Source organism: Nelumbo lutea, chromosome 5 (genome assembly GCF_056320005.1).
Source record: "Nelumbo lutea isolate HS-2025 chromosome 5, American lotus-T2T, whole genome shotgun sequence".
Classification (NCBI taxonomy): domain Eukaryota; kingdom Viridiplantae; phylum Streptophyta; class Magnoliopsida; order Proteales; family Nelumbonaceae; genus Nelumbo; species Nelumbo lutea.
This window is the reverse complement of record NC_142688.1, coordinates 21,669,434-21,786,358: the sequence shown is the minus strand read 5'-3', so window position 1 is coordinate 21,786,358 and position 116,925 is coordinate 21,669,434. Positions and strand designations below refer to the sequence as shown.

The 116,925-nt window shown below is 37.9% G+C and overlaps 7 protein-coding genes and 1 pseudogene across 12 annotated transcripts in view; 4 read left to right on the top strand and 4 right to left on the bottom strand.

Moving 5' to 3' along the window:
* Positions 1–9,503: 9,503 nt before the first annotated feature.
* Positions 9,504–18,360, bottom strand: RAB7B (RAB GTPase homolog G3F). Of its 2 annotated transcripts, none has more exons than XM_088946243.1 (7): positions 18,133–18,360; positions 17,582–17,608; positions 17,307–17,406; positions 11,853–11,999; positions 11,529–11,609; positions 11,294–11,439; positions 9,504–9,807 (listed from the first exon to the last, which is right to left on the bottom strand). In XM_088946243.1, the coding sequence occupies exons 1-7, from the start codon at positions 18,183–18,185 to the stop codon at positions 9,774–9,776; spliced, it is 588 nt and encodes a 195-aa protein (XP_088802369.1). In that variant the 5' UTR covers positions 18,186–18,360; the 3' UTR covers positions 9,504–9,773. The 2 variants fall into 2 exon arrangements, with proteins under 2 accessions (XP_088802369.1, XP_088802367.1); XM_088946241.1 differs by having other exon boundaries at positions 9,504–9,771.
* A 4,763-nt stretch (positions 18,361–23,123) lies between these two features.
* Positions 23,124–26,715, top strand: LOC148850919 (proline-rich receptor-like protein kinase PERK15). Its single transcript, XM_088943687.1, has 9 exons — positions 23,124–23,345; positions 23,512–24,207; positions 24,511–25,038; positions 25,129–25,215; positions 25,297–25,367; positions 25,461–25,537; positions 25,646–25,793; positions 25,890–26,051; positions 26,191–26,715. Exons 2-9 carry the CDS (start codon positions 23,604–23,606, stop codon positions 26,437–26,439), a joined length of 1,926 nt encoding a protein of 641 aa, XP_088799813.1. The 5' UTR covers positions 23,124–23,345; positions 23,512–23,603; the 3' UTR covers positions 26,440–26,715.
* A 7,282-nt stretch (positions 26,716–33,997) lies between these two features.
* On the top strand, positions 33,998–42,571 carry LOC148850918 (coatomer subunit gamma-2). Its single transcript, XM_088946653.1, has 19 exons — positions 33,998–34,055; positions 34,155–34,320; positions 34,792–34,889; positions 34,981–35,031; positions 35,169–35,282; positions 35,374–35,574; positions 35,658–35,759; positions 36,196–36,303; positions 36,400–36,633; positions 37,778–38,028; positions 38,154–38,325; positions 38,488–38,643; positions 38,733–38,783; positions 39,038–39,181; positions 39,311–39,508; positions 39,606–39,737; positions 39,831–40,004; positions 41,437–41,676; positions 42,026–42,571. The coding sequence occupies exons 2-19, from the start codon at positions 34,275–34,277 to the stop codon at positions 42,218–42,220; spliced, it is 2,667 nt and encodes an 888-aa protein (XP_088802779.1). The 5' UTR covers positions 33,998–34,055; positions 34,155–34,274; the 3' UTR covers positions 42,221–42,571.
* Positions 42,572–46,045: 3,474 nt separating this feature from the next.
* LOC148850917 (putative serine/threonine-protein kinase-like protein CCR3 pseudogene) lies at positions 46,046–48,335 on the bottom strand (annotated as a pseudogene).
* Positions 48,336–49,349: 1,014 nt separating this feature from the next.
* LOC148850916 (U1 small nuclear ribonucleoprotein 70 kDa-like) lies at positions 49,350–58,270 on the top strand. The gene is made up of 10 exons (XM_088946652.1): positions 49,350–49,777; positions 50,336–50,450; positions 50,556–50,635; positions 52,564–52,639; positions 52,756–52,820; positions 53,150–53,212; positions 54,430–54,511; positions 54,618–54,780; positions 56,938–57,012; positions 57,295–58,270. The coding sequence occupies exons 1-10, from the start codon at positions 49,679–49,681 to the stop codon at positions 57,983–57,985; spliced, it is 1,509 nt and encodes a 502-aa protein (XP_088802778.1). The 5' UTR covers positions 49,350–49,678; the 3' UTR covers positions 57,986–58,270.
* A 3,859-nt stretch (positions 58,271–62,129) lies between these two features.
* On the bottom strand, positions 62,130–63,123 carry LOC148850915 (deoxyuridine 5'-triphosphate nucleotidohydrolase-like). Its single transcript, XM_088943236.1, has 3 exons — positions 62,849–63,123; positions 62,653–62,744; positions 62,130–62,570 (listed from the first exon to the last, which is right to left on the bottom strand). The coding sequence occupies exons 1-3, from the start codon at positions 63,037–63,039 to the stop codon at positions 62,299–62,301; spliced, it is 555 nt and encodes a 184-aa protein (XP_088799362.1). The 5' UTR covers positions 63,040–63,123; the 3' UTR covers positions 62,130–62,298.
* Positions 63,124–82,683: 19,560 nt separating this feature from the next.
* On the top strand, positions 82,684–89,036 carry LOC148850914 (sulfite exporter TauE/SafE family protein 3-like). Of its 4 annotated transcripts, XM_088943924.1 has the most exons (13): positions 82,765–83,203; positions 83,384–83,543; positions 84,782–84,827; positions 84,932–85,132; positions 85,434–85,498; positions 85,599–85,638; positions 86,372–86,433; positions 86,531–86,617; positions 86,740–86,790; positions 87,192–87,413; positions 87,943–88,036; positions 88,355–88,495; positions 88,577–89,036. In XM_088943924.1, exons 4-13 carry the CDS (start codon positions 84,934–84,936, stop codon positions 88,651–88,653), a joined length of 1,038 nt encoding a protein of 345 aa, XP_088800050.1. In that variant the 5' UTR covers positions 82,765–83,203; positions 83,384–83,543; positions 84,782–84,827; positions 84,932–84,933; the 3' UTR covers positions 88,654–89,036. The 4 variants fall into 4 exon arrangements, with proteins under 4 accessions (XP_088800049.1, XP_088800050.1, XP_088800052.1 ...); XM_088943923.1 differs by lacking the exon at positions 84,782–84,827 and having other exon boundaries at positions 82,684–83,203; XM_088943926.1 differs by lacking the exons at positions 82,765–83,203; positions 83,384–83,543 and adding an exon at positions 83,838–84,138.
* Positions 89,037–106,779: 17,743 nt separating this feature from the next.
* LOC148850913 (guanine nucleotide-binding protein subunit beta-2-like) overlaps positions 106,780–116,925 on the bottom strand; it is a 12,382-nt gene continuing 2,236 nt past the window's right edge. For both annotated transcript variants that reach the window (XM_088944536.1, XM_088944535.1), the window contains exons 3-6: positions 114,669–115,093; positions 111,392–111,755; positions 107,604–107,717; positions 106,780–107,235 (exon numbers count right to left, since the gene is read on the bottom strand). In XM_088944536.1, coding sequence (XP_088800662.1) covers positions 107,200–107,235; positions 107,604–107,717; positions 111,392–111,755; positions 114,669–115,093 — 939 coding nt within the window. In that variant the 3' untranslated portion in view covers positions 106,780–107,199. The remainder of the gene's footprint in view (positions 107,236–107,603; positions 107,718–111,391; positions 111,756–114,668; positions 115,094–116,925) is intronic.

Genomic DNA, 116,925 nt, shown 5'->3' with positions numbered 1-116,925 from the left:
CAAGTGCAATGAAGCCAGAAAGAACCAACGAAATTGGAAAGAAGGCTAACTGGCTAAGGGCAGGACAGGCGTAAGATCACGCTCAAGGTCCACCAGAAGAGCAGGTTTGAGACCTGCGAGGTTTATAGGAGCGAGATCGCCTCGCTAACAAGTGCTGCAACACTGTTATCATGTCAGAATCAACCTGAGATCACAAGCTCAACAACGACCAGGTTGCAAGATTACACCCTTTACTTGGTCATCTCATTCTGTTGTCACCGAGATTTCGATTAAAAGATCATCTGACTCACACAGATTGGTTTTCAAACACCTTTCCCCTATCAGTTTACCTTCTTAGCTAATGCTTGTATATTCATTTCAACCACTCTTTTGTTTATTTATTTTGGTATAATGTTTTGGATGCCAAAATTATAAACCTTTTCTCTCGGCTTTATTAAGATAAACTGAATCTTGTACCATACAACTTTTGTTGAATTGAATCAAGTATTACTTTTTCCCCTCAGGCACTTTCTTCTTCCTCTTTCTCTTGTTGAATCTATTTTCAGGCCACAACTATCCTTGGTGTCGTTTTGCTGCTTCAGTCATTGATTGTTGCAATGTCTCTTACTGCTAGGGGTGGCAATTGGGCGGGTTGGGTTTGGGTTTTGTTTCAACACAACCCGTCTAATCTGCCAATCCGCTACATCCATCCAATCCATTAAATTTTTAATTCATTAAAACACAGTACAGAAATTATATAATAAAGAGAAGTTACAGAAAAACAGAAATTATAAAAAATACAGAAAATGCAAAAAACTAACACAAATTATAGAAATATATAACATAAAATTACAAAAAAAATATTAATAAACAAAAATTATAAAAAACAGAAATTGCAGGAAAATATAACAAAAATTATAAATACATAGAAAATGAAGATAAATAGCAAAAATTATAGAAAAAAGCATAGAAACTGTGAAAAAGCTAACAAAAAACATGGAAGATGAAAAAATTAGAAATTGTAGAGAAAATACAAAAATTATAAAAAAAAACACAGGAAATACTCTTCAAGGGGACCTTCGCCGAATGCACATCGGTAGCTGGGAGGACCTCGGTCCGCGAACTGGAGAACAAAGAGGAAAACCTGCCAAAGCGACCTCGGCTCAAAGAACCGATATACTTTTACCGAGGACGATGCGTGCGGGATCCAGTACCCTCACGATGATGTCCTAGTGGTGAAGCTAAGAATTAATGACTTTGAGGAAAAACACATCTTAGTGGACTTAAGCAGCTCAACAGATATACTCTTCAAGGTGACCTTTGACAAATTACAGTTATAGCAGAACGACCTGAAACTGGCGGATACGCCTATGATAGGGTTCAGCGGCGAGGTCAGACCTCTTAGTCGAATTACAGTACCTGTGGAAGCCGACACGTGGCCAAACATTGTGCGATTTGAGCACATGTTTCTGGTAGTCGTTACTCCCTCCCCCTATAATGCCATAGTAGGTTGGCCTATCATGCATGTTTTACGTGCGATAGTATCCACTTACTATTTAGCAATGAAATTCCTAACTGATTACGGAGTGGGAGTAGTGCGAAGTGACTAGCTCGAATCCCGCAAGTGCTACGTGGCTGCCTTGAAAGGGAAAGCAAAGTTAATAGAGGATGTTGAGCTCGAGCGACCAATATAGTATCCCGACGAATGAGCTGCCCCAAAAGAAGAGACGGTCCACATACTAGTCTCAGCCGTCGAATTGGTCAAGACCCTTCAGATCAATGCCTCGATTAGTGAACCACTCTGAACTCGGCTAGTAAGTTTTTTACTTGAAAATTTAGATATTTTTGCTTGGTCCACGGTAGAAATGCCCATAATTGATCCAAAAATTATAACTTACAAACTTAATACCGACTCAGGCCAGTAAGATAGAAGAAATGCAACCTTGCCCCGGAACATTGAAGGGTAGCCGATGAAGAGGTTGGGAAGCTCCCCGCGACAGACTTCATCAGGGAAGTCCATTACCCGAGATGGGTGGCTAACCCGGTCCTGGTGAAAAAAGTCAATGGCAAATGGCGCGCATGTGCATTGACTACACCGAGCTGAATAGAGCCTGCTCGAAAGATTGCTTTCCGCTACCCAAGATTGACTGCATAGTGGACACGATCTTAGGGCATGAGTTGCTGAACTTACTGGACGCTTATTCCGGTTACAACCAAATTAGGATGGATCCTACTGATGAAGAGAATACCACTTTCATAACTGAGCTCGAGTTGTATTGTTACAAGGTCATGCCCTTCGGATTAAAAAATGCTGGGGCAACATTCCAACGCCTTGTAAATAAGATTTTTGAGCTGTTAATCGACAATAAAGTATAATGTTATGTTGGTGACATGGTCGTGAAGAACCAGTTTTCAAATTCTTTGTTGAATGATTTAAAGAATGTTTTTCAAATTTTACGAAAATATAACATGAAGTTGAACCTGAATAAATGCGTCTTCGGAGTCACTTCGGGTAAATTTCTAGGCTATATAGTCAACCGGCGCGACATCAAGGCCAACCTAGAGAAAATAAAAGCGATTTTAGATATGAAACCACCCTGGAAAATAAAAGAGGTATAGGGGCTGACGGGCCGAAAAGCCGCTCTGAGCCGCTTTATGTCCAAATTGGCAGATCGATGCTTACCCTTTTTTAAAGCTATAAAAAAGAGTAAGGACTTTGAATGGACTGAAGAATGTCAGCTCGCTTTTGACGAGCTGAAAATATACTTATGTACTGCTCCAATTTTAACTCGACCCGAAGAAAGGGACGTGTTAAAACTATACCTCTTTGCAAGCGATGAAGTGGTTAGTTCAGTACTGATCAAAGAAGTAGATCGGGTCCAACGACCCATCTACTATGTCAGCAAAATTTTGCAGGATGCAGAAACTAGATATCCGGAGATCGAGAAATTAGCATATGCACTAATCATAGTAGCCCGAAAATTTTGCCCATACTTCTAGGCCCACACTATCGTCGTTCTCACCAACAAACCCATGAGGCAGATTCTGCTCAAGCCCGAGGTGTCTGGGAGATTAACAAAGTGGTCCATTGAGTTGAGTGAATATGATATCCAGTATGAGCCTCGGCCAACAATCAAAGCTCAAGTCTTGACCGATTTTGAAGCATAATGCACGTTCAACATAGCGACCCCCGAGCTGATCGAGCTTGCACACATGACGGGAGCTTCGACCAGTGCGGCGCCAGTCCCAATCAGAGTGTGGAACCGACCTGGGACGAGGAGCCTTGGATCCTCCACGTTGACGGCTCGTCCAACCAGCAGGGAAGCGGTGCAGGACTGATACTGTACGGCCCAGGCGAAGTGAAGCTGGAATATGCTCTCTGGTTCAAATTCGAGGCATCGAACAACGAGGCAGAATATGAAGCGTTGGTCGCCGGGTTAACCTTAGCAAGGGAAATGAAAGCAAAGCACCTCATCGTATGCAGCGACTCACAACTGGTGGTTAACCAAGTCACTGGTGAGTATGAAGCCCGTGACCCCACTATGGTAGCTTACTTGGCCGAAGTCAAAGAGATCCTGTGCAGCTTCGTCTCCTACTTCATCAGACAAATTCTGAGGTCCGAGAATGTTGTGGCTAATGCCTTGTTGCGACTAGCTAGCACGAGCAGCAACACCATGAAAACTGTGTACATAGAAGACTTACCTTGGCCCAGCATTCTTGGGGGGGGGGGGCAGAAGAGGTTGGTCCCATATCACAAGCGGAACCGAGCTGGATCGACACACTCATGAGTTATCTGCTCCACGGGACCCTACCTGCAGAACGTAACGCGGCCCGAAGGGTAAAGCGTCAGTCAGCTAAGTACGTCCTCATAGACAAATAGTTGTACAGAAGATCTTTTACGCTCCCTTACCTATGTTGCTTGCGACCTTCAAAAGCTGAGCATGTACTTCGCGACACCCATGAAGGCTTAGCGGACACTTGGGGGGCAGAGCTCTCGCACAGAAAGTGTTAAGGCAAGGCTATTATTGGCCCACGATGAAGGCAGGTGCACTCGAGCTCGTCAAAAAGTGTGGCAAGTGTCATGCCAACATTCACCATCAACCTACTATTGATTTGAAATACCTCACCAGCTCGTGGCCCTTTGGTAGTGGAGAATCGACATCCTTAGTCCTTTCCCACCAGCAACAGGGCAGATGAGGTTCTTGGTCATAGCAGTAGATTATTTTACGAAATGGGTAGAAGTCGAACCCTTGGTAACGATCACAACCCGCAACATACAAAATTTCTTCTGAAAAAGCATAGTATGTCGCTTCGGACTACATCGAGTGCTAATATCCGACAATGGGAAGCAGTTCGAAGATGTTAGGTTTCAAAACTGGTGTGCCGAAATGGGGATTCAACAAAATTTTACCTCGGTGGCACACCCCCAAGCGAGTGGGCAAGTAGAAGTAACTAACAGAGCGATACTCTGCGGATTGAAAGCTCGCTTAGCTTAGCCAAGGAATTGTGGGTGGATGAACTGTCTAGTGTCCTTTGGGCCTACTGAACTACTATTAAGACCACGACGGGAGAGACCCCTTTTAACCTCACATATGGTACAAAAGCGGTGATCCCGACGGAAATAGAGGTGCCTATATTACGATTGGAGGCTTATGATGAGGAAACAAACGATGACGAGTTCCGTACCAACAAAGAGTAGCTCAGTACTATAATTCCCGGGTCAGAAAACGACACTTCGCGTTGACGACTTGGTTCTTCGAAAGGTTATGGTACCTGAGCCCGGCGTTGGTAAGCTCGGACCGAATTGGGAAGGTCCATACCGAGTAAAGCAGGTATTCGGGGAAGGCACATATGAGCTTGAGCCTTTGGAAGGGAAGTAGGTACCTCGAGCATGGAATATCGATAACCTAAGAAGGTATTACTTATGAACCCATGATTTCAGGGCAAAATTTCTCTAAGTCTATGTGAATACCGAACTAGTCGAAAAAGACGACCGACTGGAAAGAGAACTGCGAGTCACTCCCAGGAGCCTAAGGGCTATGGTGCCGAATTGACAAAAGACCTCGGCACTACGATAAGTCCTAGTCGCCTCTTCAGCATAGGCAGAACAAAGTCCTAATCGCCACTTCGGCATAGGCAAAACAAAGTCCTAGTCGCCTCTTCAGCATAGGCAGAACAAAGTCCTAGTCGCCTCTTCGGCATGGGCAGACAAGTCCTAGTCGCCTCTTCGACATAGACAGACAAGTCCTAGTCGCCTCTTTGGCATAGGCAGACAAGTCTTGGAAGCCTATGAAGCATCGACAGTTTGGGTGCAAACCCTACGGTGTCTAATTCATCTCATCGTACAACAACGTAAGGTTAATCCCACTTGGAGTCAAGCTCGTTAGTTCGACACTTAGGGATAACCAACACCTAGGAAAATGAGTGACCCATGCAGATCGGGTATGTACCTTACAGTGTCTGTTCGCCCTGGCATACAATGGCAATTAGATTATTCCTACTAGTGTCAAGCTCACCAGCTTGGGAGTAACCTATACTTAGAAAAAAGTTCACTCCTATTTGGTTTAGCTCACTAGCTCGGGAGTAACCTATACTTAGAAAAAAGTTCACTCCTATTTGGTTTAGCTCACCAACTCGAGAGCAACCTATATTTAGAAAAAATGTTCACTCCTATTTGGTTTAGTTTGCCAGTTCGAGGGTAATCTACACTTAGAAAAAAATTTGCACACAAAGATTGCAAAACACTTGTATTTCATTGATATAGAACTTCAAGTACAAAAAAAAAAAACAATTGATTGAGCTCAGAGGCTTGGAACATTGAGCATTACAAAAAGAGGGGGGGGTCTAAGAAAAGATGCTTCAATCACTTTAGGGCTCTTCATCCTTATTAGAGACTCTGGCAGGAGGATCTGTCTCCATACGGTCCTCACCAGCACCTGTCTCCTCTTCCTCGTTAAGCACATCATCATCGCTCTCCGCTTCGAAGTCCGGATCTTTGGCAGTTTCGATGGCCATCTCCTTGGTGATCATCGATGTGGTTATGGCACTGAAGTTGAGGTGGGGAAATTCACATCGGATCAACCACCTACTGAGTTTGAATCCCTTGTGGTAACCCGCTGTCCCTGCCTTGACCGGCCTTTCTTGAAGCTCCACTGAGGACTTGTACTCCTCAACAGTCTTAACCTTGGCCTCCTCCATTGCCTGAAGCAGTAGCTCGGTTCGTTCCTTCACGTGGGCCTCGAGGTTCTCAACCTCCCTCTTCAATGTCGCTTCACGCTCCTCGAACTCCTTCTTCTTTGACATCAGTAGATAAGCCAAGAGAAGACTCATCAGCTTCGAGAGCCCGCTTCAGATTCACCTCAGACTGATAAGCCAAGGCATGGATGGAGGAGTTCACCTACCAAGAGAAGAAAACGAGTATCAGTATACAAAAATCTAAGTACGAGACAATTCGAAAGACAAGTTCAAGAACGTACCACCATATAGTGCATAGCCGCACGGCCCCGAGTTGAGCGACTAGCAAGTCGGCCCAACGAGCGAACACCGCATCCTTGCTCTTGAGAAGGCCGAACTTTGGAGTCAAAATGCTCCGAACTAGAGCATCGTTGCCCGAAGAAGTGGCGACCACTGGGACGGGCTCTGAAGATATAGCCTCCTCGGGCATGAGGGGTGGGGTGGGCTTGCCCCAGTCCTCATCGACCAGATCGATCACAGGAGGCTACTCAGGCTCAGTTCTAGTTGCTTCACTCTCGACGCGAGCCTTTTTGGAGGCTCTCTTCTTCTTCTTTCCCTTCTTCATGCTCCCAAAGAGCTCATCAGCAGGGATGTTGTCCATGGCAGCTGCGATGAAAATGAGCTAAGTCAGATACAATACCAAAGTAAAACAAATAGAGAAAGTACAACAAACGACCTATCAGGAGGACTCAGGCCGGCCTGCACGAGATTCTCCTCGATCACGAAGTCTTCAAACTTCAGGCCAAGCTCTGCCCAAGATCGAACCTCTTCCATTGTCTTCAAGTCCAATCTAATGTCGGAGTCTTGAATGGCTTCCCTCCGATGAGTCGGGAAGGGCCACCCCTCGGTGTTGCGGACCACGAAGTAATGCCTCTTCCAAGCTGGGACCTTATTAAGGAGCTCATGCAACAGTTTGTATTCAGGATGAGGTGACAAGTAGTAAGTTCGCCTGTGGTCAGGCAAAACACAGGACAAATTTTTCTTAATGGAAAGAATTAAAGAAAAGACATCGAGGTCAAGGGGACAGTTGTAATCATGAAAAAATCTAACGATCTCTACGATGTTACAGGTAGAGTTCGAGTTAGTTGATCTATGGTAATGTTAAAAAATCTAACGATCTCGATTATAAGGGGGTGAAGTGGAAGGCGCAGATCAACTACAAGCTGCTCCTCGAAGATCACGATCTCGTTGTGATCATGATCCCAAGGAAAGTTGCCTAAGGGGATGCTATATACAAGGTCGTTAGGGAGTCTGTACTGAGCTACTAAGGCTAGGAGCTTGCCTGCCGTCATAATCGCCGGGCCGAAGTCGTCTGGCAGCTGACCTCGATGTGAGGAGGAAGCCGAGTTACCAGAGGCCTCTCGCTTTCGCTAAGGTGAATTCACCCCGAGCGGACTGAGGACCGCGTCCTATCCCGAAGTGACCACCTTGGTAGGACGATGATCCACGGTCTGAGCCGAGGTACCCACATAGACCTCAACGGACTCACCGCTCCCGTCTAAAAGACTATTTAAGGTAAGGCTAGACATATTAAAGGAAAAGACAACGGAATTAAAAGGAAAAAGCAAAGGAAGGTGGACTCACCAAAAGGAAGACCGAAGAAAATAACGCGACCTCAGACCCAGAAAAGGCTGATACCGAACTGGAAGTCTTGAACTCGACCTAAAAAATTACAGATTTGTGGACTTGTGGTAAGGAAAATGTGCCCTTTGGCCCCTATTTATAGCCACTGTATCGAAGAATCAATGGTCAAGATCAACACTATTCGACAGCCCCTAAAGAAACCGATTGCACGCCCCCGAGGTTGAAATCGATTTAACGCGTGTTTTGACGTCCGCGGAGCCTAGAAACAGTGTGACATCCATGCGTGACTGAGACACGACCTGGGTCATTTCATGGTTGAGCCAGGTGGTTGAACAGGCCTGACCAACGGTTCACCCTTCAAGTCGTCTAGACTTCGTGCCAAATCCACCTGGACTCATCATAAATTCCCCGCATCGGGTTGAGACCCCTGACACAGAATGGGAGGCAATTGATGAAGGGTGATTTGGCACGACCTAGCAAGAAGGGAACACATGGACGCAATCTGATCGAGGGGTGACTACTCAGCCAAACAAACCCAATTCGCAAGATTCAGAGTTGGAGTATTCAACCACCTCAGCCCAAAACCCCCTCGGTGTAGAAGCACCTTGACACCTAATTCAATTCGAGACTAAAAAATCAAAGTTCCAACTCGAAGCTAATGAGCCGAAACGCTACATAACCAATTCCAATAGCCTCCCCAACAGATCCCGAATTTCTTGAGATCACGATGAACCAATAAATCCTGAATTTTTTGAGATTACGATGAAAACTCGTCCCGACTCCACCTGAATCGGAGGTAAACGATAAACCTTATCAATATATTATTCTCCTTAAAAAATGAAACAAACCTTATCTCCACAACCCAGAGATCCCGAAGCTCTTTCGTAAGGCTCACAACTACTTTATTATATAAAGACATTAAACCTCAAGGCAAATGTATACGTGATTATTCTACTCGGTAGCACTCAAGCTCTCAAACATTCAAACTGCATTCACAACATAAGTACTAACTTAAGCATCGGAGCAACCTTGTCAGATTAACTACCCCGGGTTCTATGATTCACTGTTTTACAGGCCGGTCCAGCTTACTGCCCAGTTAGAATTCAGATCACCTTCCAGCTAGGAATAGTTAGATCACGCACCACCAGGAAGGATCCTTGTGGACAGGAGATCCAAGCTCGGCTTGCCGTGCTTGCGAGTCCAAACCTGTAGCCCACAAGACACTTTACCTTTCATGAATGACGACACTGGAGATGTTCCCAAAGCGTGGTTGAAGTTACCTTGTGGGTAGGATGTAAACACCGTCTAGTGGGTTGCAGATCCGAGCAACCCAAAAAACTCCATTTACATTTTCCGCATTACCCGGTATTCTGGAAACTTGGAAAATGTGGACATAAACACGATCATCCACCACATACAAGATCAAATAATTTATACCCTAACACATGTAAACAAAAAGCAAAACCATCATGTATACAGGATCCAACTTCCATGTTAAAAAATATGAGCAACCATTGTAAAGCCTTCATCACTAGACACACTAGATATATGGACCAAGAGATAATATTGAACTAACTGCATCTGAAATTCTGGACTGACCATTTCGTCCAGGTTTTTAAAGAGCCTCACATCTGAAGTTCTAATGGCAGCCGTGCAACTCCTTCCATTTTCTTATATGCCTTTCTTAACAAACAGAAAAGCGGAAGTAGTAACAACAAATATACCCCTGATCCATTTAAGCCACCAAACAAGTACAAAGAAATCAATTATTTCCTGCGCAAACGCTAACATACAATTGATAGTCTTGTAACGCATTTAAGAATTAACGGACAGGAAAGAAGGGGAAAGGGTCCTCTATAACTGAAGCAAGTGGTTAAATCACATAATAAATGATTGATGTAACATATCTAGCATTCGCATCCTGTGGACCCCTGCTGATTCCCACTTGCAACATCAATGGTGTCCGGCAAGTATCTTCAGTAAGCAGACAAAGCTGGTGTCAGTAACTTCCTGTAAAGATTAAAATGCAGTTTTCCAGTGTAGAAGCTTTTTCATACGAGCGTAAAACCTTTATCCTCAATAAAATATGCAAATCTTCTGCAATTTGCTTATTCTCAGTATAATACCAATTAACCAATCTGTTTCCCACCTATTAACTCATGTACTTGAAGCAACCCATAAAGAGAAAGTAGGCTATATATATATATATATAACGATAGTGGTGGAACCATAATAAAAACAAATGCACTATTTGTTGATAACTAGGGACTAGGGAGGGACTGAGAAGGGTGACATCCATAAAATTAGAGCAGGATGGAAAAAAATGGAGCGGCGCATCTAGAGTTTTTCTGTGATAAGTGAATACCGCCTAGATTAAAAGGAAAATTCTATAGAGCAGTGACAAGGCCAGCAATATTGTATGGACCAGAGTGTTGGACAGCCAAGAAACATGGCAAAAATGTGTATGTTGAAATGGATGGGTGGAAAAACTAGCAAGGATAGGGTTAGCAATGAAGTCATTCAGAGGATCCTAGGAGTAGCTACAGTAGGTGATAAATTGAGAGAAAGTAGACTTATATGCATGGAAGACCACTTACAGCACTATAAGAAAAAATGATCAGTTACAAGTTGAAGGGGCAAAAAGGGCTATGGCTATACCATTATACCAAAAAGAACGTGGGTTGAAGTTGAATTACTAAGAAATTATTCAAGTGTTCATAATTTAACAATGATATGGCATTAAAAAGAACAGAATCACGAAACAGGGTGCACATAGCCAACTCCATATAGTTTGGATCACGTAGCTGACTCCATATGATGATGATGAACTAAGGAGGTATGCACATTAGATAATGATGATGATGATGATAATAATAAACTGCTCTCCACATTAGATTATCAAGTTACTCTTCAAAATTCTGGATGGCAGTTGAACTCAACCAGTCACGCTGAGGAATTTCTTGGAAAATAGGAAGGTTTTCAAAATTCCTTTTTGAGATATGTGCATTAAGGTTTGAAATTTCAAAAAACTTGGGCAAATTTTTGACAAGGTTTAATTTTGATTATTGATTTTTGGAAAAGATTGAAATTTCGATTAAAAAATATGCCCAAAGTTTTCATTTTTTTGTTTTGGTTACCATATCCAAAGCCAAACATTATGAAGTTTCACCAAAATTTAAAATCATGACATGTATTCCTTGCCTTTTCTTTTTAATAATGTTTATTTTACCTATTCAAAAATGATATGCTTTAGAAAACAGATGCCTCATGCCAGAACAAATGCCTGGCAATGGCTCAAGAAATTAAGTAGTTGAATTGCAATTGTCAATTTGATGGGAACATATCCCATAGCTTGAACCACCCTTCAACAAGGAGATTCGCTGAACTATTGCATAATGAAGTCATTTTGACCATGGGAATGCGCACCAACTGCACTCTTCAAGCCATTATGTGTTTGTGTATATGTGTGTATTGATATGATCAATCTTTTACTTACATTTCTTCCTCCTCTCCACTCTTCAAAGCATTCTTAGCTATGACCTGGAAAGCTTCTTCTACATTAATACCCTCCTTGGCAGATGTCTCGAAGTAAGGAATATTCCCCTTTGAGGCACACCAAGCCCTGGCCTTCTTCTCTGAAACCTGGAGTGAACCATGACAACAAGCCAACATCAGCAAAAGAGATGAAATAAATAAAACTCAGAAACAATTGAAGAAAACGTATGACCTACCACTCTGCTGTTTCCACCATCCACATCAACCTTGTTCCCCAAAACAACAAATGGGAAATTCTCAGGGTCTGAAGGACTTGCCTGCAAATTCAAAACTCCAATGAATTTAACAAAAGGAAAGCACTATGAAGGGGCACTAGTTGCAATTGAAGAGCTATTCAATTGGAATCATTGTGGTCAAATTGCATACTTTGTTTTAAGACTAAAATGAATCCACCTATAATTGTGTTGTATTTTGTGCACTTTTTGTGTTTAAATACATCTTCCAAAAGATGTGTATGGTTAAATGTTGCAATCAAATACCTCAAAGTCCACAAGAAGTACCTGAATAAGAAATTCTTCTCTCCAGTTGTTCAAATTGTCAAATGACTTCATCACATTAACATCATATACAAGAACACAGCAGTCCGCACCACGATAGAAAGCCACACCTAGGCTTTGAAATCGTTCCTGACCAGCTGTATCCCATATCTGTCAAAATAAAAGCTTGTCAAATCATAGGATATAGCAAATTCCACCACCCAAGTGCTAAAAGAATCTGAGCCACGCGATACATCAAAACTTCCAGAAAACAGGAAGTATCCATTCTTGGAAAAGCAAGATCACAAAATTTCTTGAAGTTAAGAGGAATGCTAAGCCTCTTCGGAGAGAGGAGTGAAAACAACTTACATAATATCAAGAAAAATCTTTAAAAGCTTATTCATTTTAATTGTTTCTTCTAGAATCTATAAATTGTTTTCTTTTGATAAATAGTGATTTTATTAATAACAAAAGATGAGGACGTTCCCTCTGCACAACGAAAAATGAGGGAGAGGTTTCTTCTAGAATTTTCAAATTATGATGGATATATAATCCCTCCTCTCATTTGTAAGCTTTTGCTTAAATAACTACTTTAGACATCCTGTGATTGTTAGAGTGTTTCTTAATATAATGTTATGATTTTTCAAGTTATTAATATGTATCTTTTGATTATTAACAAGTATTTAATTATTATTGTTATTGATTAAACTAAGACTTCATAAAATGGAATCCTTTCCCATTGTTTTGGTATTACCAGCTATTAAAGTATAGTTAGCAAATTATTTCAGTACCAAAAATGACATTATTCCTGACTGCTTGTCCTTTTAGTGCGTGCCTCCAGGTGAGGCACCCCCAGAACACCCCAAACACATGCTAGAGGCATTGTTGATGCCTCTGAGGTATGTGCCTCATGCACGCCTCATACAAAAAGAAAGAAGGAAAAGGAAAGAAAAGAAAGGGAAAGAAAGTTTCGTGGACCCCCTTAGTTGGAGGGCTTCCCCCCCCCCCCCAAAAAAAAAATAATAAATAAATAAATAAATAAAACCTTTTTAATGCAGCCCAATTTGATTTTTTTGGTGCTAGGGGGTCCTGCTCCATTTCAGGTTGCCTTCTCTTCAACAGGATCCCCCTTTCATCTAGTGTTATGCATCTTCATTCTTCTTGATACAAAACATCTTTCATAAAAACGAAATTAAAAAAAAAATAAAAAAAAAAAGATGAGATCCTCCCTCCTTTTCTTCTTCTTCCTCCTCCTCCTCTTAAGGAGGCTTATGCCTCTTATGTTCTGAACGCCTCACGCTTCCAGGTTGTGGAATGCCTCGAATCACACCTCTGTGTTTTAAGACATTAATCCATATTGGTGCAATCACTAGTCTTCATTGCAAATGTTAAATCTGTCTAATCTTGTCATGAATCCAGCACCATCCCTAAGCAATGTTCCATAAACTCAATTGTACATTGAAAAAGGATGATGCTGTTATATTCAATCTAAGCCGAGGCATGAAGTTATTTAGATCTAATGTTGAGCATGGTGAATGGGAAGAAAAAGGATGGTATTTAATAGGGTATCTAGAACACTCCCAAAATCTAATATGGATGTTGACTTGCTTCTTATAGTTAGCAATGGTACTAAAAGAGTTTGCTGGATTGAGCCCTTTTCAACTAGTCAGATCATTCAATCTACTATAGCTATTCCAATGTTTTAAAGCCTGCAGGCATGACACAATCACGCAAGGCGTTCCATTACCTAGAGGTGTGAAGCATGGTTCAGAACATAAGAGGTGTAAGCCTCCCAAACACAAGGAGGCATAAGTCTCCTTAAGAGGAGGGGGATGTGGAGGAAGGGGAGGAGGATCTCATTTTTCTTTATTTTTTTGTCTTTTTATATGAGGTGTGTATGAGGCATACGTCTCTTCAAAAGAGTGTATGAGGCATACGTCTCAGAAGTGTCAGCACCTCTAGCATATGCCTCAGGGCATTTTGGGTGCGCCTCCAGGCATACGCCTCCCACACCTTTTAAAACACTGAGCTACCTTAACATTCCCCCAAAGTTACCTTAACTGCACAAGTTTCTAATTTTAATCTATCCAGTTTTAACTATTCATATTCCATGAAGCATGCCTTGTATTTCAGATGTTTATTTAAATTTTCGTCAAGTTCAGTAAATATACTTCAGTAACACAGTATTCCAGCTAAAATTAAATAACTTATTCATCCACTCTGATCTGATTCAATTTAAGTGTTCACACATATATTATTATTTTATTAGCAGGTAATTTTCTTCTCAAAAGAAACTTTACAAAGTTTCATTTCTCTAATTTTTTATTCGAGGATGAATGGAAAAAAGTACATAACAAAAAATAATTGTGAAAATGCATAAAAATGAATGATGTAAGACTATTCAAGGTTGACAGTTAGACGTGGATCAGCTTGGATGGTTGAACTGGTGATCTAGTGAACTTTAGGATCCCAATTTTTCTTTTTCTTTTTTTTTTATGGTTTTTACTGGTTGAATTATTAAATCAGTGGTTAAACTGGAAAATGCTGACCCAATAAGCTTTTTGACTTTATGTCCAATCGGGATCTGACAACACAGGTTCAGTTTGTGCTACATACAGGTTTATTGATCCAGATCCATCTATCAAAGTGCTCCTTGTAATTGATGTTGTCTCAAGTTCAACCCTGATAAATGCTCATCTCAACACCTCATCGGCGTGACTTGGAGCCTTAAATAGGTACAAGATTCTTAAAATGTAGAAGTAGAATATGATTGGGTGAACTAAAAATGTGACAGGAAATATTCATAAAAAAAAAAGTGTGACAGGAAATCCTAGATCTTGTAATGTGATAATCATGGGATACACAGTGTTTCCATACAAGACTTATACATCTACCTGCCACATTCACCAATTAGAACAGAATGAAAGGAGGCCTTGATTGAAGCATTTATTGTTGGTGCCTCTGGCTTGGGGTTATTATGTAAGAAGCATTTAGGCCCTTAAGCCTACCTTCTTTTGGTCAAGCTGACTTGGATGTTAAGTAGAAGAAAAAAGGACCATTACCCAATGTTGGACCCAGCAATCCGGGGTCTTGGTAGAGGTGGACTGGGTATGGACTTAACCTTTATTCAACTTGAATGTTAAATAAAGAAACTGTTATCTGTGAGACAACTAAACTTAGACTTTTTTTTAAATCATTTATAGATTTACATTTATTCAAAAAGCAAAGTACAAATAATGTCTAAAGGGTGAGTTTATACTTATTTAGCCGTGTTTATTTGCTATGCAAATTTATTTACATACTAAAAAATCTATAGGAGTGCACAAGCAAAGAGTGCAAATTCTGCTTCATTTTTGCTTCAGGTTTTGTTTTACTTTGTGTCCTGTTTTATTTTATTTTATTTGCAATGCAAATAAACAAAACAAAGTAGAACCTACAACAAAAGAAAACCAGAATTTACTCTCAAATCATTTGCAATCTCATACTTTTGCACCACTACACATGAAATTGCATAGCAAACAAACCAAGCATTATGGCCTTGTTTGGTAAATTTGCACTGATGCAATTTATCAAAAAAAAAATGCACTGGTGCAAAACTATAGTAGTGCAAATTCAGCTTTCTTTTTGTTTCAAATCTTACCTTACTTTGTTTTATTGCAGTGAAAATGAAGTAAAATAAAACCTGAAGTAAAATCAAGTAAAACCCAAAACAAAATTAAACCAGAATTAGCATTCTTTCCATTTGCACTTCCATGCATTTGTACTAGTGCAAATAAAATTGCACTACAAACAAACAAATTACAAATAAAGCCAGCCTTGTGCTGCTCCTCCCCAGTTCCCGTATATAGCTTCAAGAACAAGAACAAGTTTACACTAAAGGGTAATTTTTTCAGTCTAAAGGATAATCATCCCAAACCAGGTGCTATCTGCTAGCTTCTTGTCAAGCTAGAGAGTTAGCAACACAAATAGCAAAGTGGGGCATCCAATTAAAAATTACTTCCATCTACGGGTGTCCATGAAAAACCAAAAAACCGAACCAAACCGAGAAAACCGAACCTGAAAATGCAGTTAACCAAAGTGATTGGTTCAGTTTCGGTTTGGTATTTTTGAAAAACCGAAAGAACGGTTTGGTTTTTGGTTACCGTAGAAAAAATCTAACAGTTAACCGAACCGACCGGTATATATATTTATATGTATATTTTATATATATTATATGTAAATATATATGCATTATATATATAAATATATACATATATTATATTTATAATAATCTATTTATAAATATATTATATATTTTTATAATATTTATAATATTTTATATATCATTTATTATTTATAATATAATATTATACATATATTTATATAATATATATTATAAATATAAAAAACCAAAAAACTGAAACCGACGGACCGGTTAACCGGTGGTACCTGTTTGGAGAAATTGAAAAACCGGTAGGACCGGTTTGGTTTGCAAAAATTGTCCATGGTTCGGTAACCGAACCATGGACACCCCTACTTCCATCTCATTAGCCAAATGTCTTGCTTCCCTAATCTGGTACCTAAGGTGCCATGATCCTTCACATTTTGCATATAACCATCCAAAGACTGTGAATCCTCTTATATAAGCAGATCCCTGAGTCCCAAAATCCATGCTAGCCGGAGGCCTTGAAGCACTGCTTGGACTTTTGTGCTTATTGAGTTCCTCACACCTATTGGGCCCTCAGAAAGCAAATAGAATAACTCCTTTATGTTCTTTGAAGAGCCCTCTTACACTCAATTCACCCGGATTACCCAAACTACAGCCATCAAAATTTATCTTTGTTCAATTTTGTGGGGCTGGAGCCTATGCTACCATGGTTCTTGCAGGTTCTGAAGGCATTAACCATCAGAGTACCAGATAGAATTTTCATCACTAGATTCACCAACCAAATAATCTTTTAAACAACAAATGGAGTTGCTCAGAATGATTCCTAACAAACAATTGCCAGTTTATAAGCTGCATGGTACACTCAATGAAATTTCTGAACTTTGGGGTGGGCTGTCACTCTTACAATCAGTTAATTTCTGTCTTAGCCTAAGTAGTCCCTAGTGCAGCTTGCAAACCTTGGATGCTATTGGGAATCTTGTTTTGGGGCATAGATTTAAAGAAAGAAGTTAAATCCTTAGAGTTGATTTGAGATCCTTGCAAAATCAGCAGTTACCAAATTAATAACGCCAAATCTGGGTGGTACACCATCAAGTGAAATCATACAATCACTTTTTTCCTGATGATGTATGTAAGAAATATCATAACGACTGCAAAGTTGACTGTAAAAAAGAAGCAATAAGGAAATGAGTGCTCTTGCAAATAAGAATTGCAAACCAACTTAGAAGGGAACAACTGGCGCAATTATCGTGAATCTAAAACTCCCAATGATTAGAACTCTCAAAATAAAGTGAAGTTAAATTCCTCATGCAACTATAGAGATAGATTCTAACCTGTAAGGTAAAGAGTCTATCTTCAAACTGAACTTCTTTTGTCAAGAAATCGGCTCCAATAGTTGCCTTATATTGATTGCTAAATTTCTTATTCACATATCTAAAAGTGAATAGTCAAGGGAAATATAAACCAGACAGAAAGTAATAACAAAAAATTAAAGAAACAAGGAAAGCAACTAGATCCTCCCCTTTTCCCAATTATTTCCATATGTATGAAAAAGTGCAAGCTTTTTATCATGAACACAAAAATACCTAGACTGTGGACAGAAGGATACTGATTCATTAAAGAGGTCTTTCCAACCCTGCAAATGACAGAGGAAACAAACCAACATCCCAACATCATAAGAAGAAGCAAGTTAAACAAACTTTACAGAGGAAAGACGGAAATAAATTCGAAATGAACGAAACAAAAGTGGAAGTATTAAAGGCGGAACAATCTCGACAATTGACCCAACAAAGAGCTACAACTTCTGTGAAAATATTTTTATGATAATTATTACAGGTTAATATCATATATCAAACATATCTCATCCGAGTTATAGCACTTAACTGAAGAAAAACTACAGTACTTCAACACCTCAAAATTATGTTAACAGTGATAATTATAGAGTATTTAAGAATTCCATCCACTCCTTTTCTTACTCTTGAAACTGACTCTTTTAGGGCTTCGAGAAGTATAAAACCTGCTACTAGCTGACATTTAGGGTTTTAGATGAATCTCAGAGAAGGAAGATCTCGAGAGATCCATCTGATCGTCTGCGGACCCAGAAATTGAAGATGGATGCAGAAGAGAAAATTAAAATAATAATAACAAAATCTCACTAACCCGCTATCGCCGAGAATAATGACCTTCAAAAGTGTTCTTCGTCGGGAAGGCATTGTATGGAGTACGGTGTTTCTCTTACTCTTGTTTTCCCTTGAGAGGAGAAGATCTGGGAGAAGTGCGACTATTGGAGAATTTTGGGTCTACGTTATTTCTCCCGTAGCCAGCGAAGTCCTGGCTGTACTACGTGCGAGTCCCGCTCGCAAATCACTTATTTTTAGGGTAAATGTCAGACACCCACCCTGTTTTTTGGGGTCTTGACGATTACCCCCATTGCGACAGACGTCAGTACGTCACAGATGACAGACCCGTTTGTCCTTTTGGTTTTGGACTCCCTTACTTTTTACTTTTACTCATTGCTTTGCTTTGTTGTTGCCATTCCATGAGATAACGAGGTCAAATGTGAGAGTTCATATATCTTAAAATACCGAAATTTTCCTTATGTTATTTTATGTTGGGCTGTGTTTGTTCATAACACATTGTTGCTTTGCCGTGTAAAATACAGAGTTCATAACGTTAAACCAATTGGAGTGCAACTCCATCGATGTATTTTTACTTTTATACCGCATAGGACTATTCATAAGAAGACTTAATCCGATCAAATCGATCAAGACTGACTCTGCTCAAGTCGGTCGGGTTTTCTTTAGTATATCGGTTGGTTTAGTATTATAAAAAATCATAAACTGATGATTTGATTTAGTTTCGGTTTTTATGTGTAAAAATCGAAATTAATTCGAACTGAATTGACTTAGTAGTTAGTTCATATCTAGTAGTTACAACCTACTTAATTAAGTTGTTTCTATCCTAATTAAGTTAGGTTGTACAACAACTAAGTCACCACTAAGTAGAGTCGAAACCGACCCAAATCGACCAAAACTGACTCAAATCGATCATGTCAGTTTTGCTTAACACAGGGATGATTTAAGTTTTAATTTCAGGTAACCCGACTAGGTCAGGTCAGTTGAAAAAACATCAATAAACCGACCCAACTCGAGCCATGAACAGCCCTAACACCACATTCAAACGTAGCCTTTGATCTTTCAAAATTTGAGCGGTGTTTGGTTTGTATAGGTTTTACTACATTTTCTTTCTCTACTTTTTTCCTTCAAATCAAACATAACTTATTAGCCATAGATATCAACTTCGAAATTTTACATACATCCAATATGGGTACATTCAAATTTAGCAAATCCTCAACCCGAGCCTGCCCAAGTTGCACAAGGGGTGCAACTCAGGTCTCAGGGGTGGCTCAAGTTAATATTTTACATGGTTTTGGGTTTAGGCCTTCGGGCTGGGCCCACCACAATATTTTGACAAAATCCCATCCCAAGCTCACCCACATTACATTAGTATAAGTACAAATATTCAGTGCAAAACCTTGTATATCATATTTTTAAAATCTTATATTTGCATTTTACATAATTATATTTGCGCTCTTTCCAAACTAAGCCTAAAAGTTTTCAAGACCCTTCATTGTTTGTTAGAGAATGATCTGGTATTAAGTATGGGGCAACCGTGCCTGGATATCTTTTTTTTTTTTTTATTTTCTGCTAATATTATTATTTTGTTCAAGATTCATTATTTATCCAATAAGTATATCTTATTTAATTTAAAAAATAATTTTTTTTTTTATAATTTAAAAACCTTTATAATTAGTCCTTTGTTTGAATCAGAAAAATAATTACAAAGATTAATACGAACCCTACATCATTTGAAGTGAATACTTTTTATAGGTAATCATGTGTAAAGTTAACACTTTTTTCCAAAGATGGGTTCCACATCTTTGAAGGAGTGGGTATTTTTTTATAGGTAGAAATGTGTCTAAATAAATTAGCATTTTTCTTGAAAGTGAAATTAATTACTCATTTTTTCTATGATATGTAGGCAGACCGCAAACATATGTCTAAAGAATAAAGCTTCAATTTGAAAATGAATAGACTTTTGTTTGAGAGTTGGAACAGTCATCTTCTTAGATGCTATTTTTTTGAGAAAGTAAAACACACACGTGCACGCGCACATATAGGTTGGGAAAAATAGACATTAGAATGTCAAAGGAAAACACATTAAACTCCACTTACGCTGCCCAAACTTTTATTGTGAACATGAATTTTGAATTGTTGTTTTGTCTAAAGCGGAGTGAGGAAATAAGTTTTATGTAGTTGATTTCATATAATTAGGACAGAGCTTTATTAAGGAATTTTTTTTTTTCAAATAAAAAAAATAAACACAAGGCAAAAAATTATAGAGAAGAAGAATAATTCAATCCTTGGTTGCCATCTATTTTTGATAATCATATGAGCTCTTTAATAAGAGCTGATCAACAATTTCGGCCATTAAGGAGTTGGCAAGTTCCTTTAAAAAACTTATTCGGTAAAAGGACTAAGGTTGTGTTTGGTGCCATTACTGTTTTCACCATGAATGTTTTGGGTTGCTTAATACAAATTGGCATATAACTATTATGGTGTTGTTTATAGTTTAAGTAAACAGTACCTAAAATGCATGTATGAGAGGCTATTTGTAGAACATTTTAGGTAGAAACAACAAATTGGTGTGTAGGCCATGCCCAAAATTTTGGCACAGGCCCACCTTGTAGCCCAAAAATTCAGGCCCAATTCATGCAAAAACTCAGGTTCGGTTAGACAATTAGGCTTGGGTTAAGCCCGGGTCCCATGACCTACTTAAAATCTAAAACTGAATTAATGAGAAATGAAAGTGACTCATATACTCTCATATTTTTCCAATATGACAAGACAAGCATTACCCCTAGAAACTAAAGTGGTTATTCAAACCATCTATTCTCTTTTAAGTTTAGGGTTAGAAGCTTGGAACATGTTACTATAATTGTGGAGGAGGAAATTAGGGAGGCGAACCAAGTAGAGTCTCCTTCCATTCTAACTCTGTTCATTCTAACATTCTTGTAGGATAAAACACACTCGAAGATATCTCTCTTTTGGCGTTTTACAAATTACAATCCCTATTTTTTTATGTAAAATCATTCTAATTGTTTCTATGTTAGGATAATTGTTTACTTTTATTATTTATTTATTTATAATTTTTATATCCCTATATGATTGAAAAATATAAGAAAAAGAGAAGAGATAATTCATATTTGATTATCTTGGATTTGCATTTTTTTAGTCCCAACCTTTTTTTTTTTTCGTTTTGTACGCCCTTGGGTTTTTACATTTGGAATTTAGCGTTTCAAGGCATATAGGCACTAGTATTGACACTATCCAAGATATTTGTTATGAAGTCATTTACAAATTATAATAAGTTATTTTTTCTTTTATTAGGTAAAAATGAAAGATATTTGTCATAAATTCCCATTGAAAATATCATTTGTATTTGGAAAATGAATTTTATGTGCATATTTAGTTTTTTTATTCTATTATTGTCATATAATTGCATCTATTTTCATAAATGAAATAATTTATTTTTAGAAATTATAATTCATAATTTTTTTATCACCTTTATTTCTTTCTCTTGATCGGAACTTGTTGTGAATAATATTATTCTTATAAGTTCTTATTTGTTACAATTTTTTTCATACAGTTATACCTATTTTTTGTTGTATTTATTTAATAATTTATATATTATTATTTTTATCTTTGCATTGGTGAGATATTTAAAATTATTTTTGCTTTTTATAGTTTCTTTTTTAATGGTTGTTTTTTTAGAAAATCAATGTTGTTAAGGAGTTTGTTAATTTTATGATAATTTATTTTTCGGAGGGCCGGGTGAAAACAAAAATCAGATCAAATAAACAAAAATAATATAATTTTGCTTTAAAAATATAAACAGAAAAAAAATCATACATACATATTGGTGAACAACCCTTAATTATTGGATGATCTTTGACATGGATTATGAGTTAGGACAAACGAGTTGATAATTAAGATGTAATGACATGCAAAAATGATAAAAGAAAGAGTTAAACTAGGGCATATTCACTAGTATTGTATGTACGTTAAATTCAGATTTCAACCAATCACGTTAAATACATCTTAATTTTCATTGGTTTACGTTTCACAAAATATATTTTAACATTTAACAAAGTATACTTCAACGTTTAATAAGACGTGAATCAAAGTTGATCAACATCTTCTGCTACAAGTGCAATAGGTGAGTCATAGATTTTGCCCAGAAGAAATTATATAGGGAATTGGATCATATATGTTAAATGGACTGGGTAACGACTAGGAGAACAGAGTGGATGATTCTCTTTTCGAAAATTACAGAGGATGGAACAACCGATTGATAACATAGATCTTAGTAGGACTTAATATTTGGAGTGAGAAAAATAAGTTATTCAGAGAATACATTAAAGAAATGGAAAACTAAGGCTGAGTGAGGTATGAGGTAGATGAAAGAAAGGAACATTTGAGTTATCAGATGAGAATATAAACGGGGAAGAAAGAGACGGATTTGTGCACAAAAGGCCATAGGCTGCGTTTGGTTGTTGTGCAATTTTATTTGCACTTGTACTTGTACAAATGCATGGGAGTGTAAATGTAAAAAATGCAAATTCTGATTTAAGTTTGTTTTGGATTTTACTTTATTCAAGTCTTTTTTTTTTTATTTCATTTGCACTGATGCATTATCATAATTTTGCATCAGTGCAAATAATACAGCCTTACGTCTGGTTTTGGTCTCACATAGAGGTATGCAAGATATGCATTTTTACTGGGTTTGATGCAATTTAATCTGTAAACAAAAGGGGTGAGCTTGTTCCCATTTCCTGGACCGAGCCACAGTCACGAATCATAGTAGGAAATTGTTCTGAAAACTTGGCCCTTCAACGAAGAACGCTCGTACGTACGGAAATTAATAACCGCAAGTGCAATATGGGGCCAACTTTCTTACAAGTGTTCCTAGGTGCAACCTGCAAAAGCATTTCCATTGATTAGGCCACCCAGAATTAATCTGGTCCAAATGTGACTATTGACGCATAATCACAGGCCAAGAATAGGTAAACCCGATAACAAACTCAACCCAAACGAAAGGTGGCAGAGACAACGGAGAGGAGATTGATTATGAATAGTCAGTTTTTTTTCCTTTTCGTTCTTGGGGTGTGAGACAGTGAGAGAGGCGGCTTTTGTGGGCCTTTGAAGTATGACTGAGCAAAGCCCAATTAAAAGAAGGATGCGGAAATGCTCGCTCCTCCGGTGGTGGTGACTGGGGGGAAGGACGAATCTCTTCCAAGGCTGTTAACTCAGGTGCTATCTCTATCTCTATCTCTATCTAATTAACTATGTCTACGATTTATCTATCTCTATCTTCTCTATACGAGATAGAACGTGAGATACAGTACTTGTTGAGTTTTCTTTATTATTATTTCCCCATGAAAGGTAATAACAGCTCTGTATATTTGGGAACTTTCAGGGTTTCTCGCTTGAATAGACGAGCAGTTACAGGTTGGGTGGAGTTTTTTTCCGGCAGTTTGACATTAGTCTAGCCGGAAATTCGTTAGCAAAATGGCTTCGTCCCCTGTGACTGCTCCGTCGCCAGAAACTTCAGATTCACCGACCCCCCCATCATCATCATCATCACCACCAGCACCTCCAACATCATCGTCACCACCTCCAGAGTCACCACCATCACCATCAGAAGAAGAATCAGAACCAGAGACCTCACCGCCACCTCCACCTCCACCAACCTCATCATCCCCCAAAAAACCACCATCTAAAAAGAAACCGCCCCAACCTCCATCCGACGACAACTACGATTCATCCCCATCTCCTCCTACAAACAAGAAGTCTAGTCGTTCGCCTCCATCATCCGGCAATGTTCCTTTTCTGTCACCTCCAAGTCCCCCCAAGTCATCATCTTCTTCTTCTTCTGGGGCACTGTCACCGCCAACTAAGACCTCATTGTCACGTACTAACAAATCCTCGAATTCTAGTTCCTCAATGTCCTCTAGTGATGACAAGATACCATTGATAATAGGAATTACAGTTGGGGTGTCAGTAGTACTGGTACTTATGATCGTCATGTGCGTGTACTGCTTCTGCAAGAGGAAGAGAAGGTCACATGATCAGATGCATTACTACATGGATCCTGCTCGTGGACCAGTCAAAGGTACTCACTCTTAATCCCACTTCGGTTAGTACTTGGTACTGCTCATCGGCTGCTGCTCATGTTTCAATGTAAACTTGAGATTTCCAAGCTGAAATGCATGACCTGCATTTTCTACCCTTTTACGAGCAATATAATTTACATCAGAACAAATTAGAAGGTGTGAACCATAATATCTTCACTATGAAAATGATGGAAATTAAATAATAGCTGAAATGTTTATGTTGCACCACCAATTCTTAGTTAGGATATCATCTGGACAAAGTTTTAATCGTTGTTCTTCTTGTTGATTTATGATCGTTGTAGTTGGTGAATATTACAACAGTCCAATGCCGCCAAATTACTACAACAGTCCCCAATCAATGGAGCACGGTATGAAGGTTCCATCACCACCAGTCGGAGGGTGGCATGCACCACCTCCACCTCCACCCATGATGAGCAGCAGCGGTGAGATGAGCTCAAATTACTCGGGTCCACATCATCCCCCTTTGCCACCTCCATCCCCCAACATTGCTCTTGGATTCAACAAGAGTACATTCACTTATGATGAGCTAGCGGCTGCAACTGGTGGGTTTTCTCAGGCCAACCTATTGGGTCAAGGTGGGTTCGGATTTGTACACAAGGGAGTGTTGGCAAATGGAAAGCAGGTAGCAGTGAAGAGTCTGAAGTCAGGTAGCGGGCAAGGAGAGAGGGAGTTCCAGGCAGAAGTTGAAATTATCAGTCGTGTCCATCACCGTCACCTGGTTTCCCTTGTTGGCTACTGCATAGCTGGTGGGCAGCGGATGTTGGTCTATGAATATGTTCCAAACAAGACGCTGGAGTACCACCTTTATAGTATGCTCTCTACACTCCCAAACAAGCCTTCGTATTCTTTTGCACCATTTCTTCTCAGATGTTCATAATAACTTCTCCTCACTGTCACAGGCAAGAACCTTCCAACCATGGATTGGCCAACAAGAGTAAAAATTGCACTAGGATCGGCTAAGGGGCTTGCCTACCTTCACGAAGACTGTATGTGATCGATCATATGGAATGTTCTTTTCTGTTTTTCTCTCTCCTGGCTTCTTTTAGCTTGAATCCTATTACTTGCAGGTCACCCTAGAATCATCCATCGTGACATTAAAGCTGCAAATATTCTGCTCGACCATAATTTTGAGGCCATGGTTTGTGTTCATCATTCATGCATTCTGTCTTCTTAGTCACTGCATATGTGGTTCCTGGAATCTACAGAACTGATAATATGCGTTGGAGTGCAGGTGGCAGATTTTGGACTGGCAAAGCTGTCTTCAGACAATTATACCCATGTCTCCACGCGTGTCATGGGAACATTTGGGTGAGATCATCTAAACAATATTCGGGCTGCATAGCTGATTGCATGATGAAACTCTGATGGAAATCCATTAATTATATCTGAGATTAATCTTTGCTGATCAAAATACAGGTATTTGGCTCCTGAGTATGCATCGAGTGGCAAGCTAACTGAGAAATCTGATGTTTTCTCATTTGGTGTAATGCTATTAGAACTGATCACGGGACGACGTCCGGTGGATACCACCAATACATACATGGAAGATAGCTTAGTGGATTGGGTTTGTATCAACTTCATATTGTTCTTCTCTTTTCTTGTTGGCCTTACACATCGATTTTCCAGCAGTAATGTTTTGATTTGTTGACGTGATAAACAGGCAAGACCTATCTTAACGCGTGCTATGACTAATGGCAACTATAGTCAGCTGGTGGATCCACGTTTGGAGAACAGGTATGAACCCAGTGAGATGGCAAACATGGTAACATGTGCTGCTGCAAGCATTCGTCATTCTGCAAGGAGGCGCCCAAAAATGAGTCAGGTATGAAACTTTAGTAAAGCATGGCCAAATTTCAAATTATCGGGTCACGACCAGAATTGATGCATTCTACCAAGCAGATTATGTGTGCGTGCTTTAGAAAATGAACAAACGAATAACTTTGACGCATTCTATCGAGCAGATTGTGCGTGCTTTGGAAGGCGATGTCTCGCTGGAAGACTTGAACGAAGGGGTGAAGCCCGGGCAAAGTACGGTGTTTGGCGTGATTGGTAGCTCAGAATATGATGCGAACGCATATAACGCAGACATGATAAAGTTTAGAAAGATGGCATTGGAAAGCCAGGAAATGTCTAGCAGTGAGTATGGGGATGGCTCCTCAAGCGGTGACTCTGCAGACATGAACCAATCCGGGAACCAAAGAAGGGCTTGAGTTGATCAAACATTCGGATTCACTCCCTTTTTCACGTAATGTACACAAAACATGATCACCAAGCTACCATCTTTATGTTTGTTTCGTTTTTAGGATTTGCCGCTCGGAGTTCACCAGTTACGGCTCATTTACATGCCTGTGTACTGCAACTATATATGTGCAACTGTGCATGGAGGCAAACAGATAGCTTCTATTGATCTTTTCAGTTGTTTCTTGTTTGGGTTACTTCAGTTTTGAAGTTAGTAACAAAGTTGGGGATCACAACATTTTTTTGCACTCTGACTTTTTCGTTGAGTTTTGGATCTTCGTGTAGATACTAGATAGTCAACTAGTTTTTTCTCAGGCCTTCAGTTTGGGAAGAGTTTCGATGCAATTTGCGGTGAACATGTTCATATTTGCACTCTGAAGTTGAACATATTTGTATTTGCGTTTATACTCTTCCCAAACTGAACCTTTATACAAAATCAACATGGCTTCTACTCTTAAGCTCGTTATGCGGAGAATCCGAGGTATGAGCTTCAATTCTTGATTGATGTAGTGGCTATTTGGCATCATTGCCGGAGCAATGGCGCCACATCAGGGTCACATCGGAAAAAATGGTGATTCATGAAACAAGTATTTGTTTGGAATAGTTTTTTTATAAAAAATGGTGTTCTAAGCCACACTCCGAAAATAGAGTAGTCATAGTTTGGAGCAATACCAAATTTGACATTTCATGGAGCTGTAGCTCATTGCTGTCAACGGGGAGTGATGTGGCAGTGATATAGCACTGATGTGGCACAGGATAATGGGTACCAGTGCTGAAAACATTTCCTGGAGCATTGGTACCAAATAGAAAAAATTATTGTTGATCCAGGAAATGTCTTACTTGGCAACAACGATTCCAAACAAAAATAAAGGCACCATTTTTTGAGAAAATGGTGTTTCCAACCACACAACAGCACTGCAGCATCTATGCCAAACATATACGTGCATGTCCTCCCTTTTTTTGAAGGCCCAACTTCATTGATGTGCAACTACAAGTTGTCTTAACTTCATAATGTTTTATGAAATGGGAAAGAACAAGAGAGAGAGAGAGAGAGAGAGAGAGAGAGAGCAAGGAAAAAGATCTTGCATGGTGTTTGGAAGCGTGGGAGCTTCTTGGGACTGATTTTCAAGAAAAAAATGGCCATGCTTTCAAGACCCGTTTTTCACAAAAAAAAAAAAAAAAGCTTATGCCATGTAGGTAGTGAGCAACACTATGCTATTTGGTAAGGTGATTTTCATCATCGTTTTTCATGTATGTGTTGATAGGTAAGCATCTCATAGGATACACATCAGTCAACCGTTGAGGAAAACGGTTCACTGGTCATGCATTGGTGAGGTTCCAACTTACGAAGCATGCCCTAATCGGCTGAACCAAACAATGAGATACATGGGTGTTTGTTAAAACACCTATGTGGATCCAACGTGACACCATTTTCTTCCCTCCCAGTGGTGGGCAAGCAATTCAACCATTTGGGGTCAAATAGATTCATAAATAATGTCATAATTAAATAACAAAAATTAAAATAACTAACTAAGAAATGTAAGAAATATTTTTATTAATGGTAAAAATGGAATGCCAAATTTAAAATCCACTTATAAATGAAATGATGTCATAATCAATTTATAAAATTTTTAATAATAGAGAATATAAAGAATCACAAAAATACTAAAAAGATAAAGAAAATTTTGGACACATATCTAATGTTATATATTTATAAAAAATAAAATATTGGGTATATCTCTAATATATGCATTCATTATGTTGAACAAAAAAAAGTTTTGTACATAAGAAATAATTTTTCAATGATGGAAATGCAATACAAAAATTTAATATCAATTTAGAAATCAATTTTTTTTAGATGGTGGGTTAGTGTACTGAGTCCAATGATATCATAGACAAACAAAAATTAAGTGCGATAAGTAAAAATATTTTATATAATGTAAATGAAATATATAATTTAAAGGGAAAATTATAGTTAAAGCCGGTTGCACATTTAAAATTAAGTTGCAGGTTGGTAAAAAAACCAACAAAACTCTAACAACCAACTCTACATTTCAAATTATAAAACCCCCCGCCATGTCATCAGAGGCTTATGTGGCTATTGCCAACATGAGACTCTTACTCCATGTTGAACACAACAAAAAGCCTATACCGAAAATAGGTTTTCAGTTTCTCTCCCACTCCATCTGCCTCTCAATCTCCCTCCCTTCTCTCTCACTCTCGCAGTCATCTCTCGATCTCCCGCTCCCCCTGTCTCTCCCACTCTTCAAGTTTTTGTCTGTGTAGGCAAATCAAAACCTATCTCTCTTTTATCTATCATTTTTCTCCCTCACTCTCCTTCTTGGTCAATATCTCCTTCCCTCTCCCTCAATCTCTATCATTCTCCAATTGGTGTAAATTACATAGCCAAGAGTTTTTTGTAAATTTTTATCAAATAAGTGTAATGATTTTTGAACCATACCAAGTTGGTCTCATGTTTTTTATGCAATCTAATTAATACTACATAAGTGTGTAAGAAAATAATAAAAAAAGGAATGAGAGAGCAAGTGGGAGAAAAACTGAAGGAGAAAAATAGAAATTAAGGGAGAATAAGAGATTGACCGAGAAAAAGAATGAGAGAGATTGAGGGAGAACGATAGGTAAAGAGAGAGAATGAGGGAAACTGATATAGAGAACGTAAGTATAGAAACCCAAAACCTTTTTTTATTTATTTTCAAATTACACAATCATTGAACAAATAAAAATGAGTGTGAGGGAGATTGAGAGAGTGAGAGAGAGAAACTAAAAACCCTTTTTTTTTCCAATCACCCAACATTAAAGGGCAATTTTGGCATAAGCTTTTTGTTGTGTCCAATATGGATTAAGAGTCCCACATAAGCCTCTGATGACATGGCGATGGTTTTTATAATTTGAAATGTAGAGCTGGTTGTCAGAGTTTTGTTGGTTTATGGGCCAATTTGTAGCCTAATTTTAAATATACAATCAGCTCCAACTATAATTTTCTTTAATTTGAAACTAATCATCAAACTTTTCAAAGAAACTCATGATATCATAATTGAATAATAAATATTTAAGAAAAGATAGAACACCAAAAATGAAAATGTACAGAATTTTGAACATTTATGATGTTATATATTCATCATATGAAATAAAAATAAATTTTAAAATAATTTTATTTATGATAAAAATGCAATACAAAATTTAATAATAATAATAATAATAATAATAATAATTGTTATTTGCTATAAGCATTTAAATTTATTTTTAATCATATCGTTATTTTTGTTAATTTTCAATTTATATCTTAACTATGGTATCTAAAATTCATATAATTAATATGAAAAAAAAAATTCTCGGATACAACACTTGTACTTACTTACTAGATATGTGTGTAAAATTCAAATCTTTGAATAAACTTTGCATTAATTTCATTCGGACCAGGGAACTTTTGGGGGCCTAATTGAAAGGCTGCAACTTTGACTTCCTCTGCCGTAAGAGGAGCACACACCTTTTCATTCTACTAATCTGATATGGTCGAGTACAAGAATTGATCCATGGGATTATCTTCTTAGGGATCTTTTCTTTTTGTATATAGATGAGAAGCAATTAACAAAGGCTTATGCGATTCCCTTCTCATCCTTCCTCCAATTTCCTTGTCGATCATTGATCTTGTAAATTTTATCCCTTTGTCTTCTTCGAATTGTTGTAGCATGAAAGAAATGAGTATTTCTATCTCCGTTTTGTATCCAAAGAATTTTGGACTTTTGTGCCCAGAAATTACCTTCATGAATTTTGACTTAACTCCTTTTGAAGTAGGGTAATTTTTGTTAATTAGTTTTATTCTGAAGGGGAAGCTTGTTGGCATTCTTTTAATTCTCTTTTAATAGGCACTTTTTTCTTTACTACATTTCCAAAAGTCTTATGATTCCACACTCTCGAAACCTGCCTGCTACTTGCTAAATTTTTAATAAGCTTCCTTACCGGGTGGTTATTTTAAACACTCCAAACATTTTCCACGGCTTCTTTACAAGAATTTTCAGTCAGTCACATGGATTCAATCCTAAAAGGTCTGTAACCTTTCCATTTAATTGGGTCCAATTGGATTCTCATTGGGGCATGATCTGATCCCACCCTATCCTCATAGAAAATCGCTGCTTCTGGGAAAAACAACGTCCAAGAGTTTGCTACCATTGTTCTATCTAATCGAGCTTGAATATTTTCATTGTTTTCTCTGTTATTAGTCCATGTGAAAGGGTAACCTTCGTAACTCATATATGACAAGCGCAGAATATTCATCATATTTCTTTAGCTCAAGCATTCTAGACCTATAAGGAAGATTACCCTCCTCTTTTATCCGACGGATGAATAATCTGATTAAAATCACAAATGATCTTCCAAGGACCTCAGGAGAAAGATTTAAGCCTTATCAACTCTTGCCAAAATTTACTTCTCTTTTGGGAATCAAGTTCACCATGAATGAAGGTTGTTGTCCACGAACTATTTGAAAAAGGATCAGTAATATCAACATGAATATAACGATCTGTGATGAATTTCACTTCAATAGTCAAGGATTCTTTCCAAGCCAAGTATAAGCCTCCAGAGAGGCCTCTTGGGCTCTGAATGGTACAGTTATCGAAGTTTAATCTTCTACACAGATGCTTAACAATTCTTCTGTTTTTGTTCTTTGTTTCCGATAAAAACAACAAAGGGGCCGATGAAGCTTGACTAGCTCCATAAGAGTCTGAACTGTCAAAGAGGAGCCCACTCCTTAACAGTTCCAATATAAAAGAATCTGAACTCTCAATGAATCTCATATATTGGAAATGTCCAATCCAATAATTGGGTATTGATAAATCAAAGGGGATTTTTGCGTTCATATTAAAAATATAACGAGTAAAAGACTTAATCATACTTTGAGTTTTACTAAATTGATCTAAATATACCTTGTGCTTTTTTCATACAGGCTTAAGTTCCCCTTGTGGACTGACCCACAAGACTTAAACATAAACTAAGTGAAACTTTAAAAACCATTGTTAATATATTAGGTGAGGTGACCCATACAAATTAAAAAAAAAAAAAAAACAATGTTGCCCTATTTGGATTATTGTTTTTCTATGAAAAAAGGATAATGAGTCTGCTTGGAAAATAGGCAGAACCAACATGCATGTCTACTTATACATGGTTGAGCACATGAAAAAAAATTGATTATTTTTGGGTTTTTAATATAGTGTTTATGTGAAAGAGGAGATCTTAGGGGTTCCTTTTCTTACCTTCTTACTTTGTATATTAGAGTTTGTGTCTATTGAGCTAGTCATATTGAGAATATAGATTTTGTAGATGCTAAATTTTAGATGAAAGTGCGATGATGTCCACTAGTAAGCACCCACACCTAAAGCAATAAAATCCATAACATTTGAAGAAAAGCCCTCCACTTGTACTTGATTGTTTTGTTGGTGATAAGGGAGAAGGCAAGACACATTGAGGGCATAAGAAAAGGAGGAAGAGACCAGGGTGAAGCCAAGGGGACCTAGGGGCATTGCACCGGTCACGACTAATGTTAAATGAAACACAATGAAAATCGATCAATATTCTCTTTAGTCTTTTAGGGTACATTTGGTTTATGGAATAGGTGTGATGAGGGTGGATTTGGTCATCCAATGACATTGTGACACATGGCATCCCGAAACAGCTGGATGATACCTAGACGCTACCTAGGCAATAATTTGGACTTCCAAATCGTAGTTTGTCTTCGCCCCGACCTGGCGACCTACTTTTATTGCCAACCTAGCGACTTCAACCACAACTTAGGCTGGCTAGGAGCACCTCGTCTAGGGCCGACCTGTAGAACCTCGTCACTGGCCGATGTGACCTTGACACGAGGGGTGACCTCCATCGAGGGCATGCTGACCTGACTGAGGTCCAGGTTCGACATGCATATCCTGACACTCCTAAATTTCTTGGAAGTTGGCCCACGTATCGAGTGTTCCGAAGGATCGCCAACGTGCGTGGTGGTTACCTTTGGGGATCTCAGACCACTTAGGCAACCTCTCGGAAATCTCGGATGCGGTGCGTGAAGCTCATGCCAAACAATGCCTATATAAAGGCACCAACCCCAATGACAGGGGGGCAATTAAGCATATCCTAACTCTCATACTTTATGATTTTTGAGCTCGCAATCTACTATGAGAGTACTAACTTAATCATCGGAGCGACCTCGCCGGGTTAGGCACCCCGGGTCCTCTGACATTAATTCTTTGCAGGTTTCTCTAAAGAGCTACATAGCTCAACAATCAACCCAGCTCAACACCTAATCTACCCCTAGCTCGGCCTAGTCAGCTCGGCATCCAAGTCCTCATCCGGCAAAAATCCTCCACTTCGGCCCCTAAGTCGTCGGCCACTAAGAAGTAGCCCGAACAACAGGGTGCTGCCAAAAAAGAAAACATCAAGGTGTTTGGAATCGGAATTGGAATTGGAATGGTCCATTCCAATTTTAAGTGATTATTTGGAAAGAATGGGATTCCAATCATGGTTTTCAAAATCGGATCGGACTAGAAAAATCGAGAACCAGTCACCTCCGTTTTCCCTCAAAATCGTTGATTTTGGTCGGAAATCGCTAAACCAGCCGATTAACCATTCGAACAGTTTTGTTCGTTTTTCAATTTTTTTAATTTTTTAATTTTTTTTGTCAAAACGGTTCTAACCGGTAACTGGACCCCTGACCGATTCGATTTTAAAAACCACAATTCCAATTTCCATTGGGAATGACAATTTCATGCCTCCCCCAAAGAATGAGATTCCCATTTATAATCTATCAAGTAAAGAATTCATGACAAAAACGAAAAACCCCCTAAACCCTAATATTAATAAAATAATAATAAGATGATGATGATGATAATAATAATAATAATAATAATAATAATAATAATAATAATACATTAATAATTAAATAATGAAATACTATGAAAGTAATAATACAATAACAAGAATATATCAATAATTAAAATATTTACAAAAATAGCATTTCTGTAATAAAATATTAATATAACATAATTACAGTAATAATAAAATACTAACATATTAATTATAAATAATAATAAGTTAATTTAAAATACTAAACAAAATAATAGAATATTAAAAAATAATAATGTATTAATAAAGTATTTATAAAATAATGATAAATATAAAGATATTAATTATTAAATACTAATAAAGTACTAATAAAATAACAATTATATATTCATAAAATAATAAATAGATTGATACAAAATTGAAAAACTTTAATCGATCCCAATTACAACTCCAAATAAACGAAACAATAACAATTAAAATCCGATTCTGATTTGCGACTGAACCAATTACAGCGTCAGGAATATATAATTCTGATTCCAATTCTGATCTTGACTGCGAACGGGCCCTTAATTCTTTATGCGAATGTTCCTACTCCTAAGTCCTACCAATTACCAAGCCTCTACGGACCGACCCGACTACTGAGATTTTTGAAACAGCCGTCAGCCTCCTGACTCCTGAGAGGTGCTTCCACCAAAAAAACCGCGAAATCAGGAAATCTCGCCGTTCGCATACACTGCAGGTAATAGTAGCAGTTTCAAACGGAAGGGTATTTTTGTCATTTAAAAATATTATGTGTACACACGGTGTAATTTCCCATACAAATTTCTTCGCCCTCTAGCCCGTCTCCTTGTTCGATGACACTCGCTCGCTGCGCTGAGAGACAGGGACTTGTGTGAGTTCTGAACTCTCCCTCTTATTTCTGTTTAAGGCGCACAGATCTCTGCAGATCTGATTCACCATGGCCCAGCCTCTTGTGAAGAAAGACGATGATCGGGACGAGGAAGGTAGGTCTCGGAACCATTTTATTCACGTAATTTGCTTTACCGATGCCATTCACCTCACTTGGTTTGATTCAATGATTCATCTTTTAGTCTTTTCTATTGTCGAATTTTGTAACTTGTGTTGACGTTTAACATTCTGGTCTTTGCTTAGAAGTCTTAGATCCATTAGATCTACTGAATTTCTGTTTTTAGTATTTTGATATTGCTTCTGGATGTTGTACGCGAGAATGGATATGCTTCGGAGAGAGTTATGCTCAATTCAGTAGATCTGATGCGCAATTTCATTTTTATTTTATCAGATTGGCAAATTGTATTACTGTTTGATGATTCTATCGCAATGCAGTTGGTGTTATAATTATACCTCTTAATCTATTCTTGTTTTGGCGGGTTATTGTGATTTTATTTCTTGACGTGCCTATAACTGGGAAATTTCTCCCAGAGAGCTATTCTGACGTTGTTGTGTTTGCTTTGCAGCGGAGTACTCTCCTTTTACTGGGATTGAGAAGGGTGCAGTCCTTCAAGAAGCTAGGGTTTTTAACGATCCTCAACTTGATCCTCGGAGATGCTCTCAGGTTTTTCTTTACGTGGAATTTGGTTTTGTTTTCTTTTTTAAACCGTAAAGAATTTATGTTTTCAGGTCTTGCTCTGTTTTCTGGTTCACAGGTCATTACAAAACTCCTATATTTACTTAACCAAGGAGAAACATTCACCAAGGTCAGAGTTCTTTGTAACAGATATCTTCCAACCTCCTACTCCCTCGATCCATCTTTCTCTTTCTTGCTATTTTGGCCTATTTGAATGATTTGGGTTTCTCCATTCTGAGCATTTTGCCAATTGCATGCAATTTATAGATAGAAGCAACAGAAGTATTCTTTGCTGTCACAAAGCTTTTTCAGTCACGGGATATAGGTCTAAGGAGAATGGTTTATTTGATCATCAAGGAACTCTCCCCTTCAGCAGATGAGGTTATAAGACTAAATTGCTCTCCTTCCCATTGTCCTCTCATACACTTTCTTAGAAAATTAGACACTGATTTGCAATACTCTTTGTCTAAAGGTTATCATTGTCACAAGCTCACTGATGAAGGATATGAACAGCAAGACTGACATGTATAGGGCAAATGCTATCCGTGTTCTCTGTAGAATTACTGATGGAACTCTTCTCACACAAATAGAAAGATACTTGAAGCAAGCAATTGTCGACAAGAATCCTGTTGTTGCCAGTGCTGCTCTTGTTAGTGGAATTCACTTACTGCAGGTACCATATGACATGGCTTTTCATTGTTGGTAAGATATACATTGTTGTTAAGTATGTTCATTCATGCTGTTATATTTGAACAGACAAACCCAGAGATTGTGAAAAGGTGGAGTAATGAGGTACAGGAAGCTGTTCAATCACGGGCTGCCCTTGTACAGTTCCATGCTCTGGCTCTTCTTCACCAGGTAGGCTGGGTTTTCTTTTGTACTTATTTTATTTTGTACGTGCACACACACACAGAATATATATATATATATATATATATATATATAAAACAACGGCATCTCAAGTGTGAGGAGTATGATTTATACTTCAGGCGTGAGTCTCAAGGTTTCACCTCAAGGATTTTTCCTTGAGCCTTGCCTGAAGGCATAAGCTTGATATACTTATTAAAACACTGTTTTGGAGAGGTTTTTGCCATGCCAAAATCTTGTCCTAAACACCAGTTTCATATTTTGTTGAAACATTTAGTGTTTGAAATAATTAAATTTTCATCCAAATAAGCCATTACTTAAGGTGCAACCATAAACATCAACTTTGACTTTGAATATTTTCTGGTTGAAATTATCATGTTATTTTATTACTTAAAAAGTGTTATATACATCTATTGTTGACTTGCAGATACGACAAAATGACCGGTTAGCTGTTAGCAAGCTAGTTACCAGCTTGACAAGGGGAACAGTTCGCTCACCTTTGGCCCAATGCCTCCTTATTCGTTATACTAGCCAGGTATATACATATTACTTGAACATTGTATGATCAAACTTGCAATGCTATAGCCCATGTTTCATGCCCTTCATTATGATGAAAGAAGTATTCATGCAGGTAATACGTGAGTCAGGTCTCAATACACAAACAGGAGATCGCCCATTTTATGATTATCTTGAGGGCTGTCTGCGACATAAAGCAGAAATGGTTATTTTTGAAGCTGCTAGAGCAATAACGGAGCTCAGTGGTGTGACCAGTCGAGAACTGACTCCTGCTATCACTGTACTACAACTCTTCTTGAGTTCTTCAAAACCTGTGCTTCGTTTTGCTGCCATCCGTACTCTAAATAAGGTCGGCCCTTCTTCTTGTTCACTAAAATTATTTCTACTTGCACTTTCCTTCTCAATAAATATTTCTCGGTACTTCTATATGGTGCATCTAGGCAAGGGTGTTTTTGGAGGCTGCCAGGCCCTAGGGTTTTGTTGTAATCTTGTAATCTTTGTTTCTTTTTATTTCTTGTATGGTCAGAAATATGCTATTTCCTTGTTTTGCCCCTGCTTTCCTGTTTGAAATGGCCAAGGTTCTTTCAATCGTCATCATCATCTAAGCCTTGTCCCAACTATATGGGGTTGGCTACATGCGTCCTGTTTTTCTATTTTGTTCTGTTCAGTGCCATATCCATCGTTAAATTATGGGTGCTTAAGTCATTTCTTACTACTTCCACTCAGTAGGAATCTGCTGAATTAAAAAATATGAAAGAAAGTAGTTTCTTGAAGAGAGAAGGAAGAGAGAAGGAGAAGAAGAGAAGTTTGAAAGAAAAGAGAGCAATAATCTGGCCACCCCCTTCACTTATTATTTATACTAAAATAATAGAACAGTATAAAGACAACTATGCCCTTATAGGGCGGCAAAACATAAAACTGCATATATAACACGCAAAAACATAATAAAATTTGGACTCACATAACTACTGTGGTCCCCACCTCCTATCTAACAACTAACATAAAACATCTACTCAGAAAAATATCATAAAACTAATTAATCTTCAACACACCCAAGTCCTTTTCTGTCTGCCGCTAGCTCTTCTAGCCCCTTCAACTTGTAGCAATTCAGTTTTCCTAACAGGTGCTGTAGATGGTCTTATAGGCCAGGGTTCAATATTTAATAAAGTTTCTGTTAATTTTATCAAAAAATATTTTTTTTTGTATTTCAAATTAAGCAACTTTTGCTTGTTATTAATGGAATTTTAATAAAGTATGTCAGTCTAGTTCAGGTTTAGAGCTTAAGATTGTCATTTGTGATCTGAAATGAGATTTAAGAAAAACTGAACATAGTCATGAGAAACCTAGGGCAACCAATATTGATTTTAAAAGGAAAAGAAGAAACTAGGGCATCCAGTCTCCTGAAACTGCTTATGATAGATAGCTGGAGTTAGATAAACACTGTAATCCTCTAACGTAGTGCTCTTTATTTCTTTTTTTAATGATTTTTTCAGGTTGCAATGACACATCCCATGGCAGTTACAAACTGCAATATAGACATGGAGAGCCTAATTTCAGATCAAAACAGAAGCATTGCTACACTTGCTATCACTACACTCTTAAAGACAGGAAACGAATCTAGTGTTGATCGTCTGATGAAGCAGATAACCAACTTCATGTCAGATATTGCAGATGAGTTCAAGATTGTAGTTGTTGAAGCTATTCGATCATTATGCCTTAAATTTCCACTTAAGTATCGAACATTGTGAGTGATCTTGGATTTTACCCACATAAGACTTTGTTCTCTCCCTTGTCTCTTTGAACTTTGGGTTCTATAACATGATTCTTGATTTAGATTTTATTCATCTTCTTTTTCTTCTTTATTTTCAGGATGAACTTCTTAAGCAACATTCTTAGAGAAGAAGGTGGTTTTGAGTATAAGAAGGCAATTGTTGACTCTATTGTTATCCTAATAAGAGACATACCAGATGCCAAAGAAAGTGGGCTGTTTCATCTCTGTGAATTTATTGAGGATTGTGAATTCACATATTTGTCTACACAGGTGGGCATTTCTCCATTAACTGTAGCAAATCCAATTAATTGGATTGTTTGAATTCTTATGTTTTTTTTTTTTTTTTTTCTCTTCATCTTCTTTGCGCTCTTGTTGTTTGACATTTTTGTATGTACTTTATTATGAATATGTGCTCCCTTGCCATATTTGTAGATACTCCACTTTCTAGGAAATGAAGGACCAAAGACATCAGATCCCAGCAAATATATCCGTTATATCTATAACCGGGTTATTCTTGAGAATGCAACTGTTCGGGCCAGTGCTGTAAGCACCTTGGCAAAATTTGGTGCTATGGTTGATTCCTTGAAGGTAGTTTTATGCCTTATCAGTTTATGCATTGTTCAGCATTTGGTTTAACTAATTAACATTTATTGAAAACATTGAACTGTTTTATGCAGCCTCGAATATTTGTTTTATTGAGACGCTGCCTCTTTGACAGTGACGATGAAGTAAGTCTCAGTTTAAAATTTAAGAATTCTATGTCTAAGAGTTGAGTACTTTATGCCTAGGGAGTCCTTTCATATTGGCTTACCCAATCATGTTTTGGAAATTAACTGATTCCTTGCTTTACTTGTTCAACCTGTCATTGGAATGAAAAAACAATCTCAGTTTGAACTAAGTCTGACTTCTATCCTCTAGTTTACTTGATAGTGATATGTGCCTTGTACTTGCTAGGTATTCTTAACTGCTAATCCATTCACAGGTTCGTGACAGGGCAACACTTTATCTAAATATGCTTGGGGGTGGTGAAGATTCTGTTGATGGAACTGACAAGGATGTGAAAGACTTCCTTTTTGGGTTGCTGGATGTTCCATTGGTCAACCTGGAGACAAGTTTGAAGAACTACGTAAGTGTTATCCTGGCCCCTCTCTCTCTCTCTGTTATATGTTTTACTGATAAGCTTCTTAATATTTCTTTTTTCTTGTAATAAATTTTATTTTATTACCAAAATCATGTATGTATGATTTGAATACAGGAGCCTTCAGAAGAACCTTTTGACATTGATTCTGTACCAAGGGAGTTTAAGTCACAGGCACTTGCTGAAAAGAAAGCCCCGGGTAAAAAGCCAACTGGGCTTGGTGCTCCACCCAGTGGCCCCACATCCACTATTGATGCTTATGAAAAGATGCTTTCCTCCATCCCTGAATTTTCAAGCTTTGGGAACCTTATCAAGGTTCTTTTACTGAGCCTAATACAAGTGCAGCTTAATGGTCGATCTATCACTGGCATCTCAAGATTTATTTGTTTTAATTTTCACTTTTATTTTTCAGTCATCAGAACCTGTGGAACTGACAGAAGCTGAAACAGAATATGCCGTTAATGTTGTTAAGCATATCTATGATGGACATGTTGTGTTCCAGTACAACTGCACAAACACTATTCCTGAACAACTATTGGAAAACGTAAGTTGCATGTTTGGGATGATTGACATGTGTTTGCTTCTTACCTCACTGGAAAGTTCTTTACAATAATGTTGCTTTTGCTTTCTACAACAGATCACTGTTATTGTGGATGCCTCAGAAGCAGAGGAATTTTCTGAAGTTTCATCCAAGCTTTTGAGATCACTACCTTACGATTCTCCAAAGCAGACCTTTGTTGCATTTGAAAAGCCAGCTGGAGTCCCTGCTGTTGGGAAATTCTCAAATATGCTAAAGTTCATTGTTAAAGAGGTATGGTACAACCACTGCTTCCTATATGCTGAAGTTCCTACTATTTCTACTTTTGTTTTGAAGCTGATTAATTTGCTTTGTGAAAATGTGCATTCCTGGTTGAGGGGTAATATGGTAACCAAACAAAGTAAAAATATGGACTACTTACTAGCTTTGCCCAGTTGATCAAGATGTTCTTAGTTCATATTTGAAAGATGTTTCACTTTGACATATGTTGTTATACTTAAGCTAGGAATAGGATTTATAGAAGCAGATTTATAATTTGTTTCTAGTGGCAAATATCTGGAAAAAAATAGGTATTGGTTGCTGCTACCATCATCTAAATTGGAAACTTGTCACCATTGCTTACCTAGCAACTTGTCACCATTACTTGGGGGGCGGGGGGTTGATACTGTGATGTTGTTGAATCTACTTGGCCCCATTGTGGTGTGGTTGAAACCACATGGTTTGAACCACACCACACACTATAAGGTGTTGTGTAATGTGTACTAAAGAGCATATTTTGGTTATTTATTAAATAATGTATAGTAACAATTCTATTTATCATGACATGGAAGAACCATGTGATTTTAGTGTGGACACAAATTGGTGATATCTTGTGGACTAGGACCAGCCACATTGTGTAATGGCCTTCCAGTCTACCCCTCCCAAGACTCCAGATAGCTGGGACCAATATTGGGTGAAGGTCTTTTTTAACGATCCACATATTGCTTCAAAAAATACCCCCTTGGTGGTACTATTATCAGATATATAGTGCATAGATGTTTACAAGATATAACTACTCGCTCAACACAACTTAACTCAGCCTTGATCCCAATAACCTACCCACTCTCATATGTTATTTATTCATTGGGTTTAAAAATTCTTGCAGTTTTCTAATTTCTTTTGCCATAAAGAATCAATGGAAGGTTTTGAGAATTGTTTTATGACAACTAAACAAGTTATAATAAAAGGTCCAGTGGCTTTACCACTTCTTAGTCTATATTCCATGGTTCTTAGTATTTTCATCTGTCCCCTACCTCTGGTATATGTCAATATCTGTCATTTATTTAGTGCATTGCTTTCTGTCTGTTTATTTGAGTAAAGATACTGTGTCCAACATCAGGTTCTTATGAAACATAAGAGGGGGCCATTACCTAATGTTGGCCTCATCTATTCGGGGTCTTAGGTCCTAGAAGAATCATGCACTGGTACTAATTATAGAATTTGTTGAACACTTATTTGAAACTTTGAGATCAAATACTTGGACAAATCTAATTCATACTCTGATCCAGTTGAGCCATGCTTGTTTTGTGAGGAATTATACCATTTGAGTTTCTGGATTGAGGTTTTTCCTGACTGACAAGATGTAAGAGGCAGAGGATTCAATCAACAATTTAGAGTTATTTCTTTTGAATGCTTTTGTTGTTCTTACTTAATATTGCCATCTCAGGTTGATCCTTCTACTGGAGAAGCAGAAGAAGATGGTGTTGAAGATGAGTATCAACTGGAGGACCTTGAGGTTGTTGCTGCAGATTATATGTTGAAAGTGGGAGTCTCCAATTTCAGGAATGCTTGGGAAAGCATGGGTCCAGATTGTGAGCGGGTTGACGAATACGGCCTTGGTGCAAGGGAGAGCTTGGCAGAGGCTGTGAGTGCTGTCGTCAACATTCTTGGCATGCAGCCCTGTGAGGTACACATTTTTTTTTTTTCTGTTGGGGTCATGTAATCTTTCTAAGTACATGAAACTGCGGATTGGTTAAGATATGGCATAAAATCTGACTCTTGTTGCTATCACCAAAAAAAATGGTGATTGGTATTTTTTAACCTTTCCAAGTGTACATGAGCCACAGAGCCAGTAATATCTAATATGGACATTACATGTTAGATGCAACTCATTTCTCCTGTACGGAGGGATGCCTTGTAATTAGCCTGATCAACATGTGGTGCGGGGGTTATTAGCTTTCTAGATCAACCTAGCTTCTATCCTGAAAAATGGACTAGTCTAGGCTGCTGAAAGGTTTTGCTTCTGTATTGCGCAGGGGACTGAGGTAGTACCGAGCAATTCAAGGTCACACACATGTCTGCTGTCTGGTGTGTTCATGGGCAATGTCAAGGTGCTTGTCCGATTGTCATTCGGAATTGATGGGCCCAAGCAGGTTGCTATGAAGCTGGCTGTTAGATCGGAAGATCAAACTGTCAGTGACACTATCCATGAGATAATTGCCAGCGGTTGATTGCAGATCTCAACATTGTTGGATTTGATTTTGGCCCCTTTCTTCCTTTCTTTAGTGAGACCGGATACATGGAGGATGTGTTGGTTCTCTGAGTGTTGCAGTTAGCGTTGGCTTCAAACAAAAAACTAATAGACGAAACAGAGATCATTTCCAGCTTTGGAGGTACAGTTTTCAGAGACGGGAAGCTGTTTTTTTACCTGTACTTTCTTGTTTAATTTTTTTGGGGGTTGGTTGCCCATTCATATTTGATATTGGTTTTAAATTAAGAACATAGAATTTAGGTAATTTTGGTGATTGACTCCCGTGTCTGATATATGAGAACATTTGAATAAATTCCCGATGTTGGCATCATTCGACGTCCTCCAAGTTGAGCCTGCAATTTTTAGAGGTTGCATTTGGCACATTCCTTATTTATCTGCTTTTTACAGTTAAAGATTCAATGTTCAAGGCATTTTTAACTGCAAAAAGGTGATAAGTCCTTAAAATAAGGAATGCCAAATGCAGCATTTATCAAGAGAAAAATGAGTTTAGTTTTCAGGAAACCTGGAATTTGACCTCACTACAATATGGTGCGTGTTAATTGCAATCAAGGTTCAAAGTATCGACACTGGTACTCTTTCTTTTCGATATGTCGGTCGGCCTGTATTGGTATTTTTTTAAAGTTTTATTTATTTTTTTGAAACCGATTCAGAGGGGTCGGTTTAAGGCCTGGCCATCCTCTGAACCTGTATCTGACTCGATACAATCTTTGGAGAGGCGTATTGGAAAGCCATCGGCATGATACATATTGGCTGATACGGGTCGATATGTATCGATACTTTGAGTCTTGATTGCAATAACCAACCTGAGATTGGATCCATTAAGATGAATTCCTACTTTGTGCTCCATTTGCGAAGAGAGCAATTGCTGATACGTTCTGTGCAAATACAAATTAACAAATACGCAAGAAGGTTCAAATGACCAAAATTGTATTTGCTTTCTTTCAAACGGAACCTTAGACATACGGATTTATCATGGGTTCGGTGTCTGGGATGGCGGATGGCCTGGTCGATCTTGATTGTGAGTTCACTGATTTTAAGATCTTTTTTGTTTTTTTGCGAAGCCATTTATTTGGATAAATGTTTTAATTTTCATTTAGTGGTATCTTTTTTTATTTTTTGGGTAAAATGAAATAATAACTATTTATCCATTAAGCTGATAAAATTGCCATTGTTGGGTAAAATAAAATAATAACTATTGATTTATTAAACCGATAAAAGTACCATTGTTAAAGGAATAATATTATTCCACCTAGGGCTGTAAATAAGGGGGTGTTTTATAGCTAGATTTGAAATTGGGTAGTGTGTTTTCATCCACACCATGGGTAACCACACCCCAATAAGGTAGTTATTCTACAATGTGGACAAAAATGTGTGGACTGATCCACACCATACCTCCATAGGCGTTCTGCAAGGTGTGGTATATTTTAGCCGGTACATTGTATTTGATTCTATGTATCCCAACTACAACATTTGAGATAATCTATGTTAGTAACATTAAAAAATAATATATTATTTTTTGTAATATACACAATAGAAAAATATTAGTAAATAGCTAAGGATTTTAGTAGTTAATAAAAATAATATTAGTAATAATTAATAATATTAAATAACAAATAATGATATTAATATTAATTAAAAATGAGTAGTAATATTAATGATAATTGATAATATTAACAACAATTTTAATAATAATTAATAATATCAATAACAATTAATATTAATAAAACTATTATTTGAAACTTAATAATTAATAAAATAATATTAATATTAATTAATAAACATGAGTGGCAGTGGCGAGTGGTTCAAACAGAGAAGGGTAATATAGCATAAGAATAAACAAATGATGAATACTTACTAGTTTCCATCGACAATCAATGCAGCACTAGTCGGAGGAGGAGTCGCGAGTGGTTCAAACTAAGTTTGTTAGTAATACCTGAACATCCAAGGCCTTATCTAACATCCGATCCAATTAAAATATGAAACCAATTATTATAATATTTATTAATTGTAATATATAAATTTTATATAATTATATTTAAAGTTATATATATATATATATTATATTATACATGAATTTATATATAATAATTTAGTATGTTATATTTATATTAATTTATTATATATAAAAATTAAAAAATAAAATAATTTTTATTTTCCTGGTATTTTAGAAAATTTATAACGGAGTTGAATGAAATCTGAATCCGATCCGAATCCGTTAGGATTTGAATTAGAATCCAAGCCAATTGGATTTAGATGTAGGTTATCAATAATCGGATTGAATGTGGGCTTTGTTGCATCTGATTTGAGTCCAATCTGATTACAACCATAGTTCAAATAAAGAAGAATAGCAATGATGAGTAGAGATGAATAACAATGGAGAGTTGAGAAAGAAAAAAAGATGTCTTATATTAGGGTTAAACATTCATGCAAAGTATGAAATCATCATTCCATATGCAAAATGGTGTGGTGTAAATGCTTCCACGAGATAAATACGTGGATGAGAAAATGAATTGTGGTGTGGACCAATCTAGGAGATAGTGTGGATCAATCCACACTACAGCCAACTGAACGCATGACATAGAAGTGGTGTGGATTAAAACTGAATATATCTTGGCCAATCTACACCACCTAAGTCAGATCAGATTTGAATCAATACCAGTCCATTAAGAGGTGCATTTGAATGTCCCTCTTGATCTGATCTAATAAATTGGATTGGATCGGAAAAGCTGATCCATTAATTTAATGGACCGAATTCAAATATCGACCATTCTCATCCGTCGTGACCCAATTTGATCTGCTAATGTATATATATTAAGACAAATATGTCCTTCACTTTATATTTTAACTAGGTTTTATGTATTTAGAAATTTATTTGATCATGTACATAATTGTAATTTGGCTTATAAGTCATAAAGCCCTTAAATCTCTAACATAAACATGAACGAACAGGATTGGATGGTTTCTTCAGACTCCAGCCTTCTTCCTCCTTGTTCGTTCGACACTAACAACTTCCTCTTTGGTGCTTGTTTGATTGGATCGAAAAAATTGCTAACCAGTTACCAGCAACATTGTAACAGTTAGTCTCTTCAGTGCGACTGTGTGTTTAGTCTTCAACTTTCCAGCTGCCGACCTGCCACTGCTCTACATTTTTGAGCGATTGAAACGTTGTCCTCTACGGGTCTGCAGGTAAGCGGTTGTGCTATTCCATCACCGGCGGCATCTTTGAAAATATACCACCCAAGTGTTGTCACTACCATGGAAGCCAGTGCATCTGATATCTCCCTCTTTAGCTGCCTCTCTCACTCTTGCACTCAACCTTTCAAAATTGGAAATAGGAGCCGGGCAGGTAATTTGTTGTAACCAACAGTTAACAATGGGATCGAATCGGATATCCATTAAGATGAATAAATTGAAATAAAATCAGGTTTTGTAAAAGGGTAAATTACAAAAGCCCCCCTGTACTATGGGGTCTGTGACAAAGACCCCTTATACTTTGTTTTGTGGCAAAAACCCCCCGTATTATGATCATAAGACAAAGACCCCTTTCAGTTGGCTTTCCATTGAAATCCGCGTTATAATATTTTTAATCCTCATACTATCCTTTGTATTAAGACAATTGGGAGAAAAACATTGTTCATCTTCTCCAACCTCACGATACATTGTTCATCTTCCCGTTCATTCTCTTCTAGTTTACAACCCAATAATCAATACTTATATACATATAAACAAAAAAAAAAGGAAAAAGAAATTTAATCCAGCAAACCATAAAAAAAAGAGAAGAAAATTTGCAACCACGGTCGAAAATCAATAACATTCAATCTGATTTGAGAACACTTGAGAAAGTGGCACTCGCACTAGAGTGGCTACCATCACCTTAATGATCCATCAGACTCAATAGTCACAATGTCTGCCATCATGGGCCGATCCCTTCCCTCTAAGCTCACACACTTCACCGCCACGCATGCAGTTAGCTCCACTGCCTCTGCCTCGTTCACCTCCGGCACTCCCATCCTCCTATCTAACACCCTCTGCAACTCTCCCCCGTTAATCATATTGAAGAACCCCCAAATTCCAGCTTTTTAAAAGTGCTTATTGTATAAGCACTTATTCGAAATTTTGGTTCTAAAATACATAGGTTTTGGTTAGATTTTAAAATGTCACTTATGCCCTTTGATCAACCAAAAACATAGGTTTTGGCTCTTAGATAGTTTCTTCTCCAACTAGTAGTAGAGTTACAACTTGGTCGATAAACCAGGTAAGGTATCCTCTCTTTTCGTTTTCTCATCCTCAAATGATCAACTAGGTAAGGTGTTTCTCTTCTTCTTTTTTTTTTTTTTTCTTTTCCATTTTGTTCTTTAAACCAGCCATAATTTCGATAGTTTTTTCTCCACTGTCTTCTCCAAAGGCCAATAGCGGAACTATAGCTCAAACTGATCAACCAGGTATCGTGTCCTCTCTTTTTGTTTTCTCATCCTCAACCAATCAACCAAGTAAAGTGTTTTTTTTTTCGCATAGTCCACCACACTAATCAGTCCTCCCTCCTCGTCCTCCTTGAATAGTGTTGTCTTCCCCGTTAGCAGCTCCAGCAACACCACTCCCATCCCATACACATCACTCTTCGGCATCAGAACGTTCAGACCGTAATACTCGAGGTCAATGTACCCAACCGTTCCTACTGCTTTCATTTGCATGTACTCCCCATTCGTCTCTGGCCCCATTAACGATAACCCAAAATCCGAAACCCTAGTCATCCAATTTCCGTCTAGCAAAATGTTTGACGACTTTATGTCTCTGTGAATTATCGGCGGCATGGCGTAGTCGTGAAGATACTCGATTCCCCTTGCGACATATAGGGCTATTTTGATCCTCATCCTCCACAAGTTCAAAATACTGATGCTCTTTTCTATATTGCTCTTGGAATGTAGATGATCGTAGAGTATGCCATTCTTCATATACTTGTACACCAAAAGCCTCTCGTCTCTTTCTTCGCAGAAGCCCACAGACCAATTAGATGCTTGTGGTGAAAACGGGACAAGAAGGCTAGTTCCAAATCGAATGCGGTTTCCTTCTCCTGCAATTTCTTCAACTTGCGGGACGTCTCTCCCCTTTTAATTGCCACCTCACGTCCATCCACCAGCTTCCCCTTGTACACAATCCCGAAGCTACCCTTTCCAATCTTATTCTCCGACGAGAAGCTGTCGGTGGCCGCTGCAAGCTCCAATAGGGTGAACTCCTCGGCCCTGTCCGCGTGCTTCAAAGAGGTCTCGCTCCTCTACCGCATAATTGATTGGGAGCTTTGCTGCATAATTGCTCGGGAGCCCTGCCACCTAATGGTGGATGATCTCGACAGAGCGCTCAATGGACCACTGCTTGTTGGCATGCCAGCATTAGCATTGCCTCCGGTTATGGTGGGTCGAACGGAATTATGGACTTTCTTGTGCTGGCAACAAGATATTCCAACCCACAAAATAAGAGTACATGCTCCCCAAAAGATCCCAACTCATCCTAGAACGGCAAAAGCCAATAAACCCTTGCTCGTGGCGCGGCGGCGGTAGGCCACGGCTTACAGATATTCCCGGAACCGTAGTAAAGACCTTTCGAATCACCATATATACCACAAGAGCAGTCTTGAACACACGGGCCCGAAATAATTAAAACACTAACATAGAAGGGATTATCTGTTCATTTATCGTGAGATCTGAGAATATTGAACAGTGATTTTTTCCCAATTGTCTTATTACAAAGGTTAGCATGGGAATTAAAAAATTAGATCGGTTTGCAAATCATTGAACAGGTTGACAGTTTGACCGCCTGGATCAATAAATTTAAGGTTAGAAACTGTTTTTGGTTAGAAACTGAATTTAAGGTAAAACAGAACTGATTGCCTAGACGATTCTCAAACCAAACGGTCTGACCGTCCAAGTCAACAAAGGTTCAAAACACATGCCCAAGTGGCTGGAGGTCACCTATGCGATTGATTGCCGCAATTGTAAATTGTTTTATTTCAATGAGACCTACTAATAACGAAAAAACAAACGCTCAACTCTTATGTTGACCAATTTACCCACCCCCATTTATCGAAAAACAAATGAGACTAAGTCCTTCAAACAAGCACCAATGTTTGCCATTTTGGTTGGGCCAAGCTTATGATCCTTGAATGTCATAAATGTCTTTTCAAACAAAGTAAATAAATAAAAGATACCACTAACGGCTTTCAAAAAAAAGTAGAAGTAACCAAGATTCAACTATTGATACAATATATCCAATATTAAATATATATATATATATATATATTTATAAAAGATTTAAAAATTTAATTTTTTATTAAATAATATATATAAAATAAAACTATTTTTTTTTAAATTAAAAGGCGTATGATTTAAACCACTGATACACCATCAATACTTTGAACCATGCGACTACCAAAGGACTCACATATCGATACTTTGAACATGCCAACTCTTTCCAAACGGAGCCTAGGATCCTAGTGACAAATTAATAGTCATTCGGTCAGCGCCCTCAACCAAACCGTTATCAATCTTGTGAGTTGGCCTGAATGCTCTAGGGGTGCCCACGGTTTGATTAATTTTTGAAACTACACTGTGGATTAATTTTTGAAACCGAATCGAATTTATCGGTTTTTGGTTAATCGATAATCAAAATCGAACTAAAGTCAATCGATTAATCGGTTTGATTAATTGTTGGTTTGGTTTGTTGGTTTTTTATTATTTATAATATTTATTATAGAAAAATATATAAATATATAATAAATTACTAGAAATATATATAATATTATATTTTAAATATATATTTATATATAATGCAGATTTATTAATTTATAATGTATAAAAAATAAAAAATATAATTATTAATATAAATATACATGAAATATATATAAATATATATACCGATTGATTCGATTAACTACCAGCTTTCTATTTTGATTAACCAAACGGAACCGGTATTTTTGTTTTTTAAAAATAATAAATAAAAACCGAACCGATCGGTTTGGTTAGCCGAATTTTCGGTTCGGTTTCGTTCGATTCGGTTTTTTCGTTTTTTTTTTCTCACCCCCGGAAGTAGAACGCTCCCAAATCGAGACGCTCACGGCTGAACGAGCTGGAATGGGATCAGTCAGTTTTTCAGGTGATTGAAAAAAATAGGTGGATTAGAAGTGCGATCCTGTTTTTCCAACCGTGTCTATAAAAAGCCGGACTAAAAACCCTTCTTAGCTTTTTATTTTCCGATTTCAGAGCTGCCTCTCGACTTCTGACGTGCGAGCGAGCGAGCGAGAGCGAGAGAGGGGTAGGGAAGGAGAGAGAGATCGGATTCGTGATCTGTTCTGCACATCGCGAAGAGTTGAGGTTCTAAAAGAGAACGAAACCCTTTGTCAGATTTCTGATCCGAGCTCTGAAAGATGGGAGACTACAACGATGCGTTCATGCGCAACAACAACGCCGCAGTGCAGGCGCGCACAAAAGCCCAAAACCGCGCAACCGTTCTGCAGTTGAAACTGGTATTTGGTTCCGTTACCTTCCTTTTTTCTTTCTGATCGGTAGCTGCAGTCGTTTGATCTGTATTCGATTTGGAACCCTAGTTTAGCGGCTTATGCGTTTGTCAGTTGTACAGCGAGTCAATTCTCGAGCTGAAAAAAGGTGTATTTTGTTATCTCTTTCCAAATCACGATTGAAGCCTTAACTGAGGAACCAATATGTCGTCTAACACAACCCCTTGGGAGGGGGTAATATGTATTTTTCGGGTTCTTTTCGAATTTCTTTTGTGTTTTGGTTCCGTATTTTGTTTCCTTTCAGTTCCCTGTTCTTTCCCTTTTATTCTGGTTACACCAATCTGTTTCCAAGATCTGTAGTTCTCCCTCTGCCCCCTCTCTCAAAGTCTCAGACTATATATTTTGTGGTAATTACTGTGAGTTAGAGTTCAGAAAGAATCTACTAGCTCTATCTTTCATTGGTAATATTCACTTATTTGAAATTCCATGTTATTTTTGCAGTTTTGTCTTTTAAGGTCTGATTTGCGTAATTGAAAAATTAATCTATGTTTTGTGTCTTTGATGCAGATTGGGCAGAGTCATCCGACTGGTCTTACATCTAACCTTTTGAAGCTTTTCGAGCCTCGACCTCCTTTGGAGTATAAGCCGCCTCCTGAGAAAGGAAAATGCCCACCATATACAGGTATATGCAACTTAAAAGGTTGATTGTTGTTTTCACGTTGATGGATTTACTTTGGTACTGAACCTTTCTTTCTTTCTTTCCTTTCTTTCCCTCTTTTCTACCAAGGGATCGCACAATTTGTGAGTAACTTTGCTGAGCCAGGAGACCCTGAATATGCACCACCTGTTCAAAAGGCTGAAACTCCAGTAAGATACTGCTTTCTCAACGTGTTTTTCTGCTTTCAATTGCTTGTTTTATAAATCCTGATCATATTTGGGATGGGCAACATTGCTTTATTATGTCTAAACTTATTTTTGTTTCCTGTCATCTTTTAATTTTAATCCTTTTTGATGGGGAAGTCTTTTCTCTGTTATCATGCTCTGAGATGACCTGCTTTATGAATATTAGTGCCGGATTTAACTTCCACATGATTGTATTTATAAGGTTTCGTTGGCTTTAAACCAGTGATGTAAGCATATTGGTTATTTACTTGCCTGCAGAGCTATTAGTTGCACACCTCAAGTAAAGAAAAATATATAAATGGATTTATTCTACAAAACAATAAAATTGGGATGCGGATGCCAAGCCATTATGCATGTTTTAACATGTCTTGTGTATGGTACAGAATTCTGGATAAGTCTATTTATTTGGTTATTTGATTCCCTTAGATGGTTTCAAATAATTATATTTGCTTTTCTTATTGCTGTTGCTTTTGGCTACTACTATCCAATATATTATTTTCTGCTTATCTTATTAAGAAAAGCGGGAGAAAAGAACAAGTAGGATATTCTTTTTCATATATTCTTACATTACCCTGTTTACAACATCAAGCAACCCCTTCCCCTCCAAAAGGAGAGTATTGTCTAGACCATAGTGCTTGAGAATATTTGTTCAAGGATAATGTTTTAGCAAATTAGGTAATACCTTTAATGTTGTATGGTTCATTATTTTACTCAATCCAGGAGGAGAGAAAAAATGGGTATTAGAGTAGGATGTAACTTCATCATCTGTGTTATGATGGAAGTTTTGAGTACTATCATCTACAATTGCGGTATGATGGAAATTCATGAAGAGAAGTTGGAAAACAAACTATCATCTACAATGCCTTGTTAAATCTGGAATATCTGCCAAGTCCATAGGAGGAATCTCTTATTTCTCTGGGGTCGTTAGTGGCCCTAATATTACGACAACACCACCTTCGCAGTGAGAAGTTAACTCCTTTTATGCAAGGCAGAATTCCAAATATTTTATCTGGTTAGATTGGAACAAGGTCTATATCCCTGAACTTATAGCTGTATGCTGTTCCTTTTTGATTGTTTTTTCAATCCTGATGCATGTAGGGGTTAGGCTGTTAGGGTAGAGTGACCCCCTTCTTTATCAGGTATAACTTGACTTGACTTGATTTTTTTTCTTTTTTCTTTTTTTTTTTTACTTTGTAATAAAATTTAAAGTGGCCACTTCTCAACCTGGAGTAAATTGTGGTATTTTTTATTTCCAGTAACTTGTGCACGGTTGATGGTGGTACCTTCTCGGATGAGTTGTTGCCTGAATATCATGCCAATGATTATTCTATTGCTTTGTTCCCTAAATATTAAATCAATTAATGGGTGTTTTGAGTCACCATGATCATTTTTTGTTTTTATGGCTTTGGTTTTGTTATGCAATAGGTTGTCCTCATGGTTCAAAGTATTGATACACCTTTGTGTAATGGTACTTTAAACCATGCACCTTTTTTTTAGTTGTTTTTTTTTTTTTTCAAATTTCAGCTTTATGTATATATATAATATATATTATTCATTAAAAAATGGATTCCTGAAAACACCTGCACACAGGTGTATTGGGTAACCAAAGATATGATACGATACACTCAATATGGGGCATATTGTTCCAATACTTTGAACCTTGTTTGCCCTTTTGTGTTGTTATAAATTGGGGTAGTTAAAGCTGGTTGATAGTAACCACAATTAGATTTTCACCAAGCTTTGTGCATCTATATTAGTAATATTATTCTTTTATTTCTCTATTTCCTTCTGTCAAGGTTTATTTGTCTTATTCCTTGTAATTTTTTATGCTGTCCATGAAATAAGAACCACCTGTTATCTTTTGTCTTACAATTTTTTTTTGGTGGTGACAGTTTCAAAGAAGGGCTAGAATTCACAAGCTACGACTGGAGAAGGGTGCTGAAAAAGCTGCTGAAGAGCTTAAAAAATGTGATATACCTATCCTCCCTGTTTTTTTTTTTCTCCCCTGGGTTTTTAATAGATGTAATGCATGTGGAACTAAACTGATTTTCATGGTTTTGTTATTTTTTCTGTCGTTTATGCAGATGATCCCAATAATGATCCAAATATATCAGGAGATCCATACAAGACATTATTTGTTGCAGGGCTTGTAAGTAATTTCTTGTTACATTTTATCATTTCTCATGCTTAGACTAAGGTGATCTTCAGGTTTGCTCTTTAGATGGAAATCTTTCCAGGAAAATGCATCCTATGTCTATAGAAATGATGTTAGTTTACAGTTCCTATGTCTATAGAAGCACTTCTGCATCTCAATTGCCAAATGCCACTAATATGCAGAGTGGGGGCTTTCTCATCTAGGAATTTATGGAAGAGTTTAATTATCAAAAAAAGTTCTGGGAGGGTTTTGAAGGAGCTATTCCAAATGAAGCTTAAGATTTTTGTTTGGAATGACTTGCAAGTGCTATTGTTGTATTGCAGAATTATGAGACTACTGAGCACAGGATCAAAAGGGAATTTGAAGCTTATGGGCCAATCAAGCGGGTAGGTATTTTAGAGCATCCCCAATGGGGACTCAGGTTATTGACTTTTGACTTCGGTAACAGGTTTGGTTGTGGTGAAGCTTTGTGGTTTTGTCTAATCGGAACTTTTGAACTTTTAAATTTTAACAGTCTAAAGATGTTTGTTAATTAGCTTTGCCTCCTTAATTTCTATGCTTTCAGTAACCAAATCAGGAATAATAGCCAGGTTATTCACTCACTTAATTACAGCAGGATATGCTCATCATTCAATTTAGGAGGTTAGATATTACACTTGGCATGGACAATGAAAATGTTTTAAATAAAACAATCTCGATTCTTCTTGTTCCTTTTCTTTCATGGTTTTCTTAATTTGGTGGACTCTGGCAAAAAAGTATATAAGCTGTTTTTATATAATTAAGTATATAAGCTGTTGCCAAATTGGTATGTTGGGCCCAAGCATACTCCCAGCCAACTTAATTGCAAGAATGGTAATGCATCATGGTTTTTGACTCTCAACTTCTTAAAGGTGAGGATTGCTAGTGATGATTGTACACCACCTTTCTTATACTAATCTATCATGTTTTTCAAGTTCGAAATGGAGTTGTTTTAGCATTTCCTTCTAAAATGGCCGCTAATGGGTCAGATTGAGTTGGGTTAATAGCAGGTATCCTTGCCACTAATGGCACTATGGGTTTGTTTTATCTTTCTTTCCTCAAGTCTTTTTGATTTTAATCCCTTGGAAAGTTTCCTAGGGACCCAGGTATTATCCTATTTTCTAGTTAGTGGTAAATGGTTTCCTATTAAGCATTACCCCTGGTAAAGGGTTGTTACTCTTCTTCATAGCAGCAGTTCAGAAGATATCATGGTATTTTCTATGTTATTTATAATTAGTTTTCTATTTTAAAGTTTTATTCCCTGGTAAGGGGATGGTAAATCTGTTTGACAACTGGTTAATCGGGCACATCAGTTTTTCTGCCAACTGTAGCAATGGTGGTGATGCATCGTGCGTGGCGAAGCTGTACACCTTAAAAGGTGAGCACGGCTAGTGAGGCATAGTGCCTGTCTGCCGTGCCATTTAGGATTTAGTATTTGAGACATGCTTTATGTTTTAAAACAGTATTGTTGCCAAGTGGCCAGAACTACTTGGCTTTTACATGTTTTTTAATGCAAATTTCTACTCTAGATTATGTTATTATTTCTAAACATTTGTTTATTTGACTTCTGCTGTCAATATCTCAGGTTCGCCTGATTACTGATAAAGAGACAAACAAGCCTAGAGGTTATGCCTTCATTGAATACATGCATACACGGGATATGAAAGGTCTGTTCTTAAATGAGACATTAGGCATAGTATTATTTTAATGAAGATTTACATATGCATTAGTTTTTTCATGACCAAGTCAATGATGATGTTATTCAACATTCAGCTGCATACAAACAAGCTGATGGAAAGAAGCTCGATAACAGAAGGGTGCTTGTTGATGTGGAACGTGGTAGAACTGTTCCAAACTGGCGACCACGTAGATTGGGTGGGGGTCTTGGATCAACCAGGGTTGGAGGTGAAGAAGTTAATCGGAAGTACTCGGGCAGGTAAAGGTTTCATTGCAGTAGTTGCATGCCTCTTTTGGACACCTAATTTGCATATTAAGATTTCAGTAGACTGTATTGGGCACTAAAGTAAAATGGTACATGAATACCACTACATACAGGTTACAATACTTATTATTTAATAACATAATTAATTGTTCTCTTAAATTTTGCATTTGAAATCTTAAAGTAATATCTTTCCATGATCCCATCAATTAGTGTTTTGACTGTTTGGTACTCTTTCATCCGTTATGGTTCACCTTCTATTGGTGGATATTTTTGATTTACAAGACAATTTCAATGAACAGAAGTTGTCACAAATTTTCAAAAAAAAGAAAGGATGAACGGATTGAAATAGTCATAAAAGAGAAAGGGTGTGATTAAGTTAGGTTATGTGGCCCAGAGGCCCTCCACTTGTCTTGGCCTTTACTAGTAAATACGTTGTTGCATAAAATAGTGCAATGCACAAGACAATGGGGAAAAAGGAAATTTATTGAGGGCATAGACAGTTTTGCGTCCTGCTATGCCTGCCAAATGTACCATGTTGCATTCATTGCTAGCTTATGTTATGGTCTCCTAATATCCAGAATTTTCTATTTTATCGAAAGTTGTGCTTTTTAAGTCTCATGCCTTTTGTGCTTTGTATTCTTAATAACTTTACAACTTCAATTAATTGAAGCCTTCTCAAAAGACTCATTTTGTACTCTTGAATGCTATGTTAGTGGAAGTGTGTACACCTTCCCCAGACCCCTTCCCCCACCTCCACACCCCCCCCAAAAAAAAAAAAGTGAAAAAATCCCATCCCAACCAAGTGCATATGCATTTCTGTTTCTGGAGCATATTCTTCAACAGCAACCATCTTCCACTTGTAATTCTCTATAACCTTCATAAAAAAGTATAAGCTTTGTATCAAAACATAGAAAATGAATATATTCATGAGAATAAAAAGAAGAAAATTGAGAAAATATAGGGGCTGAGCCCTTTTTTTTGTCCTAAGAAAAGAATTTAGTTTAATAATACCTATTTTATTATTATAATCTAAAAAATAAAGAATATACAAAATATTTATAGTACCGTGCTTGGCTCTTAGGTGAGGCAACCCTCCATGGGGTGCCTTGTCACCTTGGTGTCGACTTGACAACTATATTCAAGACATTGTTAACTATCAAAAGGTACATTGTTGATTTCTTTTGTTGAGGGGAGGAGAGTGTAAACAGAAATTAGAATAAAGAACAACGAGTTTTGGAACATTACCTCCTCTGTTAAAGCCTTTTTATATGTTGGTATCCAGTGGCTTGGTGGGTCAGAGCCAACTCAACATGTGATATACCTAGGTTTAATCCAATCTAATCTAGTGTTTTAAAAGTGAGAAACAGAATGTCCTACGAAAAACAGTTAAAAAGGAAATCTGTTAGCTCAATTGGTTAGAGCATTCTTCTGTTTATGGCCTTGCAGATTCAATCCCTACATACATAGTAAATTACCTATTAAAATGTCAACTTTTGGTGAGATACACAACCATAAAACATCACTTTTGGTTCTTAAAAACTGGGTCCAATCTTTAGCCATTTTTTCCTCGGAAGAATAATCCTTCATAGAATCATCGAGATGTAATATGGGTGCTGGACGATAGCCCATGTTTTCTATTACAAGTGACAAGGTATAGATGGACAATGTAATGGTCAATATGCAAAAGTGGGTTAGGAGAAAACAAATGATACATCCAAAGTCTTCAGACACAGCAAGAACTTAAATGACTTATAAAAATATTTGTTTAGTAAGATATTTGGGAATCTATCTAGTTGCATGGTCTTTAATGTAAAGCCATTTATTATATTGTTATGTGCACTTCTCTGGCATATCTTGCTTTTTCCTTAACAGTGTCATATGGCAAGGGTTATATCCATATATTCCTAACCTCAAGACCCCATATAGAATGGACGAAATTTGGGTGTTGTCATTTAACAGTGTTATATGACATTGCAGTACCAAGTTCTTTTAGAGTGTTCTTATTTTTTATGGGATTGATACTTGTTTGGATCCAGGGAGTTATACTACCCATCTGATCCCTATTTATAATTTTTTGTTGATCATCAAGATAGTTTTTTTCAGAATTCTCTTGCTACATATGTGCTATTCTTGACTTTGATAATTGTACAGAGAACAACAGCAGATAGGTCCAGGAGCCTCCCGGTCAGAAGAACCGAGGGTCAGGGAAGATCGTCATGCAGATAGGTAAGACTTAAGTCATTGATATGTTTCTGATAGACTGATAGACTTGTGGAGTATATGTTCATAGACTGATAGACTTGCGGAGAATGTTTGATTAAAATACCTGTTGAAGGCGTGAAGCCATGACTTGCGAGGTTTTTCTCATTGGGTTGCATAGAGAATTTTGAGGATCATAATCAAAATGACAATTGGAGATCACTGCTGATCTTGGCCATGTCATATTAGGATGCTTGTCCAATTTTTATGTTTAAAAATTTTAATTGCTTTTGAAAAACAATGTTACAGGGATAGGGAGAAATCTCGCGAAAGGGTAAGAGACCGAGAATGGGAACGCGAGAGATCTCGTGAACGATCCCATGATAGAACAAGGGATCGTGATGCAAGAGAAGAAAGGCACCATAGAGGAGATCGTGAGAGGAACAGAGACAGGGACAGGGACAGAGATCGGGGTCGTGATCGTGATAGGACACGTGATCGTGATCGTGATCGGGACCGTGGTCGTGACTATGAACGAGACCGAGACAGAGAAAGAGACAAGGATCGTGATCGTGACCGTGACCGTGATCGAGGCCGTGATCGCCCTAGAGAGAAAGAGAGGGATTATGACCGTGGGGATCATGATCATAACGAGACAAAGCATGAAAGAGACAATCAGGGTGAAAAGGACAAGGAATATGATCGTGGTGAGCCTGAGCATGGCCGTGAATGGTATGACAACATGGAGCCTGGCCATGGATATGTGCATCCAGACCAGGACCGTGAACAAGGACATTACGACCATTATGAACACCATCAAGGCCACAGACAGTATGATGATCTTGAGCCCCAGGGTGACCCAAACCTTTATAATCATGGTGCTGAGCGGTATGAACAGATGGAGCCTGCTGATTACAGATATGACCGTGAAAAGGAGAAAGCTCGAGACCGTGAACATGATCGTTCAGAGAGGTCAGTCTCGCGTGAATACGAGCACTAGGCATGCCGGTAGGTTCATCATAACTGGAAGAGACGTTTAATCTGTGGTGGAAAAACAAACCTAGTAATTCCTTTTCCGTTTGTAGTTTTTTCTTTTTTTTTCTAAAAAATTGCGTGTTAGATGGGTAGTCGCTCTTTCATTTGGTTGAACGATTGAAGGTAGTATATTTGTCTTTGTAGAAGTTTACTATAACTTGCGGTCAATCCATCTACCTCGGTAGAAGGGTGTTGATGCTGGTTTATGTGGTTATATCCTATTGGAAATAGCTTGATTTTGGAGATTTAACTTTATATTGTCAATCTCGATCTTTTTTCTTATCCCCTCCAGTGGCCTGTGGGTAGACCTGGCAATTGGGTTGGGTGGGTCGGGTTTGGATTGGGTTGTCAAATGCTCACTGTTTGGGTTAGGGTTGACCCATGGGTCAATTTGGGTCATCCCAAAAAATAACTGAAATTAAAAAAAAAATACATGAAGAATGTCAAATATAAAGGAATTAACCTTAAAATTCCAAAATAAAGTGAAAAAGCTTGAACATATAACAATTTAAAGAGTAAAGTCTAAATAGTAAAATTTAAAGATTGGAACGTGGAAACTTCTAATAATGTATAAATAGTCCGAATTAGATCTGACAATCTAGTCAATGGATTGACCCATGACCCAACTCAGTTTTTTTGAGATCGATTGGGTTGGGTCATTTTCAAATTTTTGGTTTGTGGGTTGGGTCAACTTTTTGTTAGGTCTATTTGCCCCCTTTTATATGTGGGTTGAAAGTACCTTTTTCAGCATTGGTACCCATTATCCATTGCTTCTACTATGTATATATATTATATGGTGGAAAAAACACCCATTTCATCCTATGGTTCCAATTATTGAATAGGCTATAAAAAAAGAAATTCAGGAAATCACGTGGAAAATGGCAAAAAATCTAAAAATCATATGAAAAAAAAAACAGAAAAATTCATATATTAATGTAGAAAAATTCTAGACAAATGGAAAAATATAGAACAAAAATAATAAACTGGTAGAAAGCTTAGAATAGAACAAGGTTCAAAATATTGATACGCTAGATACGCCGTTATAATTTTTTAGTTTTTTTTCTTATAATTTTTTTCACAAATGGTTCAGGGGAGCTGGTTTAGGCCTCCACACCCTGAATCGTTCAGACCCCCGATACACCCACTGTAGGGGCATACTGGAGGGGTTTCGAAACGGTACATATTGGCCAATACGGGCCGGTATGTGTCAATACTTTGAACCTTAGAATAGAATGTCGTAAAATGATATAAAAAATGGAGTAAATTTCTGAAAAAAATGTAATTTAAAACTAGCACAAATTCGCAAAAAAAAAAAAAAAGAACAATTACTAGGTGTTGCATGGATTAATAAAATTATAGTAAACTAATATAGAAAAAGTTCATAAGTTAATATAGAAAAATTATAGACGAATGGAAAAAAAAAGAACAAAGTAGGAAAATCTGAAAATTGAATAAAATTGCATGGAAAAACCAGAATATATTGAAAAAAAAAGAAATCACAAAAAAAAACTGACTAAAATACACAGAATACAATGGAAAATGAAATGAAAAAAAAGTAAATTGCTGAAAATGTCATAATTTAAAATAGCAGAATTTTGCAAAATAAAAGAACAATAATTAATAGATGTTGCATTCAAAGCAGAAAATTACACCCCAAAAGCTGTTTTTCCAAGTGAGAGAAAAGTAAATGTTTCAACAATTCATCAGTGCATTCAATGAATTTAATCGACCAAAACATGATCAGAATCATTTAAATACACTAAAAAACAGAAAAATAAGTCCAACAGCTGAAAAAACGTAGAACATGTTTTAGGGTTTATTAAAAAAGAGATGCATTTAGGATATGCTGCATCACAATGCACCATATCAATTTAAATATAATAAACGTTGGATGCTACATCACTGCCACATCATGTTCCAAATTGAGAAAATATCGAATTAGACGTTTTCCCAGACCACGCCTTTTCAATTTCTAAGGCATGATTTAGGGCAATATTTTTTATGAAAAAACGATTCCAAACATATCACCATTTTCTAGAGCACTGATTATTTCAACGATGTATCACCATTTTCCGAAGCAACGGCATTGATGCCAAACATCACCTAAATTGAAAATCTGTCATGGTTTCTGTAGAGAAAATTCTAGAGGATGGCAGGTTGGCAGTTAGACGAACAATTTTTATTGATAGTTAGGCCTGTAAAGAGGTGTATGAAATAATAAATTGAAAAAATATTAAAATTTTATTTCATAAGAATTTTTTTATGTAAGCAATTATTTGTACATGAAATTGAAAAAAAAAAATTACAGTAGTGAAATTGGAAAAAAATCATAAACGTCTTACATTTGAGGGAATTTTGAGGATTTAAAATCCCCCAATACTAAATACAAATGTGTGAGGTGCACCCTCAAATTTGATATTGGGGGTATTTAAGTCATTTTGGGCCCTCTAAGACTAAAATAACTGTTGAAAAGGGGAGGGAGCAAAATGGGATCTAGCACACATGCCATGCCAGACTACAGCCACTAAATTTTTATCGATGGGAGATGTTCCAGATGCACAGTACACAACCGTTTAGAGTTCAACATGATATATGCTATCATGGTTGAGTATGACACGGAAAGACATTAATATCTGAAAAATCTGTAACTAATCAACTCAACTGATATCAAAGATATGTTAACCAACCAGATAGAATTTATCAAAATTCACGGGTCGGTTTTGATTAGTGAAAACTCTTTGGATACAATGTTCATATAATTGATGTAGAGGAATCATTTGCTTCTTAAAAAAATGAAAATTAATTGCTCAAAAATTGAGGTTCCCAATCCAATCTAATCTTTGTTGATGAAGGGCTTTTTGGTAACATTTTATTGTTCAAACTATTTTTAAGTGGTAGATGATTCAAAAACCGAAGTAGAAGATTTTTGTTAGATGATGACTTAGATGTCGAACTAAGGGGTAGATTGAGTGTCAAACTAGGTTGATTGCCAAGATGGGTATTTCTTTAGAAAAACTTGCAAAGAATCGATATTAAAGGACTCAGGATGGCTAACTCAATAAGTTCACTCCAATGTTTAAGTTAATATTGTATCGTCTTAATTGCGAACTGAAAGCTTGAAGATAAAAAGAACTAGTGAACTAATAATCACACATACCTTTTCATATCATTGGATTTAGCGTTTTTATATAAGTTTTGTTTGGCATGAGCTTCATGCACTGCATTTTAAATTTTCAAAAAATCGCCTAATCGATCCGAAATCCCTGGAGGTAATTGCTATGCATATTGATAATCCACTAGAACATTCGGTACATAAACCAGCTTTCAAAAAACCTAAGAGCATCAAGATATGCATGTCCAATTTGTCAATGAACACATCTCATAAATCACCACCTAAACCATAGTCAAACCAACAAACCCTCGAGGAAAGTCACATCAACCAATGACGAAATACTACAAGTCGACCCTAAACAAGATGGTCCTAATAAGCTTAAGTTGTGATCAAAATCACTAGATTGGCAATAAAGACAAGTAACCAAGTCAAGACCAGACAAATTACAATCTAACACTCTAAATCATCACCTAAATGGCATCTAGATGTCATGAAACCATGTGTCACAATGGCATAGGGCCAAATCTGCCCTCATCATTTGTTATAAAAATAATGGATGTTCTCAATGAGACTGAATTCTTATGCTTATATAACGGGCCAAATATTATCTACTAATTCTTATGTAATAAATGTAGTCCAGCTCAGAAATACCAATCTTTCTGAATGCTTGTCACAAGAGATATGAGCGCGCGATAGAGACTCAGCAGTGGATATTATTGGCCTGTTGACCATGGCCTAAAAACAAAGTTCATGCGCGGCATTTGGTAATCTCTTAGCCCATGAATAACTATTAGTGGGACCCTAATAAGATAATAGGGTTCCGATCTCATGAGTAACGTGACAGTATTCTACTAGGCCAACCTATCTTCAAATCATGGAAGTCTATTGAACTATTTTTGATTAACGGAGAAGTTTCAACTGATTTCAAAATGGATAGGACTTTTCAGTAAGTTTGCCTATTTATAAGCCCTGTATATTGTTTTGGCTGTAAAAGATATAAAGAAATGCTTTTCTAGCAGAATAATATATAATTTTTTTATGAACATTGTAATATTGTATTTCCACTGCTCGCGTCGAGTCACGTAAGATATAGCACGCTACCCGTTCGCCCTAAAACGAATCCCAGAATACCATAAATTGAGAGAATATACGGCAGAACACTCCATTTAAGAACAAACAAAAGCAATAGATCGGATTGCCCAGTTGAATCCAAATCCCCCAGCGCCCCTTGCAGTTGAATCCAAATCTTCAACCTCCAAAACTTCTGGCGTCATTATCTTCTGAATGATCAACTGGGCAATCCGATCACCAGGCTTTACTTGAAAATCGAAATCGGAATGGTTGAAAAGAATCACCCCAACAGGACCTCTATAATCGGCGTCTATCACACCAGCCCCCACATCAATTGAATGTTTCCACGCCAGACCCGATCGTGGTGCTGCACACATTAAATTGCGGTCATTTTTCGAATGAAAAGAGCCAGAAACTTAGAACTCCTCACAGCTAAATGTAATACTTACCGATACGGGCGTATGTCCCTTCGGGTATGCTGATGCTCAGATCAGTCGGAACCAGGGCTTTCCCCTTCGCTGGGACTTTAGTCTCTGCCGCACTGAAAAGATGAGAGATTACAGGAAACGACACACCCATTAGACAGCAGTGTCGCGACCGCCAAGGATTACAGTAAACGAAGCCAAAGGGAAGCCATTTTGTTACCTAGAGAGATCGTAGCCTGCTGAGAGAGGAGATGCCCTTGAAGGCAAAACAGCTTTTTCCGATAGCCGCTTCACCCTCAAAAGAGGGATGTCGTGGAAAACTTCAGAAACGCCATTTTGGTCGATCCTCTGAACCTTGGGAGCAGGCTCTTTAACTTCTGGACTCCCGTTTTGAAGATCTTGCTGAGACATCTTTATCTTGATGGTTGAGAAGCTTACGAATCGATTGGAAGAGTATCGTCTCGACTTCTCAGGATGATTCGAGTGGCAAGAAGAGATGAAGGGTTTGATTTATAGAGAAGAAAACCCGGGAAGGATGTTTTCGAAATGGCGCCAATCCGTCCCGCCATTGTGGAACTTGAAACGAGGAATGCGGAACCATCCCTTTCATCATTTGAAATTGGCTTGTGGAAGATGGAACAATCCGCTAGGGAAATAAGCCAAACGGAGAATCAGTTGGGCCATGTCAGGATCCGTTTGGTACGCGTTGAAACATATGGAATCAGATTGCCCTGCGGCCGTGATCTCTATCTGATCCAACTATGATGTATGAAGTATGAACGAATTGAATATGATCAGATTCTAAAATCAGACAAAACGGTTTTTGATCAGAGAACAGACTTCTATATCATCGGTTTTGATCTGCTGGATGAATGCGAATTTGGCCCTGCTGGTAACGCAATGCTATATGAATCTGGGTCGTCGGATATTTTCATTAATAGCTCCATGTTATTGGGGTTGTGTTTGGATGCTTGAAATCCAACGGTTCATCTACTTTTGCGCCCATAGTTGCTCTGAATGGGCTTGAACTTGAACATTCTTGACACAAATGAAGCCAACGCAGTGAAGTTCGGTGTTGGAAAAAGTGCAAATGCCAGTTCAGTGCATATTTTAGTTTTGTTAGTGTTCAATAAGAGTGCATTCATTTCTGGAAAATGACGACGGTAAATACAGATTTCAAAACAGGTTTGCATCCAAAAAATGAGAGCAAAATTTGCATCTGAAAAATGGATGCAGACTTTGCATTTAAAGTTGATGAATGTTAAAAAAGGTATATTTCAATCAGGAGGTTCGCGAGACTATGAGACAATCGACCTCAACTAAAATGAGCTGGGTTGAATATTATATGATTACAAAGAAATGTCTCATATAGACAAATTCGTTTGGACTGGTCCAATAATAAATGTTTCTTTACCCGGGCATTACCCCAGCCCATATTGCCACAAAGTACATGATGTAGCAGCCCGTCCTCAGGCCTCGTTTTTTCATTTGGGCCTAGGATTTCTAGAACAGTACGGCCCATCAGGCCACTATGACTTAACATAAACCAATTTAGGATTTAGGCCAGGCCTCTTTGTAGACTACGCGTTCATTATCATTGGAATGTCAGCGACGATTTTGGCTTCGAAAATGTATTGGCAGAGGGTTAGGCTTGACTAGTTTACCAATAACCATTGACTCTTGTTCATTAGAGGCAAGTGTAGATTGTTTCATAAAACGGACCCACAGGTGCCCTATATGCACATCTTAGCGAGTTCACATCCGTGCCCCACAAGGGGGCGCCCCATAGCACATCTCGACCTTATATTGGGAATATTTCTATGCCTTATTATCTCCTAAATTTGTCATTAGGAGATGTTTCCAATACAAGGTCGGAATGTGTTGAAGCATTGTGGGGCGCAGATGTGAATTCCATCTTAGCATGTATTGGAAATATTTTTCGTACTTATTATTATGAGATATTTTCAATACATGGTTGGGATGTACTGTGGGGCACCCATGGGGCGCACCCTGTATACTTTCTGACTCCATCAACATTGCAAATTGATGGCTCTTTTGACTAGATCTGTTCATGAGCCGGGCTTTGGGCCCAACTTTATATTATCTCGGACTTGAACTCGGGTTTCAAACTGAATCCATTAGAATTTTAACAAAATTCAAGCCCGATCCTAACCCATGAACAGGTCTACTTGTGACCCCTAATAGGTAGTGCGTTACGGAATCATCCTTAAATGCTCCAAAGGCAATATCTATTATCTTTCAATTCTGCTAATACAAAAAAAAAAAAAAAAATCCCAAACCCATGACTCACAATAAACAAATATAGAATAATGTCTATCACTCTATTACATTCAATACATTCGTTAATAAGTGAAACATATAGTATTGTCTTCATACAAACCAATGCCAAAACCCAAAACAAGCCAAGCCCACTTAACCTCTTGACTAATGAAGAAGCCCGCGTATTCTAAGCATCAGACCCAAGCCAAAGCTGATACTCCAATATTTGCATGTGCCATTCAAATTAGTTTTTATAAGCACTATGGGGTATTCTCTAATATGAATATTTTTGCTTTTTACTGTTTCTAAGATATATTACATCAACAGGCAGTTTTATTACAAAAAATCCTTTTTTTTTAACAAAAGCAAGAAAGATATTTCCACATCCAAAAACCAAAATGCTGACATGGGCTAATATTTGGTGTATGTTATACCCTATACAAACCAAATCTTCTATTTATCTTCTCACAAGTTTCAGTTTAATTATTTTACAGATCACACCAACCCACATTCAAATGGTTTGGGGCTAAGGGGGTTTTCATCAATTTGATTTTTTTTCAAGGAAAAACAACACCATTTTGCCGTTGTGGCAGTTCTTATTTTAGAAAACCAAAAACATGTATATTTGCAAAACACCCCTTAAAAATAAAATATAAAAAGGAAAAATAAGCTAAATCCATATACTCGTACTCTCTATCTAAATATTATACATTTTTTTTCATTTTTTTGGTACTTTCAATTTTGGAAAGAATTTCTATATTTCAAATTTAAGATCCAATACTTTTCAAACCACGTGTGTGGGGCCTAAGGGTGAGCAAGAAAAGCCGATTGAAACCAAACTGAAAATCTGGTTAACCGAACTGGTTGGTTCAGTATTTTTTAAAAACCGAAGATACTGGTTTGGTTTTGGTTAATCAATATAGAAAACCAGCTATTAATTGAATATGACCGGTATATATATATATTTCTATGTTTTATGTATATTATATATTTTTATATATAATATATTATTTATTATTTAAAATATAATATTATATATATTTCTAGTTTTTTATATATATTGTAAATATGAAAAATAAAAAAAACTGACAAATCAAACCAATGGTTAACTGAACTGGTCAACCTGTTAATCAGTCGGCTTCGATTTGGTTTTAGTTATCAATTTTCTAGAAACCAATAATACCAATTCGGTTTAAAAAATAGGCCCACGATTCGTTAACCAAACCATGAGAACCCCTAGTGGGGCCTAAAAGAAAACAATTCACCTTAGAAAAAAGCCCCTAGGCATTGCCATGTTGTTAAAAGGTCATTGTAAATTGTAATTTTACAATATTACTGTTTAGTTCGTTTTTTCTTTCTTTTTAAGTCCGTTTGTTCTGGGATATTGACGCCCAATATGGAAATAACAGTTTGATCCATCTTTGCTAAAAGTTTTACTTAACTTTAGTATTTACAAGGTAATTAGCATTTCAAAAGGATTAGAAAAACAATTTTATATTTAAATATATCTAATTTTATTTTATTTTACTAAGCAGAGACCTTTCTATCCCACGGAAGGGTTGTGTTGATTGAACTGTGTTGACTGAGCGGCTTAGAAGAGAGTAGCTCACATAGCTTCATCGGAAGAAAGTTGTTTTTTTTTTTTTTTGGCTCATATAAGCTTATTTTGAGTTTTTTTGATTATTTATCAAGTTGGAACCGCTTGGCCACCGGTTTGTGGATCAGCGGTTTGATGGTTTGGCTTGAACATGGTCCATTTCAATTTTAAAAATAAAAAATAGTTGAAATAAAAAACAGCCAAAACCATTGTCCGTGTCCAATTTTGGTTGATGGTTTGATCGTTTGAGTCAGCAAGTAGTTGATCAAGTCAATGATTTTTGGCCAAGGTACAAGTTAATGGTGAAACATAGTTGATTGCCTGAACGATTTTTAAGCCGAATGGTCCGGCCATCTAGATCAACGAGGGTTCAAAAACCATTATAATGTTAGAAGCTGCTGCATGAAAGCCGTCCCAAATGAAAACAATGAATGGGAGACCCACCTTGGCTTTTCTTCACTCCACCTCTCCACTCTCTACCACGTTTCTCCCTCCAACTTTGTCTCAGGTGCAGTATTGCACCTGCAACTTTAGTCTCCCCAAATCAAAGTTGGTTTTACTACAGTCAATTTTGTCAAACTGGTTTACATGGGGCTGGGGGTAGTTTTAAGGTGGGCCGTGGGCCTTTATTCCTGGGCCCAGATTTTGTTATTCTATAATTCGAGGCGGGTGGGATGATTTGATGATGAAAGAAAAAGAGGAGAAAGGAGGTGAGGTCTGTTCTTGGACTTCCTCTTATTTCTCATCAACTCGGAAGGCTCAGTTTACAAGGAGTATAAATACAAATGTATAGAATGTAATACCTTGTATTTTGTATCCGCCAAGCGTGGGATGGGCTATCATTTGTATCCACCAAAATAAGGCTGTCTGATAGGAGGCACAGTCGCAGAGAGGAAGGATGAGGATTGAGGAATTGAGTATCTCACATCACACACACCATTTCTTCATTGTTTCTTTGTTTAGTACGTTGTATGTCTCCTGTGCCCCGTCGCTCTTGTACCCTTTCCCTTTTATTAATTTAAGCTGACGTCGATCGTTTGGAAAGTGTTTGTATCCCAGTGAGAAAACCCCCCAACACGTCGCCATTCGCCACCATCCACATCTATCTCTGGATTCTTGATTGTTCAACCGTGCAAGAACAGAAAGTCCGAGAGTACATTCTGATTTGAAATAGAATTATAAATTGTCGACATCGACATGTAGATTACGTGGTCCTGTCGTTGGGGGGGGGGGGTCGATGAACAAGAGGACGAGCTTGGGAAGCACCCATGAAGCTTCATTTCATATATCTCTGGTCCAATCCTCATATATGTCGTCGCTTCTTCATTACTACGATCGAGAGAGACTAGGGTTTGTCAATGTGATGGTGAGAGATCCAAATATATACAATTTCTGGGAAGCTTCCGATCGATGGTGCTTCTTGAATGAACTCCGTAAATAACAATGGTTCAGTTTGAAAGGAATACAAATATAAATATATATAAAATTCAAGGTTTTAAGGTTTTGCACTCTATATATTTGTATTTATACTCGTTTCAAACTAAGTCAAAAATGCTAATAATCGATGGTTATATGACTCTCATTTCAAAATTGGGATCTATTCTTCATAGAAGACACCTCACACCAACCTCACATGCACATCTCACCATATATGAAACATCTCCATAATGTATAAGTATGGGAGATGTTTCCCATGCATGGTGGGATGTACCTGTGAGGGGACCAAATCTGGTCTCCTCATTTCATACCTAATACCTCCTACAGTACAGAAGTCCCAATAAACCAAGTTTTCTCAATTCAGGCTTTGGAGTAATAAGTTTTTGTTAAGTTACTTGAAATGATTTTATTCACATTGGACACGAATAATTTGCCCATGAAAGGGGGGGGGGGGGGGGCGGGGGATATAAAACTAATCACAGACCCATTTGGCAAAAGATCAAACATATATAAATACACTCATGAGACAACATTTTTTTTTTCAGATTTTACCATAAATTATCACCAACCAGACATAATTAACAAAAAATAATTAAAATGTTAGTTTCAACTAATAATTAATCCGTAAATTCCAGCCCTTCTAAGTTGAGGCCTAGTTCCGGGACTCGGCATTTTTAAGATCAGCAAATCCCTAAAGCTCGGTTTGGAAAGAGTGTAAATATAAATATGTAGAACGCAAAACTTTACATTTTGTATTATTTTGTATGTATATGTACTGTATAAGGGTCCTTAGCTAAAACCTTGGTTCAAATAACCAAGAAGGAACACCCACACCCTGATCCTGCAATTTCTTTGGTACTTCAGCAAAACAACAACATCAGATTTACCAGATGTTTCTTTGGCGTTTATGTCTCTACACCCTACAGCTTCGCTCTTGTATAACAACTAATCCTTTTTTCTTCTTTTCTACTTCACTTCTATAATCCATTTCTCTCTTTCTCTGCTACTAGCTAAGCTAAGCTAGGGTTACAGTAATCATCAAGTTGGGCACGTTATGTAATATAGTTTTAATCATTCCGAGGGTTTAGATGTAGAAAAGAACAAGATGAGAATATAAGACAAAAGCCCATAAAATTTCATTTCATTGATGAAGAAAGAAGACAAAAAAATTAAAAGTAGCAGTACTAGGGCAACTGCATCAATTAGGACATCACTATCAATTTAAGGAGGGAGGGACTCTTTGGGTCAGATTCATCCTACAGCATTCTGAAGGTGGAAACCAAGGAGAACAGTTTGCAACGAAATTTCCAGACAGTTTCCCTTTTGAAGCCAACAGTTTTAGTTGTTTGGGTTGTTTGCTCTATGTCAAGGAAACAGACAATCCCGAGCTAACGAGCCGATGAAAGGTTGAAAGGTTCTAACCGGTTGTTTCTGGGCAAGGGTTCACCACCAAAACATCACTTCAGGTGGGCCCATATCAATACATGAAAGGCTTTGATTTTGTTGTTTTAACGGATCACTATAGATGCTTGTAGGAGAGTTGTTTATTGCTTAGATCAAAGATTGAAAATTAGAGGCTTGTAGTGTATTAGAATTCAGATGGATTCAAGTCCAACAGTTCTAAAGATGCATGTAAACCTGTATTTAGCTAAAAGTATTGTTTTCTTTTAATTTTTTATTTATAGGCCTCCGTTTCCTTTCGAGAGTGATTAGTGTTTTTTCGATAAATTCTGGGCTCGATGATAAGGTTACTCTCCATACTCTCAGGTGGGTAAATAACTTTTCCAGGGGGCTAGAAAACATAATGAGACAAGTCTAATATTTTATGGGTAAAAAAGTTATTATCAAACTTACTTAATACTTATGAATCAAAAGAACTTGGGTAATTTAACTTATCCAGGTAAGCGTTTCCTATGAAACATTTACTTGGTAAATGCATTTGCCCGAGTAGTGACATTTTGAAAGACGAACAATGTCATAGGATAAATTGTTGAATTATATCTTCCATGGAGTTTGATAATTGCAATCACCTTCCTTGAACTTCCTGACATAATCACAAGCATACCCTCTTTGTCAGAATCCTCTAACAAGAGACATGAAAATGTCCAAAATACCCATACAATTACTATCGAGGCTGGTTTCTACTTTGAGAAATTGTAGTTAAGGACAAATTTGAGAATAAATCAATTTAGGAGAAGAGATTGAAAGGATTTGGGGCAATGATAGATAATTGGATATGAAGAGAAAATTTGGAAAATAAACATTTTGGTCAAAAGTAATTGCATGGGTATTTTGGAAAATTTCAGACTTCTTGTTAGAGGATTCTAATAGAAGGCATCCACTTGCAACTGTATTAAAAAGTTCAGGAGAGGTAATTGCAATTACAAACTTTAGGGGGTTTCAAGGGAGGTGATTCATCAGGATTCTTGCTACTCGTCAACTATATGAAATGCAGCTTATTCTTTTGTTGCTAAGACTGCATTTGATATTCCTTATTTTAAGGACTTATATTATTTTTATGGTTAAATGCCCCTATAAATACTAAACTTTTAACTGTAAAAAAGAGGAGTCCTATGTCAAATGCAGCCTACATCTTAAGGACTTATGTTCTTTTTACAGTTAAAAACTTATTGTTCATAAGAACATTTTAACTGAAAAAAGGAGACGAATCCTTAAAATAAGTAATGCTAAATGCAGCCCTAGCAACACCATTGCCTATTAGTTTTTTTTTTTTTTTCTCCTATTAGGCTTTCAAAAAACAAGTTGTGAAAATGAACAGAGAGAATTATAGTGTTAGTGTACCCCCATTGCCCATGTTGTTGAATGCAAACAAAAGTCCCATGGGCCCGGGTTCAGTAGCGTACTACAAAGGTTCTAACTACTGTTGGGCTGCTGTTGAAATGTGATACATGAAGTTGAAGGAAAGTTGTTAATTAATAAGAGAGAAATAGAAAGTTGTTAATTACAGGTGTCTGAATTGACTAAATAAAATTATTGCTTTGCCATTTATTAGATAAAGTACTCTTATAATAAATTACTTAAGGGGTATGATAATCAATCCATCTTTTCATTTGGCCACTGAATAAATTGGGACCCACTTAACGACATATTATTGGTGGATGGCTTTCTTTATAAATATTTTGGTGGATGGTTGTTTAGAGAAGTCCAAATGACCCCAAAGGCTTCTCTATTCCATGTGATAACTTGGTTGGGACCAAAATTATTTATGGTCCATTTGGTTCACGGCCTCACAGGAATAGGGGTTTGGAATTGGAATTGAAATTGAAATGGTATTTTCCAATTAGTTGAGGGAATGAAATCTCATTCTAGTTGATTTCAATTCCTATTTTAATTGTTATCTGAATCAAACAAACTATAAAAATAGACCATTTCAATTTCCATTTTCAAACCAAATGGATTCTTACTAGTTATTAATTTACTAGATGGTACTGCAGCTGGGGAATAATCACATGGCTACCTAATCCGTTTGCATCCCTATCTGATTTGATTGGATCTTCGGATCGAATCGGATCCAGCATGAACAATGTGGATTGGATTCAAATATACCATGATTCAAATATCATCCAATCCATTTGCATCCCTAGGATTGAGCAGTTGTTCCCTGACCAAATAAATGGGTTTTATTTTATAAATTAAATAATAGACCACATGATAAATGGGTCTATGGGTCTAAAAAAGGTGACAGGTTTCCGGTTTGATTCAACATTTTGGGTCAATAACGTTTTCTAAAACCTTTACTTAAAAAGTTATCTGTTTTGGAACCAACCGAGACAAGGTTCTATCATATTACCAGATTTTTTTTCTCGATATTTAAAGTAAAGAATCTAAAGATGGTTCAATGGATGGATTCAATTATGATATGAAAAAGATATCATATATCAAAAACTTCTTACCAGTCTACTGGAATCATAAACGTAGTAGTCAATCAGGTATTATTTATCAAAATTTATGAGTGGATTTTGATTGGTTAAAACTCTATTCATATCATATCTTTTCTACATCATAGATAGAAAATATATAGTTGAAGTGGTGGATGGAACCAATTAATCAATGATTCACATTTGTCATTTGTGCTGCATTGGATAAGAAGGAAGATGGTTTTGCAAAAACCGGACATCAAGTAGTTTGGAATCCGGCCCCAAGGGACCCTACAACATTGGAATTGAGATCTTCTGCCGATAAAACACATTCCAACCCTCTACCAACATCATCTCACATCGCACAATTTAACTTGAGTCTGAGATCCACCATGAAATTGGGACCCGCTATACATGACATGTGCGGTGTGAGATGACATTGGTAGAGGATTGGAATGTGTTTTGTTGGTAGGTGATCCGGTCTCACGACGTTGATACATTACAGGTTGCAATATTTTGCATTGTATGTAAAATATGGCATAGCTGGTTTCTGACAAGTAGTTTGGAAACGACAACCTATTTTTCAGTTTAAAATTTTTAATATGTTCCAGAACCAGAAACTGAAACAAGAGACAAGGCGATTGAGGTATGGTCTGAATCATCTAGAGTCTGATCCAACGGTTCACAAATCACAACTATTGTTCTACGGTAATATTGAGACAAGTATCGTTTTCGTTTTAAAAAAAGAGAGACAAGTCGTTGTTTATCGAACAAATTTTGAAAATCTAAACCATCTTTGAATCTTCTGGTTCTGGATAGCAAAATGATCGGGCCCAAAAGCATTCCAGACCAGATGGTTGGGCCAAAAAAAAAAAACCAGGTGATCAGTTCTTTTTTATCTCAGAAGGTTTTTTCATTAAAAACCATTAATTTAGTCAGCAAATCTTCCGTTTTCAAAATCACTTTTTATTTAAAAAAATATATATTTTTTGTCAGAATAGACTGTCCCCACGTGTTCATCCTACAAGATTTGGTCATATACACTACATCAAATGCCATTATTTTTTACTCATTACAATCTTATTAGTTTGGAATCCACATCTGCGCCTCACAACCTTTCGCAGCTTTTCTGATATTATCATCGCAAGATGTTTTCAATACACCCTGACTATATAATATGAGACGTTGTGGGGCGCAGATTTGAATACATCAGTTTGAACCTATAAGATTTTTACACTTTCCAAACTAAGCTTAATGACTAATAAATAAATGGGTCATCGCATCAAGTCATTGGTAACATCTCTGTATTTGTTGAAATTGTGGCAAATCCACATGATACACAATAAATCATCTCTCACTTTCATTTATTTCTCATTAATAATGATTGATTTTACTTCTATAGCCCATAGCACAGCTACCAAGTTCAGCAAGTATACTCTTGTCCAATGAGTTACTCGCAATTTGGTCATCTAAGATGTCTTTCACCCAAGCCTCAGCCAATTAACTGGCGTACCTTTCCCACACCATTATGATAGAACACCCTCATATATATATTTTTTAATTCGATATTTTTATGGGGTCTGATCTAGTTGGCTTAAGGCCTGTTTATTTGTATTGATGCTTGATTTTTGGAAAGCAAGTTGTCTTTGACAAAAGTACTATGAAAAGTTATGATTTTTTTTTATGTTTTTGTTTTTTCTGATATCTAAACGATATATATTCTGAAAAACGACAACTAATAATTTTATCCATGGCAATACTAAGATAAGTAATAATTGCTTTGTAAAGGTGAAGTGATTGGAAAAAGAATAAAAAAATGAATTTATTTGTAGAAAATAATTTGAAATTGATTGAAGAAAATTACTAAAATACCCCATCCGTTAATAACTAATCAATAATAATGTATACTTGCATATTTATCAAATATTATTTATAATTAATAAGAATAATAATAAAATATTTATATGTGATTAAATATAACAATTACATAGTTAAATAAATAGATATAATTAAATAATAAAAATAATATAATTAATTATCTATTTTGTATGCAATAAAAATAATAATTAAATATTCATATTTAATTAAACAATTAACTATAATAATTATGTAATAAATATAATAAAGTATAGCAAAATATAATAATTACATATTGATGAAGGATGATTTGACCCGACCTATGAAACGGCGACACGTGGACATTGACCCGGCGGAAGCGACAGCTCAGCATTGTGGCCCGATACAACTAAGTAACGGGCCCATAAAGCAGTTCGCCCCAACGCAAGCTTTGGGTTCCCCGAGCTACCCCCAAAGGGATATTCCGAGGCAACTTCAGCTTACAAGCCAAGAAAACCAGCTCGCCCGAGCTCCCCAACAGACAAGTCATCCCCCGGACTAATTCTACTAAGGGTACTCCTGGAGTATTCCGAGCTCGCTACAAAGTAGCTCATGAGTGGGCTGTACGAGCATTCCATAGGAAGCTTCTATCTGACATACTATACCAATCAGATTGCGCCATATCCCTTATTGACGGCGCAGTCCCTGTCCTTTCGACAGTCTGCACCCACGTCTCTTAGTAGGCGGAGGCGTGCCCGTCACTTTGGGGACATGTCACTCGCCTGGGTAAGGAGTACGTCCCAACGACCACCTACGCAGCCCTGGCAGGTAACGGCTGTGGCAGGAGGCCAGATGGCAGTTATGCCCAATCTCACAAAGAGTGCCCCTATAAAAGCCCTCGGAGCAGTGGAAAAAACTTCTTCTTGGGACCTCCAATCTTTCGAGTATAGAAAAAAAGCGCGATCTACACTCTTAGCCTTCGTGTTTCTCTTTACTTCCCATATACAATACTAACTTAAACATCGAAGTATTCCCACCGGATAAATCCCCAGCAATCTTTCCTTTCATCTTCTCAGGTGCCGTTCATTGCCAACAAGAAACTAGTCAGCGGTCAGCTAGGAGTGCCTGGATCGCATTACATCACATTAAATATAATAAACTATAATAAACTACAATAATTATATATTAAATGTAATAAAATATAGTAAAATATAGGTATTTTTTAATGGAATAAGTATATCCCACATGCATCATTAGTTGAAAGAAAAGACTATTGATCCACCACCCTTCAAAGGCAGTTTTAGCAAATAGTGATAAGGCTCAATTATCTCTGAAACAGGCGGCATGGAATTCAATTCTATTGATTAGGTGATGTGATCCTGGAGGAATCAGAGACATAACAAAAATTGTTCGCCACATCACATAAGTTGCCACCTCAGACCTTAGTCAGGTTGGTGAATGCTTGATGAGAGGTCAGCCCTCCTACCAAGGTCCCTGGTCTGCTTCGACCGGGGTCTGTACACCGTGTAAGGCTATGCCGTCCTCGACCTTTACTAAGGTGATGTTGGGCACTTACACTCTCTCGAAGTATCCGAGGTAACTCCGAGGTGGGTCCAACTGACTTGATAAATGATAAAGATGCATCACTGCCCACGTGATGCTAAGGTGTTACACAATGGTAATGTAATTTTGTTGTATGACATGGATGTTACATAGTGACATTTTGTGTAATTTGTTCGTACAATAGTGTGTGGATGTGTTGGTATATTGCATAACTTTGAGAAACAAGTAAGGGATAAAAAATAGTAATTTTACTCATCTAAATTTTAGACTTTTTAAGTTTTTGGCTGAATATTAGAGAAGTAAACAAACAATATGAACGCCTACTGTTTTTTAATTTTTCAGAAATTAGCAAAAATTGAATTACACCTTGAATGACTTTTGATTGATTGGTTACATAGTCTGTTGTACTGATGTTCACTCCTGATTGATTACGTAGCCCATATGGCTACAACGGGTGTATCTAGCCATCCCCTATACCGGTAAATTCATAACCTTCAATGAGCCTGTTACCTAAGTCAAATTTCTTAACATAATATATTCTTTATCTTTTTCTATTTATGTAAAGCATTATTAGGAGAATCAGAATGAGGGCTCAAATCACAAATGATAACCAATTGATGGTGGCTCTGTTTGTTGTAAGTTAGTAACCAGGGGTGGGGGTTAGAGGATGGGCCACCCGCTGTTATATAACCCCTCAAACAACTAAAAAAAATGCTAAAATCTTATTTTATGGATACTATCCTGACTAATAAAAAAAAAAGTATAAAATTGGATAACTACCAATTGAGAGAAACTCCAATACGAGTAGGGTATAGAGCTGATGTGGATTGGTGGCTGGACAAGAGTGAATCCAAAAGATCCCCAACAGGATTGCTGGATGTTGCAGGACTAACAGCACTGTGGAGTTCCTACCTTCCCATTTCTAAATTAAAACTGGATGGGCCTTATAACACCTGACCCACTTAAACCACTAAAGGAAAACCCTGTCAAAATTTAAAAAAATATTTCCATTAACACACTGGAATCAACAACTTATATCACATCTCCATTAATGGATGATGATGATGATCAATGTTGCTGCCAACACACTGCTAGTGCCCCCTTGTCACGGGGATAATTGTTGGGGTCCCATGCGGCACTCGAAAGGGGCGAGTAAGCCTACACAATAAAGCAAACACATACAAAAAGGCAACAAGATGGAACGCGAATTAGTAAAAGGCTATTTGTATTGCATTAATCAGTGGCAAGCACAAGCACACAATACAGTGCCGAGGGGATCTCGTGCTTAACCTTTACACGCTTATGAACTCACTCGACTACCTACCTCCCCTCAAAGAGTACGTTAAGCTTTTGGGGGAGTGACAATAAGAAACATCAAAAAGGTGAAAAAGAATACTACAATATTACAATAGTGCCATTGGCAATCCCCCATACAAAAGTACATGCATAGACCACCCATGGCACACACTTGGACACTGGAGTGGCGGCTGTAGGCATGGTGATTGGCACTTGAAGGCGCGGCGAAGAAAACACTTGTTACAGTCTCCCCCACTCAATTCAGTCTTCGTCCTCGAAGACTATCTTCTGTTTGAGGCTTGAACTTGTTGTTGGTGAAAAAAGGTTCTTCGACTGCTCTACGAACCGGGTTTCTTCCAAGGCCCTGATAGTAGGTCGGGTAGATTGCTAGTGGATGTTCTTGATGGTGGGAAAACCTATGGCCAGTCCCTAAGTTATGTCCCTGCTTGGCTGCTTCAAGGTAGGATTTTGACTTGTTCCTGATGGTGGTAGGAAAGTTGGTGGCCAAGGCTGGGTCAAAATGGTATTTTGGATTGTTAGGGTATTGGTTCCCATGCATTTTTCCCCAAGGGTGACTCACAAGGCTACTACAGAATTTATCTTGAGGGATGGTGTGAATGAGGTCCCTAGATGGTTCAGGTGGCACTTGTTCTCCCCGATGGTTGTGGTAGTAGGCGTGGGCAAAGTTTGATGCGGCCTTGGGTCTTATGTTGGGCCCACCAGCTGTGGGTGTGTGCGGCTTCGGCTGCAACGGTGGCTTCCACTGCTGTTGTTGTGGCGGCACTGGCACTGGCACTGACATTGACTTCTTCCCAGAGTTGCTGCGATCACTTTCTGTTGCAATGGTGGTAGTTGTAGATCTCTCGGCCAACAATGGTGGAGGGTGGTGTTGGAGTTGTAAGGCAGAGACGTGCTTCTTCTTGGTGCTGACGGTGCCGATCATGTTAACCATGCAAGGTGACTGCTCGTCCAAGATCATCAGGGTGTCGAGGTGAGGCGCCGGTGCAGCTTTGGCCTGTATCATGAAGTCCATTCCAAGGACAATATTGAAATCATCTATGTGGATGATAGAGAGGTCAATCTCTCCATCCTAGGTACCGAGTTGTAGTCTTACTCGACGGGCCATGCCTTCAATAGGTTTGGCACCTGTGTTAACTGCTTTGAGCCAGTCAGGCTCTTTGGAAATGGCCAAGTTTAGTCTCTTGGCCTCTGCAATGGATATGAAGTTGTGAGTGGCCCCTGTGTCAACTAGGGCCCTGGTTGGCCTCCCGCCAATGGTTACTTCAACATACCTCAGTCCTCTTTTGACTGAGGAGGGCTGTTTAGAGCTAGCCCCTTTCTTCTTCATGGCATTGAAAAGTTGGAGGGCGCCCACTCTTGGCGCTTGGGTACTCCGTTCCCCATCACTCTGCTCATCATCACTTAGCTTGGCAATGAGGGCATTCAACTTTGCTCGCTTTGGGCAATTCCTGGTGAAATGCTCCTCCCCACAAATGTAGCAAATGGGAGGACGACTTGGTCTCCCTTGATATCTGTTGTTGTAGTAGCTTTGACTTCCTTGTGGCAGCTTCCCCTTGTGGTGCTCGATTGGTTTGTGGTTGAAGGGTGGCTTCTCTTTCAGGGGACTGGGTTGTCTATCTCCCCCACTCAAATGTGTGGTACGCGGGCTGGCTGGTCTACTTCCTTCGTCATCCAACAATCTTTGTTCACTAAGTTGTTCGGCCACGGCCATGGCGGAGGCAAGGTCCTGAACATTGCGTCGTTGGAGCTCGAGCTCGACCTAGGGCTTTAGACCATCCATGAAGTTGAACAATAAGTCATTGTCTGACATATCGGTGACTTCTAATGTGAGGGCTGAAAACTCTTTGACATAGTCATGGAGGGAGTCGCCGTGCTTGAGAGTCTTCATCTTGCGACGAGCGATGTATTCCAAATTCTCTGGGTAGAATTGTCTCTTCAGCTCTCTTTTAAAGTCAGCCCATGTACGGATAACACACGTACCACGCTCTATATCAACACACCTGCGCCACCACAACATAGCGACATCAGTCAAATACATAATAGCGGTACGTACCTGAGTCATTTCATCAGTCACATTGGCGGCGGCGAGGTACTGTTCCATTTGCCACAGAAAGTTGTCAAGCTCTCTTGCATTGCGAGTTCCCAAATAGGGGGTTGGCTCCCTAATCTTGATGTGGGAGGGAGTATGTGTAAAGGAAGTGCTGGTTGGATTAGCGATGACCCACTTTAGGATTGCACATTTTGCATTAAGCTCCTCTAATTGAGCTTGGGTGTCGGAGGAGGAACATGCGGCGGACTTCATTGAGGCCCACTCCGCTTTCATCTCATCTAGCTGGGCCTGGACGACCATTGATGTGGAGGTGCTTCTTCTCCACGTTGCCCACTCGTTCTTCATCTCATCAAGCTGGACTTGAAAACTATCAAGCCTGTCTTAGACCTGCGAGTTGGAGGAGCTTGCTTCTTGTTGGCACGCAATGCTACAAATTTGCTTGAGCGTGTCATTGATTATGTCTCGGACCTCGTCCACGACTCCATTCAAGCGACCTTCAATCTCGACCAGTGTGTTGTCCATGGCTTCCATGTTTTGATGCAGCTCGTCTATCGAGTCTCGCATCTCACCTACGGTGGCTTCACAACGTAGCATGCGCAACTCAACGGCTGCATGCTTGTTGGAAGATTTCTCACGTTTGTTGGGCTTCGGTTCCTTGTCCTTGCCGATGTCATCGACGGGCACATCATCGGCCTCATGTGCTGTGGAGAGTCCATGCTCGATCTCCACCACGATGTCCTTGTTATGCTTCATGCTATCACTCACGTCGCGGGCCGAATGGCTTAAGAGGAGCTATTGCTCTGATACCAACTGTCACGGGGATAATTTTTGGGGCCCCGTGCGGCACTCGAAAGTGGCGAGTAAGCCTACGCAACAAAGCAAACACACACAAAAAGGCAACAAGATGGAACGCGAATTAGCAAAAGGCTATTTGTATTGCATTAATCAGTGACAAGCACAAGCACACAATACAGTGTCGAGGGGATCTCGTGCTTAACCTTTACACGCTTATGAACTCACTCGACTACCTACCTCCCCTCAAAGAATACGTTAAGCTTTTGGGGGAGTGACAATAAGAAACATCAAAAAGGTGAAAAAGAATACTACAATATTACAATAGTGCCATTGGCAATCCCCCATACAAAAGTAAATGCATAGACCACCCATGGCACACACTTGGACACTGGAGTGGCGGCTGTAGGCATGGTGATTGGCACTTGAAGGCGCGGCGAAGAGAACACTTGTTACACCCTGCTCATCCAACAATTTGAACAGCAAATATAACATCCAAAACTGCATAAAGTTTGAAAAGAGTGCAAATATAAATATTTAGATAGCAAAACTTTGTATTTTATATTATTTTTTATATATTTGTGCTGTACATATTTATATTTGTATTTGTATTCTTAGACTTAATTTACAAGGAGTATAAACATAAATATGTAAAGTGTAAAACCTTACATTTTATATTATTTTGTATGTATTTATACTCTATATATTATTTCTTCAAAACTGAACCTAAGTACAAACACAAATATATAGAATGCAAAACCTTATATTTTGTATTATTTGATATGTATCTTATAATTTACATTTTTATATTTATATTTTTACCAAATTAACCCTAATAGCCCACGAATGGATGCAATTTGAGATCAAGTTCAATAATTCCTTTTTTATTATATTGCATGACAAACATTACAGGGGAACTCATGGGTTAGGGAAAAACGCAGGTTGATCTTACCATGGAAAGCCTGTGATTATACAGGTTTGATCCCACCATTCCTTTTTGAGGATGCCAAGTGAACCATTCAACCCATCCACTATTTTTAATATTTTATTTTGTACAATTTTTTACTTGGATGAATTGATGTTTGAATTGGACAGCTGAACCATTCAACCCATGAGCCAGTGTTACCTGGTGATGCGAGTTATACCTAAGGGGGTGTTTGACAACATGGTTAGTTTTGTTTTCAAAAAAAGAAACAACTATTACATCAGTAAAATTATACTATTTTATCAAAATTAATCGATCAATGCTATCAAGTTTCCAATTACAAACTAGAGAGAGAATTTTATGCAAATACAGTGGCTATGGTGGTGGTACATGTCTGAAGACTTAGATTTAAGTGCCCATTTGGAAGGGGCTGAGCTGAATATTCAATTAAGCTGGTCCAACTGTTTAGAGTGCTCCGAATAAATTGTTCAAAGATATTAGAGTTGATGGCCTTTCAAATAACTGATGGAGTGACGGACAACTAATTTACTCTCCAAAATTTTCACCAAATGTATATCCATATGAAGCCCACCTTAAAAAGTCGGATGCCATTGTGCATCAAGTTCATCCTTTCCAAACGGGCACTTGGGGCTTAGGGCCATTTGAAAACAGCTGAAGTGGCTGAATTAATGATATATTACTTTGCCTTTTAGCAAATAAAAGTCATTAGTAGGTTGTGATGTCCTTGAATGATGCACTGATTGCTAGGGTTTATATCTAAATACTTTATTTTGTGATTATTTATCCACTAAAAGAAGACGTCCATCAAGTTAAGAATGTATTTTGCCATAAATAAAAGCTCGTTTTGGTTCACGGGAATAAGGGTCTGAAATTGGAATCGGAATGAGCTATTCTGATTCCAACTGTTTGATTGAGTAGAATCGGAATTCCATTTCCATTTCTGCTGGAATGGCATTCCCCCATTTAAGGGAATGACCATTCCTTACAGTTCCATTGGAAATGAAATCTTATTCTTATTTATTCCAATTCTCATTTCCATTTCTGTCTGAATCAAAGAGATTATGGGAATGGACTATTCTGCAAATCAAATAGAACATAAATAATTTATAGCAATGCCTATTTTATTTGTTACAGCCAATGGAAAATATTTTCAAACTGAAAAAAGGATGATAGCCGAGTTTGTCTATGATCATAGTTACAGGTTTCTCCTAGAACCCAATAATCACAATCCAACAATCTCCTCAAACTAAGGGATTGATTTCTGGTGCAACCAACCACAAACACATGCTCCACCAAAAAAAAAAACATGAATGAGCTGGCTCTATGGTTACTTGTAGCCCTGATACGCGGAGTTGGTGGTTGATCATTGGTGATTCCCATACAGATATTACTGAAATCATAATACGAAAATAAGCAACTTCATTGAATATTTTAACCATTAAAAATATTGGATAATTTTCAAAGATCCATGTACTATGGAGTCAATGATAATACCTACTCACCTAAATTTTTACATTTCGACCTAAGTTAACTTTTGGCTGTTTAAAAGTTCTTTAATCTCAAATTTGCCTTTTTCTTATCTAAGAAGTTGAAAACACTTATCGTAGCTCTGATTTAATGGTTAAACACTTTGGTTGTGACGAAATAGAGAATATCTTCTTCTCCAATGATGGCATAAGAACTACAAAAGATAATTTTTATCAAAAAGTATGGACAGGCTTAATACTGATTTCTGATTTTCACTGCAGAGCTATAAATATTTAAAATGTCAAAAACCCTCATTTTATACATCAATGCCCACCTAAATTAACATCAATTCCAAGCTGACACCTACCCAATTATAATTTGGGCCTAAAAATTCTGACCCTGGACTGAACCGTCATTTTTCATACTTTTTATTGCCAGAGATTTTTCCATATCCAGCAAGGACATACCGGAAAGTGATATAGGGTTCTCATGAAATTGGGTCTGACAATGTTTTTGGATTTATTAGGGTTAAAGAGAAAATGGACAGAGAGTAGAGAGAATGGGAATTATCTTGCCCATTTTTGTCATTTTGATATTTTAATTTCTAATCCCATGAATTACAAAAAGGGCATTTTGGTAATTTAATGCCTTCTAAAATTTGACTTAACGGTGAGGGAGCCTTTGTTTCAAAGTGAAAGCTTAGGGGGTCCTTATTGCAAATAAAAGTTCTGAGAGGTATTTGTCACTAATCTTTGTAATTCGCCCAAAAATTTATCCAATTGAATATATTTTTGGTGAAAGAATCTTCACATTACTAATATTTTCCTTCTGCAGTATTATACTACTATGGGTGGTATTTGGTATATAATTGTCGAAACGCTACCTAATACGTGACCAATAAGAAAAAGAGGAGCAAATTAGTTTTTAATTGTTGTTAGTTATAATTTATAAATACGCACGCTGCATTGAGAAAGGATAGGCAAAGCAAGTTGAAGGCGTGGACTACTGTTTTCAATCCTGAACTCCTTCTCTAGTGTCTATCTGGTTGCCTGTAGCAGTCAAGCAGAGGGAGAGAGAGAGACTCAGGGAGGGGGAGGAGAGGGAAAAAAGAAAAAAAGAAAAAAGAAAAACAGAGAGAAAAGAAAGAAAAAAGGAGTTCTCACTCTCTCTTTCTCAGCAACGCACATTCACAGTGGATGGCTGCTTTTGCGGTGAACCGTACAATTGTTGCAGCATGGGTGGTGTTTTGGGGTGTTATGATGGTGTGTCAGGTAGGTGCTGCAGAGAGGCTCTTAAGAGGTGTTGATCAACAGGTTTTGGTTGAGAAGGAGATTAGAGAAGATGGGTATATGGTCAGGCTCGTTAATTTACTCCGACAGAACGGAAACTCTACTTATCACCATGTTTGGCCGGTATTCTCTCTCTCTCAGTCTCTCTGCTTGACTGTAATTATGCTGTTGATAACTGATGAGTTAATAGGATTTTAGATACTCTGTTCTTGTTTTTCTAGGAGATCCATTGAAGAGATTCTTCTTCTGTAGTACTATTTATTAATTATTTTTTCATTAATGCTTTCTGGATTTGCTGTATAGGAAATGAAGCTTGAGTGGAGATTGGTACTGGGTTCAATAATCGGATTCTTCGGAGCAGCACTTGGCAGCGTTGGAGGCGTCGGCGGTGGTGGGATTTTCGTGCCGATGCTCACCTTGATCATCGGCTTCGACGCAAAGTCCTCTACTGCAATTTCCAAATGTCCGTATTCATTTGTTTTTTCTCTCCCCCGTATCCCCAAATTTTCATACATAAATAAAACTGATTAAAAGGAAGCTGCCCCACCACTTTTGACTACACTTCCATCTCCTACCCACTATAACCCTATCCGCACCTACCCACATATTGCTATAAGCTGTACATTGAGAACATCTTTTATATTTGCGCGTTTCGCAATATACAGTTATAGTATATGAGTAGGTGTGAATAAGGAATTCACATCTTCGCCCCACAACGTTCTATACTATATTATTGGGAAGATAGCTGTTCTCCCATGATAATACCACCCCTGATGATAGATGTTCCTAATACATAGGGAGAATGTGCTGTGAGACGTTATGGGGCGGAAATTTAAACTCGTGAATAAAATTCTTTTGGTATCATCCGGCTTGTCTCTTTCTGCAAATATTCATAAACTAATGAAGTTGCTAACATTACATAATTTTGATTTACAAGCAAAAGTTTTCGTAGACAAGGTACTTTGATGCATTTCGGATGGATCTTTAGTCATTACTTCGTCATCCTAGTCCTCATTGTCATCTAAACCTTATCCCAACTACATGGGTGGGCCGGTAGGGTACATTCTGATCTATTGTTAAATTATGAGTGTCTAAATCATTTTTTCTTCTTTTATTTTTTATTTTTTTGATAGTTTGAATGAAAGTTAAAATGATTTCTATTACTTTAACCCATGTCCTTTTTCCGTCAAAACTTACAATAAATCCATTCTTTTTTGTTTTTACGGTGTTTTTTTAGTAATTTTTTATGTATATTATAGACGATTCCATGCACTTGACAAAATTATATTTGGTGGTGTTTGACAACATGTTTACTTTTGTTTTGAAAATAATGTTGTAGAACACCCTTTAGTCTACTTTCTTTCATCACCTCTGTTTCCAGTTCTTTTAATCTTTTCAACTAGCAATAAATTGCTTTTTCTTATTGCTGTTTTTTTTATATATATAACCTTTGGATTGTAAATGGTCATCCTTATATGTGAACAAACCATCTTAATCTGCTTCATTTTATTATGTATTAGAGCTACTTGATCTCTTGATAAAAAAGCCCAACCTTTATATACTTGCCTCAACTTATAAAAATTCCGTTCAGTCACCCAGAAATGGATACAAGTGTGAGAGCATCTTCAATTTCAGAATTTGGGTTTAAAATTTCTGTATTTGATTGATGATTGAATGAAATTGTTATTTGTTGTGGTTTAGCTGGAAAATGCCAAGCCTCGTTTAGTTTATGCGGATTACTAGAGAGGTGAAAACACATATACAGTCCTAGATTTCATTTTAATTTGATTCAGTATCTAATTTTCTTTTCTTTTTTTTTTTTTTTTTACTTTCTACAATCAACTTTTGCAGGTATGATAATGGGTGCGGCAGGGTCAGCAGTGTACTACAATCTGAGGATCCGGCACCCAACGCTGGATTTGCCCGTCATCGATTTTGACCTCGCCTTGCTCTTTCAGCCGATGCTCATGCTAGGCATCAGCATTGGGGTTGCCTTCAATGTCATCTTTGCTGAATGGATGGTTACTCTTCTGCTTATCATCCTGTTTCTGGGTAAAAAAAAAAATCAATTTCAGCTTCTTTTGGAAGCGTCTTCCTTCTTGCTTACAGAATAGCATAACTCGATCTGATTCTTTCTTGGGTTCTTGACATACGTAGCAGAAGATTAGAAAATGATACATAATTTTAATTCAGTGGGAGTCAATCTCCCAGATAATTACAGCGGGCTAATTCTCCAACAGCCCAGAGATGATTTGTTAAATACCAGTCAATACAATTTATATGTACGTACGTGGGTATGGTTGAACTCTGCCGAGGTCGGTGTCTGAATTTCGGTCTATAATTATGGTGATAGGTACTTCAACTAAAGCGTTATTCAAAGGCATAGAGACATGGAAGAAAGAGACAATAATGAAGAAGGCAAGCGTCTCCAGTCCCCACTTGCTATATCCCGACCTCTACAGTTCTTCCCCTTGTTGGACTTTGTTAATTGATGGTTTTCTTTTTTCTTGACTTCCAGGAGGCAGCTAGATTGTTGGAGCCAGAGACTAAACCAACTGGTGAGTTGCCAAAAGTCCCTTCCTTCAAGCAAAATCTCATAAATTTCCCTGTGAATGCTAAATATATGGAAAAAGAATTGTATAATGTGAAAAATGCCCTCTCCAGAATATCCAAAGAAATTTTGAAATAATACGGATAATGACATTTTCTTTCTTACCCAAAGATATCCCGGAAATTCAAGGATAGCGTTTTTGTTTTTTTGACAAAGTGAAAGAACAAGTCTGTGGAAGACATCAGCCACCAGAAACTCATCTAATCCTGGATGCCCAACCATATTTCAGAGCATCTATATCCACCATTTCATTAGTCAGTATTCGATGTCTATAAGAAAATTCCCAAAATCCTCCTAAAAACTAGGATCATGTAGGCAGGACATGAAAGATACGACTGCATGATGCTGTTAATGTAGCGGATCTGGTTCTGGTAAGGACTAAGGATAGGCCGAATCCTGATCTATCAAATACACGTACAGACCAGTTCTGAACCAGACCATATGGGGTCTGTAATCGGCACCATCAAGTCTGGCCTGATAAGATCTGGTTTTGGTTCAGCACAACCAAAACCAATCCTGACCCATTTATACTTGGGACACATAATGCAGACCTATACCATATATAATGGGCTCGTATTGGTTTTGATCTACGACATATTGACAACCCTAATGAGTTTCAAGGATAAGGACAATCATCTTAGATCAGTAACTTACTAACTTAATTATGTTTTGAACTTCAGATGGTCCTGGGCTGGATTACAAACCACTACCCGGGGGTCCATCTTCAGCGCTGGATGACCAGGTAATTCTGCTAAGTGTATATGAAAGTTATTTGCACATCTGATCAATTTCTGAAAACTCTCAAGTTAGACTTTATTATTGTTGCCATCAATGTCCAGGTTCCGGTGATGGACAACATTTACTGGAAAGAACTTACTCTGCTTGTCTCTGTATGGGTGGCCATTCTTGCTGTGCAGATAGTTAAGGTTAGTTGCTTTGCTCATGGATGTAATATACCAAGAAATCCACTGTTTGAGTCTTGAATGCATTGCACTGCTGCCTAGTGACATGGACATAACGTTTATCCTCTGGCTGAATGTCTCTGCAGACTTATGCGAAAACTTGCTCTTTTGAGTACTGGCTTCTAAACTTATTGCAGGTGAGGCCTCTGAGCTGAAAATGATCATTCACAAACATAATATGGAACCGAAAAATTAGCAAGTAGCAGATCTTATACTAGAAGTAATGTTTTCACTTGGCTACAAAAGTTGATAAACAATCTAAAATTTGGAGCATTACCTCCAATAAAGTTCTATTTTGAAAGCTCTTCTAGCCCTGGAGTAACTTTGTTCTCACTAAAATGCTCCAGCATTCAAGTCATGCGCTAATCCACCTGTTCTATGTTTGTCTTTTACCTAGAGCCTATTTCTGAAAGGAAAATGCTCTTTTTGAGTAGTCAAAATGAGACAATTTACCTTATATTGGTCTGATCAAGTATTCCTCTTAAGGTTCAGGTACTTCAACCAGTTTGTTTCAATACGATTATTTCATGTTTTGAAGGTACCTATTGCTGTCTCTGTGTCGCTCTATGAAGCTGTATGCTTATACAAAGGAAAGAGGGTAATTGCATCAAAGGGAAAGGAAGTAACAAATTTGAAAGTGCACCTACTTTTCTTTTACTGCTTGTGTGGGATTGTAGCCGGTGTAGTTGGCGGATTGCTTGGTCTCGGAGGAGGCTTCATCCTGGGACCCCTTTTTCTTGAACTAGGGATTCCTCCTCAGGTATGCCCATACATCAATTACTGTTAAAAAGGAAAAATAGATTTCCCACATGACAAGCTTTTAGAATTGACCAAAATTGATTACAATAAGAATTAAAGAATAAGACCCTTCTGCTTGGAGGGGAGGGGGGAGGGGATTCTGTATCAGACAAAGCCAAATTCCAAAAGTAATGCTAATCAATAGCATTACTGTTCCTTAGGGTTTCTCAGCGGAATTTTTGGGAGAAATTCAATTATCTTACTTTCCTTGCAGGTTTGCCATTTTGGGAGAAATTAGATTCTCCCAAAATTTGCAACTCTCACCACTGATGATATATTTGTATGTTATTCAGTCTGAAAACAAAACCTTATTTAGAGATATGGTTGTCTTGTAGAAAATTTATCTATTTCGTATTTTGAAGCAGCAAGAGGTACTGTTATTATGATTTGGCAAGATTAGCCAAATTGGTCACAGATTTCCATGTAGCAAAGGATATATCATACTTCTGGTATTGTTTCATAAAGCTTTTTTTCCTCCCCTCTTCTTGCAGGTAGCAAGCAGTACATCAACCTTTGTAATGGTTTTCTCATCATCCATGTCAGTTATACAGTATTACCTTCTAAAACGTTTTCCAGTCCCGTATGGTAAGTAGCAACAACCAGCTTCCTTGACAAAAGACTGGAAAGATATAACATCATCTTTTGTTTTCAGTAGAAGAAAAAGAAAATAGAATATAATACATTAACTAAATTAAAATATGATTCATATGAATAGTTGTACAAAGTTACAAAACTTGAAAACCTTCATGATTTCGAAGTGGAGTTCCAAAAAAAACTAAGTTCTAGGTTGGAGGAATCTGAGAAAGACATTAATTCCACTTACTGCCTAAAGTTAACATAGAATTACCTCCTATTACTACTATCTTGGATAACATTGAAAGTGAATTTCACTTGCTGTTGCAGCTGCTTATTTTGTTCTAATTGCAACCGTTGCTGCATTCACTGGTCAGCATGTGGTGAGAAAGTTAATAAGGCTATTCGGTCGTGCATCTTTGATCATCTTCATACTAGCTTTAACCATCTTTGTGAGTGCAATTGGCTTAGGTAAGTAGCTAGTTGAATGGAAAATCTCAACCTACAAGCTTAAAAGCAAGGGGCTTCATCAATCTGTTTTCTACATTGCAGGTGGTGTGGGCATAGCGGATATGGTTGAGAAGCTTGAGCATAATGAATATATGGGGTTTGAAAGTCTTTGTCAATAGTCAAAGGGGACTATACCATCAACAGCCAAGGATTTCTCAGTGCATGATAGCCATATCTCTTCATATGTCCCGTCTGCCAACCAGTTATCCATTTATTTTCAAGCAGAGAAGCACATGTTTATTATGACTATGAATATTGTATTCTGTTCCTGTAGAAATGGATGCCGAGACCTCATGGTCAAAGCTCCATGTCTGCCACCCCTCTCTCACAATTTTCATTCTGTACAGGACTTGCCAATTTCATACGACCGACAAAGTTTGCTTATGCAATTAAATGAGTAAAATCGTATTGTATTATGTCATTGTTTATGTTGTTAAAGGCACTTGCCGAACACTTCTTGCTTAATAACAGAAAGAATGCAACGCAGTATATCAGCCCTACAGTTAACTTTGTACTGGAGTTCTGCCCAATTGATAATAGCTGTCCATGCTTCCATGCATACTCCTATAAATCTCAAGATACACTGCCATTGTTAATGTTAAGCTTTTTTTTTTCTTTTTTTTTTTTTTTATCTCGTCTTGTTTTTGGTTCTATGCCTTTCGTTTGCTGATTCGATTTTGTTTCTGTATATGCTCAGTCACTGAACATTTTCAGGAATTTTCCTTCATTTTTCACAGGCATCTTATCTTTCTTTTTCTTTTTTTTTTATGCGTGTGTCCTCATAAATGATGACAGGCTATTTGGCTGTCACATGAAATGAAGCCATTTCCTCGTGGTTTTCAACAGAAATGGAGCTCCACATTATCATTTAATATTGATTCATTTTTAGTTTGAACTTTTTTTATCAATATTTCTGGTTTTAACTTCTAAGAAAGTAGAGATAAGTTCATCCCAATCAATTGAACCACATATACAATGGTTCATCTTTGTTATAGAATGCCTATCTGTGTCGATGGTAGATACTTGGGGGGATTATGTTTATGATTGTGTTCATTTATCAACTGTTTCTAATCTTGAACTAATTTGCTTATTCGAACATGTCTGCACTGAGGTTTCAACCTTCAATCTTTCATACACCGATCTAAATAAGCTATGGGTTATCTTAATCCAGTAATTGTTATGGCTATTACCGAAAAACAAAAGGGGAAGAAAAAGATTGAGTGTGATTGCTGATTACTTACCTTTATAAACAATATATGCCAATTAATAATTCCTGATGAAGGAAGATTTGGCCCGACCTCTCTATTACGTGACACGTGGCAGAAACAACATCTCGGCAAAAGGGGCCAAGCCTAAGTGGGAACAAGGGGACACGAGCGGACTGAACTCCCTACCGGGGGCCCGAACTCACCCTTTGTAACAGCTCGGGATACACTTCGCCGAACTGACCCACTTTGTAACAGTTCGGGATACACTTTGCCGAACTGACCCACTTTGTAACAGCTCGGGATACACTTCGCCGAACTGACCCACCTTGTAATAGTTCGGGATACACCTCGCCGAACTGACCTGCCCTATAGATACCTCCGAGCTCAAGACCGCCTCGCTCAGCACTTCGCATCACCTTCTGGGCACCAAAACCAAACAAGTCGTACCATGCCTGGCACTAAGAAAGTTTGTGCCCGAGGGCGCCGCGCCTAACTGACTTGGGATCTGACGTTCGGCGGCATCACTCTAAACGGCCACCTGCCACCGCCACTGACACCGCCATCTCCAGTTAGAAAGACTATTAGGCAGTGACGGTTCTGTCTTAGCAGAAAGGACGACGGCCGAATTGACAAGCACAAGGGTAATCATACTTGACCTGACAAGGGCCTCGGGACGAGTGCACGAAGTGATTATAAGAGCCCCCTACCCCCCGACAAAGGAGGTATGCAAACTTTGCGCTATCTGGTATTACCTTGCTTTTGCAGGATTCTAACTTGAGCTTCAGAGCCTCTACACCGGGTTCCCCCCGGAGCTTCCCCATCTCCTCCGTTTCAGGTTCCCTGCTACCCCGTTCAGAAGCAAGGCTGCGAACAGCTAAGACCGGCCGAATCGCGCTCCATCAATTCCTAAATTCAGGCATCTGGATTGGACTAGGTAAAACGAGAAAAATAGTCAAGTGAAGAAGGATAGATGAGTAATTCTATACCGAATTTCACTACCATTTTGCATAAAAATCTTTGATCAGCCCATAACAACATCTATTTTTCTTCTCTCCTTCAAATCCAAACATTGCGGAAACACATTCGATTCTTCAACATCTGGTATGAGAGAAGAGATCTTCTTCTTTCCTCGAGCAATGGTACCTGGCACCGCTCATAGAGGAGTATAAGGACAAGAACAATGGATGTTTAATTCACTCTGATGTTTTTATTCATTGACGGGGTTGTTTATATAACTCAAACCGTTACAGCTAGTAGTGGATGATAACCGAATTGATCCTCTGCCACTGGGAATATTCTTCCATGCAAGGTGGCAAGTTGCATGCGTGTGACCCTCATGCAGGGTAGTGCTCGGGTGGCGGGTGCCCTTGCTGGGTTGTATTAGGAGTCGGGTCAGCAGGGTCTGGGATCCGTATCAACTCCCCACCCCTAGAACTCATCTTGTCCTCAAGATGGGTGTCGGGGTATCATTTCCGAGTGCCCTTGCTAGGCTATATTCGGAGTGGGGTCAGCAGGGTCCGGGATCCGTATCAACTCCCCACCCCTAGAACCCATCTTGTCCTCAAGATGGGTGTCGGGGTATCATTTCAGAAGATCAGTCCAGAGCTCCCATGTGGCATCTGTTGGAGGAGTGTTGGATTAGGAGTTCTGTTGCAGCTTGATTTCCCTTTTTGATGATGCGCTGATTTAGTACCGCCATTGGGCTGGGTAGGAGAGTGCCTTCAGTTGTCAAAGGCGGCAAGGTGGCCATGGGGTGTATGTGGGCCCCAAGTTTCTTCTTCAACCAAGAAACATGAAAGACTAGGTGTAACTTACATCCTGCTGGTAGGTCCAGACGATAAGCTACTGGGCCTATCTTGTCCAGAACTTGGAATGGCCCAAAGAACCGAGCTAATAGCTTTTGGGATTTCCTTGTAGCTATGCTGCTTTGGCGGTATGGTTGCAAGCATAGATACACTCAGTCTCTGAATTCAAATACCCTCTTCGTTCGATGCTAGTCTGCAAAACGCTTCATCCTTTCTTGGGCTTGCCTCAAGTTGTCTCTAAGCTTAGTTAGGATGACCTCCCTCTCCCTTAATTCTTCATCCACTGATTGTACCTTAGTGGTGTCGGGCACATATGATAATAGTGTTGGAGGGGGATACCTGTAAACAATTTCGAATAGAGAACTTTTAGTTGAGGAATAGTGTGTGGTATTGTACCACCATTCATCTTCAGAGAGCCATTTGGTACAGCGATAGGGAAGAAAGTTGGTAAAACACCGGAGGTATGTCTCGTGGGTCTGGTTCAGGGCCTTGGTTTGCCCATCGGTTTGGGGGTGGTAAGCTGAACTCATACAGAGCTTGGTCCCTTGAAGCTTGAAGAACTCCTTCCAGAACTAGTTAGTGAAGGTTGGGTCTCGATCACTTACAATCGATATTGGCATCCCATGCTGCTTGAATACCCCGTCTATAAATGCTTGAGGGACATCCTGAGCTGTATATGAGTGGGACAAAGGGAGAAAGTGTCCGCACTTACTCAGCCTGTCCACTATCACCATGATCACTGATTTGTGATTTGAAGTTGGAAGGCCTTCAATGAAATCCATGGATATTTCAGCCCACACCTTTTCAGGGATAGGAAGAGGTTGGAGTAGTCCCGGGGTTGGGAGGTTCTCGGCCTTGTGTCATTGACAAAGATCACATTCTCGAACCCACACCCGCACCTCCTTCCCGTAGCCCTTCCAAAAACATATCCTCCTAAGGTGTTGCAATGTGTTCTGGTACCCCGAGTGCCCACCTGTAGGGGAACAATGGGCTTCTTCAAAGAGTTTGGTTTTGAACTGGGAATTTGGGCTTAGCATCACCCGCCCATTCTTCCAAATGAGCCCATGCTTTACTTCATACCTTGGGCCTGGCTTGTCTCCTCTAAGTATGGCCTCCTTGAGCACTTGTAGGTTTGGATCATCGGTCACCTCTTCTCTAAGTGCTTCAATCCAGCTAGGAATTGGTTTTGAGAGGGCATGCAAAGTTTCAGTGTGGCACATTGAGAGAACATCTGCAGCAAGGTTCTCTCTCCCCTTCTTGTACAGTACTTCAAAATCAAAGCCCATTAATTTATTTATGAGTTTTTGCTGGGATGGAGTATGGGTTTTTTGTTCTATTAGATATACTAAGCTGCGGTGGTTAGTCTGGATAATGAATTTCTTTCGCAACAGATATGGCCTCCATTTTTGAGTGGCCATCACCACAACTAGGAGTTCCTTGTCATAGGTCGAGAGTGAGAGGGCCCGAACCTGTAGAGTTTTGTTGAAATAGGACAAGGGTCGACCGTTCTGGGAGAGCACCGCCCCAACCCCGTTTCCTTATGCATCACACTCAATGGTGAAAGGAACTGAGAAGTCTATAAGAGATAGTAGGGAGGATATGGTCATTGTTGTCTTCAATTTCTGGAAAGCCAAATCAGCCTCTGCCGCCCAAGCCCAACCTCCCTTCTTGAGCAATTGGGTAACTGGCCTTGCTAGGAGCCCATACCCCTTAATAAACTTGCGATAGTAAGTAAGACCAAAAAAACCCCTTAATTCTTTTTGTGTCTTGGGCTTGGGCCGGTTCTGAATGCTTTGTATCTTATCTGGGTCTATGCCTACCTCGTCAGCTGAAATGATGTGTCCCAGGTACTCAACCCGATCTGTGGCAAACCTGCACTTCTTCATTCTGGCATACAATTTATTTTTTCTCAAAACCCCCAAGGTTAGTCTTAAGTGAGTTATGTGTTCAGTGGTGGATCTGTTGTAAACTAATATATCATCAAAAAATACCAAAACAAATTTTCAAATGTACTCATGAAAAATCTCATTCATTAACACTTGGAAGGTTGAGAGGGCGTTACTAAGGCCAAATGGCATCACTAGAAACTCATAATGCCCTTCGTGAGTTCTGAAAGCGGTCTTATGCTCATCACCGTATTTGATTCGAATTTGGTGGTAACTAGACCTCAAGTCCAGCTTAGTGAAAATACATGCTCTCTGCAGCTCATCAATCAATTCATCAACTACCAAAATGGGGAACCTGTTGGGAATGGTCACTCTGTTCAGAGCCCAGTAATCCACACACAATCTCCAAGACCCATCCTTCTTCCTAACCAGAAGCACTAGGGCAGAATATGGGCTAGTGTTGGGGCAGATTATACCCTCACAGAACATCTTCTTAATAAGTCCCTCAATTTCGTTCTTTTGGAAATGGGGGATACCTGTATGGACAAGCATTTATGGGGCCAATCCCTTCTTCAAGGTTAATAGCATGTTCATAGCCTCTGGTTGGGGGTAGTCCTACCAGTTCTTCAAATACATCAGAAAAACCAGTTAGTATTTTATCAATCTTCATACATGGGCCGTTGATTTCTTGTGTTACCATTTGGCCCACCATTTGTAGTAAGTAGACCTGATGGGCCTTACTAACGGCCCACTGAATGGAATCAGTCTCTTGGGTCTCTTGTTGTTCTGTTCCCTTGAGGATATGTTTACCTAGCTTATCTGAAAATTGAAGGTTCATTGTAATAAAGTCCCTTTGGACCGGGCCTAGTGTTTTAAGCCAATGAGTTCCCAGTACCGCATCATACCCCGTTAGAGCTAGGAGGAAGAAATCTGTAGTAATGGTGGTGCCTTGGACTTGTATAGCCACCCCCAGGCAGACACCATTCCTAGTGAGCTTCTGACCATTGACAACTACAACCTCAAATGCCTGATCCGAGGTAGGTGTGATATTGGATTTTTGGGCCAGACGTGGGTCTAAAAAGTTGTGGATCGACCCACCATCCACCAGAATGTGTAAGGGATGTTTACCCATCCTACCCAACAATTTCATAGTCTGGGGAGAATTGCTCCCGATTAATGCTTGTAGAGAAATTTCGGGTGTTACATCATAGTCACCTTTATCCACCGATTAGCCGAGTTCATCATCTGTGACTTCTGATTCCTCCTCCTAAGGCCCCACATTCCAGAACAGTTTGGGGTTCTTATAACGGTGCTGAGGGTGGTAGAGTTCATCATAGTGGAAGCACAGTCCCTTGGCCCACCTTTTTCTATCTTCTGCGGGAGTTATCTTCTTGATCTTCGGCACCTTGGTAGTGGTCGAATTGGGTACAGGAGCCTTGGATTTATGGAACTTCGCCCGACCGAGCCTCCTCCTCGCATTGCTCTCCTCTTCTTAGAGAAGAGCCAACCGTATGGCCCAGGATAGTGTGACAGGCTCAAATTTTTTTACACCCACTCTGAGGTCAACTCAGAGTCCTGCCATAAAACAACCCACGAGAAACTCCTTCGATAGCCCCTTCATGCGGCTTGATAGTCTCTAAAAATCCTCAAGATATTATTGAACTTCGGTCACCTGGGTGAGCTTGATAAACCTACCAGCACAGTTCAATCCCATGGGACGATTGAACCTCCTGTCCATAGCCTCGAAATACTATCTCCAATTGGGTAAGGGATGGAGATCCCGAAACCAGCAATACCATTCAGATGCCTTACCTTCAAAACTCAAACATTTCTATTCCTCCGACACCTCTTGAATCTCAAAGTATTGATGAATCTGGATGAGCCATCCATCCAGGTTCGTTCCTTTAAACCGAGGAAGTTCTAGCTTGAGTCTCCTCTAGAATCTGATGTGAGAGCTACTACCCCCATCATTTTCACCGCCCTGGGTCTACAAAGCCTCTGGAACACTCCGTCTAGAACCCCCTTCAACCGAGGTAAGAAGGTTGAGCTTTTGAATGACGTCGTCCAGCCTCCTCCCAAAGTCCTCTTGGTTCCTTTCAAGGTTGCTGAGCCGAAGTTCCATGTCCCCCATTTCTGGTTGTCGAGGATTCAGTGGCTCTGGTACCAAATTGGTATTGATCTCTTCTCTGATGAGAGAAGAGATCTTCTTTCCCTGAGAAATGGTAACTAACACCACTCACATAAGAGTATAAAGACAAGAACAATGGATATTTAATTCACTTTGATGATTTTATTCTTAGACAGGGTGTTTATATAACCCAAACCGTTACAGCTAGTAGTGGACAATAACCAAATTGATCCTCTACCATTGGGAATATTCTTCCATGCAAGGTGGCAAGTTGCATGTGCATGACCCTCATGTAGGGTAGTGCTTGGGTGGCGGGTGCCCTTGCTAGGTTGTATTCGGTGCCGGGTCAGCAGGGTTCGGGATCCATATCAACATCTCTCTTCATCTTGCTCACCAAGTAATCAATCTTCAGCCTCAGGTCATTCTCAATGCTGTAACCGAAGATCGCCATGCACAAACTCAAGCAAACTGCTCATCTGAAAACCCTAAGATCTTCAAGAACCTAAACTTTTGAACAAGCTTGTTAGTGCGAGTAGTCAGCAGATGAGCATTGACGGTACTCAACAAATTGAGCTTCTTTAATCCTAATTCCCTAATAAAGAAAAGTGACGAAATAGGGTTTATTTGTTGTTGGAGATGATTACTAGGGCTTTCAGATTTCGGATGCAAGGAACCGAGGAGAGGAGGAAAGTGGAGGAAGTTGAGACTTGAGAGCTATTGCTATTTCTGCTCTTTGTTAGCGGGAAATATAACTAACTGCGCGTAGCGGGTTCCTGATTCCCGATATCACTCCGAGGGTCGAAGATTTCGTGATTAGGGGAACTTGTTGAGATGAGATCCTTGCTACAACAAATGGTACAACAAAGTTTGCTAGACCACTATAGCCGTAGGTCCGATCCATCCTCACTCTTACAAAAGACAAAACCAACCATTGATGGATCGACTCATTGTGTTGAGGCCCGTTTGGTTGGGCTTCCCATTACAAAATAACATGCATTAATCTAAAAATTTTACCCTTAGGCCCCACTCGCTTTTTAGTTAGTTACTTACCCAGGTAAAATGTATTTACTCGGATAAATGTTTCCTATGAAAGACTTACTCGAACAAGTACATTTACTCATGTTCTTTTATTTTCCATGTAAATAAGGCAATGACCATTTTAATCATAAAAATCTAATATTAAAATGGGCATTTTGTCTCACTCAAGTGTTGACAATTTGGCACTTCAAAAAACAATGTTGGCAATTTTCCCCCTAAGGGGGCATTCATTTTCCCCCTAATGGGATTTTTGGTTCCCAGACCAAGAATCCCATATTCTTTTTTCATATTTATGTGAGAACTAGGGAAAGTTTATTTTCCTTGGTATCACTTATACCCATCTCCTAGGTGGATAAATAACTTTCTCACCTATGACAAAAGTTGCCAACACTTGAATGGGACAAAAATGCCCCTTTTAATAATAAATTTTTATGGCTAAAATGGTCATTGTCTTATTTACATGAGAAATAAAAGAACATGGATAAATACACTTATCCGAGTAAGTATTTCCTAGGAAAAACTTACCCAAGTAACTGCACTTACCTAGATAAATAACTTACTCAAAAGCGAATGGGGCTTGAGTGGAAAAGTTATTTACCCACCTAGAAGATGAGGAAAATAAACTTTCCATTATCCTTACATAAATATGAAAAAAAAAATAACATGAAATTCTTTGTCAATAGAATGGGAATCAAAATCCCATTGATCAACTTTTCTCCTCTCAAAATCCAGAAAAAGATTTCTCCGTAATTTTAGTTTTAAGAGAATTGGACTCAAGTGCAAGTTTAAAATACTAAAATGTGTATTACCAAAAAAAAAAAAAAAAAACTAAAATATGGTATTTAAAAGTTCAGGCCCCTCTAAGTATCACTATCCTAAGTTCAGGATACCCTACATCAACCTTGCTATATAGTTGCATGATCAAGAAGGGCAAAGAGAAGAAATTAAGGTTGGCTTCGAGAAATAAATAAAGAAAGAGAGGTTTTGAGTTACAAAGAGACATGTTGATGCATGCAACTCGGTGACTCACTCTATAGTCTACACAGAATCAACAACGTAAGACTGGGCCACCTCCAAACTGTATCTGATGTTGAACCGGGTCCGGAAAACCGGACAGGTGAGACTCCTCGTCAACCAAGGGTCGACACACTCCACATGGAATACATGGGTGCAACCCGGAAGAACCCGACACTGCTCTCCAGGTCTAATTCCCTCCAAACAAATTGCGCAACCGGAGCTCTGGCTCTGGCTCTGGCTCCGGCTCCATCCATGGCCGTGGCCGGAACAAGGGATCTTCTGTAGCTCATCCAGAGATATGCCAGAATTCTTACATCCTGCTTTGCGTGGAGCTCCGGTATTGATTCTGCCTTCTACACCATTAATCCTATTTCCATCACCGAGGGACTCGAGGACGATCACCAGGTAAGATATCAATACATAGATGACGAGGAGAGCGATGACACCAATTGGAGAAAGAGGGGAAGGAGGAGGAGAAGGTTGAGAAGGAGAGCTGAAAGTGAACACCATCTTCCGGCGCTTCGTTTTGATCATTAGATGTCTGTTTGCAGTTTGCTTATGATAGGTATTACTTATATACATGACAGGTCCCACCAATTGAGCTGGACTCTGGAGAGCCAATATTCTATTTCAATATATTGTTGAGTGGCAAATAGGCAATGTCTCCATTCTCCACAGTCCATACCCTGCCATGTGAGTCATGTTGACCCATTTATTAATAATATGCTGGCCCATTTGTCTATAACATGCGGTTTGGCGGGTCGGACTACAGTTGTCACTAGCATGGGGTTCCATAGTCCGTGCTCGGTCAGTCGTGTGGACATGACGCCCAATGAGGGCGAAGAAGCCATTTTTCCACGTGAAGTTTCCTTGGCAATGACAATACCCTCCCCATCCTCACTGCGTCGGGCATTGGATCCGAACCAATGAAACCGATTATAATAGTTTTGGTTCTTTGATTTTATCCCATTAGTAGTTAAGTCGGTTTTGGTTTTTTATCGTTTCAAATCGATTATTTTATTATATATATATATATATATATATATATATATATATATATATTATCATTTGAAATGATAAATTTAATAAATAATAAATAAGATAATATTAATTAAGAATATTTAATTTAATAATATACAAATAATTTAATTTTTTTTATCATTTTTAGTAAGATTATATTATCAAAAAAATGAATACTTAAATAAACAAATATAATTTTAAGTATAATTAGATCTGAATCTGAAATAATGGGGATGGTTTTAGGTATATAATTTTGTCCGGATTAAGAATTGGTTTGGAACTGATAGCTTTATTTTCACTCTCCCTTGTACCATGGGTCATGGGCATACAAAATACCTCATATTCACTCATTGCGGATTAGCGAGTCAAGTCAACACAACTCTTCGTTTTATAATCTGCCATTCTCCTTTGCTATTTTTCCCTAGGATTAGTTCCGAGGTACTGGACTAATCCTCCATTGAAGGTTTGAACCAGGTATGTAGGGTAGTGGCTTGATAACCACGTCGCTGGATTCTTGATGGCTTGGGAAGGCGTCTAACATAGGTACGTTGCTTCACTTTCACATACAGAAAACAAATCAAGTCTTATTTTCATCCGTACGTGTAGTCTAAATGAAGGACAGACGTTTGAATATCAGGCTCAGTTTGGAAGGAGTATAAATACAAATAAGGGTATCTTTGGTTCATATTTGGAATTGGAATCGAAATTCTCTAGAATTGGAATAGGAATGACCCATTCCCATAGTTTGTTTGATATAGACATGAATGAGAATGGGAATTAAAATAAGCAGGAATGGGATTTCATTCTCAAGGGAGGGACAAAGAATGGCCATTTCCTCAAATGGGAGAATGTCATTCCAGTAGGAATGCTAATGAGATTCCGATTCCGTCCAATCAAACAGTTGGTATTGGAATAACTCATTTTGATTCTGATTCTAGACCCCTATTCCTGCAAACCAAACCGAGCCTAAATAGAGTGCAAAACCTTGTATCTTTGTATTATTTTGTATGTAATTATATTATACATATTTGCCTTTGTACTCTTTCCAAACTAAGCCTTAAACAACTAAGACAGGGCAACCAAATCAACTAGTAATTGCACAAAGCAAATTATTAAGCAAACTTTTGTGTTGTACATTTTACTCTACTTCCTTCCATCTTCCTCAATGCCTAAAAATAAGATCAAGAGAGAAATATATGACTAAACAGCTGGTAATCTCAAATTCAAGTAAAACAAAACCATTGAAAGTAGGGAATGAAAAACCATTCAGGCCTCTTGTATCCAAAAATTTCTCGTAGCTTGATGAGTGCTATGGTTATTTAGCAGGCTGACGGAAACAATTAATGATAATGCCCCATGCCAATAAGATTGTGGGTTCTATCATTATGTATTTTTATGACTGGTGTAGGGCTTTATTATTGCACTTGGGATCTGCTACCCACTAGTTGTTCCCATATCATCATCACCCCCATGTAGTGGGAACATCTCCCATGAATGACAAGAGAGATATAAGAAGTAGAAATAACTTGTGGGTGGCAGATCGAAGCTCTTACTATTGGTTCTACAGATTATTAAACAGCTATTGCCTTCAGCTTATTCACAGAATCGCAATTTGGACATTTCTAGTTTACCAATAACTAATCCAGAGGACTGTAACCCAGCCCAGGCTCATATTTCAGGCCTAGAGTCTGAGCTGGATCAGGCCAGATACCGACTGAGACCGGGTCGGGTAGGCACACACTACAAGTACATTGATTAATACAAAGTGCAGAATATTTAATTTTTGCTCATTCAATGTGATTACAATGCTGTGCCTATTAGATTTGGACGAGTCCGGACTGAGCCTTTAGCCTATGTTTAACATAGGTGCTAAGCCTGGCCCATGCTTACCAAACATATTCCTAGTTGAATTCTCTTTATACAAAATAAGTTCCAACATCCTATCAATATGACACTACACATCTCAATTCTCATATATCATAGTCCCACTTTCATGGTGGATTCCAGTCTCATAATATGCGGTGTCAGATGTTATTGATAGGGTTTTGGAACTTATTTTGTCGGCAGATGATCCCAGCTCCTCTAATGCCTGGAATCAAGTGATCATCTATATATGCAAAACTTTTCTTAACTTGAAGCTTGAAGCTCTGGATGAAGACAGGCGGAGAGAAAAACATCATTCAAACCACAAAAGAGAATGCTATCGAGGGAATTAACATGAAAATCTAATTTGATTGGGCCTCTTATTGTTAAAACTCTAAGGTCTGAACTTCACTGCTACTGATTTTTGTGCGCAGACTTCACAAAACTCGACAGACCAACAACAGCTTTATCAGTGGGGAACTTTTTTGGCAAAATCTCTTTTACAAATGCGGCACGTCTGATCTCTGATCAAATAAGGATCAACGCAGAGGTAATGAAACACATGCTTACACCTGGGCATGGCACGGACCCACTCCGATGGCCGGAAGCCCTCCATGCAGATTGCGCAGACAGATCTTTTAGCACCAACTTCAACTTGATAGCGTACAAGCTCAGATCCCTGCGGCAATGGAGATGCCGGTGATGGCCCTACACCACGCCGAGACGCCTCCAAATCTTCTTGCTCTTCTTCTCGTCCCGTCTCGATATTCCTCCGTCCATCACTTACGCGTTTAGCCTTGGTATTATTTCTTCTGCACAGAGCTGCTGCAATAATTATTATAGGCAAACCTACGGTGATGAAGACTACTGCTAGGTCGGAGTTTTTCTTGAGTTGGGGGGAATGAGCTGCAGGTAGAGGCGCCGTAGGAAGCGAGTCTGAAGGGAGAGGGGGAAGGAAGATGGGATAGGACATATTGTGGGGGGTTTCAAAGTATTAGAGGTTAGATCGTCACGAGCATTAAAAAAGGAGAAGATTGTGGAAGTATTCTTGTCGCTTTGATTCCTTCAGCAGCTGTAAAACATGAATGGCAACTTAGGATCACGTTCTTCATTTGGGAATTGGGAGATCTCTTAGCATCTTCAGTTAACGTTGATTAATTCCGTTTGGATATTCATGCTACAATAAGCTACAACAACAGCAATGTTTCCTATTTTTTTTGGTATGCAGCATATTTGAATTTTTCTAATTCTATATTTCTATTTTTAAAATTTAAACGATTTGTTTTATTCTATGATACCGAAAAGAATTTTGACCAATCAAAGCATCACTATGAATTTTGATTAAGATCATCATGATACCAGTTTATCGGCTGTGAGCTTTTCGAATATATTTGTCTTTCCGGTATCATAGTCGACCTTTTTTTTTTACAGTTTTTGGAATAGGAAACTTTTTTATCACGCAGGATATGGTCCTCAAGATTATGTTGGGGTTGGATTGAGCTGCCGTGGTCGAAATTGATCATGAATCATGATACAGCGCTCCTCACCTCCCCATTAGACCTGTTCATGGGCCAGATCGGGCCAGGTTTTCACTTGTCACTAATGAAAATATACTAGGCCCGAGCTCAAGTCCGGCCCGACAAACAAGCCTATAACTTGGGCCCGAGCCCGAACCCAAAGCCCAACCTAATTGAAAAAAAAAAAAATTCCCTATTCAAATTGGAATTAAAAATTCAGATAGTATTTTTTTTTCTATTTAAATGAACAATGGACTTACAAGATGGTATTTTTCCCTTTCTTTTATATTTTAAAACATATTTTTACATTCTTAAATCAAAAAATTTATTCAAATGGACATATCATATAACTAATTCTAAGTTTAATATTAGGTCGAGTCGGGCCGGGCTATTTTGACAAAACCTGAGCCCGGCTCGAATTTATTGTGGGCCGGGTTTTTTGGCCCGAATTTAAGCCCAAAAGCCTATAAGCATGTTCAAGCCCGTCTGGGGGTCGAGCCACCCAGCCCATGAACAAGTCTACTCCCCATATTCCCATGAATTAAAAAGGGAAATTTACAATTTACACTTAGATTCGTAAATCGGGCCATGCCTAGCATGATGGGATGGGTCGTGCTGGGCCTGGGTTCCAAGTTCATGGCCCGGAATGACATGACATGGCCAAGCAAGTCATGCTTCTCGCGGCCCACGTGCCAATTTGGCCTGATCTGTGGCTTGGCCTGGCCCAAGGCTCGGCCCAAGGCTCGGCCCACGGATCAACCCGATCCATAGCATGACATGGCACAACACGGGCCCATATGGGCTCGGGCTGTAGGATATGTTGGGCCAACCCCCAAAGTATCTCAACGAAAAAAAGCACAACATGACCCGATTTATACCTCTATTTGCATAGGTGAAAGTGCTGTGAGATTAATGTAAAGATCGCTTTGTAGAGAAAAAATGTGGATTCTGGAAAATTAGAAACTTAGAACTACTTAGAATTGACTTGGCTATAACAATGGCAACGGGGTAGAGACGATACTCTCCATTCCTGACCCTGATTTTTTATCAATTCCCTTTCTCCGAACCCAATTCCCATCTGAGAGAAAAATCAACCTCCAACCCCAACCCTAATGGATATGGTTCTTCATTCGGGTTTCAAAACCCGAATTCATGAATTAGTTTTTTAATTAAAAGTTTGATTTTATATTTGGGGGAAAATATCTTTCTTAAAAGAAAAAAAAATCATTGACGTAAAGTTTGGTTGAACAATTAACTCACATTATTAATCACCGATGTAACACGAAAATTGAAATTTACCTGGATATGATTGGGTATCTCAATTATTTCCCATTCCCATCCCCATCCTCACCAGAGCAGTCTCCATACCCAATCTGATTGAGGTTGGGGAGGTTAAGTACTTGGGACAGAGAAAACGAATATCCCTACTCAGCCGAGCTAAATTTCCTAATATTCTACCATTATGAGTTAAGTAAAATCTTTAATAAAAACGGGATATAGATAACGAAAAGTTATTTAAAATAAGAAAAACCACCCAAATTTGATCATCAATACAAAGTTATAGCCTTTAGAAGTTTTCATAAATAACGTGTAAAGTAATTTTTAACCTGTGACCCATTGTTTGGCATAATAATAAATAGTTGAGACCAATTCTAGGTAAAGGGCATATTTATTTATATTTATTGGTATTATTTTATACATCTATAGACCTGTTCACAAGTCGGGCATTATAGATTTTCCTTTTCATACTTTTTAAAAAAAAGCCACGCCTTACAAAAAGCTAAAAAAGTGCTTCTCCAATAAGTACTTGTTCAAAAAGCGTTTCTAGAGAGTACTATTGCGCTACATTCTGATTGAGGGCTGTATTATATATGATGAGACCACTTGCCAATATGCATGAGCGCTCAATTTGAATGAAACCAAAGCCTAAATTGGATGAGAAAGCACTTTTCTGTCGTGAAATCAGAATCTGGTTGACACCCAAAAGCGCACAATGTAAGCAAGTCTAAATTAGAATCAGCCCTCTTACATTAGTAGATGTCTCTCTTTCTCTTTCTTACAAAAGAGCAGAATGACGAATATCAATTGACAAAAGCCTTTCAATATGAAGAAGAGAGAACAGATATATATATATATATATATTCTTACAAAAGAGCAGAATGACGAATATCAATTGACAAAAGCCTTTCAATATGAAGAAGAGAGAACAGATATATATATATATGACTAATCAACAATGACAAGAAATTAAAAACCAAGAGTAGTAATTAATAACCACAAAACAAAGAACCGCAACTGAAGCTACTATTGTCTAGTCAGTCTTTATACTCTGGAAGCTCACCAATTAATTAATATAAGCTGCTTAGGCATTTAACTAAACTTCTTGGATATATAACCTTGCAAAGGTTATTTGGTTTCGTCATTCTCTTCTTCTCCTTTCTTGTTGCTGTCATTCTCTTCTCCTCCATTCTTGTTGTTGTCATTCTCTCCTTCTTCTCCTTTCTCTTCATCTTTGTTAATATTGTTGTCGACATTGGAATTGGTACGTCCATCCTCGCGAGGTCGACATGTCAAGGAGCCAAAAAGACCCACAAGAACTATCAAAACACATATAATAGCCCACAAACCTACTCCATGGGTAAGAGAAGAAAGGGAGGAGGATATATCAGTCGACATGGTGCAGAGAGCAGTGTGAACTGTGAATTATAATGGCGATGGAGAGAGAGGCTGGAAGACTCAACTACAGTGTAGACGGAGATAACACCAGCACCTGTATATAAAACTCAGGGGATGCCAAAAAAAGGAAAGAAGGGGATACTGTAAATCACGTTACTTTTTTTGTTTTGAAACAATATATATAAAAGAAGAGGTTTCTTAATAGATGTTTGTGTATCAAAATATGTTAAGCGGTTCAGTGGGAATATGGAAACTACCCCTCTACGGAATACGTGAATTTTCCTAAACCGAACCCCCCTTTAATATACAATTCGAGTCACAGCTTCCCAATTGCAAAATACTCCCCAAGTGCATGATAGGTATACCCAATTTAAATTAACCGATTATGATTCCGTTTTTTTATTTTTTAATGCAAATTTCATGGAAACAAAAAATAAATTTATCTTTTCGTAAATTAAAAAAAGAATTAATATTTCACCACCACTAAAACAAAGATTTATTAAAACATTTCAACAATATTTTCTAACTACAACCTAATAACTAATGTTTATTATAAAAACAACTCAATCTTTAATACTCACAACTTCTAAAAAACCAGTCGCAAATAATTGGAAAATAGGTAGATTCGTTTGGTTAACCGAACGTAGGTTAATTGAAACTGAACCGAAGAACTGAATGTCGGAAAAATACAAACCAAAACCGAATCAATGAAAACATCAGGGGAGTAGCAAATAATGATACCGGATCTCCTACCACAAGAACTCTACGCACAAGGCACTACAGCCATGTATGGGGAACATCTCCCCATGTGCGGCTGAAATGGGTAGAGTTCTTGATATGCGGAGCAGTCAGAATTTGGATTTCCTCCTCAAAAATTGATACTCGCACCCATCACACAGCCCGATCTCCAAGCCTCAACATCCTTATCTTCGGATGTTTGCATCCCACTACCGCTCTACGTCTACTAAAAGGCATACAACAGCAGACGAAGTCTCCCAATAGCTGAACATCATTTTGTACCTTCAAATTCAGCTAACTTCATGGTTGAGATGATTTTTCCCTTTTGATTTATACTGTTATTGTTTTTGTTCTGATGATTCATTGTTAGATGACCTTTTGTGCAAAACTTTCGTATTGTACATGGAAAAACTAGACAGATGGGGAGTGTGCTGTGTGCATGTGGGTGGGGGAGGAGTTTTTTTTACTGAACTCATTTTTCAAACATTTCGTCGATCAGGTGGGGTCAGTGCAATCAGCAATGAACAGGAAATAATGAGGTAAAACAAAGGTTTTAAAATTTTAAATAAGTCACGTGACTCACATTAGTATAGAAGATGGTTTAAAGTGCAATGGAGTCAAGCCAAAAGGTATATTCAATGGAGTATATCCTATTTGAAAATTTTCGCAAGTGTTTCATGATTGACATTTATCAAAACGCCATCATTAATCAACATTTAACCTATCATAATGATCAAATCGCATAGATATTCACAAAACTAACATTAATTTATGTACATACTCACCATTAAAAATGATTAATCATTTATTTACTGTTTTACTGATATGACGCCTAATAACACCTAGTGTCGCCTATTTTTCATAGATGGTTAAGATTATTACTTTTATTGGTCTTAAAAACAAATCAAATACAACTTTTAGTTAATAAACAAAAACTCTACCAAACAGACTTAATGAAAACTCAAGGCATGTATGTTTGTCCTTTAGAGTTAGTTTGAAAGGAGTACAAATGCAAATATGTAGAGAACAAAACCTTATATTTTGTATTATTTTGTATGCATTTGCACTGTATATATTTGCATTTATACTCTTTCCAAACTGAGCCTTAGCCTGCACTGGCTGCACCTAACAATACTACCGTTGCAAAAACGATCCAGCTACTAGCATTAACGGGAAGGAACAATTGACAGAGGGAAGTATTCGTTCAAGAGATCCTTCTAGATAAAGAAATCTTGTGAATTTGAAGATACAGTTGCCTAAGCTAAAAAGAACAAGCAAAAGAAAAGTTAGAGACAGAAACGTAATGGATAAATTACCGGAGACGGGCCATTTCCATATACCACACGTCATTTCGAAGCAATTGCTAGACCACTTTCTACTTGCTCAATTGCAAATTTCAACAGAAACAAGAAACAAACTGACATTACAAAGAGATACAACACGATGGCCCCTTTCAGTACTCTCAATACAAATCGTTTGTTTTTCTTTTTTTGTTTCTATTTTTTCATGTTTTTTCCTTCTCCTTTCTAGTCTCTTCTCCTGGCCTCCTTTCTCCTAATCACAACGTTTTACTCAAAATGAATTAAAAGAAAGTTGGAACGAATTACATGTTTCAAGGCGTAGAGACACTGCAGCACCTGATCAAAGAGTCAAGATTGTCCCATGAATATTCCTGTTGGGAATTGGGAAGTGGATGAAAGAGCATGACTTGCAGCAGTGCAACACAATCCACATAAACCAAAGTTTTGTAACCTTTCTGCTTGGAAAACTCAGATCTCTCTCCTGTCGCCTCCAAAAGCCCAAATCTGTCAACAAAAAAGAAATATTCAGAGCAAAACGTGTGAGGAAATTGCGGTTGATTTTAAACAAAAATTGTATCTGCTAAACATTTGCTGATCTATATCAAGGTTTTTGGCCACTGTGCCTCACGTCTGCTTTTACGTATGATGATATGAACATACAGAGCTTAAATGATTCATGGAAGGAGAATCAATGTGAACCTTATTACTTCATTTTTTGGTTATTACGCATTCAAAATGAGATATGGCCATCAAATAAAGAAGATTAGAAGACAGAATAACACACTGCTTAAACGTAGGAAGAATGGGTGCTTTGTTTTATGCATACCACAAACATCATGAAATAGAATTAACAGGTTTGTAGAGAATCTAACCTTCAGGTTCTTATCCCAACTTCCTGTACACAAGGCACTTCCATCAGCTGACAAACCTAAACAGGTGATCCGGCCCTCATGAGAGTTTTGCAAAGATCCCAAATTTAGAACCACCTGAGATAGGGACATCAAGTAGTTTTAAGAGAATTTTCACCAAAGTTTAGCATAGCACTGAATAAATTCCCAATGTTGGTAAAAACATTGAATGTAAATACAAATTGGAGTTGCAAGATTCACAAAAATCAAGTTGGAAATGACCAATATCCCATGACACGGGATGTTTCAAATTCTTGAAAGAGGACTCTAGTCAGTCCTACCAGAAGCAAGGGTGTTCAAGAAAATACCTCCATGGCCACCTTCTCATAGGCTGACTACATGGCAGTATTTATATGTAGAGACATACATGCCGATGCAATGGTGCAACAACAGAACACACCTATGTTTTTGGTTGCCTACAGGATTTTCCACAATTTATTTAGGCTTAGTTTGGAAGGAGTACAAACACAAATATATACAGTACAAATACATAGAAAATACAAAGTTTTGCAATCTACCTATTTGTATTTGTACTTTTTCCAAACTGAGCCTTACGTCCAAAGAGAGATCATTTCAAATAGAAATTCTTGATGCATTTCAAGTAGATAGCTCAACAATTCTTTTGGTGCTTGATCCGTTGTACAAATATGTAAAAGTGCAAACACAAACATGTACTGTTCATGAATATGTAAAGTTGGTTTTGTATTGATAAATTTTTTATTCTTACCAAATGGTTTTGCTTGTGATGGGTACAAACGCAAATTCCAAAACTGGAATCCACCTTTTTTACATTGACCAATTTTGAGAAACTTTACTCCCATTTTGAATGCAAACATGTCTTGGAATTCATAATTGGGTTCAGCATCTGCACTCTTACCAAAAAACAGCCTTGGGGGCAAAAACTTTTGCTCCAATGTAGAAATATCTGTCAAACTTGAGTTCACTTTGGTTTTGGACGTACCATAGGACTGATGAGAGCAGACCCAGACTACATCCCCAATCAAAACAGGCCACTTTATTTTATGCACAATCTCCCATGCTGGCGCACTCTCATGTTCTAAGAGAATTTAAACTTCACCATTCACCATTGATCAGCAGAAAAGGGATTTTATTAATGAAAGTTTAGGAATTACAAGAGCTGGGGTGTAAATTCCATACCAAGTCACCAAAAATTACAGATTTTCCCAAACATTTGCCGTCTCATAGCCCCTTGTTTGGCCAGAGAATCTGTCATTCCATTTGCTGCTCTTCTTACCCACTTAAAGGAAACATTTAGTTCTCTTGTTAGGCTTCACCATTTACCATATTCTAAGAGAACCTTTAAGTTTAACACATAGCAAGATCTTGGAAGAACATACAACAAGACCAAGTGGCTTGTTTTGATTGGGATACGTAGCCTGGAGGTACACCCTTGATGTAGCCAAAGTAAACTCCTAGAATTCAGACATTTAAGTCCGACAAGATAATGTGTCTACACCATTGTATGAAAATCAAAGTACTAAAATACTAGATAAACCATGGTTTTCGAACAGCCATTGACCTGGACAGTTGGACCATTCGGCCCGGGAACTGTCCAGGCAACCAGTTCTGTCTTAACCCAAACCCGGTCCCTGGCCAAAAACCGTTGAACCAGTCAATGACCCATTGACCCGGGTGGTCGAACCGCCAACCCGTTGACCCATTCAAGGGTTTTTAGCCATTTTATTTTTAATTATTTCCATTTTTATTTTTTTTGTCAGAACGGGCTGTCCATTCGACCGGACGGTCGAACCATCAACCTGGAAACCGGTGGCCAGAATGGTTCCATTTCTGGGCCGTTTTTTTTTAACCATGAGATAAACATCAGTTTACAGAAAGTAAAAGAATTCAGACATTTAAGTCTGACAAGCAAGGTTCAAAGTATTGATACGATATGCCCCAAATTGGGCATATTGTATTGTATCGTTGGCTTCTCAATACACCTGTTTACAGGTGCTTTTGGGAAATCAATTTTTTATTGATTAAATTATATAAAAGTATGTATAAAAATGATTTTTTTTTAAAACTAAAACAAAAAAAACGTGTGGCCTAAAAAGTATCGATACACCCCTGCTGATACAGTTGGGTGTATCTATTATGATTCGGCCTGCCCTTGAGTTCTGTTAAGTCTGATAACAGCCAAGAAGAGAAAAGAAGAAAGAAGAAAGAAAGAGAGAGAAAAGAGGAGAAAAGGAGAGAAGAAAAGGCTGGTTCGAATGAGAGAAAAATTACCTCTCCCATTCGGCCAGACATGTTTTATATTACTAACATAATGGAAAAGACACATGTGCCCTTACTTAAGTAAGGGACACTAGTTCTAATATAATATTACAGATCAGCAACCTCAACATAAGTATAAAGACAGAAATACCCCTACATACTTGACACTAACAGTATCAATACTTTGGACCTTGCTGACAAGTTCATGTGCATAAACCATTGTATGAAAATCAAAGTACTAAAATACTAGATAAACATCAATTTACAGAAAGTAAAAGAGATAAAAGGAAAAACAAAATCATAATACACTTCAATAGCCACACTGGCTACACCATGTGTGTAGCCTTGGGCTACAAGTGTCTTGTGTGTCTTGTATGCACAAGATACAGTGGCGAGTTTTTATTGGTGGATGTAGCCCGAGGCTACACCATTCCATGTATACAATTCCAGCAGCAGTAGAAAAGATGCCCCTTTTTATGGACAAATTTCACTGCTTATTTGTCTCCCTTGAACTTCGCCTTTAACTATAAAATTCTCCCCTATATTTTAACTATTTAAAAATTTACCCAATAAACATAATTAATTATTTATACAAACTTCACTTCCTCCCCAAACGCATACCCAAAATTACAAATTATTCCCTACGCTTCAATTTTCTACATTTGCAGCTAGCAAGTTGAATGTTTTAATCAAAATCTATGAATATTTGATGAATACCAAGATAAAAGTTCAGACTTTAGACTTTTCAATAATCATTTCAACTTAAGAACTAAGAAGGTTTATTAAATACACCATTCATTCATTCTTAAAATTTAAAATGAAATAGTTTTAAACTAGGTCAAATGTTTTTTATCAGTTATGTACCAAAAAAAAAGTTTTTTTATCAGTTAAACTATAACACATTTAAATATTTAATATTACTATAAATTCAATTATATGTTAAAGTCCAAATCACAACTAGAAGCACATTTTACATGTAACTATTTTAGGCAATTTTCTAACATAAAATATTTTCTGAAACAAATTAGAGTTGCCCAAAAGGTAATCGTTAATGTATTTTGCTTATTTTACTGGTTTTACTGGGGCAAAAAAAAAAACCACCAAAATGCTAAATCTGTTTAGGTTTTGTAAGGGATATTTTGAAACAAACTTCAATTTATAGGTACATATTAGACAATTAACTTAAAAGGAAATGAAACTTATCGTTCTTAGTAGAAAATGAAATTTATCCTTGTTGGTTTACTTGTTTTTACCAGTTCTCGTTAGGAGAAAAGATGCCAATAAGTTTCAAATTCTTTTACAAAGATGCCAATAACTATTTATTGGGCACAAAATATAAGTAGTGAAAGTGCATAGAAGAAATTATAATTTTAGGTAAAATATAGGGGAGAAAGATGAAATTTACCCTTTTTGGGAGGGGGGAGGGTGAGGGATTTGGGTGCTAGCCTCTTGTAAAAACTGGTAACAATATGGTCAGAAGGATTAAACTTAATACATATAACTAACTTACATACCTTTGCCACTAGGGTGTCCCATACATAACAATCATTATTTGAGTATGCAGCAAACAGAAGCCTGCCTGATATTGAGAAGGCAATAGAGATCACATGAGGAACCTCACCATCAGCAGCAGCATGCTGCTGATGGTAGACTTGAAGCTGGTGCCCAGTTCTCATGTCAAATAACCTGCATGTTCCATCATCTGAGCCGGTTCCAAATCTTTGTCCATCTGGGAAGAACTTCACAGTGTTAACATCTCCTTCATGGCCATGAAATGTGCGCACTGCTCGACTTGCAATACGGGTGTCCCACAACCGGACAGTTGCATCACATGAACCAGAAACAAACATCTTTGAGTTGGATCCATTGATTGATACACTGATGAATGAAAGGAAGAAAAAAGAAATTAGTCTACTTGAAACATTCAGCACATGCCTGCATAAACAATCCAGACAATGACCACACAAGTCAGAATGAGGTGCCACATATGAAGTAGACGAAAAAGGGAACCCCTTTGGACTTCAAATCATTTCTCAAAAGATTCATCTTCTAGTATTTTCTGTCATACCCTACTAAAAATATTACTTATAATGATATAGTGGCAAGAAAATAAAGAACAGAAAGATAACCAGTGCAAAACCTCATTAGCTGACAGCAACTGACAAACCTTTTAGGAATAAAGAGCAACAAATGAGTCATACTAGAACTCTTCATCGCTGTCCCTAACACCAGTCCAAATCCCTTCTGCTCAAGGATAAAATTAAGGAAGTCAGTCATAAGCCTTCTCCAAATCTATCATGTTACAGGAAATCCATCTACCCAAATTCTCCTTTCCTCCAAATGCCATCTATAGTCTATTGAGCTTCCACAAGAGCTCCTGAATGGTAATTATTGCAGAAATCAAGGATAATGCGGGGAAAGGACCATTTAAACAAATAAAGAATGTTAGAGAATCAATGCCCATACTTACACGAAGCTGCAAGGTATCTTCCCTTCACTCCTGTCAATCCACTTCCTTCTCCAGAAGTTTCTTCTTAAATCCTCTTATATTTTCATCCTTATAGTATTTTGTTTTAGGTTCTAATATTCTCTATTTGGTTGGTGTTTCCCCCTAAAACCACTAAGATCCTTAATTGTTGAGTGAGTTCTTTGGTTGAATCAGGGAAACCAGTTACCTGCCGTGGATCATTACTACACATTAGCAGAAAAAGTAGAAAGCATTCTAACTTTCTTTTTTTTCTTCACAGAAGACTGAATTCCATCCCTCCAGTTAAATGGATTACATAACAAGACATGTAATGCATTCTATCATACATCTAGCAACAAAGGCTTGGAGCTATTGAAGCCTAATCAACCTTGAGGTCTTTTTCAATGTCACTGGTTCACAAGATGAGGAATGAAGCCTCAGTGGTACTTTTATTATCAGGGGCCAGCTTCTTAAGTATGTCCTATGTTAGCTGAAGTCTGCTGATGGAATTATGAATTATCCTGTATTGGTGAGTGAGCTCCCTAACATCCTAGAGTGGTTCTAGGGTTCCTACACTCTTTCTCTTTCTAATTCTCTCTTAGGCTAATGCATTTTTTGTTTCTATTTGTTTTTTTCTTTTTAGGTTTTTGGTGCTATTTTTTGCTTATTGGAAAGAACAAAGTGAATCAATCTGCAGTAATTGGTCTGCATTAAAGCTGTAGAAAGGAGTACTGAATGTACTAACTATTTCCAGCACTTTAGTTGAATTAAACCCTATAAAAGTCACATCTAGAAAATTGTCCATCCTAGAATTCAAAAAGAACTGCATGAGGAATTTTGACTGACCGGATTGCACCACCATTTATTTAAACTTGAAAATTTATTCCAACAGGTTAGGTTAGTTCACACTAATTCCTTAGTTCTGCCAATCCCTTTATTTTCTCTCTCTAAAGTCTTGCTCAACTCAACAATGCCTTACCTCAACAAGCTCTTTTCCTACTAAAAGTAATTTTTCATCTTCTAGCTATCTTAACATTTATCAAATGCTCAGGTTAAATATATTCTAGAAGTGTCTATGCGATATCTAATGTCATATCAGATGCAAATTATTTTTTGCAATAAAGATAAACTTTTTAAAATAGAAAATGTAAATAAATGCATCTGGGCATCAAATAAGCGCATTCTAAACGAGACAATAAAAATTTTATTTTTGACGCTTTAATTGAAAATTAAAAGAAAATGAAAGTAACAAGTCATAATTAATCAGCCTTCCATTTACAGATTCACATTGTAAGAAAGGAAGTTCTGACTAACAGCCAAATCCCAATTTGAACTAGACTTTGAAGCAAGTTGATTAAGAAAACATCAAAGTTTATGGGAACTTTATAGAGCTCTAATGTCCTCTCATTAAACAGTTCCCTAAAGTTTGTTCAACTACAGGTAGCTATACTAGTTTAAAGGTTACAATTTCATTGTTCAAGCACCAAGAAAGAAAAGAAAAGAAAAGAAAAAAAAAGGAGACCCATCCTCCCAAAAAAAGGAAAATGAAAAGGTTAATTGTTCTACAAAAGTCAAAGAAGGTTATTGGATTTGAATATTATCAAAGCAAGGTTCAAAATATCGATACAGGTAGGGGCGTAGCGTATCGGCATGTACCTTTGCTCGCCTTTTTTTTTTTTACTTTTTCTTTGAAACTGGTTCAGAGGGGTCAGTTTAAGGCCGGTTTACCCCCTGAACTAAGCCAAACCCCGAAACACCCCCTGTATGGGGCCTGATACGATATGCATTGACCGATACACCTCGATACATTGAGATATTTTGATCCTTGCATCAAAGTATATCCAAACACCAAATAATGGCATGAAGTCAATTCCAAGAACAAAGAATAGAATTTCTATAAATTCAGGATTTCATTTGGAAGGAAAAAAGAGCATTGTATATCTATGTATATATATATTATTAAAAAATAATATACATAGATACATATACATATATATATAGAATATCAAAACAATCAATTATGAGAGGATCTTTATCAACTAAAAAATAAAATACATCTTCCACAGAAAATAGTGGGCATTTAGGAGACATGTGTGACAGAACAGGCACAATAAAGCGAGGCCACATCTTCTATCACAAATAGCGGGCATTTGCATGTGCAAGAGGGGAGAGAGAGAGAGAATGTGGGGAGTGATGTCAACAAATGGACTAAAATGTAGGGATGGTTTCTGTATTGAAATAAGGTCAAGGCAAGTACTGATATTAGAGAGAAAGAGATTCATATTCTTCAACTCAGAATTCATGGACATGATCTTTATACACACCTTAGTACATCAGCTGTGTGCCCTGATGGAAATTCACCTCCAAACACAGAAAGCCTCTGGCCTGTGGTAACATCCCACAAAACACACGTTTGATCACCAGAACTGGTTATTAGGTGAGTATCTTCATCTGCAACATACTGACATGAAGATACATAACCCTTGTGCCCACTTAACATCCTTGATACTGGTAAATTCCCATCCTTGTCAACTGGAGAGTTTAGATTGAAGATAGAGCAGACACTATCAAGACCACCACATGCAACAGACTGACCATTTGGAGAAAAGGCACATGTCATGACCCATGCACATGGTAACTTAATAGCATGAGTTTTCTGGCTCGTTAGAGCATTCCACACAATTAACCTCCCATCTTGTGATGCACTGACAATTCGATTCTTTTCAGGAGTCCAGTCCAATGAATAAACCTGGCAGATTTCTTAGAAAATTAATTAATTCTTTTTGAGACTAATTAGTAGATTAATGTTACTACAGATATCTAAGAGAGCATTTATGGCCGCAATTAGTAGCTTCTGATGTCCAGACAAAGAAAGTAAAGCAAAAGATGCAGTTGCAGCAGTTATGGAAGTTGTAGAATAAGAAAATGACAAAAATGGTGGCAATTTTTAAAATGCATGAAGACCCAAAAAATCCAGCACAAATACAATTTCTACATGTCTGTTGCAGCTCTGATGTTATTGGTACTTTCCATCATGAAATAAAACATCCAAAAACCAGCATAGATCATAAAATAAAATAACTCCACCACTATGACTCCACTCAAGATACAGGAATGCCCCCAACACTGGTAAAAAAAAATGTAAACAGTATGGCAATAAAAAGAACTAAAAGGTTCACCAAGAGAAAATTTCAATCCAACCAAAAGTCTTGCAGCCCTGAAGCTCCACTAGTTCCATCTCTTAATGCTCCATTCTCTACCGTCCTAATTCTTGATAAATGATTAACTATATAAAGAAGGGCAACTGGACTGATCCTAAATAGCAATATTCAAGTAGGGTGATAACTTAAAAAAGAAGAATGAAGTTTGAAGTTATGATAGTGATTAGTACAACCTCATCCTCACACCAGATAAGTCTCTTGCAAAAACAAATCCAATAGGAAACCACTAGGGATGGATTCAAGCCGAGCCGAATAGTACCAGGTTCGAGCTCGGCTCAAGTAAAAAATTCATAAACTCGAGCTCAATTTTGAGAAAAAAATATTTTATAAAAATAAAAATTATATATATAAATTTATTTTATATTTAAAAAATTAAGAATTATAATAATTAATAATTATAACATTTTTATTATTTATATTATTTTCTACAATTTTATTATATATATATATATATATATATATATATATTTGAGCCGGCTCGCGAGCCGAGCTCTAGTAGGCTCGAGCTTGGCTCGTTTAATAATCAAGCCACTGAATTGGGCTCGAGCAGCTCGTGAAAAGCTTGGCTCGTTGCCAAGCCTAGGAACCACTAATATATTCCATTTCTTATGTAAATTTTGTATCCACTATTCAAGTAGGGCGGTAACTTGAGAAAGGATAATGAAGTTTGAAGTTATGATAGTAATTGATACATCCCCGTCCTCACACCAAGATAAGTCTGTTGCAAAGACATCCAAAAGGAAACTGCTATATATTTCATTTCTTACGTAAATTTTGTATCCAATTTTACAGCACAGTATCCATGCAAAACCCACGAGTATAACTAGAACCTACATTAAAATCAATTGCAGCTGCAGGAAAGAAAATCCAAAAGTAAATACAACAACAATAAAAAAAATGCATGAAGATAATCCCTAAAAACGAATGAAAATAACAATTTTGTCAAAAATCAAAATGACACGAAGAGGACATTTTGCATATATCCTTCCAGCCAGAAGTGCCATTCATTATTAGAACTTGTGAGGCTTAAATTTTGTGCTCTTTTAAGAAAAATATAAAATTAAAAAGAGGAAAAGCATAGAAGCATGCACAAGGGTAGTATATCATGTAGAAAGAACATTTAAATGAATAGAAGATCAAATAAAAAGAACCATAATACTACTAGGAGCTCTAGAGAAGGTCGTGCATTCTTACAGTCCATTCAATAACAATTAAAAGGTTTTAAATGCAAAAGAGTACCTCTAAACAATTTTTAATTTTAACACAAATAGCCATACATGCATTTAAACACAACACAGAAGGCATCTCAACCATGCAGAGAAGACTAAGATGGTTTGGGCATGTAATGCAAAGACCATAT

Excerpts from the sequence above, each read along its gene's own strand:
- RAB7B (XM_088946241.1), bottom strand. The coding sequence starts at position 18,185 with ATGCCTTCCCGACGAAGAACACTTTTGAAGGTCATTATTCTCGGCGAT. Across the intron at positions 17,609-18,132 it reads ATTATTCTCGGCGATAGCGG|GGTTGGAAAGACCTCTTTAA; the intron begins GTTAGTGAGATT and ends TGTCATTTGCAG. Across the intron at positions 9,772-11,293 it reads AGTGGAGAGGAGGAAGAAAT|ATACTTGCCGGACACCATTG; the intron begins GTAAGTAAAAGA and ends TGCTTACTGAAG.
- LOC148850919 (XM_088943687.1), top strand. The coding sequence starts at position 23,604 with ATGGCTTCGTCCCCTGTGACTGCTCCGTCGCCAGAAACTTCAGATTCA. Across the intron at positions 25,368-25,460 it reads ACCATAATTTTGAGGCCATG|GTGGCAGATTTTGGACTGGC; the intron begins GTTTGTGTTCAT and ends GTTGGAGTGCAG. Across the intron at positions 25,538-25,645 it reads CGTGTCATGGGAACATTTGG|GTATTTGGCTCCTGAGTATG; the intron begins GTGAGATCATCT and ends ATCAAAATACAG.
- LOC148850918 (XM_088946653.1), top strand. The coding sequence starts at position 34,275 with ATGGCCCAGCCTCTTGTGAAGAAAGACGATGATCGGGACGAGGAAG. Across the intron at positions 38,784-39,037 it reads TCTTTGACAGTGACGATGAA|GTTCGTGACAGGGCAACACT; the intron begins GTAAGTCTCAGT and ends ATCCATTCACAG. Across the intron at positions 39,509-39,605 it reads GCTTTGGGAACCTTATCAAG|TCATCAGAACCTGTGGAACT; the intron begins GTTCTTTTACTG and ends TTTATTTTTCAG.
- LOC148850916 (XM_088946652.1), top strand. The coding sequence starts at position 49,679 with ATGGGAGACTACAACGATGCGTTCATGCGCAACAACAACGCCGCAGTG. Across the intron at positions 50,636-52,563 it reads TTCAAAAGGCTGAAACTCCA|TTTCAAAGAAGGGCTAGAAT; the intron begins GTAAGATACTGC and ends TGGTGGTGACAG. Across the intron at positions 57,013-57,294 it reads GAAGATCGTCATGCAGATAG|GGATAGGGAGAAATCTCGCG; the intron begins GTAAGACTTAAG and ends ACAATGTTACAG.
- LOC148850915 (XM_088943236.1), bottom strand. The coding sequence starts at position 63,039 with ATGTCTCAGCAAGATCTTCAAAACGGGAGTCCAGAAGTTAAAGAGCCT. Across the intron at positions 62,745-62,848 it reads GCAGGCTACGATCTCTCTAG|TGCGGCAGAGACTAAAGTCC; the intron begins GTAACAAAATGG and ends TCATCTTTTCAG. Across the intron at positions 62,571-62,652 it reads AGGGACATACGCCCGTATCG|CACCACGATCGGGTCTGGCG; the intron begins GTAAGTATTACA and ends TAATGTGTGCAG.
- LOC148850914 (XM_088943923.1), top strand. The coding sequence starts at position 82,988 with ATGGCTGCTTTTGCGGTGAACCGTACAATTGTTGCAGCATGGGTGGTG. Across the intron at positions 83,204-83,383 it reads CTTATCACCATGTTTGGCCG|GAAATGAAGCTTGAGTGGAG; the intron begins GTATTCTCTCTC and ends TTTGCTGTATAG. Across the intron at positions 86,434-86,530 it reads CTTCAGCGCTGGATGACCAG|GTTCCGGTGATGGACAACAT; the intron begins GTAATTCTGCTA and ends ATCAATGTCCAG.